Source organism: Macaca mulatta, chromosome 1, assembly GCF_049350105.2.
Source record: "Macaca mulatta isolate MMU2019108-1 chromosome 1, T2T-MMU8v2.0, whole genome shotgun sequence".
In the NCBI taxonomy this organism is placed as follows: domain Eukaryota; kingdom Metazoa; phylum Chordata; class Mammalia; order Primates; family Cercopithecidae; genus Macaca; species Macaca mulatta.
In genome coordinates this window covers 20,848,903-20,993,081 of record NC_133406.1, presented here as the reverse complement: position 1 = coordinate 20,993,081, position 144,179 = coordinate 20,848,903, and the positions used below count along the sequence as shown (strand labels likewise).

At 38.2% G+C, this 144,179-nt stretch overlaps 1 protein-coding gene, 1 long non-coding RNA gene and 1 pseudogene across 2 annotated transcripts; 1 reads left to right on the top strand and 2 right to left on the bottom strand.

Annotated features, from left to right (window-relative positions):
• Positions 1-29,562: 29,562 nt before the first annotated feature.
• Positions 29,563-31,921, bottom strand: LOC100428919 (CCA tRNA nucleotidyltransferase 1, mitochondrial-like; annotated as a pseudogene).
• Positions 31,922-56,091: 24,170 nt separating this feature from the next.
• Positions 56,092-108,224, bottom strand: LOC106994960 (uncharacterized). The gene is made up of 4 exons (XR_001441665.3): positions 107,683-108,224; positions 106,567-106,657; positions 62,447-62,589; positions 56,092-58,310 (listed from the first exon to the last, which is right to left on the bottom strand). It is a non-coding gene; the product is annotated as an uncharacterized LOC106994960 (long non-coding RNA).
• RGS5 (regulator of G protein signaling 5) lies at positions 66,270-121,387 on the top strand. Its single transcript, NM_001260517.1, is given in 5 exon segments — positions 66,270-66,464; positions 101,147-101,257; positions 107,551-107,612; positions 114,971-115,137; positions 120,144-121,387. Coding segments are annotated over 5 exon segments (546 nt in total). The 5' UTR covers positions 66,270-66,420; the 3' UTR covers positions 120,306-121,387.
• The last annotated feature ends 22,792 nt before the right edge of the window (positions 121,388-144,179 follow it).

The window sequence follows — 144,179 nt, the reverse complement described above, 5'->3', positions numbered from 1 at the left end:
CATATGAACTGTCTCTGAGTGGTCCTATATGTTAGATTTAGAAGAAAAAGTCTTCAAAGAAACTATTCAAAGAACTAATGAAAATGATGTTTAAATAATTAAAGGATAGCAATGACCCCAATGATCGAATGAAGAGAAAATTTCAGCAGAGATAAAAATCATATAAAAGAACCAACTGGAAATTCTTAAGTTAAAATATTACTAGAATATTTCATAAAAATAAAAAGTCAAAGAATCAGGAAGATATAATAATTTTAAGTGTATTTCACCTAAAAACAGTGTCCCAGAATATGTGAAGCCAAAAAACTAAGAATTGAAAGTATAGACAGCAATAATAGCTGGAGATTTCAATACGCACTCTTAATAATTGAGAGAATGCCTAGACCGTAAATTGGCTCGCGTAAAGAAAATTTGAGCAATGCTATCAACCAACTTAATATAACTGACATTTACAGAACGCTCCACCCAAATAGTTCAGAAACATATTCTTTTCAAGTTTATTTGGAAAATTCTGCAGATAGATGACATACTGGGCCACTAAATACATCTCAATGCATTTTTTTGAAGAAAATTAATCATATAAAGTATGTTATCTGACCACAACAAAATTGAATTGGAGATCCATAATAGAAACAAATCTGGGAAAATGTCAAATATATGGAAATCAAGTGACATACTTATGAAAAAAATAACCCTCATGATTCAAAAAAGAAATCACAATGAAATATTTTAAAATATTGTGAATGAATGGAAACAAAACCACAGCACATCAAAATTTATAAGATGCAGTTCAAGCCATATTGAGAGGGAAATTTATAGCTTTCAAAAACTGTATCAGAAAGTAATGATTTGAATGTGCCCCCTAAATTCCATGTGTTGAAAACTTGATTCCAAAATTCATATGTTGATAGTATTTGGAGTTGGAGCCCTTGAGAGATAATTAGGATTAGATAAATTCATCAGGGTGGGTCCCCCATGATGGGACTAATGTCTTTTTTTTTTTTTTTTTTTTGAGACAGAGTCTTGCTCTGTCACCCAAGCTGATGTGCAGTGGTGCAATCACTGCTCACTGCAGTGTCGACTTCCCAGGCTCAGGTGACCCTCCTACCTCAGCCTCCCAAGTAGCTGGGACTTCAGGTATGCATCACCACACCTGGCTATTTGTTTGTTTGTTTTGTATTTTTGTAGAGATGAAGTTTCACCATGTTGTCCAGGCTGGTGGCCTCCCAAAGTGCTGGGATTACAGATGTTAGCCACTGCGCTTAGCCTGGGACTGCCGTCTTTAGAAGGAGAGGAAGAGCGACCTGAGCTGACAGGCTCTTGCCCTTCTGCCTATCCACAAGACGGCCCTTACTAGATGCTGGCATCATGCTGTTGGGCTTCCCAGATTCCAGAACCATGAGCTAAATGCACTTTAAAAAATAAAAATTACCCAGTCTTTGGTATTCTGTTACAGAAACAGAAAATTGATTAAGACAGTATCATGTCAAAAGCTTAAACTCTTACCCTAAAAATTAGAAAGGTGGAATCAAATGCAAAGGAAATAATAAAGATCTGAGAAAAGAAAAATCAATAGTTTTTAAAAATAAAGAAAAACAGTAAAACCAAAAATGTATTCTTCAAAAGACCCACAAAATTGACAAATTCCTAGCTAGAATGAAGAAGATAATAAGAGAGAAGCACAATTTACCAAAGTCAGGAGTGAAAGATCAGCATCACTACTGATCCTAAAAAAATCACCTGTACAGTAAGGAAAAAAATTCAAAAGAAGGGAATTTAGAATAGCAAGCACGAAGTAAAAACTGCCTTTCTCACAGATGATATAATCTTATATGTACAAAATTCTAATGAACACACGCACACACACACACACACAACTGTAACAAATTAAGAAGTATAATAAGGTTACAGGATACAAAAGCAACATAAAAATTGGCATATTCCCTATGTCAGCAAAAAAATCTGAAAATGAATTTTTAAAAGCTTATTTACAATTGCATCAGAAAGGATACAATACTTAGGAATAAATTGAAGAAAATAAGTACATTATTTATACACTGAAAAAGATTGCTGAGAGAAATTAAGGGCGATATATATATATGAAGAAACATTCTGTCTTCAAGGATTGACTATCTCAGTACTGTTAAAATGCCAATTTTCAATAAATTGACCTACAGATTCAACACAATCCCTTACAGAATCCCAGCAGTCTTTTTGTTGTTGTTGTTTTAGAAAATTTCTGGCTGATCCTAAAATTTATATGGAAATGCAAAAGACCTACAAAAAGTCAGATCTTTTTTTTTTTTTTTCTGGTGTTGTGGGGGTGGGGTTAACATTTGGTGTGTCCAAACAACAGAATATTACTCAGGAATGAAAAGTAAAAGAGTGACACATGCTACAACATGGATGTCATTTGGGGCTGATTTAATAAGACACCATAGACTGGGTGACTTAAACAACAGAAATTTATTTCTCATAGTTCTATAGGCTGCAAAGTTCAAGATCAGGATGCCAGCAAATTCTCTATCTGGTGAGGGCCTTCTTACTGGTTTGCAGATGGCCATCAACTAGTATCCTTACATGGCAGAGACAGCAAGCTCTAGTCTCTTTCTCTTTTTCATTATTAAGAACACTAATTCCATCATGCGGGCTCTACCTTCATGACATCATCTAAATCTAAGTAGCTGCCAAAGGCCCCACCTTCTAGTACCATTCCATTGGGGGTTAGTTTGCAGGAAACACAAACATGCAGTCCAAAACAATTAGTTAACTTTAAAAATATTATGTCAAGGGTGCCAGATACAAAAGACAATGTATTCTATGGTTCCATTTTTATAAAATGGCCAGAAAAAGCAAATTTATAGAGGCAGGAAGAAGTGCTTGACTGGAGACAGAGGGTATGGTGCACTGCAAATGGGCTTTAGGAAAATCTGGAGGCAATAACAAATGTTCTAAACTGGATAGTAGTGATAACGCAAAACTATAACTCTACTAAAAATCATTGCATTGTATACTTAGAGTAGATAAAATATTTATACCTCAAAAAAGCTGTATGTATTTTAAAAAGCTTTAAAAAACCCCAAGGAATGGGAAAGACCAAGGCCTCTGGTCAGGTCTGGCTCTGCATATTTAGATAAAGACTGAGCTGTACAGTGATTATTTTTCTTTCTCATTGTCTGACTTGATTAACTCTACTTTCAGAAGGAAAAGTTCATGGGAAATTTAGATGCCTAACTCCCTAGAGAATTTTGAATTTTCTGTTATGTTGGAGGAGAAACATCCAAATAACAGATGCATGAATTTCATTAATAATGAAAACTGTAGAATTGGAAAAAAAACTTTTGTAGGACAGATTGTCAGTAATTTTATTTAATTTCCCAATAATCTGTCTTCTCAACAGGTAAGTTCATTTTGCTTCCACAAATTGAATTAACTACTGATTTATAAGGTCCGTGTGTACTCTTCCCCCCCCGCCCCCCCTGCCTTTTTAAAGAGAGGGTCTCTCTCTTGCCCAGGCTGCAGTGCAGTGGTGCAACTGTGGCTCCTTGCAGCCTTGACCTTCTGGGGTTCAAGCAATACTCCCACCTCAGCCTCCCAAGTAACTGGGATTATAGATGTGCACCACCAGGCCTGGCTTTTTTTTTTTTCCCCAATAGAGATGAGTTCTGCCTATGTTGCTTAGGTTAGTCTCTAACTCTTGGGCTCAAGCAAGCCTCCTGCTTCAGTCTCCCAAAGTGCTGGGATTACAGGTGTGAGCCACCATGCCCAGCCCCTTGCGAACTCTTCAGGCAAAGAAAAAGAGCTGTGTCAAGAATTCAAACATCTCTGAGCGATTAGATGAAGTGACCCCAAGTACATACATGCTGACTCTACATTCATGAAGTTATAAATAGTTATATACTACTTACGTAAGGAGGTCAAGGCTGCAGTGAACTGTGATCATGCCACTGCACTCTAGCCTGAGTGACAGTGAGACTCAGTCTTAGGAAAAAAAATGAGTTAACAGGAGCTGTGAATTCTTTAGAGTTTAATAATAGAGATCTTCTATTTAATTGCTGTGTTTAAGTTTATGTCTGCCTTTTCAGTTAGATTTGACAGGTTCTGGCCGGGCGCGGTGGCTCAAGCCTGTAATCCCAGCACTTTGGGAGGCCGAGACGGGCGGATCACAAGGTCAGGAGATCGAGACCATCCTGGCTAACATGGTGAAACCCCGTCTCTACTAAAAATACAAAAAACTAGCTGGGCGAGGTGGCGGGCGCCTGTAGTCCCAGCTACTCCGGAGGCTGAGGCAGGAGAATGGCGTGAACCCGGGAGGCGGAGCTTGCAGTGAGCTGAGACCCGGCCACTGCACTCCAGCCTGGGCGACAGAGCGAGACTCCGTCTCAAAAAAAAAAAAAAAAAAAAAAAGATTTGACAGGTTCTGTATAATGTCAGAATAAATGGTTTATTCATTGAGTTTATTGAGGGAAAGAGATCATTCTAGAAAAGACAGTCAATTCAATTTTATATGCATGCAGATTGGTGGTTATTCTTTTGTCTTCCAAATAGTAGTTTAAAAACAAAACCGGCCGGGCGCAGTGGCTCACGCCTGTAATCCCAGCACTTTGGGAGGCCGAGGCGGGCGGATCACAAGGTCAGGAGATCGAGACCACGGTGAAACCCCGTCTCTACTAAAAATACAAAAAATTAGCCGGGCGTGGTTGTGGGCGCCTGTAGTCCCAGCTACTCGGGAGGCTGAGGCAGGAGAATGGCGTGAACCCGGGAGGCGGAGCTTGCAGTGAGCCGAGATTGCGCCACTGCACTCCAGCCTGGGCTGGGCGACAGAGCGAGACTCCGTCTCAAAAAAAAAAAAAAAAAAAAAAAAACCAAATGAGGCAAATAACAGATCAGAAGTCAGAAAACTGAAGCTTGTTTTGTTAGTAATAACTGTGATTTTTAAATTCTAGGCATTTAAAATCTTTAATTCCCTTTTTCTCTTCATATATTAAATGGATTTAGTAACGTAATAGTTGCATGGTCCTACTTTGATGATAAGACAAGAAAACTAATATGTAGCCAATCTCAAATAACATGTCTCCTGGTCCTATAACCAACCCTAGAGTGCATAAAAATGAACATAGAACTTTCTTTGATTGTCCCAACCAGAATTTTTTTTTCCCCACTGAATCCTGTTGTATCTTTTCACTTAAACCCCTCTGGCCCTGCTATGTTGGAGAGATGCATATGTGTTATCTAAACTGAAAGCTCCCATAGAAAATAACTGGGCCCAGTGACCTTCTGTTTGCAGCTATGCTTAGCACCATGCCTACACAGATACCCATTAGCTAAGAAATAAACACAGATGGGCAAACTGAGGTGCCCTTCTCTAGCACCAGCCCAATTTTATATTAACCCCTTTTCATATATGTGTACACTCATAAATATTTCCTAGATTTCTTTAGATGGCCCCACAAACAATTGTAATATACTATATTTGCATAGAACTTTAAAAATTATTTTCCAAGAGCAATTTATCTTTGTAAGCAAATTTGGTTCTCTCCAGAGATGCAATCCCTGGTCTTTATTCCTTTCAGGACTGCAGGAGAAGATACTACATGGGAGTAGTCGATAGTACAGGGGTCTAGCAATCTGTAGTCTCTGGTCATAGCCATTTAACTTTTACAACTAACGTATTTGACCTCATTCAAAATGTACCGAAGATTTGTTTTAATCAGGTGTGGTAAAAGAGCAGACATAGAAATGATTGTCATGAGAAAGAAGTATACTAACAAATTCCTAAAAATAAGAGATAAACCATGCCATGCAGGGTCACAAGCGACAACACCCAGACCAGTCAGAAGGCAGAAGGAAGAGGGGAGAGCATTACCCAGAGGCTTTATTAGTGTTTTCTTAGGAAGGAATGGGCAAGGAAACACTTTAAGATTGGATAGTTTGAGTAATTTTGGTAAGTTGTGGGCTGTAGTAGTGGTGCCTAGCTGTCAGGTAGGTGACCCTGAGGTGATTTAGGACAGGGGGAATATTGGTTTGGCATGTGAGAGTTTGATAAAACATAGAGTTGGGGATGTGGATTCTGGATTGGTAGGTTTAAATATCCAAGACACACATGCTGGGGAGTTTGCTTTCTCTAGGAATTAGCTAGCCCTGTGTGGGGCAGTCGCTCCAGGATCAATGCCTTAAATGCCAGAGCATCAAGAATACAGAAAACAAGACATAGTCAACACAGATTTTAGTCAAATCACTTCAACTCTCACACCTTTTTTCTAGTCTGTAAAATGAAAATATTGAATGAAGTCACCTCTAATGTATGTCTCTGACTGTAGGGAAAAATCCCATGGCTCTGGGTTCTGTGCTTCATGCTACTTCTTATGCCAGTGAGTAATTGCTACAGTTAAAATACTGCTCTGTCCCGATAAGGAGGGTATTGTTTTTGTCTGGAACAACTGTGTATTTTTAAAAGGAGATGGGCTAATAACCCAACCACCAAAATATTTAGTGTCTCATTTACATGTGTTTTTCCTTATTAGGAGCTGAGCAGATAAAACGTTTTAGTTACCTAGTAAAGCCACAGAAACCTTAGGAGGTGGGGAAAGTGTCAGCCAAATCTCATTCATATTTGCTAAAAGAATGCAAACCAATTGGGTCAGATACGGTATAGTTATTTATATATAAATCACCTGGGAGCAAGCTATTATTTTAATTAGAGAAAATTTATTATTCAACTCCTTGAATAATTTGCCAAATATGGTTACAAGCATGTCTGTGAATGAATGAAATTTATGAAGGGTAGGCATCACTTAGGTAACTTAAGAAGTATTCTTTTCAGACTACCATCCACGACACAGAAAAAAAAGTTCAGAAAATGTCATTTTCACTTCATGATTTCTATTTATGATCTATGCCCCTGAATTTGTATTCCCACTCTCTAACCCTTATAAAACTCGAATGATCTCCCAATGACACTAACCTGGCTGTATATATTGCAACTGTGGAACAGATTCACAATAGGAGTGCCGTTGTGGTATATAGATTGTCAACTGCTCAACTCTAGGGGGCACAATTTATAATCAGACTCAATCCTGGGCCTCCAGATGCTTTCAATTTGGATGACATATAAATGTGAGGGGAAAAGCATGAGAGAGTTGCATAGGATGGATATAGGCAAGAAGATGAGATGCCAGAAAAGGAAATGGTTATTAAGGTAGGCATGATTATGTGGAAGAGTTCTATAGAAACAGTGAGGATACGTGAATTGAAACCTGAAAGATCCTTTCAGTTTGAAATGAGTCACAGTTTCCGAAGGGTAATGGGAACAGAACCCTGAAGAGTAATTGAGAGGTTGAAATGCATTGACAAAAGAATATATAATCTTTTGAACAGTTGAGTAAAAGGAAGGAGAGATATAGGGGTTTAGTTAGAGAAGTATGCAAAGTTCAAAAAGAAGATTTATTGTTATTACTACTACTATTATTTATAGCCTGCTTGAAAGGAGTTTAAAAAGAAAATAGTAAATGCAGGTTAGAAGAGGATGATAAAGGTATAAGTTGCCTTACAAGACTAGGAGATCAGATGTAGGAAATATGGAAATAAACTAGCATTGAAGTGAAAAGAGAAACCTCTTCCTTTGATATAGAATTGAAAATAGTGGGGATGAATATATATTTAAGTAAATGTTAAGATTGTAGGATCAAAGGTAAGATGGTAAGGGGGTTCATATCTACTGGCCTTTTTTTCCCCTGTGAACTTAAGGGATATGATCATCACTGAAGTTGCAGCAGAGATGGAGTAGGGATCCATCTTTACACTTAACAGTTTATGAAGTTTAAAGAAACTATGAACTAACCTTTGTGGGAGACAGAAGAGACACTGGAGCAGTGATGGTGAAAGGTTTGTCAAACATTACAGGGCATACTACTGAGTTGGAGTCCACAAATTTCTAGGGGCAGTAATATACACAGGTATGTAATGTGCTTTTGCAATGTTCAGCATTCCAAGTGCACAAGTGGTGAAGCCATGTGTCTGGGTTTACTATGGAGGTAAATTCACAAGGTGGATTCAGAGGGGTAAGGGTCTATGGATTTTGAAGTGCTGGTGAGTATAAGAGATACACCATGGATCTAGATTGGTTAGGAAAAAAAGAGAAGTCATCAGGAGAGTGATGAACTGGGAGAAGATAGGAGGATTTAAAGAACTATGTCTCAATGAGGTTAAAGAGCAAGTTGACATAGGGAAATATAGTGACTCTAAGGATAAGAGATCATAATCCGATATTGAAGTATTGGAATTTACCATTTCAGAGATGAGGGTACTCCAAGGTCAAGATTCAGCCATGTGTTTAAATTATTAAAGTGGAAGAAGGACTTTGAAGTCAAAAAGTTTAAGATAAGTTTGTTGGATAGTCATGCATGTGCATGATACAATCATGAGTGATCTTGGCAAGAGTTGGGACAGAAATGCAAATTGAGTCATACCAGAATGCTCAAGGATGAAATGTGTGGGGTGTAGGATAGCGGGTAAATAATGAACAAAAGAGCTTTTATTCAACTTAGAGTTTACAGCGTGGTATTCACAGATATTATTTCACTTAATTTTCACAATCTATCAAGTAGACATGACTATTAGTCTAATTTTATAGACAAGGAAACTGAGATAGAAGTTGGGACTTGCCAAACAAACATCACTCAAGTTAGTAAGTGACAGAGCTGGAATTCAAGCCCATACTTTCTGACTGCAGATCTCATGTTCTTTCCAGGATAACACACTATCTTAGCTGAGATGAAATCGTACCCCTTGGGGCACACATTTAACAGAGGGTACTCTTTAGAGTACCCTTAAACCAAACAAAAAATAATACAAATGTGAAATTTAAGACCTCTTACTAGGTAAGGGTTGCTTTCCCGGAAGCAATGGTTGAAGAAAAGAATTTCCCCCAGTTTGTGCCAAAGAAAATGAAAGGCTTACATACGTACATCAGTCAAAACCTGTCCTCAGCTGCTCCAAGGTAAAGAGCAGAACCGACTCTCAGCCATACAGCATAGGTGCTTCTTAATATTCAATTTAACTCAATTACACCTGGGCAAAAATGTCAGGTGAAGGGATCAGGAAATAAGGCATGGAGCATTTAATATCCTACTTAAAAACAACATAAAAAATGGATGGTTCAGGTCTTATTGTTCATATCTTTCATGATTCTCATTTCCTCTCAAAGAAAAAAGTGCTGATAATAATTTAAACAAAATATTCCTGAAGCACCAAATCTTTCTGGGAACAAGAATCAGAGTCCCTGCTTTTAGACAACATTATGGTAAGTTCTTTCTTCTGTTTGATTTAACATAACTATTAAGGCAGGAAAACAAGATTTAATACTCTTTCCCACTTTCCTATAATTTTTGCTACTAGAGTTCATACATTACAAAAACAGTGAAGGAATGAGATTGGTCTTTGGGAGATGTTGGGGCTCCTTTCCTACCCAGTAATAGTAGTTAAAATATGGCAGGTGTTAACAAATGGTAAGTAAGTTATACTTAGCCTAATAATTAATTGAGGGCATTGACCATTAGGAGAGAAAACATTCCAACTGTGGGAGATTCAAATACTCAAAAAAACATTTTTAGAGAGCTTTGAAAGGGAAAAGAACCTAGTTCAAGAATCTGAAGAAGCAACATTCCTTCTTGAATATGGACAGAGGTGAGTATTTGGAAGAATCAGGAAAGGGTCCTCTTTTAGGGAAATGCCTAGTGGGCATATTACCATGAGTTTAGATAGAGTGGGCCCATAGATGGCAAGCCAGGAGAAAATTGAAATTACAGAAGATCTTTTATAAGATCCAAAAATGTTAAGCAAGTTACAGCTGCCCAGATTGCTTGAAAAGGGTTTAAGCTGTAAAGCCCAAGCAATGAAGTCCCTGAGGTTCTTTATTTCATAAGATGTGGGTTTGGGTGTGGGTAGGAAGTGACTTAGCTGAGAGCTGAACTTCAGTCAGATGCTGCCCGACCAGTTTATGAAATTAATTTCACCTCCATGCCCAGTAGAGAATTTACCACTACTCAAATAGATGCAGGAATATCCAGCCCATGGAGATGCCTAGGGTCAGAAAGAACTTTGATGGAATAACAGTAATGCAAAAAGTTTCAAAACTCAGTGTGATCAGCTCTTCTTCCGGGACATAGACTGGTTTCTCAATTCCAGTACTAAGCATGTCAGCCAGTTTGACTACTGCCTCATTGCCTCTAGATTGTTGCCTCCATTATGGAGTAGATTATCTGATATTGTGTGGATTGCTTTGCTCAAGAATATCATTGTCCTAGATGTCAATTTGTGACACAGACCTAGATCATCTCACCTTAAGGAGGGAGGAGAGGTTGAACAACTGAATGAGAAATACTTTTTTTAAAAAATAGGAATGCAAAGATTTACTAAAAGAAGAATATAATAAAATAACGTTTTTTGAAATATTATCCTTCCCCTCCATCATGTGTCGCCATTTTCTTTACAAGTTAATAGTTCTATATAAGCCAACAGTTGTCAGTGTTTGTCATTCTAGGAATGGACAAAAAGCTTGTGAGCCTCTTTATCCTGGTTTGTTTTTCAAAGGCCTTTCAGGAAAGAATGGAGAGGATCCAAAATGTTTGGGAAATGTATAGATTGAGGGGTGAGGCATTTCCCACTGCACACTAGAAAAATATTCCTCCAGGTTTGGGAAGGGAAAGAGTACCAGAAGGGAGTTGTTGAGAACAGAGAGTTCTGTGGACCCAAGAAAGAGAAAGACCCTCTTCCTTTATTAATCTGATATAAGCCCAGGAAGGTGGTTTGAGGTCTGTGGTGGTCTCGAGATCAGAGGATGGACCTAGTTTCCTAAATGAGGATGTTTAGACTATGCAGGGACAACCAAAGGCAATCTTTAGAAGATGGCTGAAAAGTAGCACAAGAATTCTTGTGTCGTTACGTATGAGAAGGAAGGGGCAGAGAAAACTGCCATACCTAGAAGAGCCACGGAGAGAGGACCATGGGCATCACAGTGATGACTGGTGTGGATGGATGCATGAGGTCCAGACAGCATGCCTACCAGTCTTGGCCGATATAAGCTCCCCAACTAATCTTAGATTCAAACTGGGGAAAGGAGAGGAAGCACACAAATTTTGTACCATCCCAGTGGAATGTGAGCTTGAAATCCAGTTTAAGTCAAAGCACAAAAGTTAAATTTCAATCACATCTGAATTTGAGGCCTCAGATTTATGCAAGCTTAACTGCCGCTGTGTTGTAAACTTCATTCATTTGTATCTTGAGTTTCCAATTAGATGCATACCCTGAGACCAAATGCCTTACACATTCTTTCATTCCTTTCAGCACTTCATGGTCACACAGCCATTTAAACAGATACTTGTAGAGAAACTATAAGTTTCCAGGACTACTTAGTTTTTGAAGACACATCTTTGAACAAAACTGAGACTGTTCTTGATCTCATAGAGCTCACAGTCTAGTACAGGAAACAGACAATAATCAAAAGAACAAATACATGACATGTTAGGTAGTGGTTAAGTGCAGTAAAAAATATGAATCAAAGCAAGTGGAATATCTAGATTGTTCATTAATATTGGTTTTTTTTTCATTTTTATTTCAATAGCTTTTGAGGTACTAGTGTTTTTTGTTATATGAATAAATAATATAGTGGTGAATTCTGATATTTTAGTACACCCATTACATTATGGTAATGTCTACATTATACCTAATATGCAATCTTTTATCTCTATGCTACCTCCCACCCTCCCCGTGCTGAGTCTACAAAGTTCTTTATACCACTCTGTATGACTTTGGGTTAGAGTGTGCATTCATTTTGAATCCATGATATTTGCTCAATAAAACTGTGGAACTGAATTGACTGGAAGTCATACTCTTTAAAGCACTGGCGATAATTTCAATAAACTAAGACCATTTTCTAAAGAAAGCCAAAATAGGCAAATGAGAGAAACAAATATTTATATAGGATTAAAAAATGATGCAAACCATCCAAGGATTTCATCAATTAACTGCAAAGCAAGAGAAGTAAAAACAAAAATCACTCAAGAACTAAATTTATTTTTATTAGTTCAAATTCAAATTAATTTCAAACTCAAGGTTCATGCAGTGTTATGGCATCATGAGAAAAAAGCATAGGCTTTGAAGCTGAATTCTGTATCCCTGTATTACATACAACACTGAAGATGGAAATGATTTATATGGATTATCATTGCTTATGATCATAGTGGAGCATGGGATATTTTGAATATCTAGAGGGTGCCCTGAGGGTTCTCTTTTGGAATTTGTGTGTGGCCTTCTTTTTCCAGCACTTAACTTCTGAACCTTGCCTTCCTGGAGGAGGATACAGTCAGTATGTTACCTCAGTACCCAGTGCTCAGAACTCCTGCTCCACCTGCAGTCCTCTCTAGCAAGTCTCTGCCCCTGCTGCCAGCCACTCTGGATTTTCTGATGCCATGTTCTTTCCCCTTTCCAACTCTTGAGACTTGCTTTTCCTAATGTCTTTTCTTCTAATCAGGCTACTTGAAGTTTCTTAATAGATTCCTAGCAAATTATGTAATACTAGTGAGTGATGAAAAACTTCTGTAGCACCCAAAAATCATATGATAATAACCCCTTCTGGCTTTTAGGAGTTACATATCATATGGTCCCTCCCTGTCTCCAGCTGTACTGATGTTCTTTCAACATACCTGTGGTTCCTTCCATTAAAATTGTTTACCATACTGTATTGTGAGTTTGTTTATGGATCTGTCTTTCCTCAGGGACTGTGAGGTCGTTAAAGACTAAGACTGTGTAGCCGGGTGTGGTGGCTCACGCCTGTAATCCCAGCACTTTGGGAGTCAGAGGCAGGCGGATCATGAGGTCAGGAGATGGAGACCATCCTGGCTAACACGGTGAAACCCCATCTCTACTAAAAAAAAAAAAAAAAAAAGATTAAAAAAAAAATTAGCTGGGCATGGTGGCGGGCACCTGTAGTCCCAGCTACTTGGGAGGCTGAGGCAGGAGAATGGCATGAACCTGGAAGGTGGAGCTTGCAGTGAGCCGAGATCACATCACTGCACTCCAGCCTGAGCAATAGAGTGAGACTCCGTCTCAAAAAAAAAAAAAAAAAAAAATAAGACTGTGTCTTATTTTATCTTTTAACTACAAGCTTGATGTAAACTGGGAGGTCAGGTACCTTGTTCAACAAAATGAAGAAATAAACTAGCATCATAGTCATGTTATGTACATGGAACACCTTGGCTCTTTGCCTAGCATTATGTTAGTGATCTTACATGTATTAAAATATTCATTTTGGTGGAGCATGGTGGCTCACGCCTGTAATCCCAGCACTTTGGGAAGCCGACATGGGAGGATCACAAAAGCTTAGGAGTTCAAGACCAGCCTGCACAACATAATGAGACTTTGTCTTTACTAAAAGTTAAAAAAAAAAAAACAAAACTAGCCAAGCATGGTGGCACACCTGTTGTCACAGCTACTAGGGAGGCTGAAGCAAGAGGACTGAGGCTTGCTTGAATTTGGTAGATCAAGGCTACAGTGAGCTATCATTGCACCACTGCACTCCACCCCAGGCAACAGAGAGAGAGACTGGCTCAAAAAAAATTGTACACACACTCATTTTAGCATTTTCCTCTTGAAGATAAGGGTGTGGATGTTTCAGTTAAATCACTTATGGTGAACATCTAATAGACAAACTTACCAGGCCAAGCCACAGGAAGCTTCAGTGGAAAGAGAAACTTTTTAGCAGATTTTTTTTTAGCTTTTAGCTTTCCCAAATCACATGTAAATGTTTCTGCCTCTGTGTACAATACCAGTTTTGGCTCTGGGATCCTGAATGAGTCATTGTACAAAGGCAAAGACACAGAAGGGGAAAGGGCTTTGCCACATTTAAGCATTTCCATTTACTCTAGATTTATATCCATATTCCATCCACCCACAACTAAAGTCTGAAAAGGGCATTGTTTTGACAAGTTGTTTCCTTGAGACGATGTGGAATACTATCTTCATTAAGCTGCAGTTTTCCCAGAAGAATGCCTTGAGAAACTAGTTGGGGTTCTTCTCCAATAACATTCAAAACCATCAACTAATTCTTCTATGAACAGATTCAAACCACAAAGGTTGTAAACGACATTGGAAGAAACCAGACCAGCTACAGGCATTCATATTTTTTTCAATGTAGGATGAAACTTGCTTGCATCCTAGCCATGCTGAGAGGGCCTGAGCTGGTGGGAACGCAGCAGCTGAGGCCCAGCAATCCTGAGCCCTTCATCTCCCGAGGGAGCAGTGTCTTTTAAGGTGCCATAGGGATCAGTTAATTAGGCCAGACTGAGGTTCTTGGGTCATGTCTGAAAGAGGAAACGACAAAATCTTCATGGGAAAATTATGCAGAAATGAAAATAGCTGGAATATACAAGTATTATCTGGCACCCTAGGGAGATTGTAAGTATAGCCTGAAAAAGAAGTAGGCGGCAGAGATAATGGAAAAAAGAAAAAAGAACTGGATTAGAAGTTTAGACCCAGCTGTGTTACAATATTCCAGTGTGTGTTGGTCTCTTTCTCTAGGCCTCAGTTTCCTTCTAGGAAATGTCATTTCTAGTTACATTCTGTGAGATACTTTCTAGTGTTGAAATTCTGTGGTGCTGTTTTCAACTAAAGTCCCCTGGATTAAAAGCAAAATAGATACAAAAGAGAACATAAAACAAGATTAATTTTAAATGTGTGAAAAATTAGTAACATGGAAATAGAAAGAGGGAAAAATTTGCGGGCTGGGAGTCTGGGCTTCTCTATCCACCTCACTTCTCACCCTACATCCAAACTTTGTGTCTCAGAGAGAACAAAACTGGTGATGTTAGATCCTCAAATGGGACCCTTAAAATCCTCTTTGACTATGAAGAACCCAAAGAGGACCCTAGACTTAAAGAATCCTCTTTGACTATGAAGCCTTTTCTGATCCCACCCTCCCCAACCCCAGGTACCCCTCCTGTGGGTTTTTCACTTGCCCAGATAGAAATAAGTATTCTTCCTTTTTGCTTTAAATCACCCTTAGTACATATCTGCAAAAAACCACATCTTATTCTTTAATAACTACTTCTTTAGTTGTCCTAACTAGACTAGCCTGGACTAGAATGTCAACTACTTGATGAAAAGGATGCTATCTGAATCACCTTGGTGTTCTCCAGACCCATGACAGTACTAAGCCCATAATAAAACCTCAAAAAATATACGTGCTGAGTAAATGGGAAAGTGAATGATTATGATGAAAAAGAAATTTGAGCACAGATAAAAGGGAAAGGTGGTTGACAATAGATTACCTTTCAAATCCTTTGCAAATCTGAGATTGTTAAACTTTTATCGATTCACTTAACCAAGTGGTTTTCTAAATATCTGTGATTTTGTGACTATCCTCTTCCCTACCCACCCTCACCACTGTGTTCTCAGACACGCTTACCTCTTTCTTGCACTTACACTTCTGCCTCTCTCTCCAGCACCCAGGATATCAGCATTCTTTGGCTGACTACTACATTCATCCTTCTCTTCCCTCTGTATCTATAAATGATTGCTTGTTCCCTAGTCTTAGGATGACAGGTTAGGAGAAAAGCATCTTTTAAACTGATTTCCAAATTGCCTAGGAGATGTACTTTTCTTTGTGAAGTTCCTTTTAAGCAAGGGTGCTGTTGCAATTAATTATAACCCAGTTTTAATGATATTCTTCTTACTGGATGAATGTGTATCTGCCAATTGATTAATAAATCATCACAAGTCTATTCATCAGCTTCTTCCTCCTTCTTTCTCACTCCTCCTCCCTTCCTACCTCCAAACCCCACTTAACCGTAAGAAAAATGGTCTTGGCCGGGTATGATGGCTCAGGTCTGTAATCCCAGCACTTTGGCAGGCCGAGCTGGGTGGATTGTCTGAGGTCAGGGGTTCAAGACCAGGCTGGCCAACATGGTGAAACCTGGTCTCTACTAAAAATACAAAAAAAAAAAAAAAAAAGAAAGAAATTAGTCGGGCATGGTGGTATGTACCTGTAATCCCAATTACATGGGAAGCTGAGGCAAGAGAATTGCCTGAACCTGGGAGGCGGAGGGTGCAGTGAGCTGAGATCATACCACTTCTCTTCAGCCTGGGCAATGGAGTGAGACTCTGTCTCAAAAAAAAAAAAGAATAAAAATGGTCTTGTCTGTCTTAGTTTATTCCTGATCATGATCACAGATTTTCAGTTTTGATTGAGATTAGAAAGAAATGATCAGAGAACTGATATGTAGATTTCAGAGTACTCTGACACAGGAAACCTGGAGCAGTGGAGGACTGCTTCAACACTTTGATTCTAGAAAAAGCAGAAAACACCTTGTGTTTTTATTAGGAAGGTGTTGCAAAACATTGGTTCATCCTAGTGAAATTTTCAGGATCATTTAAACACACTCAGTGCTCAAATCATACTTATTGTTTGGTGTTCCCAATCAGAATCATGCAACACTTTCATCACAGATGAGATTCCCATCTGCAACTGGATAGAGTACTGATATGAGTTAGAATTATAGGATGTCAAATGTGCTCCAGATTCTTCATTTTTATAGATGATGAAATTCGGGCTCAGGATAGAGTGGCCTATCCAAAGTTACACAAACAATTAATGGTAAATCCAAGGCTAGAATCCAATGTCTAGTGGCCATGTGTTAGCAATATAATGGTGTTTTCCAAACAGCTCCTATGAAGACTAAAATTCCCACCCTTAAATTCATTTCTTATTTGTTTTACATTTGTCCCCAGAAAACCCCAAGCAAAGCATCAATATGCAAGTCGGAAGAATTGTACATTCTTATAGCATTCATTGCCATAAATTTGGTTCTTAGAGTAGTTTCTGATCCTTAGTAGAAAGTAGAATTCTGAGAGAATTGAGAACACTTGGATGTTGGGAGTGAAAGGAACTTCCTAGAACAATATTTTCAGGTATGTGTTTTGCAGAACATTTGTGATCTATAAGATGTGAATTATGGACCAAAAAAAGAGATAATCTTGGTCAAATCAATTGAGAAATGTCGAAATGTAGTTAAATTAATTTTTTAAAGACTTTTGCTTCACAAAAGACCCTGTAAAGAGGATGAAAGAACAAGATCAGATGGAGAAAATCTTTGCAAACCAAATACCTAACAAAAGACTTTTATGTAGAATATATAAAGAACTCTCAAAATTCAACAGTAAAATTTGGAAAATGAGCAAAAGACAGGAAAGACATTTCATCAAGAATATATGAATGCAAAATTATTAATGATGTTCAACATGCCCACTAGAATGGCTATAATCAGAGAGACATGCAATACCAAGTGTTGGGAAGGATGTGGAGAAACTAGATATTTCATACATTGCTGATGGGACTGTAAAATGGTACAGCTACTCAGGAAGATAATTTGGCAGTTACTTAGTAAACTAATATATATTTAAGATACAACCCAGCAATCATGTTCCTGGGTGTTAATCTCAGAAAAATGAAAACATACATCCACAAAAATACATGTATATGAATATTCGTAGAAGCTTCATTTGTAATAGCCAAGAATTGGAAACAACTCAAATGCTTTTCAATGAATGAATGTTTAAATAAATGGCAGTATATACATAGCACAGAAAATGCGTCAATTGATACATGTAGCAACATGGATGGATCTCAAAGGAATTACGCTGAGTGAAAATAAGTCAATCTCGAAAGATTATACATGATCATATGTATGATTCCATTTATATAACATTCTCAAAGCGACAAAATTGTAAAGCTAGAGATAGTGGTTGCTGAAGACCAAGGGCACAGCTCAGTGTAACTATAGGAGTAGCACAATATCTAGGTTGGAGTTATAAATCTGGGAGTCATCAGCATACAGATAGCATTTAAAGCTATGAGACTGGATGAGATCACTTTGGGATAAGTGAAGATAGAAAAGATGAGAAGTCCAAGGACCAAACTGTGGGTTCTGATACATTACGAATCCACAAGAAAAGGAGGGATCAGCATAAGATATTAAAAGACATGGCCAGAGAGTGTTAGAGTGGTGAGATTTGGGGTGATATTTCTCTTTACATTTTCTTTACTGTGGCTTTATTACTTGAAAAATTTTTTAAAAGATCCAAATATATCTCTCTTCTTTGATGTGTTTGTAAACTCCTTGAAGACAGAGCAAATCTATGTCTTTATTTGGGATTGTTTATATACTTCACCTCCACTGAGAAACCAATATTCTTCACAGAGAAAAAGATTGTTAATTTAAGGAATACATTAGCTAAGGCATTCAGTAGGCATGATAGAGGATCGAGTTCATCTCGTATAGGTTTGCATTGTCTTACATAAATGTAACTTGAGGAAAAAAGAAAAATTATAAAATGTGTTACTAGATAACCTTCAGGGTTGAATTTTCCCTCTTCCAGATTCTAAGCTTCATAAGGTCAGGAACAGTATCTATCCAGTTCTTTGCACAACGCTTTCCATTTAGTAAAGTTCCATAAAATTTGAAACATGTTTGTCTGCTAAAATCCCCCAAAACCCAAATGCTACATTTAGGAAAAACTCTTTTGCCAGTAACTGAGCTCTGTGCAGAACTTGCTTATAATTTTTATATGTTCAAATTTTTTCCCTTTTATGGATGGAGTTTTATAGATCATAAATTCAGCTGCTCAGACAACCCTAGAAGTTATTTATTCTTACTCTCTCTACCAATCCTCTTATGTTGAATTACTGACTCAACAGAGCTTAGCTGAAACTGGCACTTTTCTAACACTAATAATATTTTCTATTTTTTGGGAGTTTTTCTGCCAAGAGCTTAAAAAAGTAACGAGGTAGGCAGTAAAAGGCATTTCCTCTCCGAAGGCCAAATCTTGAAAGCTCACATCAAGATTTGCATCAGCCAATGTAAGACTTTCTCCATTCCCACCATACCTGACTTTAGTAGCTTTTCTTTAGCAGAGATTTAGGGAATGTGGGTTCTGCTCGTAGACAAATCATTTAATCTCAAAGCTGTAATGACTCGATTATAATGCTATAATCACCACATCACCTTCGCATCTCATAATTTTGCTGTGGGAACATCTGAGACAATATTCACAAGTGGGTTCAAGACATATTGATGGTTAAAGGCCACTGCCCTAAATACAGATGTTCTTTACATATTTGTCTTTGGCTATCTTTTTTCGTTGCACTCATTTATGATCATTGCAGTGATTGCTTCCAAAAGATTAAATCTGCTACTTGTATCCCCAGTCTTCCTCTCTCTCTAATGCTCAGTTCTGGATAATCAGTAAGTAGCTCTGTACCAACAAAGCCTAGGCTATGTTTTAAGAAAAGCTCAGGGACCAACTGGAGAACCCAATGATCATCTTTGGGGCCTTGTGTCCTGAGTCAGCCCAGATTCATTAGGTGGTATTAAGTTAAATGAATTAGCTGAGTACTTCCAGCCTCAAGCCCATATTAATCTAAGAACTGTGGCAGTGATGTACCTAACAACAGGAATACCACGTACTGAGCCAGGGCAGCTGAGAGAAGGCAGAGAAAGATAAATAGATGAGAATCATAACTAGCAATTATTAGTGCTTTATGATGTTAACTCATCTATCACCAAAAGCTTGCATGGCAATTACCATCTTCCCCATTTTATTTTATTTTATTATTTATTTTGAGATGGAGCCTTGCTCTGTCGCTCAGGTTGGAGTGCAGTGGCGTGATCTCAGCTCACTGCAACCTCTGCCTCCTGGCTTTAAGCGATTCTCCTGCATCAGCCTCCCAAGTAGCTGGGACTACAGGCGACTGCCACAATGCCCGGCTAACTTTTGTATTTTTAGTAGAGACAGGATTTTGCCATGCTGGCCACGCTGGTCTCCAACTCCTGACCTCAGGTGATCCACCCGCCTTGGCCTCCCGAAATGCTGGGATTACAGGGGTGAGCCACCGTGCCTGACGTTCCTCATTTTATTAAAAAGGAAACAGCAGCATGGAAAGAGTGAGTGATTTTCTCAAATAAATATTAAGGGTTTGGCAGAAGGTTGGAGTCACAGTTTAATCATCTTTCATTTTGTGAAAAACATAAATAGAATGATAACAAACACACTAATTAAGAGACTATTGCCATAGCGCAGGTGGGAAGATGATGGAGACTTAAAAGCTTCTATATGGAAGAACTTATTCTTTCTTCCTTACATTTCCATAAAGGAGACACTTCTACTGTACTCCTCATAGAGAAGATAATATTGAAGTGAATACTTCCAGTCTCTCCATCTTCACCTATATTTATTCCAACTCGGGGAGCAGAGATAGCTGATTTGACATTTAAGCACCTCATGCTCTATAGAGTGACTTCACTTAAGGAAAGTTTATTCAGTTGAATGGCAATATGAGCACATTTCTCTTGTACCTTTTTGTGTTTTCTGCCCTGGGTTTAAGAGGGAACAGGGCTTTCTCACCTCTTCCTCCCATTATGAAGCAGGCAGAGGGGCAGTTGTTCTCCCACTTGGTTGAGGTGGGCTATTCTTCAACTTCCTCCTTGACTTTTGGATGAGTAAATTGGGCTCAAATGTTCCCACCCATTGGTGCCGATGTCCACATTTAGGGTGAGGTATAAAGATGGTCACAAGTCAACCCCAGTTACAATCTCAAATCCAGCTTCACCAAGAAGCTGTCTATTTTGTTTTACTGACAGCCAACAATAAAGCTGACTCTTTCTTCCGTCTATCTTTCTAGACCTGTTAGGGTGCTAAGGAGAAGACGAGTTATTAGCACCCAAGAGAAGCACCAGTGGGGATGGAAATACAAGGTTCACATTCACTGAGCTGTGGTTTTTTATTTTTTATTTTTTTATTTTTCCAGGGAAATGGGTATTCTTGATATTTAGAGCAAACTCTGCTTCTCTGTTTAATCAGTGCCCAGAACAAGGAAATGGGTTAGTCTCTCTGAGCCTTAGATTCCTGATCTGTAAAATAAGGATTAAGGATAGCTCATTTTAAACAAGAGTAATGCTATTTTCTACCCCCTTAGGCTCATAAGAGGATATGTACAGAGCCTGGTGAGTTTTATATCATCTCATCTTGAATGACAATCAAAACTCCTTCTGGGCCTCCAGGACACCCTGATGGAGTGTCAGCAGTTATTAAAGTAAAAGAGCAAAGATAAACAACAGGAGTCTTTGATCCCGGGGCCTGGTAATAGTCCATTAAAAAAAACAGAGGATGAGATCCAGTTATGCTCTCTAACCCTATTAAAACCTAGGCAGATCTGACTCTGCATGTTTCCTGGGCCTGCTGACCTTACCCAGATCTAATAAAGAAAGTGGTTTTATCTTTGCTTTTACTAACACTGTCACTCTCTGTACTAAGGGAGGTAATAAGGGTGAGAAGAGAGTGGGATCTGGAAAGTTGAGCACCAGCTGTCCTAACTACGTATTTATGAGATACCCTTTGTGTCTAATGTCTCTTTTCCATGGAAGAAACAGTCAAGGCCCATAGAGATTGATGATATGCTCAAAGTTACTGAGCAAGTTGGAGTAGGAAAAACTAAGAAAATGAGTTAATTGATTGAAAGAACATTCATTGATCATCCACCATGGGCCAACATTGTACTAGGCTGTAAGAGTGGGATTAAAAATATGAATAAACATGAGTCCTTTCTCATCCTTTAGGAGCAATAAAATATTGATGGTTCTATTAGAGAACATTGTAAAAGATGTAACAAGATCACTGAGTGGGGAGTGCCCATTTTTCTAGAAGAAAAGATTCAGAACATCACTATCAAAAAGTTATATGTAATATAAATTATATATCAAAAAGGTTATATATAAAACCTATATATATTCATATATGTCATTCATATATATATATATATATATATATATATATATATATCAACTTTTACCCAATTCAATTGCAATGTAATTTCCATAACTGGAATATGGCATATATAGGTGATTTAAAGTGGCATATATAGGTGATTTAAAAATATTTTTAGTAGAGTTAAATGCAATTTAATTGGATTTGTTTGCCTGATAGTGAATCTTAATAGTTACTGATTGCATATTAAATTGATCTAAATTAGCAGGTTACCCCTGTCACAGATAATATGCTTAGAAACATACAGCTTAAGAATGGCACCATCACTGGGCTGAGAAAAACCTTGAAAGCTCAACAATTCATTTGACTAGAACAAAACTCACATTTTCTTATCAGTTCTTTTCTTATAATTATTCAGATGATTATTTTCTTTCCAGCTTCTATTTTAGATTTAGGGGGGACATGTGCAGATTTGTTACATGGGTAAATTATGTGTTGCTGGGGTTTGGTATACAGATTATTTTCTCACCTAGGTAATGAGCATAGTAGTATTCAATAGGTAGGCTTTCAATCCTCGTAGGCTTTCAATCCTCACCCTTCTCCCACCGTTCACCCTCTAGTAGGCCCTGGTGTCTATTATTCCCTTCTTTGTGTCTATGTGTACTTAATGTTTAGCTCTCACTTATAAGTGAGAACATGCAGTATTTGGCTTTCTGTTCCTGCATTAAATCACTTAGGGTAATGGCCCCCAGCTGCATCCATGTTGCTGCAAAGGACATGATTTCATTCTTTTTATGGCTATGTAGTATTCCATAGTGTATATGTACCACATTTTCTTTATCCGATCTACTGTGGATGAGAATCTAGGTTGATTCCATGCAGATGACTATTTTATGTATATTGGAATGACTTTCTAATTTTTGGAAAGTTTATCATTGCAATAAATTCCAGAGGAATCAGCAGGTAAAACTAGACTCATCATAGATTGCTCGCAGACACAAGTGGGTTTTGTAACAATATATCACTGTAAGAAGAACTGTTCTTCCCAGTGATAAGAGTTGTAGTAAAGTGCTTGGGGTTTTTTTGTTTGTTTGTTTGTTTGTTTGTTTGTTTTCTGAGAGTTTGACTCTGTCGCCCAGGCTGGAGTGCAGCAGCACGCAATCTCGGCTCACTGCAACCTCCACCTCCTGGGTTCAAGCGATTCTCCTGCCTCAGCATCCTGAGTAGCTGGGCCTACAGGTGCGCGCCACCATGCCCAGCTAATTTTTTGTATTTTTTAGTAGAGATGGGGTTTCATCGTGTTAGCCAGGATGGTCTCGATCTCCTTACCTCGTGATCCACCCTCCTTGGCCTCCCAAAGTGCTGGGATTATAGGCGTGAGGCACCACACCTGGCCCTGTGCTTGGGTATCCTTTCTCACAAATGGCTGCTTGTTTTTAACTGATGGCCAACTTGAAGGCATAATCTGAGTGATGTATCTGAAGAAGATTATTATACCTCAACTCCACAGAGCGAAGTGGAGTTATTTTTCAAGCTACTTTATTTTTTAAGCTACTATTTATTGAGCACACACAATGGATCAAGTGCCATTTTAGATGCTTTTTATGTATTATCATAAGTAATCCTCATAAACCTTTGAAATTGGTATTATTATACCCATTTTTACAGATGCATAATCAGAAATTCCAAGAGGTAAAATAATACATCTAAATTTACACAGGTACTAAATGGTAAAACTAGGATTTGCTTTTGCATTCTCAATTGTGATACAGTAATCACTATGCCAGGCATTTCGGATGATGAGGCAATACAAAAGCCTTGATTCCTGATTTTTAAGATCTTACAATATGCTTGGAGAATCAGATATTTATGAAAGCAAAATGATGTCAATGCTAAAGTTTTAGAAGCAAAATCTTACAGCAATATTTAAAAAGAAAAAATATAGATAGGTTTCTTGGAATTTTGTGAAACTTCAAAAGAAAATATTTTCAACAAGTTATCATGGGGAAAAGAGAACTCCAGGCAAGTGTTCTGGTACAAGTATGTGAGCTTTGCTCAGATATCCATGGGTAGGTGGCTGAATAGAGTTCATGGTGCAGTACATGAGGGATATAGGAGAGGATTAAGCTGGAAAAGTGGAAGTAAATGAAAAGAGCAAGACCACAGACTACCTATCCTGCAACACACACAAAAGGAAGAATTTTAAAGCTATGAATATTCTGGTGTATTTCAGGATTTCTTAGTGGGAAAAAATCTTTTTCATTGTTGTTTTGAGGAAATTTACTCAGCAGACTATATTCAATAATGTAACCTAAGATTTTATTTCTCAGACCTTCTCTTTCCAGTACCTCCTATCTATCTAGATAATATGGAAGCCAGGGAGAAGAATGGAAACCCAAGATCTATGAGCCCTTATGGCATATGAAAAGTGGGTGTTATCTGAAAAGTAGAACTCTAGATGAAACCAGGCCTTTCCCAACAATGGAGCCCAGGACAATGCTGTCTTCAATGTCCATGCCATTAGACTTGTTATAGATGAGCTTCTATAATGATGGCTTTCTGGTTAATTAAACCCTCTGAATGATTCTGTGTAACACTGACTTCTGTGATTCATCACAGAACAAGTCTTCATTCTTTCGTGGATTATTACTGTTTTCGGTGACTATATTTGGTTGTTTACTCTTTTTGGCACCAATCACCCAGTGAGTCAACAACCATTGTGAACAAATTACCCTCATTGTCTTTTATGAGTCCCTTAATTTACTTTATTTTTCATTTGTTGCAAATGTCATTGTTTCTGCTAATGTTGTTTTTAAACATCTGTCAAGATAAAAAATTAAAAAAATCACTTGTAATCCTTGTAGCTTGTTTTCTTCATGAGTTGTAGACGCTACTGTATGATAAACCTCAAGCAGTTGGGAAAAATATGTTTGATAAACTACTGTGTTAAATGCTTTGGAGATCATTCCTGAGCAGGAGTAGCATAATGCATTAGTAAGTATATAGTGAAACTTCAGGAGAGATGGAAAGTGTTTACTCATTGAAGTAATTTCTGGGAAAGAAACTTGGAACAGACTTTAGAGGATTCTGTGTTCTGTTTCTGGGTCTTCTTTTGTTAAAATGGCAAAATTATAGCTTTGGAGATGATGGGCTTTATCTTCTTGACTCTAGACCTCAAGCTGTTTCCAGTAAATGCTATTACCAAATTACTCATTGACTTGAAGTACATCTCAAATTGACAACAATAGTGAAAATGGCAATAGTAGTAATGTTAGCTCTCAGCTATTGTGTGCATACAGTAGGTCAGAACTATACTAAATCCTTTTCATAGGTTATTACATTTAGTGTTTAACAAAACTTAAAACTAAACATTTTAACTCCATTTTATATTAGAGTTTAATTATCTTAAGCAAAGTTACACAGTGAAGGAGCCAGTCTTTTGTTTGATTCTAAGGCCTGTGTCCTTAACCAATACAATATTCTATCTCTCAGATTCAGAGTCTTTTTCAAACCAACACGTGTATATGTGTGTGTGTTGTGTGAATGTGTGTAAATGTCTCCTCCTTCTTTTTTTTAAATATTACTTTAAGTTCTGGGATACATATGCTGAATGTGCAGGCTTGTTACAAAGGTATACATGTGCCATGGTGGTTTGCTGCACCTATCAACCTGTCATCTAGGTTTTAAGCCCTGCATGCATTAGGTATTTGTCCTAATACTCTCCCTCCCCTTTACTCCCAACCCCGAACAGGTCCCAGTGTGTGATGTTCCCCTCCCTGTGTCCATGTGTTCTCACTGTTCATCTCCTGCTTATGAGTGAGAACATGCAGTGTTTGGTTTTCTGTTTCTGTGTTAGTTTGCTAAGGATGATGGTTTCCAGCTTCATCCATGTCCCTGCGAAGGACATGAACTCATTCATTTTCATGGCTGCATAGTATTCCATGGTGTATATGCACCACATTTTCTTTATCCAGTCTATCATTGATGGGCAGTAAATGCATCCTTCTATGTATAAAGACACCTATACAAATGTATCTTTGCACTTCTGAGTATAGAATGTTTGCAAACATGTAGTAGAACTATTACCACTCACAGTGAGCTGCAGCTATAGAGACTCCTTTTATTCTCTCTTCCCTACAGTCCAACCAATACAGCTTTGCAGAAGTAACTTTATTTTAAATAGATCTGATGATGTCACTACTGCCCTCAGAAAACTTTAGAAGTTCCCTATAGAAAATGTAATAAAGCCTAAACTCCTCAGCCCTCTGTAAACATCTCCCCTGCTGAACTTTCTAATCCTATATTTCATTACATCTTCCCTCCAATTCTAAGCTCTTCTTATAGTAGGCTACCATCATTCCCACCAGTATACACACAGTTTCCTGACTGTGTATCTTTTTTTCATGCTGTCCCTTCTGCCTGACATTCAATACTTGTCCTCAGTCTTAAACATCTTTTAAGACCCAGATGAAAACACTTAAGAACAGAATCTGCCTTGTTTTCTCATTAAATATTACATTTGATTATGGTGTGTTTTAAAGTTTGCCTTAGAGCATAATACTCACTTGTGTATGCATCTATCTTATCTCACAACTCTCTTCCACCTGTGCTCCTTTCAAGCACGAGAACACCTGGTTTTTTTGTTTTTAGAATTTCTTGCATAATGCTTAACACATGCTCAGAAAATGTTGGTTAACTTGAAGCAAATATTCACTAATGTTATTTATTTTTATAACTACTTCATTCCACCAGTGCAAAGAATGTACCTATGCTATGAAATGGCCAAAATGTAAATATTTTTCTGACATATTTAAAAATATGCCATGTTTGATCCATTATCTCTCTATCCTCAAGGAGCCACTAACTCAGATGTTTAGGTCAAAACTTTTATATATCTCATCTATAAGACATGAATCAAAAATTTTTAAAAAGTTATTATTTTAAGAAAGCTCTTTCTATACAAGGAAGAGGTTTAATTCAATGCCTCACTTCCTTTATTCCAGTGCTAGCTGTGAAACGTGAAGAAGTAGCCTGAGGTGCTTGAGATTAATACTCTATGGACAATTAATCTAGTTCAATCTTGAGCATAGAATACTTAATACAAGTACTATACTTATGTAGCCATTCATTTTCCTAACAAAGACTGATTATATCCCCAGGAAGTCAACCACAGCTCTCCATCACTTACAGTCACTGGCCAAAACTTCATTACCAGTGAAAATAGTGTGTCTTTTTCTATTTTAAATATTTATATATTATTTTTATGCATGAATATCTGTGTATGTCACTGTTCTCTATCTTAAACTAAACATTTAAGAATGGAATGGCCATGCCAAAGTCTGGTCAGCCTGATCATTTCAGTCATTTTAATTTAAAGAATGAATTGGATCAGCAACTTAATGATCTGAGTTAAGCTGGTTTGGAAATCAGATAATGTGAGAATAAACGACCGTGGGTTGCATAAGTGTGATCCATACCTACCTGGAAGGAAACCGCAAACCAGAATAACCATAGTCTGAAACATGGGGTGGAAAAATAGTTTCATCACAAGAAAATATTTTACTCCCAGTTTCTTCAGGCAGTGGAGGCCCTTCTAGAGAGAGACAAAATGCAACTATACCTAACAAGAGTTTAGAGCAGTGGAAGGGAATCTCCCAGCTATGTTCAGACCAGAAGATAATATTTCAAGTAAGCCACAGAGGTCTTCATTCATTCATTTAACAAGGCCTGCTCTGTGCCAGGCACCATTTTAAGAACTGAGGATACAGTTAAGAACAACAACAAAAATCTGCCATTATTAAACTTACATTCTAATCTGAGAAGAAAATAATCAAATGAACACATAATACAATATCAGTTATTATAGAAGAAAAGTAAAGTAGGGTCAAGACATCTAGCATTTGGGGATAAGTCAGATAACAGATAGAATTTCAGAGGGAGTGGTCGGGGTCTCTTACCTGAAGACAAGTGAGCAGAAACCCAAAGGAGGCAAGGAAGCAAGCCATGAAGAGATCTTAGGAAGAGTGTTTCAGGCAGAGAGAACAACAAGTACAAAGACTGGGTGAGAGTGGTTGGTGGGTTTGAGGAACAACCAATAAAGTCATAGTGCCTGGGGCACTGTGAGCTACGGGTAGAGTGACTGAACATAAGATCAGAGAGGTAGCCAAGAAGAAGATCATGTTAGACCCAAGCACAGATACTTTTATAATTGAGGTAAAATTTACATACAGTGAAATGCATAGATTTTAGGATTAGATAACTTTTTTAAAATTTAGGAATAGGATCTCACTTTGTTGCCCAGGCCAGAGTGCAATGGCTTTTCCTAGGAATAATTGTAGAGAACTATTGCCTCGATCTCTTGGGCTCAGTAGATCCTCCTGCCTCAGCCTGCTGAGTAGCTGGGGCTATAGGTATGTGCCATTACACCTGGCTGAGATACATTTTGACAAGTATATTCATTCATGTAACCATCACCTCAAACAAGGCACAGAATATTTCTATTTTGGCCTGGTGCAGTGGCTCACCACCTGTAACCTCAGCACTTTCAAAGGCAGAGGCTAGAGGATCACTTGAGTCCAAAAGTTCAAGATCAGCCTGGGCAGCATAGCAAGACTCTGTCTTGACAAAACATTTAAAAATTAGCCAGATGCAGTGGAATGCATCTGTGGTCCCAGCTGCTTGAGAGACTGAGGTGGGAGGATCACTTGAGCCCTAGAGTTTGAGGCTACAGTGAGCTGTGATCACAACACTGCAGCCTGGGTGAGAGAGTGAAACCCTCTCTCTAATTTTTTTTTTCCAATTATCCCTAAGAGTTCCTTCATCTCCACTTCCAGTCAATCTCCACCCTGTCTCCTGATGCATATGGTCTAGTTTTTCTTTTTCCCACCACGAATTAGTTCCACCCATTCTAGAACTTCATATGAATGAAACCATAGAGTATACATTCTTTTGATAAGGCTCTGTTTGTTCAATATGTTTTTAGATTTATTTATGTTTTTGCGTACACTATTAGTCAATTCTTTTTTTAACTGCTGATTAGTTAATATTCCAATATATGACCATTCCACAATTATTTATCTATTTTTCTGTTGATATTCATTTGAATGTATTCTAATTTCTGACTATTAGGAATAAAGATATTATTTTAATAACTCACTGTGTTGACATATCTTTGTATTTCTCTTGGGTAAATACTTAGAGTGGAATTGCTGGGGCATAGGGCAAGTGTATTTTTTCCTTTTAATGAAAAAAAAAACCTGCTGAACAGTTTTCTAAAATAGTTGTACCTTTTTTCAAGTTCTTTTGAGGCACTCATTTATTTATTTTGGAATTCAGATAAGAACAAACACATCATAGACAGTCATTGTACAAAGTAATTCAGTTATCTCAATTGCAATTAATAAACATTTTTTCTTCAAGACAGTTAACACTTTTTCAGATCAATCTGAGTGCCACCTTATGCAAAAACTAAATTTAAAAAAAAGTCTAAATAGATTAAGAGAATAGAAGCCAATTATGCTTTTCTCAGTTGGAAGTATTTCAACAAAACTGTTTCAGTAATATAAATCAAATCAAGAGGAGGTGAACTTCAGTTTAATTCCTGAAATACAATTCATAAAATAAGACCTTTATGTTTAAGAGGTCCTTTAAACTGGCTTTTATTGTACTGTCATTTCCAAAATCTCATTAAGAGGGAGAAGGAAAAAAAAACCTTATTTAAGATGTTCTGACTTTTAGTAGCCACTAGTTTTATGTCTTCTTTATGCCATTTAGAAGGCAATCTTTTTCCATTTGGTAACCACTTTTCTTTTTCTTTTTTTTTTTTTTTTTTAGAGACGGATTCTTGCTCTGTCACTCAGGCTGGAGTGCAGTGGCGCAATCTCAGCTCACTGCAACCTCTGCCTCCCAGGTTCTAGCAATTCTCCTGCCTCAGCCTCCCAAGTAGCTGGGATTATAGGCACAGGCCGCCACCCCCGGCTAATTTTTTTTTTTGGGATATTAATAGGGATAGGGGTTCACCGTGTTGCCCAGGCTGGTCTTGAACTCCTGAGCTTAGGCGATCCACCCACCTCGGGCTCCCAAAGTGCTAGGGTTATAGGCATGAGCCACCGTGCCCGGCCGGTAACCGTTTTTTTCCCACTGTTCTCCCAGCTGTGGTAACAGAACCCCAATTTCTTTCCCTGAAGAGATCCCCACTTTCCTGACGTCGTGACACTTGCAGGAAATGGGATTCACCACTGCTGCATTTCCTTTCAGAGACAGTGCTCTCCTTGGTACCTCAGTAGCTCACATACACGAGTAGTTGCATCACAAGTAGTTGCATCACGTTCCCTAGAACCTATAATGAAGTCTTAATCGAGTTTTAATGGTTCTGAACTATCCGTTGCTTTAACTAAATTTTTCATATTTTTAACGATAAAAAATCCAAGGCTTTTCTCTTTTGGTGCAGTCTTCGACCTCAAATCCACTTTTGCAACATCATCCTATCATTTCAATAATGAGGCAAAAAGAGTCATTGACTTTGGTGAAAAACTTTCAACATTTTTACTGACCTTATTAAACTCTTCTAAACTTTAATTAGCAGGTAAACCTACATAAGGAGCCACATCAAGATCACAGATAAGGGGAATCAAATGATTTACATGGTTACCAACAAATTTTTTTTCAGTTCCACCCAAATCGTCATTCCTGATATTCCAGCCAAGCGTTTTGCATTTTCTGCAATTGTTTACAAAGTCTCAGGACCGTGGTCACCAGGTTGCTCTACAATTGTCCCATAAAAGTGTAGGAAGGTCTAGCTAAGTTGGGAAGAATATTAAGAGGAAAGTTCAACCTGTGCTAAGTGGAAGCTCATGAGTTTCTTATTTTAATTTAGCAATCAACACTGTGAGAGTTTCTGCAACTCCTGGAGCATTTTGGAAATTTGAACTTGAATATTGCTGCAATTTTCATGTTTAGTTAAAAGAAAACATTTGGATTTTGTTCTAACTTATCCTGTTCAGATTGTGGCAATTAATATGATTTTGACACTGAATTCTCTAAGGTGTTTGAACCTTTCCAAATAATGTTATTTGCAGTTCCTGTTATTATTTTCAAGGATATACGTAAATAATTATAAGATTTAATTAGTAAGAGTATTTGTCAGCCAGTCATGATCCGTACAAGTATTTTTAAAAAGCCAGTACTCTTATAAAACCTGAAATATCTTAAAAGTATAAGATAATCCTCTTTTATTTCTGTTTGGCACGTCCAGCAAATCTAACTTTCTTATTTTTTAAATCATGACCATTAAAGTCATCAAATAAGGTATCATTAAAATCTTAAAACAGAATTTACAGGGACAGCCTTGTGTTCAGCATCTTTCTGCCGGTCAGTTGTGACTTCGACTTCAGCATATCATCCATCAGTGGCAACATCAATCTCTAGTGTAGTAATCTTAACATTTTCTTTGTGAAGCCTGGCAGTAATTGTTCTGCGCTCTTCTCCTTTGTTGTTTATCATCCAAATCCTGGCTGCCTGAAACATCGTCTTCATCTGAGTAGGAGTGGCAGTGTTGGCAAAGTCTACATTTCCAGGCTTTAGTCCATTGAATAAACCCCTCACTGTTCCTGCCCTCCTGCTTTTTTCTTTTTTCTTTTTTCTTCTTCTTTGAGATAGGGTCTCTGTCACCCAGACTGGAGTACAGGGTTGCTATCTCAGCTCACTGCAACCTCCACCTCCTGGGCTCAAGTGATTCTCTTGCCTCAGCCTCCTGAGTAGCTGGGACTACAGGTGCGTGCCACCGTGCCTGGTTAATTTTTGTAGAGACAGGGTCTTGCCATGTTGCCCAGACTGGTCTTGAACTCCTCAGCTCAAGCAATTTGTGCATCATGTCAGCCTCCCGAAGTGCCAGGATTACAGGGTGAGCCACCACACCTGCCCCCTCTGCTATTCTTAATTCATGATTCTCTTTCACAAGTAAATTGTCAAACTCTTCAATCCTTCTGAGAAAAGTGACTGGAATTATGGAGACTGCCACTTCATTGTAAATAGACATTGCTTCGGAAGGCAGACTACTACAACTACAGCTCAACGCTGGCCTGTGCCAAGGATACACGGGTCTCAGCATCGGGAGAGAACGTCAGCAGCCTTACAGGGACCCCGCCGATGCCGCACCCATGTTTCATTCCCTTCAATAATGTTCCAGAGTTCTGGTTCTTCCACATCCTACCCAACATTTAGTGTCATCAGTCATTTTAAATTTTAATCTTTTTTTGTAAGTGCATAGAACCATCTCATTGTGGTTTCAATGTGCCTTTTTTTTTTTTTTTTTTTTTTGACACGGTCTCAATCTGCCGCCCAGGCTGAAGTGCAGTGGCGCGATCTCAGGTCACTGCCACCTCCGCCTCCTGGTTTCAAGTGATTCTCCTGCCTCAGCCTCCCAAGTAGCTGGGATTACAGGCATGTGACACCACGCCCAGCTAGTTTTTGTATTTTTAGTAGAGACGGAGTTTCACCATGTTGTCCAGGATGGTCTCGATCTCTTGACCTCGTGAGCCACCCTCTGAGCATCCCAATGTGCTAAGATTATAGGCATGAGCCACTGCCCCTGGCCCATTGGCCATTTTTATATCATTCTTTGTAGAGAGTCTGTTCAAGGGTTTTGCCTATTATATTACTGGTTTGTAGGAGGTATTTATATATTCTTTATAGATCCATATAGGTTATACAATTTTCTAACTGTGAAGGAAAGCCATCAGAAGGTTCAGAACAAGGCAAAGCCAGTAGTTTAGTTATGCAGAATTTGCTCTGTGCAATTTTAGGGGCTGCCATTCACATTTATAGTCATCATAGGTATGTATATTTGTTACAGTTTTCCTTGATATAACAGTATATTTTGAGGAAGAAACAATTTTTTTTCTACTTTGCTCAGAAACACCACTTGAGGTAATGGTGGACCACTGCTGTAGATCTTGATAAGGATTATTTTGTCGTTTGTATGGATAATTAACTGTGAGGAGGCAAGGAGAAGGGGTCATGCAAGCAGAAGGTTGAAAGTGTCAATGAGGTGTTTTGGGAAATTTTGTTGTACTTTTTGCTTTTGACTGAATAAGGTATGAGAAGAAAGAGGCAATTTAAAGTAGTAGCTATTCAATTTATAAACAAAATTTAGAAGAAATATGAGGGGCCCCAATTATGCTGGATTGGAAGATGAAACTTTTTCACATCTCGTATCTCTCTAACTGATGTAATGTTCTCAAAGTAAGAAATAGCCTCAGAATCTAGATCAAATCAAGGGCAAGACTATAAACCTTTTGTTAAAATCCTTGAAAAGATTTATGGCTATGCTTGCTAGACTCTCTTAGCTTGGCAAAAAAGCTCCTGAGAATTTTAAAGGCATTATCCTGACACGATGTCTAAAGTGGAGAGAAACCTCTCCAAAAAATGAATTGTTGGAATGGATTTTGTCTTGTAAGATGAACTATAACCTGATAGATAATAGAACCCCCACAAAGTTTTAAGAGAGATGCATTACATTAAACTAAAAACATCAGAGATACTACAAAATCAAAGAGACTTCTCGGCTTCTAACTTTCCACAGGCTGAAAGTTTGCTGAGAGAGCTACTCAGCTGCCAACACAGCCATTGCTTATGAAAAAAGATGTTCCAGAGGGTAGAACCAAGACCTGGAGCAAGAAAGACCCAGATAGGGAAAAACAAGAGATGAGAAGAACCATGGGTTAGGGAACTATTAATACTTTCAGGGATTAGAACTGGGCCCTAATCGAGAAATAGTCCCTACTGTGGAAGGTGAAATGAGCAACATGTCCATGGCTGGAGGTAAGAATGGCTACAGACCAGTTCTTCCATGAGTTTCTTGTCCTTCACCTTTTGAATGGGAGTGTTTGTAGCCAATATCCTACTACTTTTTCAACATTACATATTGTAGGTATTGGAGGAGATGATGTCATTTTTGTTCAGAGGTATCTAGATTAAGAGGAGTGGTATCAAAGATGTGCTTGAGAAACTACATCCAAAGTGCCTCATCAGTATCTGGACCAGATTTATATGATGAGATCAAGAATTTTAAGCCTGATGCTCTGATTGAATGAGAATGTAGAGGGAATATGAATTACTCTGGCCTGAATTGGCTGTGGTAGATTGTTTTCAAAGATGGTTGCAACAACTCCGCATATTCTGCATGCCCCTCCTCCTGTTTGGAGGCAGAATTTGTACCCCTGTCCTGAATCTGGGATGTCTCTGTGACTCGTTTCGATCAACAAAATGTGGCAGAAGTGATGGTGTACAGTTTCTGAAGCCTGGCACGGTGATATCTTGTATCTTCTACCTCCAATCTTTTTGAACAGTTTCCTGAGGTTTCCTAGGATGAAAGAAAACACAGAGAGAAAGCCTGAGCCATTAGCCAGAGCCAACTGACAGACTTGGGAGTGGGGGCATCTTGGGGCTCACAGCTCAGCCAAGCCTCCGGGTGAAGGCAGCCCAGACAAAACCAGCCAATTCATAGAAGTGTGAAAAGATCATAGATTGTTATTGTTTTAGGCCACTAAGTTTTTGTGTGTTTTATTACACAATAATAGATAACGAAAGCAGAGATTGACTTCGTTATAAAAAATCTTTCATCAAAGAAAACTGGTTCGATGGCTTTACAAACAAATTCTATTATCTTTATGGAGGAATAAAACCATTCCATGAATACTCCCCAAGACAAAAGAGGAAGGAACACTTAAAGTCTAGTTTTATGAGATCAGCAAAACTGTGATGTAAATAATAAACAAGTACATTTCTTATAAGAAAAAAAAGCATTAGTTCACTATTCCTCATAATTATAGGTACTAATATCCCTAAGAAAATATTGAAAAATTGAATCAGGCAATATATAAAATGGAAAATATTTCAGTACCAAGTGAATTGTATTCTAAGAATGGAAGATTTTTCCAGGGGAAAAAATATAATCATCTCAATAGATGTGTAAAAATTTGAAAATCCAGTGCCCACTGATGATTAAGAAGTACTAAGAAAAATAAAAATAGAAAGAAATTTTCTCTGGTAAAGAACATCTATAAAAATTCTACAGCTAATAGAATGCATTCTCTCTAAAATCAAAAACAAGGAAAGGATATGTGATCTTATCTCTTCTATTCAGCATTGTGTTTGAAGTCCTAGCCAGCAGTAGGTCAAGAATCAGAAACAAAGGTTCAGGGACTGGAAATGAATAAGTTCTGATTGTCAGGCCTCTGAGCCCAAGCTAAGCCATCATATCCCCTGTGACCTGCACGTATACATCCAGATGACCTGAAGCAACTGAAGATCCACAAAAGAAGTGAAAATAGCCAGTTCCTGCCTTAACTGATGACATTCCACCATTGTGATCTGTTCCTGCCCCACCCTAACTGATCAATTGACTTTGTGAATATATACTGTCCCTGCCCTTGCAATAATGTACGTTGTGATATTCCCCTGTCCTTGTGAATGTACTTTGTACAATACACCCTCCCCAACCTTGAGAAGGTACTTTGTAATATCCTTCCCTGCCTTTAAGAAGGTACTTTGTAATATTCTCCCCGCCCTTGAGAATGTACTTTGTAAGATCCACCCCCTGCCCGCAAAAACTGCTCCTAACTCCACCGCCTATCCCAAATATATAAGAACTAATGATAATCCCACCACCCTTTGCTGACTCTCTTTTTGGACTCAGCCCACCTGCACCCAGGTGATTAAAAAGTTTTATTGCTCACACAAAGCCTGTTTGTTGGTCTCTTAACATGGATGCATGTGACACTGATTATTGATTTAAATATTTATTTTAAAATAATGTGTCTGTTTAGATTGAAATTTCCAAAGAATCCTACTCCCACTGGAAATTTTTAAAGCAAAGGAATAGCCTGCTCAGTGAATGGGAAAGCTATTTGGGGAAAGTTTAATGAGGAACAGGATGCTTACATCATTTTAAAACATCTCCTATTACAGATCACATTAATTACAAAGAGAAAAATGGGAAAACCCCATAGATCTCATTTTAATCAGGTGGTCAAAGTAATGTCATCAATGACTAGACACACAATGACACAAAGTTAATGTCATTAATCATGTACCTCCTGATATGATGCACAGAGAAGAAAAAATATCACTGAAGTAGTGCTCCTGTTCAAGATTCATAATTAGATCTAACCATGGAGAAATATTTTTTAAAAATCCAAATTAAAGGAAATCCTAAAAATTGACCTTTGGTCTCCAAAAATGTCAGCATCATAAAGGTTGAGGAATTAGAGTCATGACAATAATGAAATTGATTTTGGATTGGATCTTGAATAAGAGGAAAAAAATGATACAGAAGACATAAAATTTGAACATAGGCTGAATGGTAAATAATATTATTCTCTTGATGTTAAATTTTCTAAATTTGATCAATATACAATGGTTTTAAAAGAGATACTCTGTTTTTTAAAATTTTGGTCTATACTATCCTTCATACTGGAAAAATCATTCTTATTTTCTCTGTCTATGCATTTTCTGCTTATCTTCAAATTCCTTGTAGAATTATCTCTTCTCTGAAACCTGTTCTGATGACCCTAGCCCACATGCACATCTCCCGCTGCAGAATTCTTACAATATTTAATGTATGTAACACACTATTATATTGATTGATAAGTTAATGAAATAGAAGGCACATCATATTAACAGATTGAAGAGACAGGGTTCTGTACCTGGGCGTGTCTTCTGTTTAATAACATTCATTTCTACCTGTTACTTGACTCCCTTTCCTCCTTGAGACATTTCCTCCTTGAGAGATTTCCTAATCTCTGAAGAAGCAATCTACACTAATATATATGCGAACTTCAAACCACAGCCAATATTTCACCCAGACTTACTGTGTATATAACTACATCTCCTACAAAAAGTTTATACTTATCTTTAAGAGTGCGGTGAACGGAATGCCAGAAATGTATCAGATATACATTATTTGCTTCAGAAGGCACAGGAAACTCATTGACTATGAACGATGAATGAAGAGACACTAAGGTTGTGTGTCTCTGCTCATCACAAATAAGCAATTCAGAAAATTGCTTCTACTTTAAATGGACAATTGACCAATCTTCATCCCATAGCCTTCTAGCAAAAAAACTCTCAAAGAATTAGAGTGCTATATCAAGTATAAGCAATCACTTAGTTCAGTGCCCATCCTTCCCCAGCCCCGCCATCTTTACATTTCACAAGAAAACAAAACAAAGCAATGGAGTACTAATAAAAGTAAATTAATCACCCAAGGGTATACAATTAGAGGGAAAAAATGTCTCTATAGTCCAGGTCTCATAACTTCTGGGTTTTTTTGGTTTATTTTCTTTGCATATCAGCCTCTCCGATTTTACTCTTAAATACAGAAACTACATTATTTGGGTTCTAGCAACTACTGTAGTAGTGGGAGTACTTTACTTCTGCACATATAGTGATAACAAGGAAAGGTGAAAGGCCTGCTATTTCCCAATTGTTTTGAATGAAGTAACAATTTTAACCCTGAAGATAAGAACATGTCCTATTTAGCCTTTTTTTTTTTTTTTTTTTAATTTTTACCACTTGTTTCTTCCCAGGGCACCAGATAAAGGAGGACTAATAAGCATAAATGGTCCTGGGGACTCTAGGACAAGGGCTTGGACAAAAGGCAACAGCACCAAATAAGTTCAGTTTATTCTCCATCACACAAAACATTCCTTCTGGCTTACTCTAGCCTTGTGCATACCACTGGACTAAAAATAGACCCAATGTTTATTCCTGGAACATTGTTTAGTTTACTATTGTTAAATTCTCCAGGCAAAGTGTTTTTCCTAGGAGATTACTTCTGGGGATCACAAAAGCTAAGGTTCTCCTGGGTTACTCCCCCAAAACATACTGCTCTCCGAGTCCCTCCTAACATAAACACAAACTCTTGTCTTTTTCCAATACACAAATTTAACCAGCCAACTGTCATTTCCATGCCTCTGTTTTCTTGCCTGTAAAATGGGAATAATAACTGCTCTGGTTATTTCATGGGTTTTGTGCAGCTCTAAGTACATAAATGTGTGCAAATGCACAGGATTATTATAGTTGTCAGAGTCTGCTGAGGTAATTTTTTTCATTTTTTAATTGTAATTTAATATTAAAAAGATAAAAATGTGGGAAAAGTTTCTCTAAATGTTATCTTTGTACTTTTAGCCTGTCCCTCTGGTCTCCCACAGCTTCTGACATTTATGCAGTTTCTCTCACTCCACCTCCACTCTGCTGTATTGGCCAGAGAATGGAGACTGACTTGACTTTGCCAGACAAACAAATGTCAATCACTTGTGCAAAGTGCATTGAAAGTCTACTGTTGCCATCTTATAATCAATAATGGGAAAAGTGACTACAAATGGAATTGAATTTTTTGTAATGTGTCTTTATGGATTTTTTTAAAAGGACATCTGATTAACATATCCTGTTGTGCCTCTTATGTGGCTTATAGAAACTTGTTACAAATAATCAGCTAACTGTCTTAAGAGGACCCTATTCTAATTAGTCAATGTATTATGCACTTCTTTTTATATAAATCCAATATGCTATGAGCTCCCGAAGGTTAATGATCAAGTATTGTAAATCTTTTAGCCTTTACAGAGTTAATTAATGGTAAAAGTAATTTAGTGGCAGAATAGTATCACTGAATGAATTGTCATCAGATACTGAACTTTAGATTGCTTTTAAAAGTAGTACGAGAAAGGCATGAGTTGACACAGCCTTCATTGATAGTCAGGTATGGCCAAGGTGTGGGTAGAGTCAATGAAGATGAAACTGAGTTAAACAAATCAGCCTATGTGTACTACATCCACCAAAAGCTTAGTATCTTACAACTAAGGTAACCACCCAGAGACAAAGTAAGAATAGCTCCTCTTGATGTTGTTAGCATTATCACTATAACATTTTTTCTCTTTTTGGCCTGGCTAATAGGGGAGAAAATAGGATTTAAACAAATATTGACTGTATACTTACTATGTTCCCTGCTCTCCTTCAAAGTTCACAAAAATCTTATGAGGTAGAAAGGGAAATTATGGTTATGTTAATATGAAATGCAAAGATCTCTTTTCCATGTCTTCAACCCAGGTCTTTTGACTCCCAGATCAAAATTTTGAATTTTTTCTCTAATTATAAACATCTCCTCTCTCAATGCTTTTGATTAAGAAATGTCATGAATTCACAATCAATGGTGAAAGCCATGAGTTTGATGGAGTATTATGACCTTAGTTTACAGAGGAATAAATCAAGTAAAAAGAGATGAAGAGAGGCTTGTTTCTAATCAGCCAACAATTAGATATAAAGTCCAGGTTTATTTTATTTATATCATTCATTCATGTAGCTATTAATTTGGTGAATATTTGTTAATGACCTACTATGAATCAAGTATCTGGAAGATGCTGGGAATCTAGAAATGAATAAAAGGAATGGAAAGCTCTGCCCTTAAGGAACCCAAATGTTAGTGGGAGGAATTAGACAATAAAGTAGGAAGGACATAAGGAGAATATCGTGTATGTGTTGAAATTTTAATTAGAACCATAGGAAAAGTCTCATTGAAAAGACAATATTTGAGTAAAAGTCTGAAGGAGGTGAGAGAGACAGCCATGTAGCTGTCTGAGGAGAGCATTCCAGGGAGATGGAACTGCAAGGGCAAATGCCCTGAATTACAGCAAAGAAACTAGTGTGGTGAGGACAGAGTGAGAGGAAGGGGAGTAGAAGACAGAGTCAGAGAGGTAGCAGTCATTGGACCTAGGGATGGAGGGAACATATGTCAGTCTTGAGACCTTGAATGTTATTACTCCAACTTTGCCTGATGGTATGGTTTGGCTGTGTGTCCCCACCCACATCTCATCTTGAATTGTAATAATCCCCACTTGTCAAGGGCAGGACCAGGTGGAGGTAATTGGATCACAGGGGAGGTTTCTCCCATGCTGTTCTCATGATAATGAGTAAGTCTGAAGAGATCTGGTGGTTCTATAAAAATCTGGCATTCTCTCTCCTGCCGCCCTGTGAAGAGATGCCTTCCACCATGATTGTAAGTTTCATGAGGCCTCCCCAGCGATATGGAACTGTGTGTCAATTAAACCTCTTTCCTTTATATATTACCCAGTCTTGGGCACTTTTTTATAGTGGCGTGAGAATGGACTAATACGGTAAATTGGTATACATAGAATGGGGCGCTGCTGTAAAAATACTAACAAATTTGGAAGCGACTTTGGAACTGGGTAACAGGCAGAGGTTGGAACAATTTCGAGGGCTCAGAAGAAGACAGAAAGATGTGGGAAAATTGAAAGTTCCTAGAAACTTGTTGAATGATTTTGACCAAAATACTGATGGTAATATGGACAATAAGGTCCAGGCTGAGGTGGTCTCAGATAGAGATGAGGAACTTCTTGGGAATGGGGGCAAAGGTGGTTCTTGCTATGCTTTAGCAAAGAGACTGATGGCATTTCGCCCTTGCCCTAGAGATCTGTGGAACTTTGAACTTGAAACAGATGATTTAGGGTAGCTGGTGGAAGAAATTTCAAAGTGGCAAAGCATTGAAGAGGAAGCAGAGGAGGAAAGTTTGGAAAATTTGCAGCCGGACGATGCAATGGAAAAGAAAAACCCATTATCTGAGAAGAAATTAAAGCCTGCTGCGGAAATTTACATAAGTAAACAGGAGCCAAATGTTAATCATCAAGACAATGGGGAAAATGTCTCCAGGGCATGCCAGAGATTTTCACGGCAGCCCCTCCCATCACAGGCCCAGAGCCCTAGGAGGGAAAAATCGTGTCCTGGGCTGGGTCCAGGGCCCCCTTGCTGTGTGCAGCCTTGGGACTTGGTGCCCTGCATACCAGCCACTCTAACCACACCACAGCTAAAAGGGGTCAGAGTACAGCTCAGTCCATTGCTTCAGAGGGTGAAAGCTCCAAGCCCTGGCAGCTTCCATGTAATGTTGGGCCTGTGGATGCACAGAAGTCAAGAACTGAGGTTTGGGAACCTCCACCTAAATTTCAAAGCATGGGTGGAAATGCCTGGATGTACAGACAGAAGTCTGCTGCAGAGACAGAGCCATCATGGAGAACCTCTGCTATGGCAGTGAGGATGGGAAATGCAGGGTTGCAGACCCCGCAGAGAGTCCCCACGGGGGCACTGCCTATTAGAGCTGTGAGAAGAGAGCCACCATCCTCCAGACCCCAGACCCCAGACCCCTGAATGGTAGATCCACCAATAGCTTGCACTGTGCACCTAGAAAAGCCACAGGCACCTAGTGCCCCCTGTGAAAGCAACCTGGAATAGGGCTGTGCCCTGCATGGCCACAGGGGTGGAGCTGCCCAAGGTTGTGGGAGCTCACCTCTTGCATCATGGTGACCTGGATGTGAGACATGCAGTCAAAGGAGATCATTTTGGAATTTTAAGTTTTAATGACTGCCCTATTGGATTTCGGACTTACATGGGGGCTGTAGCCTCTTTGTTTCAGCCTATTTCTCCCATTTGGAGTGGGAACATTTACCCAGTGCCTTTACCCCCATTGTATCTTGGAATAAACTAACTTGCTTTTGATTTTACAGGCTCATAAGTGGAAAGGACTTGCCTTGTCTCAGATGAGACTTTGAACTTGGACTTTTGAGTAAATGCTAGAATGAGTTAAGATTTTGGGGGACTGTTGGAAGGGCATGATTGTGTTTTGAAATGTGAAGACATGAGATTTGGGAGGGGCGGGGGTGGAATGATATGGTTTGGCTATGTGTCCCCATCCAGGTTTCACCTTGAATTGTAATAATCCCCATGTTTTAAGAATGGTACCAGCTAGATGTAATTGAATCATGGGGGTGGTTTCCCCCATGCTGTTCTCACGATAATGAATAAGTCTCACAAGATCTGATGGTTGTATAAGCATTTGGTATTCCCTGCCTTGCACTCATTCTCTCCTGCCACCCTGTGAAGAGGTGCCTTGTGCCACGACTATAAGTTTCCTGATGCCTCCCCAACCATGCGGAACTGTGAGTCAATTAAACCTCTTTTCTTTATAAATTACTCACTCTTGTGTATTTCTTCACAGAAGCATGAGAACAGCAAATACACCTTATATTCTGCAAGATGGAAAGCCATCAGGAAGTTTTGAGCAAAGATGTGACCATACAGTGACTTAGCTCTTCCCATAACATGATCACTCAGATGGGTGTGTTAAGAATAGACTAAAAAAGACAAGTGTGTAGGAATGGTAAACATTTAAGAGGCTAAATCATTAACTCAAAGGAAAGATGGTGATATCTTGGGCCATGCTATCAAGCATTGGAGGTTGTGAGAGTAGTTTTTTCTAATTGTCACTTAGGGCTATCACTCCTCTTACTTTGTTATATCACTTTTAAAAATGCCCAACATTTAGAATGATAATCCTTAAAAACTCAAGTGGACGAGAAATGCAAAACAACTTTTGGTCTTTAAGGGTACTTATGGAGTAAAGAAGTTATGCATAGATAAAAATAAAATGCTAATTACTTGAAACACTTTTTTCCCACTGGATAAAATAGCAATCATCTCCAAAGACTCACACATCACATAAAACTTAGCCCTATTTGTAATCATGCTTCTATTGTTGATTAGAAAAGATAATTCTCTAGTTAGTTCTTCTTTGTACCCTTAGTTGGCATTTGCTTTATGAACAAATTCGAGTTCTGGAACATTCTTTGGTTAATATATTGAGCATCCTTATTAGGGTGGTGGTGCATCTCAAAAACCACAACAGATTTATGGAACAGGTTTGTTTTTCAGAAGTCTTAGTCCCAATCCCAACATGCTCCTTTTTGGAGACTAGAGACTCTAGCATCAGTTGAGCTGTGCTTCCTCCTCAAATGTGTGGGCTACAGGTCCAAGGGGCCACTCATTCAAACTTTTAAGTTTAACTCCAACCAGATACCTTATTCCCCCAACTCTAGAGGTGGTAGCTGCTTCCTGCAGTTTCTACCCTAGTGATACTTTTGTGTTTACTTTTTTGCTTTTAAATGTACCCAGTGAACAATTTTTATACCTAATTGACAGTTTTTCATATTGAATCTTTTCTGTTAAAATTACTTGTGATTTTGACCTCTGGCCAGGCACGGTGGCTCATGCCTGTAATACCAGCACTTTGGGAGGCCAAGACGGGCGGATCACCTGAGGTCGAGAGTTCAAGACCAGCCTGACCAACATGGAGAAACCCCATCTCTACCAAAAATACAAAATTAGCTGGGCATAGTGGCGCACGCCTGTAATCCCAGCTACTCGGGAGGCTGAGACAGGAGAATCGTTTGAAACCGGGAGGCGGAGGTTGCAGTGAGCCAAGATTGTGCCATTGCACTCCATCCTGGTCAACCAGAGCAAAACTCCATATCAAAAAAAAAAAATTACTTGTGATTTTGACCTTCTGACTGAATTGAATCAGAAATTGGAATCAATATTGTCTCAGGGCATAGTCCTTTGAAGATGGAATTTTGGCATTGGTTTGGTAATTCCTTGGACTTGAATTCAGTGCTGAGATTCTGACCTTGGGAAATGAGATGCTGGTAATTTATGAAATTCAGTGTCACCATAGTAAAATTATTATTTGTGATTGATTGGACTGGTGTGTCTAGTGCAACAAGTGCCTCAGGGTATCAAGTGTCTCATACACTTAACTCTATGGCAGTTACTTAGTAGTAAGTTCTGCAAGGACTATGATATGTGTGCGTGGGGGGTGGGTAGGGGGTGTGGGTGGGTGTATTCAAGCAGTTCAAGAGAATGACAAACTCAGATGTTTAAACACTAAGCTTGAATCATGGTGAGAGAGCCCTAAAAAAGTCTCTAATTTTGTAGCCAGAAGGTCAATATTTTCAAAAACCAAACACAAGATTTAATTTTATAGGTTGCAGAAGTGTCATAGCCTCCCCAAGTTTCTCATGTGAAACTTTGAGCCCCCATGGATCCATTGGAAAGTAATGGATCCATGAGGATGGGTAAATCTGGATGGACTCAGCTATCTCAGCATATTGAACCCTGACTCACTGTGACTCTTCCTTGATAGTGGGAACAGTCTTCCCTTTTGTATCTGAGGAAGCTAGTCTTCTCTTGCTTGAAGAAATTTTAATAACCTTAATTAGATGCTCATTATCCTCAAAACCCACCCCAATGGAAACTATGAAACATAGAGGAAAAAAACATAGGGGAAACACTTCATTATTTTGATCGAGGCAAGGATATTTTGAACAAGACCCCAAAAGCATAGGCAACAAAAGTAAGAATAGACAAATGGGATTTCATCAAACTAAAAAGCTTCTGCACAGCAAAGAAAGCAATCAACAGAGTGAAGAGACAACCTATAGAATGGGAGAAAATATTTACAAACTATGTATCTTATAAGGGCTTAGTATCCAGAATATATAAGAAACTCAAAAAACTCAATAACAAAAAAATAAATCTGATGGGCAAAATATCTGAATATATATTTCTCAAAAGAAGACACATAAGGCTAAAGAATATATGAAAAAGGGTCCCACATCACTAATCATCAAGGAAATGTAAATCAAAAGCAGAATGAAATATCACCTCACTTCAGTTAGAATGACTGTTGTCAAAAATAAAAAATAAATGCTGGTGAGGATATGGAGAAAGGAGAACTCTTATATACTGTTGGTGGAAATGTAAATTAGTACAGCCATTACAAACAACAGTATGGAGGTTCCTTTTTATAGAACTACCATATGACTCAGCAATTCCACTATTGAGTATATATCCAAAGGAAATGAAATCAGCATGTCGAAGAGATATCTGCACTCCCATCTTTATTACAGCACTATTTGTAACAGCCAAGATATGGAACCAATGTAAGTGTCCATCAACAGATGAATGGATACAAAAAATGTGGTATATATGCACAATGGAATACTATTCAGCAATTAAAAGGATGAACTCCTGTCATTTGCAACAACATGGATGAACATAGAGGACATTATGTTAAGTGAAATAAGCCAAACACAGAAAAACAAATACCACATGGTCTCATACATGTGGAATCTAATAAGTTGATCTCATAGATGTAGAGAGGAAACCAGTGGTTACTGGAGGCTGGGGAGGGGAGGGAGGAGGAGGGCATGGAAAGAGGTTGGTTAACAGTTAGATAGGAGGGATAAGTTCTGGTGTTCTATTGCACAGTAGGGTGACTGTATTTCACAATAATGTATTGCATATTTCAAAACAGTTAAAAGAAAGGATTTTGAATGTTTTCACCACAAGGAAATGTCAAGTGTTTGAGGTGACGGACATGCTAATTACCATGATTTGATCATTACACAACGTATACATGTACCAAAACATTACACTATACCATATAAATATGTGAGATTATTATGTATTCATTAAAAACAAAATAAAATTCAAAAAGTCTTACCACCATGACCTTATGTTGCTCCCAGACCCATAAATAGACTTCAATCTCAGCAAATTTGGATGGCGGCAAGTGTGAAGTCTGACCTGGGAGGAAATAGCTTATACGCCAGGATAATTGCAAGGTTTTGCTAATTTATGTAATTCAAATTGGCAGAATGTGTAGATCAAGGAGTATGGAATATAACCTTGGGTTGTGTCTAATTTATTGATGAGTTCTCCTGCCAGATACTCTACAGTACAGCTGGAAGTAGTGATAAAAGTGTATTTGGTGGATTGTTTAAAACTTGGGCTATGTCTTATGAGGGTGAGATATTAGATCTTTCCCAGCTTAAAGAGAAAGGAAGCCAAAGGTTTGGAGATATAGGAATGCTGAAAAAGATTTATCATTTGTGCCTTACACACCCACCAACCCCTATACTTCATCCCTTAATGGGGTTCAGGTAGCAATTTCTTCTTCCCCATGGCATTAATACATTAGTGGGAGGTGCAGCAGCATCCTTAACAGCTTGAACTATATCTGTACCCTATCACCCTGTGATTGCAGTGGGAGATGCCACCATTAAGATGGACTCTCTGATTTCATTGAGATTGTTAAGAGTCCTGGGATAGAAGTGGTCAACTGGCAATGCTTTATCACATATGACAAAGTGGGTACTTTTATTGTAATAGGCAACAGGGACACAGTGGTGGTCAGAATTCTTTTGACTCAGAAGACTTTGTAGTGGCCAGTTAATCTTGAAGAAATCAATAGAGGCTGGGCGCAGTGACTCACATCTGTATTCCCAGCACTTTGAGAGGCTGAGGCAGGAGGATCACCTGAGGTCAGGAGTTTGAGACCAGCCTGGCCAACATGGTAAAACCCCATCTCTATTAAAAATACAAAAATTAGTATATTGGTGTGTATAGTGCACATCTGTAATCACAGCTACTTGGGAGGCTGAGGCACCTGGGAGGCGGAGGTTGCAGTGAGTCAAGATCATGCCACTGCACTCTAGCCTGGGTGACAGAGTGAGGCCGTCTCAAAAAATAAATAAATAAATAAAAATATAAATAGAGAAGCAGCTCACTAAAATTTTGCTTTACATAATAGGAAAAATTCCAGTTCTGTTGGTCGGAAACCTGACTTTGGTCATCTCAACAAAGACAGGGGTCTTTAACCTAGTCTCCACACCTAAGCCAGTTCACAGTCCAAGTCCTTTGAGTGCTGAGAGGTCAGATCTCCTTGAGAATCTTCTCTGTTGCTCTGTCACAAGTATACACCGTAAAGATTCTTCTAAGCTTTCTGTAAAGGGACCTGTGACTATTTAATAAGATAGCTATACATGGAGAAAAGGAGAACCCAGATCTTTTAGGAATTACTAAATACTGCCTGTTGAGGATCCAATCACCACTTTGGTTCACCAGTCATGGTAGTGGCTTATGGAGGTCGGGTGATACAATGGTCCCCAATCTTTTTGGCACTAGGGACCGGTTTCATGGAAGACAATTTTTCCATGTAAGTGGGGTGGGGGGTTAGTGGTTTTGGGATGAAACTGTTCCTCCTCATATCATGAGGCATTAGATTATCATAAAGAGCGTGCAACCTAGATTCCTCGCATGCACAGTTCACAATAGGGTTCATGATCCTATGAGAATCTAACACTGCTGTTGATCTGACAGGAGGTGGAGCTTTGGTGATAATGCTCACTCATCAGCCACTCATCTTCTGCTCTGTGGCCCGGTTCCTAACAGGTCACAAACTGGTACTGATCAGGCGGCCTGGGGGTTGGGGACCCCTGAGGTAATATATTGAATTTTGGCCAAGTAAGTCCATCATTATTTCTCTGGTTCCTGAATAAAAAACTGAAAAAAAAGATGTATTGGCAACTGGCAGATACCCCACATTGGATATCTGACCATTTGAGTAAAGATCATTATTATAGGAAGGGCCAAGTGAAAACCTATGGAATCTCTATTTTCTACTATGTTAGTAAATCATAAAAATACTGGGTTTCTGAGAGAACTGTAGAGGTTAACCTCATCATAAAAATCTTAAAAGATGTAGAGATGTTGACAGCTCTGTTATTCTAATTTAAGTCACATGATTGGCATTTGCAAAAGGATCTTAGAGAATGGCTGTAGATTATAAACTTGATCAGGAAGCAACTCCAATTGCAGCTGCTCTTCTAGATATAGTAACTTTACTAAAATAAATCAGCACAACTCCCTGATAAGTGGCATGCAGCTAGTGAGCTGGCAAATATTTTTTCTCTACACTAATTTGCAACAAACATCAGAAGCAAATTCTTTTTATCTGGTATGACTAAGAGTAAAACTTCACAATCTTGCCTCAAGGCTATATCAGTTTGACTGCCTTCGGCCATAATACACTCTACGGAGATTTTATTTATTTATTTATTTGTTTATTTATTTATTTATTTATTTATGAGACATAGTCTTGATCTGTTGCCCAGGCTAGTGTGATCTTGGCTCACTGCAGCCTCTGCCTCCTGGGTTCAAGCCATTCTTCTACCTTGGCCTCCCAAGTAGCTAGGACTACAGGGACACACCACCACTCCCAGTTAATTTTTGTATTGTAGTAGAGTGGAGTTTCACCACGTTGGCCAAGCAGGTCTCGAACTCCTAACATCAAGTGATCCTCTCGCCTTGGCCTCTCAAAGTGTTGGGATTATAGGTGTGAGCCACCGTACCCAGTCTCTACAGAGATCTTAATAGTCTTCTTGTTCCCTACAGCATTACACTGAGGAAAGAAGTTGGTTGATAGCCATAAAAGGTGTCATTTTGCATACATATGTACAAATGGTGGGAAGGGCTGACACAGAGCATCTCCTGATGTAATTCACTAAAAAGAACCTATTAGTTTCCTACTAGTGCTGTAACAAATTACCACAAACTTAGTGCCTGAAAAAGCACAGATTTATTCTCAGAAGTCTAAAGTGAATGTCACAACAGGGCCGTGTTCCTTTCAGAGACATCGGGAAGAGTGATTACTGGACTGTTTCAGCTTCTAAAGGCTCCTTGCTTTCCATGACCACTTCCTTGCACCACTCCAAACTTTTACTTCCATCATCAGATCTCCTTCTACTAATCTGATCCTCCTGCCTTCCTCTTGTAAAGACCTTGTGATGACATTGGACCCACTGAGATAATCCAGGTTAATTTCCCTGTCTCAAGATTCTTATTCTTAACTTAATCACCTTTGCAAAATCCCTTTTACCATATAAGGTGACATGTTTACAGGTTCTTAGAGCTAGGACATGGACATCTTTGAGGGAGGAGGGCATCATTCAGACTACCACAAGAGCACAGCATCAATTTTGTGGCTTGTTATAGAATTGGTGGTGTTGAAATATCGGATGGACTAAGTTTGAAAGTCATCATAAAGAATTAAAGAGCTGGACTTTTTGAGACTGTCAAACACGTAAAAGAGAGGAAAAGAGGAGCTATTGCAGATTGAAGGAGATTCATAAAATATGATGACTAAATGCAACACACACGTGATTCTGAAATAGAAAGTTTGGATACTTAGTGAAATTTGAATGGAGTCTGTGGATTGAATGAGTGTTATATCAATATTGAGAGAAAAACATATGATTATTTTAATGGATGCAGAAAAAGACATTTAAAAAGGAAAAGAACTCCTACAACTCAGTAAGAAAAAGGTACACAACCCAGTAGAAAAATAGAATAACAGAACAATTTACAAAAGAATATTTAAATGGTTAATATGCACATATAAAGGTGCTCAATTCACTTGTTTCAGAGAAATGCAAATTAAAACCCTGATATAATACCACTTAACAAGCAAAAGAATAGCTAAAAGTATAAACAGTATCTAGTGTTGATTAGAATGTAGAACAAGTGAAAGTTTTATAGATTGCTGATGGGAGTGTAAATTGGTACAGACATTCTGAAAAACTGGTGGTATCTACTAGAAACTAAATATATACTCCATGTCCCAGCAATATCAATCCTAGGTATATATAGCCAACAGAAAGGAGTCCATATGTTCACCAGAAGACACATTCATAGAAGCAGAATTCATAATAGCCAAAAATTAGAAAAACCCAATGCTTATCAACAATGTAATGAAGAATAAATTGTGGTATAGTCACAAAATTACAGTAATGATTTTCAAGCTTTTTGGTCTCAGGACATGTTTTTAAAAAATTTTTGCAGAACCCAAGGAACTTTTGTTTATATATTTTATATTTTGTTGCATCTATGGCATTTATCATATTGGAAATTAAAACTGAGAAAATTTTGAAAACAGGAATGCATGAACACCATCTACATATCATGTAGCCTCTGGACAACTCCACTGTACACTCATGAGAGAATGAGAATGAAGAGACATATTATATAGTACCATTTTATAAAAATGGTTTAGATCTTGTGAACACACTGGAAAAGGTTGCAGGAATCTCAGGAGTCCCCAGATCACATTTTTTTAAATCTCTGCTTATACAACAATGAAAATGAAAAAACTACAAGATGCAAAAGTATGGATTAGTTTCCCAAGCTTCATGAAGAGGCCTGATACAAAAGAGTACATACTATACAATACCATTTATATGAAAATAACCAAGACCAGCAAAACTAAACTGTGTTTTTTACCGTCAACATACTATAGGAATAGGACAAAGAGGGAGAACAGGCAGGGCTTCTGGGGTGCTCTTAGTGCTGTTTCTTAATCTGGGTGCTGGTTGTACGAGTGTGTTAAATTTGTGAAAATCCATAGAGCTCTACACTTGTAATACATTTCTGTATGCATATTACACCTCAATAAAGAGTAAGACAAATAAATAAAATATAATAAAAATGTAGTGAGCTGCTGATCTATTTACTTTACTGAGAGCCATAAATTCTTTCCAGATAAGAGTCATTGAGTTTGAGAATTCCAGTCTCCCAGCAACAAGCTTTGACTCCAGCCCATCCCTCTGGTCCTCACGCAATTATAGACAATAGTTTGGATGTAGAAGCACTACCATAATCTGCTTCTTGATCCCCAGCTGTTTCCCAATTACATCTTCACAATAGATACATTTGGTCCTTTTGTCAGGTAGAGAACACTTCTTAGGAAATGCTGGAGAATATCCTGAGGCAATCTGTTTGTCTTTTACCATAATCCCATTCCTAAATCTCCTATTTTCCCATAGTTTCTCTCACTAATTTTACCTTGGGTAAAGATTCCTAAACTTTTTTATGCCACAAACACCTGGGGAATGTAGGTGAAGCCTATAGACTCTTTCTCAGAATAATATTTTTACATAAATTTTTTTTACTATTTTCTATATTTTTTATTTTTATTTTTACATATTTTATTTTGCATAAAATAAAATGCATAATGCACAGAAAAAAATAAATTGAAATATAGTTGTGAAACTATTAAAAACACATGATATAATATAGGTGTCTATAATTCATGTAAATTAATATTTAAGATATGCAAAATTAATATGTAGCCGTGGATCTACTAAAATTTAAAAAATAGTTTTAAATGTAAATGATATTTTAAGATATTTGTGACAGCCATAATGTGACATGAAAACATCTGTGAATTCTGTTGGTGACAAATTACAAATATCCATCTGTGGGTTTGTTGGTTCCACATTTATAATTATAGGAAATGCTAAATTTCAGTTAGAGGTTAATGAAAAGAAAGATATCACTTTTCTCTCATTCAAGTTCACATATGCTTTCAGTTTTATCAACAGGCTCTCAAAGCACCCAACACACGTGGAGTCCTGATGAAGAACTCATGGGTCACGCTTAGCTTTTCAAACCTGCATAGCTCCAAATTGTCAGATGCTTAGTTCACTTGGCTGCAGGTGGACTAAGTATGGCAAAACCATATTTCCCACATTTTTTTTTTGTAGACAGGTCACTTTTAGCCCAAGCTTGTCTCTATTCCAGGCATGATAAATCGTCAACACAAATCAACATTATAAATAGAGGGTTCCTCATGGCCCCATATCTTACCTCTTGCATCCAATCACTTCTGCAATTTACAATCTGTTACTCACAGTACCCTAATCTGTGTACCAATTTTCTCTTTGTTAGTTTATGTTCCAAATAACATAAGTCCCAATTCAAACAGTGTTAACCAATAAGAAGATTTAATAAACCACATATCAGAAGTTTCATGCAATGGTAGAATTCAGGTTCAGGATACTTTAATCAGTAGCTCAACAATGTCATCAAGGTTGCAGGTTCTCTGCTCTTCTCTCAGCATTATTTCCCAAAATAAAGTCTAAGGAACACTAGCCCAGGAAAGAAGTGTCTGACAAAACAAAGTAACAAAACCTCAGTGAAAAATATCCTCAGGAAACATTTCACAGGGTATTCTCATCTTACAGATGCACAGTGTTCATTGGCATATCAATGTATGTACAAATATTAGTCTTAAATAATGGTTTTGTTTAATGTTATAATTTATAGGAAAGAATGTGCATAGTCATTTTGTGGAAGGATGCCAATAGTGCTCTGTTTTAGGGCCCAAATTCCTTCTCTTTGATGGGAGGAAAAGTGCCCGTGCTGATGTCTTTCAGGGACCATTCTTCAATAGTGTTCCTTCATGCAAAAAACTCAGAGTAAAGGCATGATTGTTTTGGTTCTGTTCCATAGGGGAGGTGAACTGAACAGTTGAGTCTTTTTATTTTTTCAACTGTTATTTTAGATTCAGGGATACATGTGCAGGTTTGTGATATAGGTAAACTTGTGTCATTGAGGTATGTTGTACAAATAATTTCACCAACCAGGTACTAAGCCTAGTATTCAATAGTTATTTTTTTTAATCCTCTCCTTCTACCCTCGTCCCTCAAGTAGGCCCCTGTGTCTGTTGTTCCTCTCTTTGTGTTCATGCATTCTCATCATTTATCCTCCACTTACATGTGAGAACATGTGGTATTTGGTTTTCTGTTTCTGCATTAGTTAGCTAAGGACCACACTTTGAGTGGACATTAAAAACCCAGTGGAGTTTATGAAGCCAACTGTAACGTGAATACTTGGGGGTTGTGAAGTTTAGTTGGCAAGGTCACTGTGAATCAAAATTTATTTCAAATTGAATTTCATCTAGAATGACTTTAAAGTAACTTTATCTACCCTTTCTCAGGGCCAATCACAAGCTGAGAACCCTGGAGCCCATAGCATGCTCACAATGGTCCTACAAAGTTATCTGCAAAATACTTGACACTTATTTGAGTCTTACATGATAATATCTTCAGTGAATTCAGTATTAGAGTAACTGTTCTTATATTCAGCACAGTTTTTGTGATTGCAAATGACGACCTATAAAAAATCTCCTAAAAGTAGTTTGCTGACAGGTTATAACTCTCCACCGTGCTATCTATAGCTGAAGTCAATCTGCCTAGTTATTACACACCATAGAGTTGATCTGTAAGGAGACAAAGTAAAAAATGTTTATTTATGGATCTTATTGATTTGTTTCCTTCACAAGACAGTAAGGGAAATCTGTGAGGGCTGGAGCCCATCTGCTTTGTGAGTCTTTGCACTGTCACTTTTCACGTGGTTCAAATTTCCCAGGCCAAGAGGTTTCACTAGGCCCACTAGGCTGCAAGAGAGTTGAAGCTCAAATGGTGCCTCATGTTCCCCTCTCCTGACTTTGCAAGTCTTCAGGATAGCAAATCCTCCCTGCCTCCCGTGCATTTGGCAACCTTCGACAAGGGGATGTGATGGGTAAGGAGCGCTCTTCATGGGTTTCTTCCTGACTCCCACATTAGCACAGGTAAAGCTCTAAGAAGTCCTGGTGAAAAAAAAATGTTTAATTTTCTTTTAAACACTGTTTATAAGCTTATTTGGCAAGAAACCCACTAACATCCTACAGAATCAGTGCTCCACTGAACATGCCTTTGGGAGGCCTTCATTACATGACTTCTGCCTGGCTCTGGCAACCTTTTTCTCTAAAAAGGTTTAGGTGTCTGCATGTAGGAGTGTGTATAAAATTTGTATTTTATTTTAATTAATTATTATTACTTAAATGAATAGACATGGGGTCTCACTATGTTTACCAGGCTGTTCTCTAACTTCTGGCCTCTAGTGATCCTCCCACCTCGACCTTCCACGGTGCTGGGATTACAGGTGTGAGCCACTGTGCCTGGCCTAAAAACTTTTAAATGTAGTTTGGATATAACCCAAATGCCTAATAATTCCCTTAGGAAAGTGGGGGAAAGAAGACTGGGGAAGAGATTTCAATTTATTTATAGGATTAATTTGTTTTCTAATGTTTGCTTTCATTCTGGCATAGAAATGTTAACAGCTCCCTCTCGCAGCTGCTGTCATGGGTAAAGGTACTATTCTTTGTGTTCCTCCTATTCTCTAACTACACTTTTGTAATTTGCTCCTTTATAAGTAAACCCTCTTCCAATTATCCTAATTCGAGTGTGCCATCTGTTTTCCCACTGACACACTAGTGTTGCATGTTTACTATGAGACAGAAAGATTCTAGGTACTTTAGATGAGTTAAATCATTTAATCCCAAAATGTAGCTACATCTATTAACTATATTTTATAGATGAAGTGACTGACATCAGAGAGTTTGGATGACTTGCCTAAGGTCACATAGCTAGTTAGCAACATGGGTTTGGAGTAAACCCAAGCAGCATGGCTCCAGAATACTTGCTTTCAACCATTATACTATGCAGTCTTTCAAATAAATGATTTTGACCATATGAGATGAAATACATACAGCATTTACAATGAATGACATAGATCAATATGAACCAACATGGGTAGATCTCAAGAATCTAAGGTTAAGGCAAAAAGAAAGCTTCAGAATCATTCCATTTTATGTATATTTTAAAATAAATATGCAAAACTAACTTTAGATTGTTTGTGGATATATGTGTGTGTGTTTGTAGTAAATTATAAAAGGTTATTTGAAAGCAAACTAAATGCATCATAATGGTTTTCTTGATAATGGAAGAAAGTGTGTCTAGGGTAGAGAACAAAGGAGATTTCAACTTCACCTGTAATGATTTCTTTGTTTAAAACCACAAAGTAATGAAGAATCTGGGAAAAAAAAACAGACAAAATTTGGCAATTTTTGATTCTAGGTCATGAGTACATGAATGTTTGCTATATTACCAACTGCACTAAAGCAAACACTTTTTAAAGCTCAATTCCAAAAAGCAAATAGCAACAATAACACAAAAATTAAAGAAAAAGAAATATGAATAGTAAATAGAAGGCGAAAGCATGGAGATTAGATATGGAAAAATTCTTAAAAGACCTTTGGCCATAATGGGGAGGAGAGAGATATAGGGAGCTGTGGTTGGTGGTAGGGGTGAGATTAAGGGTAGGTTCTTGAAGAGAGACTGGAGCATGGTTATGTGATCATGGAGAATGAGCCAAAAGGAAGGGAAAAACTGATGATGAAGATAGAGGGAGATTATATAGAAAGGAGCAAAGCCCTGTATCTGGGAGCAAGGGTACATGTATGCAGTAATAGAAATGTGAAGGTGTTTGTTTCTGAAGGATTCACCCTGAAGTGAAGTATGGATGCGGTGCAAGGCCTTGAGGAGAAGGTATGAGATAGTCATTTCAGCAAGTGGGAAACTGAACTTAGTAGAGCAAACTAGTAGAATTTCTGGGGAGGGCCAAGTACCCATTTGAAGTTACTGATCACAGATTTAACATGAAATCTGTCTCTCCTGTGTGAGAACCTATATGATTCTCTTCAAGAACTTTTAGTTGCTTGGTGAAATTAGAATTAGGTTTTGCTATAAGAATACATTGGAGAAATCGGGAGTCAAGAGAGTGTTTGCAAGAGTAATCATACTTTAGTCCCATGGAGCCCAACCATGGGACTAAAGTAGGAAAATAAATAGAAGAGCGATTTGAAGACTGATGAGAAAGTAGAGTTCAATCAATTGATTATCTGATGAGGTCAAAAGATTATTTTAATGGGATTGCTTGATCAGTTAATCTCAAACAATAGGAGATGGTGTCAGAAAACGGAAGGTTTGGATTTGAGATCTTGCAGGTGGAGAAGTTTCTGGTAATGATGAAATTCTGAGTGAATCATTGGTGGAGTGACTGACGCAAAGCTAATTATAAATGAGTGTTTTTAAATCCCTGGTGGAAATGTCAACTGAAGGGAGATTCAGGGGGGCTTTCCCCTGAATACAGATGACACAATGAATGGAAGATTGTGATCTTGCAGTTGAAGTTCTTGGAGCATAGGAGGAAAAGCCAGGAGGGAGAAGACAGTTTTGTTTTATTTAGCTTCAAACATGGATTAAATAAAGAAAGAGTTTTGTTTTCATTGCATAACCAGAAGCCTGGATGTAAGCTCTCCAGGCTGATAACAGTAGCCACATTATGGCAATAGCCTCCTTTTATCCTTCCTTTAAACCATCTTTAGCTTGTGGTTTTTGCCTCCACACCTGCTGCCTCATGGTTATCAAGATCCATCATCAAGTTAGCATTACACTCAGCAAGAACAGAGAGGAGGGGTACAAAATGAGAGAGCCAGCTGACTCTTCCCCCATTTCAAGTGAGTTCTTGCGAATTCTGTCCAGTATTTTCTGTTTTCACCACATTAACTAAAACCATGTGACATAGCTAATCTTAGCTTCAATTTAAATTTTAATTTTTCCTTTAAACCTGGGCATATTTTTGCTCCATTCAAAATCAGTTTTCTTTCTTTTGGAGAAAAGCAAGGAATGCGTAGCAACTAATAGTATCTGCCATGTGTTATATCCAGGACGTGAGTTTTAATGGATAAATTAATTTTGTGAAACCAAGGAGGCTTGTTAATCTGAAAATAACCATGTATAGCAAAAGGGAAGACTAAATTACTTTTTGATCCTGAGATCCACAGGATACAAGTAAAGAAAACTATATTTATTTTTTCTTATTTGAGGTACAGTTCAATTTCATTGAAGTCCAGGAAGTGGTAGAAATGAAAAGAGAAGAAGAAAAAGATAGGGAGAGTAAGCTAATTCATAAAGACACAGATATAGGAGGACCAGTGATATGGATATAAGAGAAAAAGGAATTGGAACAAAATACTGTGAGATTAATAGTTGAGGAATGGTGAGGCTTCTGCCGGTGTCTGAGGTAAACAGAGACATAATATAGGGTGGTGTTGATCCCTAACAGTATATTGGAGGAGGTTGTATATCATTTTGTGGCTGTGGTCTAGATACTTAGGTTAGTGGTGTAGTGGCTCCCAGGACAGCTGTCCCCTTGACTTACATGCAGAACCATGAGGGAGCTATGAGGAAGCCTGCTCCTCAGGCTTCACTGGAGCTAAGATGCTGTGTGTCAGTGGCAGGCATGCCCAGCACAGTTATGGAGGTTGGGTTCTGCACAAAAGCACACGGCCAGAAGAGTTTGGTTATCTGATGAGCCAGTGCCTCTGCCTTGGTGCTTTGAGAATCAAACCATGTACTTAGGTGTTTTGTCCACCTGGAAGAGCCTTTCTTTTCTACTTCTCATTAAGAAAATATTTCTAGGCTATGCTATGATATTTGTGGGTATTCCTATTTATTTAACTAACTTACATTTTTTTTCAGTAACAGAGATTTACTTATACAGGCTCTCCAGCCTACATGTTTTGGGGGACCCAAAGATAAATAAAACATGTTCCCTATTTATCCTCAAGAAGCTTAGTGTATACCAAGGAAATAAGACACAATAGCTGTAATCACCCAGACTCAAAGAGTCAGCATGTTAGAAATGGAAGGGAACTTAGAGGCCATCTATTCAAATCCCTCATTCAGACACGGGGACCAAAACTAAATAAAAACATCTGTGAAGAAGGAGATTAGGAATTGCAAGACTAATCCTCAATCCAAAAGATGTTTCTTATTTTGTGGAAAAGGAATTAAGTCTAAGACATTTTGGCTCAGAGAGATCCAAAAGGACTTTGTTTTTAAAACGTCCTTCAGTGCTACACTGGATAATATTTGTAGTGAGAACATGGACTTACAGAATGTTCTTCCAACAGAAATTATTTGTCGGGGGAGGATGCTGTTCTCCAGGGAAAGGGACAGCTTTTTTAATGGCCACTACTGACCTTGAGGATAAATACAACATTAGAGTAATTATACCAGAAAAGCAGCTCTCATAAAACTATGTTGACTGTTCTTTTTAGAGACAGAGTAGGACTCCTTGTTTATAAATATTATCCAGAGGCAAAAAGCATGGAGCCTGAACCCAACTCCATCCTACTTCTCATATATCGTATGTGGTGAAAGATTCCTGGAATTTCCATTAGAATTATCTTACTCTATAGTTGAGTGGGGTTTAGATACAGTGAGGCCACCCCCCAGAGAAAATTCTATCAAAACATTTAATAATGTAACAAAATATGAGTTTTCCAGTCACAATTCTTTCATGAACCAAGCAAAGACAGCCAGTGAGAATCCTTCTAAAGCTTCTATACCTTCACCACCTCCTCAACTAAGGAGTTACCAAAAAAACCCCAGCCCCCTCACCTTTTGTTCCCGTAATAAGTTTTCTTAGAATAATCATTTTATTAATTTTCTTTTCACTTTGTCTCAGAATGGACCTACACATTTCCAAACCTCAGCCTTCCCACTCCATTCACTCTGCTCACATCTCATTCTCCTATTAAAAATAATTAACCTTATGGCTCCTTTAGTTAACATCATTTCTCTCCTTCCAATCACCCTTAACCTCCTGAAAAAAGAAATCTTTGCTCATTGCTTTAACTACCTCAACTCCCATTCACTAGCAAATTTCTTACAAATGGAGTTCTGCACCCACAACTTCTCCGACATCATAATCTTCAAGATACTTTTTCAGTCAACTAGCTTAGATAAACCTGAATCAAACCGTACCCATCTCACCCCTGTTTACTCCTGGCTTAATTTAGGATTCCTAAATGCTCCTAGCTTGGGTCTTCCATATGCATAATCCAGATTTAAGCTATTCATTCCCCTACTCCATTCTCCAGATTCCAACCAAGACACCAACATACGACCAGGTTTAAAAAGCCAGTGTACACAGTAGAGTCAGGCATAGCCAATGTAGAGACCTGACCTTCATGTAGTCTATCTTGGGAGAAAACTCTTACAGGAGGTAGTTCCACAAAAGATAAAACCCTAGACAGAAATTAACAGCCATGAGTAAATTCAGTGTCATGGAAAAAATTTTAAATAGCACGATGGTAATTTCAATAGCAAATCTTCATTGAGTGCTCATTGTGTGTAAGGCACTGTTATAAACGCTTTTAGGCATTGTCTCCTTTAATTTCACTTTATAGAAAATACTGAGGTGCTCAAATGTTAAGTAATTTGCCCAGTGTCACAGTTAGAAAGTGATAGAACTATAGTTTGAATTGGACACTTTTTCTCTTTCTTCAGTCCGCACTCTTAACCACTATATTATACTGCCTCCTAAAAAGTCACTGGAATCCTTTAAAAGTGTTTTTTAAAAATTCAAGGCAACTAAGCCAGGCCATTATATTCATAAAACTAGAACAAGAACAGTTATTCAAAAGAGCCAAATAGAAATCTTAGAAATAAAATGTATAGTCATTAAAATGTTTAATTCAGAAATAATTGATAATTCTTTACTAAGAATGAAGACATACAGCCTGGTGTGGTGGGTGGCTCATGCCTGTAAGCCCAGCACTTTGACAGGACGAGGCACGTGGATTGCCTGAGCCCAGGAGCTCGAGACCAGCATGGGCAACATGGTGAAACCCTATCGGTACCCCAAAAAATACAACAACAACAAAATAAAGAAAATTAGTTGGGCATGGCGATGCATACCTGTAGTCCCAGCAACTTGGGAAGTTGAGGTGGGAGGATGACTTGAGCCTGACAGGTAAAGGTTGTAGTGAACTGAGATTGCACCACTGCACTACAGCCTGGCTGATAGAGCCAGACCATGTCTCTAAATAAATAAATAAAATAAAGACATACCAAAACAAAAGAAAGAAAAGAAAAAGAAAATTACAGTTGTAATTTTAAAATAAATATCATACTTAACAAGGAAACACTAGAAAATGTTCACTAATATCAGGAATAAGGCAAAAACATGCCCTTCTCAATACTGTACTATAGATATTAGATAACATAATCAAATAAAATCAATTAGAGTCATACAATTCGGTAAAGAAAAAGAAAACCATCCCTTTTTGCAGAAGGCATGACAGCAGGCCTCAAATACCATAGAGAATTGACAATAAAACTACCTTGAACAATAATATAATTCAGTGAGGTATCATAATATACAATTAATAGGCTAGGCACAGTGGCTCACACCTGTAATCCCAGCACTTTGGGAGGCTGAGGCAGGCAGATCATGAGGTCAGGAGTTTGAGACCAGCCTGGCCAATATGGTGAAACTCCGTCTCTACTAAAAACACAAAAGTTAGCCAAGCATGGTGCCATGTGCCTGTAGTCCCAGCCACTTGGGAGGCTGAAGCAGAAGAATTGCTTGAACCTGGGAGGCGAAGGTTGCAGTGAGCCAAGATCATGCCACTGCACTTCAGTCTGGGCAACAGAGTGAGACTCTGTCTCAAAATATATATATATTGTTAGATAGATATATCTATATATATACACACACACACGATTAATACACACAATTAATAAGAAATTAATTAGATGACATAATGGTAGAGAAAATTCCAATTATAATAGAAGCAAAGAAGATTAAATACTTAGGGATAAACTTAGCAAGAAACATATAAAACCGACAAAAGGAAAATTATAAAACACTCTTGGCAGATACACAAGTAGACTCAAACAAATGGTAAGATATTCCTGTCTTTGGATAGGCTCATTCAATGTTATAAAGATGTCAGCTCTCCCTAAATTCATTTATAAATTTAACACAGTCCTAATAAAAATTTCAACAAGCGTTTTTTAGGGAGTAAAATGACTTGATACTAAGGTTCAACTTGAAAAGAATGAACATACATGAATGCCTAGACAGTAAACACACTACCAATCTTGCATAATTAAAACAGTATTCTACTGGTATATGAAAGGACAAATATACTGGTGGAAAAGAATAGTCCAGGAATAGACTTAAGTACACATGGAAATTTAGCGTAAGATAAAGATATTCTGTAATTTCAATTTGTATTTCTTCTTTTCACTCAGTTATTTAATAGAAAGTTTTTGAATTTCCAGGAGGAAGGGGCTTTTAAGTTTTGTTAATCACAGCTAATTTTATTTCATTGCAATCACAGAACATTGTTTGTAATATTTCTACTTAATTGGACTTACTAATTTTCTTTTTGAATTATTATACTCTAATTTTCTGTTAATATTTCACAGGTATTTGAGAAGAAGTTAGATTCTCTATTAGCAGGGTGTGGAGTTTGATATATATCCATAAGAACTACGTGTGTGTGTGTGTGTGTGTGTGTGTGTGTGTGTGTGTGTTTGACCATAATACTTATTTTTTGTTCTCTTTCTTGTACTAAGAATAAGGCAGGCCAGTCTCTGATTATTAGTGTGTTTCTATGTACCAGAAAGGTAGTCGCTGTGTTATTTTGTGCAAAAATATTTATATTTAATATTTCCATTTTAAGTTGTGGCTTTTAAGCCTTAAAAAGTATTTGCCTTTGTTATGTTCAGTACATTTTGGCTTGGATTTATCTTCTGTCAGGTTTACTTCTCTTGCTTTCTTGTTGTTTATGTCAGTTATACCCTTGTCCATTTCTTTATGTTTAGTCTTTCTAAATAACTTTGTTTTAGGTATGTCCTTTGTATGCAGAACAGAGTTAGGTCTTACTTCTTACTTTTTTTCTTTAAATGGAGATGGAGTCTTGCTCTGTTACCCAAGGTTGGAGTGTACACTATCATGGCTCACTGCAGCCTTGAACTCCTGGGCTCAAGTAATCCTCCTGCCTCAGCCTACTGAGTAGCTGGCACTACAGGCATCCACCACCATGCCTGGCTACCTTTCTTAAAAATTACTTTTGTAGAGATGGGGTCTCATTTTGTTACCCAGGCTGGGTTTTATTTGTAAGCCTAACTAAAACTTTTCTTTTAATGGAAAATTTATGAACATTTACATTTACTGATAAATGTTTCCTCTAAAATTCTATCACACAATATTGTATAATTGTGTGTCTTTTATGATATTTTCTATATTTCATTCTCTATGAACTATTTATTCTTTGTCTTTTAATCTTTCTTTTTTTATTTTTTGATATTTAGGAGGATTTATATTTCTGTTCTAACGGTTACCTTTGTATATATACTTTTCTTAGTGCCTTTCATCTCCTGTTTTCTTATTTAGCCTGTCATCTGGTTTATCCAATTTTATTGGTATTCTTTAACAGCTTCTACAACAATCAATGATCTATTTCTACTTTTCTTTTCTCCTTTCTTCCATATTTAGTTTCATTATTTTTATACAGAATTCTTGCACACCAATATTAAAAAGTCAGATAATTAAATTGTTTAAAGCATGGGAATATACAACTAATGGAAGAAAAATTAAAATGGCCAATATGTATGTGAATGGAAGCTCAAATTCCCTAGTAATTAGAAATGTACAAATGAAAAATACTTGGTATTTTTTGCTTGTCACTGGAAGAAATTAAAGCCTGGCAAATGTTGTATATTGGGGAAAATGAGGCTCTCATACATTTCTGTTAGGAGTCTAAATTGGTCTGATTGCGTGATAATTTTGCATGTTACACCTCTCAGCAGTTTCATTTTATGAACTACATTATAGATAAATGCACCAGGAGACATATATAGGAATATTAATTTAAGTAGTTTTGCCAGAAGCAATTAGAAATGACCTATTTAACAATGGGTCTATAAAGAAATGCAATTATATTTAGATTCTTTGATTCTAATGATTCTTAGATTCATATGACAGAATTCTTTCCAGCAATTAAAAAGCATAAACTAGAGGTATAGACTTTATACTTCCCATGTTAATACTGATGGTTTTTAATCTTAAACAATTTCATCCATTTATATGATCAGGTGTTTTCTCTTTGAAATAGCAAAAATTATACCACTTACCTCGTGCTTTTGTTGTGATTGTGGAAATATACGAAGTGTTTTAAAAGGTGATTAATACATAGAAATTATTCAATAATGTAATTGTCATTATAATCTAAAAACAAAAACAAAAATTCATAATTTTAAATAATAAAAGATGCAGATTATATTTATATAAATCAAAATACATACCAATAATTACTATATACTTTTTATGAATCCATATTGTCTTAGTTTGTGCGGCTATAACAAAATACCTGAGACTGGGTGCTTTATAAATAAAGAAATTTATTTATTGCCGTTTTGCAAGCTGGGAAGTTCAAGATCAAGATGCCAGCAGGTTCAGTGTCTGATGAGAGCTGCTCTCTGCTTCTCCAAGATGGTGCCTTGTTGCTGTCTCCTAACATGGCAGAAAATCAGAAGAAAATGAACCCCCTCCCTCAAGCCCTTTTATAAAGGCTCTAATCTCATCCATGAGAGCTCTGACCTCATGGCTTAATCACCTCCTAAAGGCCCCACCTCTGAATATTATCACATTGATGATTATTAAGTTTCAACACATGAGTTTTGGGGGAAGCATTCAGATCATAGTACATATGTATATGAGGACATTAAAAAATGATCTGGAAGACCATACACGAAAATCTTAACAGGTCCTGAGTGTGATGAAAGGGGGAAAATAATGGACATGAGAGTCCTCTTTTTTTCATTAAAAAAATAAAAAGGCAAAATAAACTATATACTTTTAATGAACCCATATTGTCTTAGTCTGTGCTGTTATAACAAAATACCTGAGACTGGATACTTTATAAACAGTGGACATTTATTTCTCACAGTTCTGGAAGCTGGGAAGTTCAAGATCAAGGTGCCAGCAGGTTCAGTAGGACTATATTTAATATAAAGTCCAGGGACTTTAGTTTTATCCATTGCCTCTTTATTTCTTTAAATAAAAAAAGGCATGGAAGCAATATCACAACCTATTGACAGTATATATTTCTGAGTGGTAGAATTATAAATTGAGCTTGCATGCGGTTTAAAACATTTATCAGAAAGAAAGAGAAATCAAGCAACATGAAGGTGAAGACCTTGCCTCTGTTTACTCCATGTGCTCCCAGCTGGCTTTAGGGCGAGACTCTTACTGAGAGTAGGGAGATTAGTGAGGAGACGCTTGTTCACGATGGATGACGTAGTCCCAGAGGTCCCCAAATTGGAAGTGATAAAATGCATCTCAATAAATATATTGCTAATAATAGTTAAAATAAAGACACTTACACACGATTTAAGGAAATGAATTAGAGCTGAATCAGAGCAGTTGTATGGGCAGGAGATTCTTTCATCTGATGAAAATGTTCAGTGTCTCTCACTGCTTCCACTTGTACAGCTAACTCCTGCCTTCTGTAGAACTGTAATATCGAGCGCTTTGGAGCCCCAACCCCTGTGGCATCCTCCAGGGCAGATGGATATCTCTTTGAAGCACCCCCTGAATTCCTTTCCCTGTTTCATTAGGTACCAGTCCTAATCACCTCTTTTCACATTCCATGAAGAAGTGGTTGAAATCACTCAGAATACGATGGCTTGTTTCTCTTTTTCTTCGCTATTACAGATTTATACCTTTTTCATGTATTTACTGTCATTTCTGAAGGATTCTCAGGAGGGAAAGGATATTTCAAAATAGTTCAATTTATTTTTTCAAAGACTTCAAATTTATTTTACATAGAATACTCTTTTTTTTTTTTACTGTGGTTAAAAAAACAATACAAACTATTCTCTTCACAGATTTTTAAGTGTACAGTACATTTTTGCTAACTATGGGCACACTGTTGTACAGCAGATTCCTAGAAATTTTTCATTTTGCATAACTGAAACTTTATACCTATTGAAACTTGATCGAATAGCAACTCCTCCATTTGCCCCATTTCTAACCTCTAGCAATCACTATTTTACTTTCTGCTTCTAGAGCACACGCTTTTACATACTCTCTGGCTATCCCATCCTTACAAAGTTTTAAAAACAAGTAAGTGTTGGATTTAATATTATTTCTATAGAATTTTACATTTTGGGTTCTACTCCATGTTTTAGTAAATCGAGATAACTTTTATGCTTGAATAGTCCATCACGTGATCTCCTTTGCGACAATCAGAAACACGCTTTGATTTTTAGCCCTCGCCAAGACATCACCCTCCATTGCTCTACATTAAACTTGGGGTTTTTCTTTTCCATATTGTTATCTCCGCAAGGTCCCTTGGTATCAAATAGTGATTTAGACTCTTGTCCCAAGGAGTCTCTTCTACTGGTTTTATATTCCCATTATTAGATTTAATGGTCAACAACAGTGTCCCTATCTCTCAAAAATGTTAAATAATTGATTTGCCGGTGTTTACTCAGTCGGTAGATGGCAGAACTTGGACAGTTTGTTTAACTCATTCAGTATTTACAGATGTCTATGTGCCTGACATTGTGCTTAGTGTTTGGAAGGCGGAGGCAGGAGCATTGCTCGAAACAAAAAGCTCAAGACCAGCTTGGACAACAAAGCTAGACCCTGTCTATACAAAAAATTTTAAAACTAACTAGGTATGGTAGCATGAGCCTTTAGTCCCAGCTACTTAGGAGGCTAAGGTGGGAGGATCGCTTGTGCCCAAGAGTTTGATGATGCAGTGAGCTATGATCATGCCACTGCACTCCAGTCTCTGGTCTGGGTAACAGAGCTAGACTGTGTCTCAAAAACATATGTGTGTGTGTGTGTGTGTGTGTGGTTTAGCGTTACAACTTTCAAACTTTTTTGATTATGATCCATAGTAAGAAATATAGTTTACCTGATGACCCTGTGCACAAATACGTCTTGATAAAGTCAAAATTTCAGAAAACAATACTAACCTTCTACATCCAATGCACTTGGATATTTGTCTATTCGATTTGTTTCATTAAAAGCATCAGGTCATAATACACTGCATTGACTTTACAAGCCAGTAACAGCCGTTGATCAACCATTGCAAAAAGGGTAAAGAGGGAGTCATTTAAAACAACTAATTTCAGATAACAGAGAAAATTATGAGAATAATCTTTAATTGCAAATTCAGAGCTGTTCTTATGGATTATGCAGTGCCACTTGTTTTTAGCTTGGACTCATGCCTACCTCAGATATTTACATTTACAGATTAACTTATGAGCACCTTGGGCCCCGACAGGATGAGACACAATTCAGGTAAATATTGGTAAATATTCAAGTAAATATTCCTTGAGTGATAGGAGGTTGGAAAAGTTTGAAGGGGAAGGGAAGACAAGCCTAGGCAAGGATGGCTAGGGTGGGGAGGTCCAAAGAATTACAAAGCATTAGTCATCCAAGCAAAGAATAATCAGAAGACCACTGACAGAATTAACAGAGTTCAGGGATAATATCATTATACTCAATCCCTATTAAGATTTTGGTGTTTGGTCTCTCAGGTCACTTTTTTAGTAACTTCACAGACATATGGATTCATAAAGAATGTATAGTAATTATTCATATTTGTTTTGATTTATATAAACAGTGATCTTGTCTCTCAGCTCCAGAAAACCTTGCCTGGTGCTCCCTGAAGGCTCACAACATCCCAGCCTGGCCTCCATCACTCATTTATAATGTGTTTTGGGGTCTTGAGGGCAGGGAGCTTTCTCTTTCTTCTCTGAATTCCTAGGATCCAGCTGAGTGCCTGGCACATGGTAAGTACTCACGTACACATTCCTTGAATTCCCTAGATTTCAATTTCCTTCACTGTGAAACAAGTTGGGCTAAACGATCTCCAGGAGCCCTTACAGTCCTCAGAATCTATGACTTTGACCGATCTGAAGTGGTCCAAGGCACTTTGCTTCACAGGAAGCTCACATCTTCCCTGTGATTGGCCTGAGATTAGGAGTTCAAACGACCAATGACCTGTGCACAGTTTAGGGCCTAACCCCGCCCTGGCCGGTCAGCAAGAGTGTGTTGTGATACGAGCAGATGAAAGCCTTATGCCACAGCAGTGCCTGCAGCAGAGAAAGGATTCCCTCCTCCACCTCAGGCCCCACTGCTGCTGCTCTCCAGCCTGCAGTTTCCTCTAAGGCTCTGGATTGGCTGGAAGAGCAACAGAGGGCTGGGAAAGAGCTTCTATATATACCTCAGAAGGAAAGGCGTCCCAGACAGTTTTGAAGTTTTCAAAGACTGGCTCTGCTGTTAAGAAGTTGTACTTAAAGCGGAGGAGCTAAGCCACCTGCCAAAATGTGCAAAGGACTTGCAGCTTTGCCCCACTCATGCCTGGAAAGGTGAGAACCAAGTTATTTTGGTTTAAGAGATGCACATTTGGAGAATCTTTACTCAAGGGAGGCTGTCCAGAGGTAATAGAGGTATTGTAGTTTGTGGCTAAGCTGAGGTGAAACAGGTGCTTGACTGTAGACTGGGTATTATCTCTTCTCTGTAAACAATATAGAGACTTTGGAAGATCCAAGCTAGGAGATTAATACAATGTAGAGTATTTCATACATCATTTAATATCCAGAACATCATTTCCTTCAAGGAGACGCCTATTCTATAAGTGCTTATTTACAGTAAAAACTGTATGGTTAAGGATATAGATTCCAACATCAAACTGTCTAGATTAGAATCCTGGCTCTACTACTTACTATTTGTGTGGCTTGGGGCAATTTATTTAACCTTGATATAGCTCAGTTTCCTTATCTGTAAAATGGAGATACTAAGCGTTCTCTACCTCACAGGCTGGTTATGAGGATTGAATGAATTAATTGTATATGAAGCACTCAGAACCATGTCTGGCACCTAGTAGGACTGTATAAATGTTAGTTTTTATTAATGTACAGGGACTGGGAGAGGGAGGCAAGTTTGCAGTGAGGAAGAGGGAATTTCCCATTGTTCTTTGTTCTCTGACCTCATTAGATAGAAGTAGCTAGATGGCTAGACAGAGAAAAAGCCCTTGGGACACAGGGGTTATTTATTAGCTAGCATTCTTTTTCAGATAAATGCATCAAAATCTTTGAGGCACCCTGGTTTCCCCTAGGCTGGACAATATTCTGGAGAATCCTAGATATCTAGGCTAAGCAAATAGAAGAACAAATATCTTACTTGTTAGAAAACTTAACCAAGTAGGGATGCTTCTCTTTTTATTAAGAATGTATTTGGTTAAATTGGGTTTGATCCCTTGTTATTTAAAGTAAATAAAGAAGATCCTTGCACAGATGTTCATCCCTAAAGCCATTAGCAATGTTTGTCTCAGAAGATTTTATTGTTTACTGGGCCATCTATGACTTCTGTCTCGTACAAGTTCAGGTCTTCTTTTTGATGACTTCCACTCTAGAAATAACCTAAAAATAATTTTTAAGGACATAACATTGTAGCATATAATTTTTTCTCCCAACAATACTATCTAGTAACTGAATATGAAACCTCCAGGGAGACTTACTCTTTGAATTAATGACTTTAAAACTTTATTTAAATTATGATTGATAGTAAGAAATATAGTTTACCTAATGACCTTGTGCATACTTACATATTGATAATTAAATAAAAGCATAGAATGTTATTATTGTTTTTAAATTTACATAAAAGAAACTTGTAGCTGTTAAGTTGTAGTAGTTAGGTTGTAACTAGGGGATCAATATTGTCCATTGTACCAATCCCGGGGAAGAGGATAGGTTTTAAGGGTGGATACTATTTATTGCTATTAGCCTGTTCTTTCCTCTTACTTACTATATAGAAAGCCTAAGAAATAGGGAGCATTTTCTGTGCCTTCTGTGCCTACTTATTGTTTGAAATTGTGTACTCTTATGTAGTGAATAAATCTTACCTTATTAATTGGCAAACAATTGACTTTAGAATGATTGTAACATCAGTTTGCCAAGCATTTTGTGATTCTATGACACATTGCTTGGCATTTGGTGAGAAATCAATAACATTTCTGTTGAAATTTGCCATGTTCATTATTTTGCTTTATGTGTTCTCATAAATATACATAATATTCACTGAGATATATGGATGGTACATTTCTTTCAATGATTCCTATTACTATGTTATATCTGATTCACTAGCAATATTAATATTGGATCACTTTATCTTTTAATGCACAGTAAATTCTTATGCACCAGGATATAACTAATGTTCATGTAGAATATTAAAGAGTGGTGAGTGGTAAAGGAGTGAGCTTTTTTCCTCATAGATTCACTGAGTCTTTTATTTATTGGAATGTGGTAGAATACTGCAATTATTGTGCGCTGTTACATGTTGTTTCATAATCTGTTCTGAATGTAGACAGGGTCATTGTAATTTCTAATTACAATGCTGCCTGAGAAGAATGTTTTGGAGAAATGGAATTGTGGAGCTGTGAAGCTGTTAGCATGTACCCATGGAAAGGGTTTAACACTGTCTCTTCTAAGGGGAAGATGATACTTGAATAAATGCTTCCAAATCTGCCTTCCATGGCTCTATTCTCTGACTCCCACCTTCCTCCCCCACACAGGCTCCTGCCTTTGCATTTCTTCTCTCCAAGCCACAAAAGGAACATGGATATGCTTCAATGCTTAGGCAAAAATATTTTAAAATTCATAAAAAATAAATCAGGGCAAAAAACACGCATTATGAAAAATCTGTTTTAAATGAAAAGCTCTGCTGAAGAGTTCAGTTCTAACTTCTATATGGCATTAGAAACGAAATTCAGTTTACAAAAATCTGAATAGCATATCATTATTTATCATAGTGGAAACAGTACTAGTTAAGGAGTAAGGTGCAGACTCAGTTTTGTCGTTATCTGAATTTGTGTCCCTGAGCAAGTTTTTCACTTTCCCAGGACTCAATTTGCTAATTTAATAGGTAAAAGTTGGATTCATTGTTCTCTAATATGTTTTCCAGTTCTAACATAATGTAAACGAAGTGAGGTACGCTTAGTCTCAATGACTACTAAGAGATGTGATTAAAGGAAAATTTTCCTATGTTTCTATAAAAGTTTGAGACCAGGTGGGGTATGGTGGCTCATGCCTATAATCCTCACACTTTGGGAGGCTAAGGCAGGAGGATCCCTTGAGGACAGAAGTTTGAGGCTGCAGTGAGTCATACTGCACCACTGTACCCCAACCTGGGTAACAGAGCAAGAGCCTATCTCTAAAAATCAATTAATTAATTAATGTAAAATAAAAATAAAGTTTGGGAGGAATGAAGAATCAAATAATGAAAAATAATCAAGGACCCAGCCCTGTGCTGAAACCACTGGGCCATGGCAGAAGCAACCTGCTCAGTGATTCTAATGCTGATTTGTAAGAAAGCAATTATGAGAATAATTTGCTTCCTGTAAAGGGAATTGTTTTTGACAGCAACTCTTTATCAGCAAAGAATACAAAATAAACTTTTTTTTAAACAACAAAAAAAGACGTTTTTTTCCATAAGATTAAAAGGTGGAATATATATAATGGGTGAGGATATCCAAAATCTGCCACATAAGGTAAGAACATTTCAACAATTAACAAAGACTCACTTTTTCATGACATGTAAGGAGAAATCTAATCCTAAAAAATATTCCTTTCTGCATGTTTAGGGAAACTTTCAGCCAAAGTCAACTTTGATATATTTGAATAAACTATTCTTTATTTATTTAGATTTTAAGACTATTGCTTATTGAAATTTTAAGTAGGCCTCACATACTTTTATATGTTTGAAGAGGCAAATAATCCAAACATTTGGGCAATGAATAACCATAAGCACACATTTTCTGCCCTCGGCATATTGAAACCTGTACTACATGGGTGAGAATCTTATACTGTCAATGAAAAAGAAAAGAGTTGCATCAATTGAAGATCTTATTTTTGCCCATGATTTTCAAGTTTGAATTTTAGGCTTCTTTTGAAATTTTATTTTATTTTCAGAGTCTGTTGAATTTCTCTAAACAAGTTTACATTTTAAAGTAAATAGTCCTCTTTGGGAAAAGATGAATGTATTATGAAACAAAAAGTGTTACTATTGGCCAGGCACATTACTCCTGCCTGTAATCCCAGCACTTTGGGAGGCCAAGGTGGGAGGATCACTTGAGGCCAGGAGTTTAAGGCCGGCCTGGGCAACACAGGGAGACCCTGTCTCTAAAAAAACAAAAAGCAAAAAGACAGACAACCACAACAACAAAAACACCACAAATATTAGCCAGGCACAGTGGATAGCACCTGTAGTGCCAGCTATTCAGGAGCTGAGGTGAGAGAATTGCTTGAGCCGAGGAGTCTGAGGCTATAGTGAGCTGTGATTGCCACCATTGCACTCCAGCCTGGGTGATGGAGTGAGACCCCGTCTCTGAAAAAAGAGGGTTATTTAAAAAACTGAAAATACTAATAATTGAACTGGTTGCTGTATGTTATGATTACAGCTTTGAATGTTAGGCTTAAAACTGTGTGCTTATAGTTATTCATTGCCCAAAAGTTTTTTGTCTCTTTAAATATATAAAAGTATGTGAGGCCTACTTAAAATTTTAATGAACAATAGGTCTCAAAAATCTAAATATCATCATCATATAAAGGAACCAGTGCAGTTATTCATATTTTAAAGAGCTACAAGCCCTTTGCTACTCTGGGTGACTGGCACAGATCTGCTTTCTGTTTCAGACTAAAAAGGTTGCTAAGGGTATAATGTGCTTAATCCACAGTTCACACAGGGGCTTTTGGCCATCTCAAGGGTGTGTCAATGCTAGGAATTTCAGAAGCAATAGGAAGTAAATGGGAAAGGTAGTTTTCAAACATTTATTATTTTTAAATTTATTTTAAATTTTTCGTTTTAAAAAATTTTGGTTTTAAAATGTATTTTTATTTTACAAAACAATCATTTTTCCCCATGTTCTCTGATTTATGTGGGTCAAGTGTGGACAATTTAGAATAGAAAGGCAGCTAATAAGCAGGACTACTAATGAACTAATCTTCTGAGGCTATTCAACCTTTAAAAGCACTAGAGTGAGTCAAGGTTTCTGGGTTTTCAGGATTAATAAATACAGCCTTTTCCAAAGGCATGAGCACATCCTTGGGCTAATTGTAGAGAAAAGGCAAGCACCAAGTGAATTAAAGACTGGCAATTAATTTGAACAACTGATAGCTCAATTGGAGTGAATTGAGGACCATCAAAGAAGCCTGAGAGAGGTCCTAGCAGAGCCTTTGGTTGGGTTTAGGATCATGCTTGCTGAGAATAAGTATGAATTTCAAGCTTACTGTAGCTGATATTCTAGAGACGTCTTGAAAACATTGCAGTGAAACTTTAGAATGTTAAGAAAGTGAATGAACTATTTCATAAAATGTGGAGGGAGATCACTAAGAAACCCATTTATTTTGATTCCTACTGATGAAACAATATCAATGATTTCTCTAGATTGCCTTTCAAACCTGTATACTTGCCTTAGGCATATGGATGAAAGACCCATGCCCTGCTCCCATGGAAATTGAAGCCCAGTTAGGGAAATAAATAAGAAAAAAATTAATGCTCAGTGTTGCAATCCACTATGAAGGAATATATCCATAAAGTGCTAAGAAGCACAGAAGTTGGGGTAGTAGGCGGGGCCCCTAGAGCTTTTGGTGGGCAGGGAAGAATTTATAAGGTTCAAGGATGATGCTTGAACAAAGTCTAAGAGGACAGAGGAGTTAACCAGGTCTAGACAGGAAGAGGAGAGAGAAGGAAGGCCATGTAGGACAAGGGGACAGGCCTGTATGTGCAGAGACCCAGAGATGGGAGGGTGTAGCCAAACTGGCTGATGTTATGACGTCTATGTACAACCTATATTATCTCTCAGAGGCCAGCAAGGAGGGAAACCACTGAGTTTCTAACCACAGTTAACCTCCTGGGCAGCACGCCCTGCATATGGTTCTCTGGGAACTTCCCCAGTGCTCATCTGTTCCCAACTCTGAGGATGGAAGAGATTTATTCAGGGGTAAGATGGTCATCCCCTTTGCCTGAATGATTCAATTACTAAAAAGATAGACTTTATTTGGCATGGTGGGCACCAAATAAACATTTTGTTGAAGGAATGCGTGAATGAATTTACAGCAAATAGAGACAGGAGCACTTCCAGGACAGCTTGGTGTTTTCTCTGCTTTCCTGGGGTATTGGGGAGACCAAGAACAGTATCAGTAGTGACATTTTAGGCCATAATGGGAAAAAGAGTGTGTGTTGCTAGATACAGACAGGTGTCTGCTATGGGAGAAGGGGAGTGGGGATTAGGAGAAAAAGAAAAGTGAAGGAGACTGTCTGCATGTCTATAAGGAGGAAAGCCTTGTTAAAGAGGTGAGTCTTCTTTTAGCTGTAATGATGGTATCCCTTAGGTGAGCTCTAGGAAATTGTACTGCCTGGGCTGTTCCTCATGCAGTTACTATGGAAGCTTCTTTAGTGAATTACATTCTGTATTCCAGCTAGTTGCCCCTTTCTATTCTTTCTTTCATTTAGTCTGGGTTATGCTGAATCACCACATATCAATTCATAACACTTTTAGATCCCAGAATCTTACATTTTGAAACATCCCTGAAAGGTTATCTAATTTGTTTCTCCTTCTCTAGCAAGGACTACACAATATTATGGGATAGATGATATCTAGGGAGAGAGTTTATTTATGTCTCCGGAGCCAGTGTTAATGGTTTTTGTCTGTACTGCTGACCGGAGAGCAAAGGGACTAAATTTTAATTAATTCAGTCAGGATCAATAATTAGTAACAGGAACCAGAATATGGCTGGAGGCCAGAAGATAACAGTTTCCTATCTCTTTCCTCCTTTAAAGTTCTAATCAGTTCTCAGATAACATTGTATCTGCACTACTTTGAAGGCTGAGTCACCCAGAGGATAAAGACCGTGAAAGCATGATTGTTTCTAAACATTGGAGAAAGTTACTCTTACGATTACAGGATTCAGGAACAGGAAAGAACATGTGCAGAGTAAGGAAGGATGTGAGCTCACAGTTTCACCCCGGCCTCAAGACCAGCCCTTGAACTGTAATGTGTGGGGTAGAAAGAACAGTGGTCATAACTTCACTTCTATTTCTTCCTTACTGTGTGAACTTTGGGAAGTCACCAAACCTCTCTGAATTTCATTTTCTTATTTGTGAATGAGGATATTTATCTTGTGCTAAAAGAAATAAATGAAATATTATATGTAAGGTGACTAGTTTTTAGTAGAAGGACCCCTGTTAAATAATTATTTTCCTTTTATCTTTCTTTTCCCCTTTGTAGGCAGTGAAGAAAACATAATTAAGTCAGTCAATTATGTGCCAAAGCCTTTGATAAAACTTACTTCTTTTTATCCTTCCTCATCATAACCTCATCTTTTTAAAAATAATAAAGATAAATTTATAAAATAGTACAGTATTTTAAAAATACTTTACCCGTATTTTTTCAACATATATAGTCTTAAAATTATTATTGTTACTTTTGTTTCAGTAGTTTTTGGGGTACAGTTGGTGTTTGGTTACATGAATAAGTTCTTTAGTGGTGATTTCTGAGATTGCAGTGCACCCTTCACCCAAGCACTGCATACTGTAGCCTATAGGCAGTTTTTTATCCCTCATCCCCTTTCACCCTTACCCCTTGATTCCCCACAGTCCATTATATCACTCTTATTCCTTTGCATCCTAATAGCTTAGCTCCCACTTATAAGTGAGAATATACAATATCTGGTTTTCCATTCCTGAGTTACTTCACTTAGAATGATAGCCTCCAGCTCCACCCAAATTGCCGCAAAAGACATTATTCCATTCTAATATACAACATGGTGTATGTATAGCACATTTTCTTTATCCACTTGCTGGTTGATGGGCATGTAGGTTAGTTCTATATCTTTGCAACTGCAAATTGTGTTGCTGTAAACATGCATGTGCATATGTCTTCATATAATGACTTCTTTTACTTTGGGCGGACACTGGATTGGGATTGCTGGATCAAATGGTAGTTCTACTTTTAGTTCTTTTTTTTTTTTTTTTTTTTTTTGAGACGGAGTCTCACTCTGCCGCCTGGGCTGGAGTGCAGTGGCCGGATCTTCGCTCACTGCAAGCTCCGCCTCCCGGGTTCACGCCATTCTCCTGCCTCAGCCTCCCGAGTAGCTGGGACTACAGGCGCCCGCCGCCTCGCCCGGCTAGTTTTTTGTATTTTTTAGTAGAGACGGGGTTTCACCATGTTAGCCAGGATGGTCTTGATCTCCTGACCTCGTGATCCGCCCGTCTCGGCCTCCCAAAGTGCTGGGATTACAGGCTTGAGGCACCGCGCCCAGCCTTCTACTTTTAGTTCTTTAAGGACTCCCCATACTGTTTTCCATAGAGGTTGTACTAATTTATATTCCCACCAGCGGTGTAAAAGTGTTCCCTTTTTACCACATCCGTGCCAACATCTACTGTTTTTTGACTTTTTTTTTTTTTTTTTTTTTTTTTAATGGAGTCTCACTCTGTCGCCCAGGCTGGAGTGCAGTGGCCGGATCTCGGCTCACTGCAAACTTCACCTCCCGGGTTCACGCCATTCTCCTGCCTCAGCCTCCCCAGTAGCTGGGACTACAGGCGCCCGCCACCACGCCCAGCTAATTTTTTTGTATTTTTAGTAGAGACGAGGTTTCACCGTGTTAGCCAGGATAGTCTGGATATCCTGACCTCGTGATCCGCCCACCTTGGCCTCCCAAAGTGCTGGGATCACAGGCGTGAGCCACCGCGCCCAGCCTGTTTTTTGTCTTTTTAATTATCAACATATATTTCTTCTTACAAAACATATCAACTCTTTACAAAACAATAAAGACTCATTAAAAACCATGATCATAGTTAAAAATTAACAATAATTCTATAATTCACTGAATATCCAGTAAGAATCAAAATATTTTCAATGCTCTTTTCTCAATTGGATTTTTTGTATTATGACCCCAAAATGTTCACACATTGAGACTTCTTAATCTTATATCTCTCTTGGTCAATAGCCTTCCTGTTTATTCTTTTTTTTTTTTAATTTATTTATTTATTTATTTTTATTATTATTATACTTTAAGTTCTAGGGTACATGTGCATAACGTGCAGGTTTGTTACATATGTATACTTGTGCCATGTTGCTGTGCTGCACCCATCAACTCATCAGCACCCAACAACTCGTCATTTACATCAGGTATAACTCCCAATGCAATCCCTCCCCCCTCCCCCCTCCCCATGATAGGCCCTGGTGTGTGATGTCCCCCTTCCCGAGTCCAAGTGATCTCATTGTTCTTTCTTTGCAATTTATTCGTAAAACACAGTCTTTTTAGACACAAGCCTAAGAGGCTATATAACATGTGGGAAAGGTACTAGATGGGGAATACAGGCATCTGAGCTGTAACACTGGCTTCTACTACCCGGTGGAGGATAAGTCATGTGCCAGTTCCCCTCTCCAAGTATCACTATTACATTTGTAATAAGACGTGATCAATTATATGGTCCTTTATACTCCTTCTAGCTCCAACACCTACTTATTCTGAATTGGGACACCATGAATTTTGAGAAAATAATCCATTTTTATTCTAAATTCGTATCTCATCTAAGTCATATAGGAAGGCCTGGGAAACAAACTTCCAAATGTAGCTTAAAAGAAGCAATCGGCCGGGCACAGTCGCTCATGCCTGTAATCTCAGCACTTTGGGAGGCCGAGGCAGGCGGATCACCTGAGGTCAGGAGTTCGAGAGCCGCCTGGCCAATATAGTGAAACCCCGTCTCTACTAAAATATACAAAAATTATCCGGGCGTGTTGGCAGGCGACTTAATACCCCCTACTTGTGAGGCAGAGGCAGGAGAATAATTTGAACCCGGGAGGCAGAGATTGCAATGAGCTGAGATTGAGCCATTGCACTCAAACTTGGGGGTAAGAGTGAGACTTCTCTCAAAACAAAACAAAAAAAAAGCAATCAATTAAATATGTGCAATTTTCTTCCCATAATTTTTAAAAATCTCAATGGACTCAATTAAGAACCCCATATTTCTTTAAAAGACTTGTGATAAGTTCAGAATATACTCCCAATTTGTGAAAAGTATATATTAATATGCAGTGGAAAGTGATTCTGTTTTATTTTGGTGAATTCTATGAAGAAAAAGTTTCTTGTACAATTTGAGGATGAATTAGAATCTGAATCTAACAGTGTATGATGCTTGCACTTCATTTACAGTAACTTCATTTTTTCTTCTTCAAGTGTGTAAGGTCATTGAGGGCAAGATAAAAAAGTAAACACAGACGCATCTGACTTCGGGGGTGTGACACCACTGACTACATTTATACAACACTACATTTTCTCCAGTGGGAAAGGGTGGCCCACTCCTGCCCTTCTGAATGCTGCTTAGAGGTAAACTTGTCATTTGCCTTAACAGTGGAAAAGTTTTCATCTTAGAGGATGGGATGAGAAGGGTATGTCAGGGTTTCTAATTAACCAATTTTCATCTGCCATCTGGGTAGATCATGGAGTACTGACAATTCTTGGAAGTGCTATGAAGACTGCTGACTGCATAAATCCATGTCAGGCGTGTATATGCTCAGCAACTGCAAATTCCAACCAGGTTAGGCACATATAGTTTGCCTCCAGACTAGGCATTAGAAATTGGGTCTTTCCTGGAAAATCTGTAGGTGTGGTCAACCTAATTATAGGATGCATGCATTATCAACACAGCTAATCCATGTGTGTTTTTAGGCTTATTTACCCTGACTGTAGAGCTCCTGAAAAGTCCAGAGTATTTATTTGCAAGGCGTTCCATTCAATTGCCATGCCTAGGTAAAATAACAACCTGATTTTTTTTTCTCCTTCAAAAAGAAAATATTTCAATGTTTAAAGGAATTGGCCAAGCAGCTTTTGAATACTTTGGACAGTAGATACTTGATGATCATGTTGGTTTCATGAATAGTAAGTGAGGCTAAGACCTTTATTCTATATTCTCCATGTTTTCCTTCCTGTTTCCCCAGGCACTGCTCAAAACAGCACCTAGCCCATCTGAACAGATCATTTAGAGACTTAAAACTCTACATTATAGAAAGACATTGGAACTATCATATTAGAGTCAGAAGAAGAAAAGCAACACAAAATAAAGTACTTGTAAAAATGGGAAGGGCTCTCCTTCGCAAGTGTTTGTTATTATTAGCAAAGTGTGTGGAGCTGTTTTGGTCAAGCTTCCACTTCTTGATATTTTCTTGTGCCGAACATCTGTTTCTTGATGAGGCACTTGTCTATGGGATTCAGGAAGTTTAGAAAGAATCAAGATGTTCCATTAAAAAATAGCTTCCTGTATTTTGGCAAGTTATTTTAAGTGATAGTTTATGAGAGATATCCAGTGAATGGGAGTGTGAGACCACATAACCTGTGTACTTGGGACAAGGTCAACAATGCAGGTCACACTGAAGACTTTCCCAGAGGATGTGGTGGTCTGATGCTTTCTGGATGACAAGCTTCCAGAGTCTTAAATCTTGCTTCTGAATCACCGAAGTGCAAAACAAGATGTCATTTGAACACACACATGCATGTGCATGCACACACACTTACACACATGTACCCTCAATATTGTTTATGACTTGGATAAAAGATGCATTTTTTGTTGAAATCAGAGATTTGTGCACACAAACTGAAAGTGTAGCTGGGCCTGGTAGGAAGAAACATTTTTTCTTTCACAAAGATGAATGTAGATTGATGGGAAGTTTTTCCACCTTAGGCAAATAGGTATTTTCTATCTTCATAGTTTGGATTTTACAGTAAGTGGGAAAAACAAACTTTTTTTCTCTCCTCACACAACACTTCACTTCTGACACCCAATGTGTGGATTTTCCCCACCAAGAAATTCTCCAGCTTTTTGTAGGCACCGGGTGTTCTACAATTCAATTCAACTCTGACGCTATCTACTTGGAGTTAACGTCATATCCCACAGGTTAAGGGCTCAGCCCCACAAGACTGCCCCCTACTTCAGATGCCAGTTGCAAGTTCAGCTATAAATTGGGGTTTCCTGTAATCCCTTCTTTAGCTTCAATAATTTATATAATGTCTCATAAGACACAGGAAAACATTTTTACTTTTACTGATTTATCATAAGGGCTATTGCAAAAGATACAATTGCAAAGGATACAGTTGAACAACCAGATGAGGAGGTACACAGAGCAAGGTATATGGGAAGGGGCACAGAGCCTCTGTGACTTTTTCGGGTACAGCACCCTCCCAGCCCCTTGATGCATTCTTGTTCACCAACCCAGAAGCTCTCTGAACCCTGCATTTTAGAGATTTTTATGGGGGCTTCATTACTTAGTATAATTGATCATTAACTCAATCTCCAGCCCCTCTTTTCTCCCCAGAGGAAGCTTTGTTGAAAGCTCCAAGCTTCTAATCATGGTTTGTTTTTTCTAGTGACCAACCCTTATCCAGGAGGCCACCAAGAGTTGCCTCATTAGAGCAAAACACAGTCCTCTTACCCAGGAATTTCCAAGGGATTTAGGAGCTCTGTGTAAAGAACCAAGGTCAAAAACCAAGTATTAGAACAAAAGACGTTCCTAGCACCCTTATCAGTCAGGAAATTAGAAGAGTTTTAGCAACTTTGTGCCAGGAGTTTATGGCCAGAGACCGGGGTTAGACTATGGCATAATAAGAAACGCACTCATGAAGGTAGTAAGCCAGCCCTTCACGCCTTCACTGCTCCCATTTTAGACAACCAATGTTTCAGTTACTTGTTTCACTTCTCCATTAAACTGTTACTCTGAGGAGGATATCTATCTGCTCATTGTTGGACATTACAGGCTATACAGTGTGTTCCTTGGTCTGAATAAATGATGGCTGGCTACCCAAATTGCTGCACTATCTTCTTTTTTTTTTTTTTTTTTAATAGCATTTTGAGCATTTGCATCTGACACTTCATAAGTGAAACGCTCTCTAGGGTCAGTGGCTATTCCTGTCAAGACCCATTTGTAGCCCTCCAAGGCTACTGGCATCAGTCTCACTTGCCAGCTATGTCCATGCCCTTACCACCAGGGAATCTGCCACAGCCATCGGCAGTCTCTGTCTCTTTTGCTGACAAACTGGACAGTTCTTACTGGCATTTTGTTTTTCAGAGTGTGCAAGAAGAGTATGTCCAGATTTAGTCCATCTCTGCCTTGCTGTAGTACTCCCATAGCCACTCATTTCATGGACCCAGGTGGCCACCACAGGAGAGCACACAGGGATATATATATGTATTGATCCAATCACCTTTCAAACCTGAAAGGGACTTCTGATGGCCATCAGCATGTTCTACTTTAATGAACCCCTTGAATTCCCATAGTAGTTTCCATAGAGCTGTGCCCCATGTGGGCATCCCTTTAATGGGCTAGGCTTCCACTGACCATATGGCCAGGCAATTGGCCACTGCCCATGAGTCAGTAAAAACTGAAACACAGAGGCTTTAATCATTGTTAAATTATTCCATCATTGCTAGGAAAACAACATGCAATTCAGCCCACTGGGCTCACCTATTTTTATCTTCTTTGATAGGAGTGACAGTTTTCCAACAGGATGCTGTCCATACACCTTGGAACTACTGTCCACAAACCAAATAACTCTGTTAGTGAGTCGAGCACTGTTTATAGGGTATTGTCTAAATGATGATAGAGTTTGGCAGCTCCTCACACAGTTCCACAGTCAGTCCTAGGGTAAAAGGGGCTCCCTGCTGGTATCTTCTCCTTGCATTCTCCAGGTAGTATGATCCTGTGTAAGATCCTGTTCATTTTACTATGGAACTTTTCCAGGCATTTCCATCCCCGTTAGAGTGTTTCTCTGATATCACCAAGACACCATGGGTATTTCAGGTTTCAAGATTATTTTATGCCCTTCAGTTATAGAGGCAGTTTCAATTAATGTCCAATAGCAAGCTAATAATTGACCCTCAAATGGAAATTCTGTAGTCCAAAGTCCTCGTAGTTGTCATGGGGAGGCACTCAAAGGCTTTTGCTATAAGCCTTAGTCTATGCTCTGTATAGGGCTTTCAAACAAAGTCTCTGTGCATTCAGCCTCTACTCTATATTGCTTGGGCTTGAGCAATCTTATTGGTTCTAATTTAGCATGTTCAATTAGCATTGTTTGGAAAGCAGATTTACATGTCTTCTGTGTTACAATACTAGGTCGGGGAAATACTCTCCAGTCAGATACAATGTTGATCCCCATAATATAACCACTTCACACAGAGCCTGCTTAAACATTCCAACTTTCCTAATTCTATCACATTCAAATATTCTCATAATTCTATCAAATTTCAATTATATCAAATCTCAAATTTTTCTGTTCTCTCAATTTCATTGTAGCCTAAGTGAGGACATTACCAGTGGGTTTTGGTACCACGGTGCATAAGACTCCTGTTTCTAGGAGCTCTGGAAACTTTCTTCTCCACTCTCTGACCATTTACCCACTCATAGCAAAAGGCTTTGGGTTCCCACAAGGGGGTCGAGCCTGGAGACCCTGACCCCTTTGTCAATCTTTATCTCAATTGAGTGGTCTCACTTTTGCTCCAAGCAATTGGAGGTCATATTTCTCCTTGTAATCTTAGTCTTCTGGCTTTTTAAACTTCTCCTAACTGGGGTAGATGGAAGGACTTGGTTAGGGCTCTTTAATCACCAGAGATTGCTTTGACTCCCACAAACTTTGACAGTGTTGTATTAAGACCCTTGTTTTAACCCCATCAACGTTTGCTGTATTCATTGCACTTCTTAATAACCATCTAAAGATTTTATCATGCTTGCATGAGTCCCATTTTACATCTCTTTATTTTTCTGTTTGTTTTGCTCCATTTAATCACCTAATGTCTTAATATTTTAAACATTTTTACCTTGTTGGGAAGAGTTGGGATGAGTTCCTTGACTCTTCCTTCTGCCCTTTGCCGTCCTCTTGTTAACTAATCATATCATTTTTATTAGTATATGTACAACCCGTGAGGGGAAGCCAAGATAGCAAATTCAATAAATCTTCCTAGATTGTCGTTTACTTTTGCCACAGTAAGATTATATGGAGTGCCCATGCAAATGGTACTTTCTTACCCACAGCATTTACCATGTCCTGGGAACCCAGGCATATTCAGTGAGTGAATAACCTGATTATCACCAGACAGTCCCACATGGCTCTCACTCTAAGCAGAGCAGCTGCTTCATCTGGGCTGTTCTAGATGTCATTTATGTGGGGAAAGGAACAGTTCATTTTCTTGGGACAGACAGACCTTACAACCTTACAGTAGCTTTTTTCTTTTTTGTTTGACACGGAGTCTTGCTCTGTTGCCAGGCTGGTATGCAGTTGTGTGATCTCGGCTCACTGCAACCTCTGCCTCCCGGGTTTAAGTGATTCTCCTGCCTCAGCCTCCCAACTAACTGAGACTATGGGCATGTGTCACCATGCCCAGCTAATTTTTGAATTTTTAATAGAGACAGGGTTTCACCTCATTGGCCAGGATGGTCTAGATCTCTTGACCTCATGATCTGCCCAGCTCAGCCTCCCAAAGTGCTGGGATTACAGGCGTGAGCCACCACGCCCAGCCACAGTAGCTTTTCTCTAGTTCACCAGGTTGCCTCTTCCCTCAGGAATAACCTCCTGTGTCTCTGGATCCTGTTTTACCTTTTGTGATTATCTCATCATGAGCTGTGGGTCCAGAATCGACCCCAAATCCATTTTAGTAAAGGTTCTTCAGGAAGCTGATGATACCAATCTATAAAATGAAGGAACTCCTTCACACTATATTCCCTGGTTTCAGTAGTTCCTGGGTTGTGCCCTCTCCCTGTTGACTATCTTTTGGGTTACCAGAGGGCTCACAGGTAGTTCTGTTGTTCTGCATAATTTTTCCTTTTGTGGGTGCCTTTCAGGATAGTGGCTAAAGCACAGACAAACTCATACCTAAACTTGGTCCAACACTGAGATCTAACCCAGCACTTTGAATTTAGTTATTAAAGATAACAATGACCAGGGGATTGTATGCTTAGCATACCTCTTCTTAGTTTGTATTTCCTTACATATCCAATGAACCAGCTCCTCAGGAGTCAGATCTACCACCATTTCTAAACTCCATTGATAACTCTGGCTTTTAGCAACTGAGTGCAGTGCAGCTGCAGTTTCATACTATGTCAGAAAAACTCTCCTCAAGCTGTGTTTTCCGTCTGCTCTCACACCACCACAACAATCATCAAGACGACTCCTGCGACTTCTGGCAAAACTCCCACACATCAAGCACTGGACACCAGCTGAGTGTCCTCCAGTTCAATTCCAGCACTATCTACGCAGAGATAGTGTCAAATCCCAGGTTGAGGGCTCAGTCCCACAAGACCGCTCCCCCTACCAGTGGTAAGTTTGCACCTCTGGAACTTCTGACAAACTGACTTCAAGTTAAGGTTCTCAGGACCCCTCTTTGGGTTCGACTAATTTGCTGGAGTGGCGCACAGAAGTCAGGGAAACACTTAACGTTTACTGGTTTATTATAAAGGATATTGGAAGGGATACAGAGGAAGAGGCACTAGGGTGAGGCATGGGGGAGGGGGCGCGGAGTTCCCATGCCCTCCCTGGTGTGCCACCCTCTGGGAACCTCCAGGTGTCCAGCTATCCGGAAGCTCCCTGAACCCACTTCTCTTAGGCTTTTATAAGAAGTGTTTCTTATGCCAGGGTATGAGGCGGGACCTCTCAGGGGAGTGTCTTAAGACCCACAGTCACAAAGGTGGGAGAAGACTAGAGTCCTGCCTGTGGTAGGTGAAAGGAAGGCTGGAAAGAGATTCTGTTTCCTAAGGCCTAACACACCCATTATCACGAAAGACTGTAACAAGGGCTATGGGAATTATGAACCGGGAACCTTGGACAAAAAACCAGTATAGGTGACTAGGGGGCCATAGCCGTTCTCATTTAGCTGGCAAGATTGAGAAAAATGCAAATAAGGTTTTCTCAAATGCTAATCTAAGAGTTAAAATAACTTTTATTTTATTTTTAAAAATTTCCCTCTAATCTGTTATCTTCTGGATCCACTAAGTATAGCTCAGTTTTTATCTCCCTTCCTGGTCCAGATGGGGCCCTGATGTTTGTAATTATGCTGAAATGTGAGTGCAGATGGCTGGAGTGCAGCTGAGGGAAAGGGATACGTAACTGCCATTAGCTACTTATGGAAAAGATTTTATTAAATGGATTCTGGCTCAAGAGCATGAAAAAGAAAAGAATACCAAAGACAGTTGACAATTATGACAGACTAGGAATGAGTGCCTAGCACAATTTTGATCACACAGAGGCATGTAATAAAAGTCTATTGAATGGAATTGATAGATTCTGCTCCTTATATGGGATGTGAATTTTTTCCCCTTTCTCTAATATGACCAGTTTAGAATCACAGACTGAGAATTGATTCAGGGTAACAAACCAATTCCTTCCTTTTTTTTTTTTTTTTTTCTTCTGAGACGGAGTCTCCATCTGTCGCCCAGGCTGGAGTCCAGTGGCGCAATCTCGTCTCACTGCAAGCTCCACCTCCTGGGTTCATGCCATTCTCCTGCCTCAACCTCCCGAGTAGCTGGGACTACAGGTGCCCACCACCATGCCCGCCTAATTTTTTTTGGCATTTTTAGCAGAAACGGGGTTTTACCCTGTTAGCCAGGATAGTCTCGATCTTCTGACCTCGTGATCCGCCCACCTCGGCCTCCCAAAGTGCTGGGATTACAGGCGGGAGCCACCACGCCCAGCCCAATTTCTTCTTGTCTAGATGAGAAAACAAGTCCAAACTGTTTTGGGGACTTGTCCAAGGTCACATAGTTTGTGAGTTTGAGCTTATGCAAGGCCTCTAGAGTTACATTTAATCTTCATTTTATTTTATCAGATAAACTTTTATTTAGGAATTTTGGTCATATATTCATAATTTTGTCTGTCTTTGCTTTTAAGATATTTATTCTTCCGTTAGCACATCTTTCACAAAGTTTTGGTTACTACACTGCAATCTTTAAAAAGAAATGGGGCTGGGCACGGTGGCTCACGCCTGTAATCCCAGCACTTTGGGAGGCCGAGGTGGGCAGATCATGAGGCAAGGAGTCCGAGACCAGCCTGACCAACATGGTGAAACCCCGCCTCTACTGAAAATACAAAAATCAGCCAGGTGTGGTGGTAGGCACCTGTAATCCCAGCTACTCAGGAGGCTGAGGCAGGATAACTGCTTGAACGTGGAGGTAGAGGTTGCACGCTACTGCACTCCAGCCTGGGTGACAGAGCGAGACTTTGTCTCAGAAAAAAAAAAAAAAGACTTTTTTTTTCTCTATTTCTATTTGCCAGATGCATATAACTGCCAGTTAGAATACCTGAGCAACACGAGAGAGGTGATATTGCATGATAATAATTAAAAGCCCATATGCTGACATGAGACCTCAGGTTGAATTATACCTCTATCCTTTACTTGGTGAATTTGAGCAAATCATCTAAGTTCTCTATGAGGTCACAGTAATACCTCCCTCACAGGATTATTGTGAGCACTAAATAAGTTTATGCATTGCATGTGTTGAGTGAACCATGCAGTTAACTGAGAAATGTGTGGTTTCTCTTAATGTTTGCTTTTCCTTAGTTATCTTCAGGTTGCGACAGCCTTGCAGCCCAACCTCAGAATGGATCTAGAACAGGGGACTGGAAAGCATCAGGAGTTATCTTCAGTTCCCTACAGAGGTGTAAGAATGGGACTCCCATGAAAGGGCCCCTTGCAAGGAACATAAGAAAGTAAATGAGACAACTGGATGACAGGAGGAAGGAGAGAAGGGAGGATCACAGATAACCAAGTTGAGCCTGGGGGGTTGAGAGGATAACTGGACGCTTGACGGAATATGATTATGTGAAAGGGAAGGTATTTGTAGCCGGTGATGGGTTCATTCTTCTGAACTCTCACCTTGTCTTGTAGGAATTTTTAGATGATTTCAAGTCAAAAGCCCTGATCTTCCTGGACAATTTTATAGTTGTTAGTTATTAATTTGATTTCAAAAACAGCTATGACTCCAATATGCAAGACTCCAGGGAATAATTCATAGGTAACATGGCCATAAAAATGAAGCCCACCCACACCCCTCTGCGTGTGTGTGTGCGCGCGTGCATGTGTGTGTGTGTGTGCGTGCGTGTGTGTGTGTGTGTGTGTGTATAAAGACTATAGGACACTGTCTTGTCTGGTTTGAGCTTTTGGGTTTAGTAGAGAAGGAGCAATATTGGAACAAATAGCTGGTTCAGGAGAGGAAGATTAGATAAGGCTGGGAAACAGATAATTCAAAAGAAGTTAAAAGAATTAGGATTATCTATTAACTGAAAACAGAATGGTAGAATGAGGATCAGAGAACAGTCTGACTGGTTTTAAGTCTATTTTCTATAGTTAACTAAGTTTAAAAAACAAAAGCTAAATGAGGTGTAGTAGTTTCATATTTGCTGCTATAACAGTTGTCACAAGCTTAGTCACTTAAAGCAACATGAATTCATTCTCATACAGTTCTGAAAGTCAGAAATCGAGAATGGATCCCTAGGGCTGCATTCTTCCTGGAGGTTCTGGGGAAAATTGATTTATTTGCCTTTTCTAACATCTAGAAGCCACTTGCATTCCTTGACTCATGTTACAGCCAGCAGTATAGCATTTTTAAATCTTTCTTTCTGCTTTCATTGTCACATTGCCTTCAGACTTGACCCTGCTGCCTTCTTCTTACAAGGATTCTTGTAATTACTTTGGGACAACTTAGATAATCCAGGATAAATTCCCACTTCAAGATCCTTAACTTTATCACTTCTGAGAAGTCCCTTCTGCCACCACGGAGGGCGATGTGGGGATGTAACTTTGACCATCTGACTTGTTCCCCTTTCTCCTTTTATTTCTCTTTCTATGCCTTGCTAACCCTTCTTCTGTGACCTAGATACTTTTTCATTTAACAGACATTGTTCTTCCCCTATTTTTTTGGAGGGATGGGGTGGTCAGTAAAGGTTCCTAGCACTCTCTGTGGCTTCTCCAAGTTCTCAGGGCTCTTTTTTTCCCCCTTGGTGATATGTTTTATAACTGATGATCTCCTGTCACCTGTGACTTGCATTTGAAGTACATAAAATTACATTTCTATCTGTTTAAAATGATTCATGTCTACAGTCTAGAAAAGTGTACTCAGCCCAAAGACACCCTGTTGTCTTGTGGCAACAGGGTGACCTTTTGCTTGGTTCCTAGACTTTGTTGCTCCATTAAGCCCAGATCTCTAACTTAGTGACTCCTGTTCCAGTAACTACACAATTTAGGGGAGTTTCTATTCTTTAGTCCTCAATGTGCAAGAACAACGGGGCAGACTGCATGGCTCATCGGGATGAAAAGGAAGGAATATTCTAAGAATGCTGAGGAGAAGTTTCCGGGAATGTGGTTTGCATGGAACCCGAAAACTTATTTGAAAGTTTCAGAAAACTTATTAGGGAAATGTGAACTTCCATATTAAACATTGGAAGGAATCACTGGAGACATGGGAGAAAGACAGGAAGAGGGTGCCTGCTTTGGGATGCAAACCAATACCATTTCCTTCTCTGACATGCAAGGTCCCAGCAAGATCTCCCTCAGAGAGAAACTATCCCTTCATTCTATAAACTCTTAAAGAACTTTTCAATTATTCTTGTATTTTATATCACTTTTACTCAATTTTCCTCAGAGTCAACTTGTCTGTGTATTTGATATTATCTAATTTAATTCTTAGCATAGTCTTCCAAGGTAGGTATTATCAACATTATTATTTTACCAGCAAATAAGTTAAATGTCTGGCCCAAGGACAGAAAATACACTCCATAACCCTGAGCTTAACTTCAGGTGTGTTAATTCAAAAACCAAGGGCTCTACCATATCACAGCTGCATCTCAATAAAAGCATCTATACATGTCTCCTTTGTAAAATGAAAGCAATTTGAGGTCAGGAATAATTGCTTATTAATTTTGTAAAACAACCCCATAGCATCTAGTACAGTGCCTGACAAATTTGGTGGTTGCTTTGTTAAAATCTGACAAGTAAATGAATACAGAAATGAATTGAATGCATGAATCAGTAAACAGATTGTTCCTGAAAATAGAAATCTTGGGAATAATAAGTGGCTGTTAAATTTTGGGGGGAGAAAGAAGAAATGGTTTGAGATCTAATTCTATGTTTCAGAAACAGTCCTCTTATTCCTCATTGTTATGTTATTATTTTCCTCAGCAAACTCTTTTAAAAAGCTGGCAAAGATAAATGTTGACTAAGTATTGTTGTTTGCAGTAATGAATTTGTATCTTTTATGTAAATGTATTGTGAGAGGACACATTAAAGTTCTGGGAACTGTAGTTTTATTAAGTGATGTAATACATGTTAATGTTTATTAAGATCTCAATTAACTTTACCTTTCTCTTCTTTCCCTCCCTCCTTCTCCAATACCTTTTGCTACCACTTTCATTTACATTTTCATGATATATAAAATGAGTTTAAAATAGAGCCATGTACAATAAGAAACTTTCAGTCTATAAAGCCCCTCTGTATAATTCAAAGCAGAAGGACATGGAGACACTCCAAGGCTTTGGATGACTGCAGTGTTCAGAGGAGCTCTCGTGGGAATCCCTTCTGACCCCCCCACCTTTGGAAACCAAAATAAACCATAAATGCCTGTCTTCCTTGACTTGAGGACAATTTTCCCACTATTCATTATCTGGCTTCCAAAATGAATTGCCAGAAGTCCGGCCATCCTGCCAACAACATTTGGAATAAGATGGGGGAATTTAAGGTCAAAGGGAAATAAACTGTTTCTGTCCTATTGGTCTTGTCCCTCCACTGTCTCCTTCCTTACCCCCAGTAGCCTACTCTGAGGGATGAGCATGTCAGAGACAGCCCAGAAAAGCATGGGAAATATCTCAATTTCCACGGGAATCCTTGAGTAGGGAATGGCCAGTGCTTGGGAAAAACAATACTCTTTTTAAAACTAAAGTAAAATTACAGCACCAGGGGGGTGATATTACAATGTAATTGAGCTGAACTAGGCAGCAGTGGAGGTCTCCACACTGGCTTTCTTTGTCACTCCACAGGAGTTCCCAATGAAGAGGCCAGCAGTGTATCTTCTCTTTGCTATCAGAATTGGTTGCATTATGAGGTGGAGATCTTCTGAAAGGAGTTTACCTTGAATATTAGTCAAATAGACCTTTGTTGAGCCTATCCTATCCCATCCTGTCCTAGGCTAGCCTATCCATTCATCAATTCAATTAACATATATTAATCAACACATATATGCGAGATACGATGATAGGGATAGGAGAAATATGATAGTGACAATAATGAAAATAGGTAACATTTATTGAGTATTGATAATACTATACACCAAGTTCCATGTTAAACCTCTTAATGCATACTTTAACATCACAACATATCTATGAGTTAGAAATTCTATTATCACCATTTTTACATAGAAAAATGAAGGGTTGGAATTTTAGTAATTTGCCCAGTGTCACTCTGTTGGTAAGTAAGAGCTGGAATATAAACCCAAGCAGTGTGGACCTGTGGTCTTATCATCTATGTCATCCTGAGAATTAAAGCAACTTTACAATACTTAGTTATTTTTAAGATGCTTTGGGGAGACCAAGGAAGTAAGACATGGCGCCCATCCTCATGGAGCTTGCTATCTCACTGGAAGTACATACATATGGGACTCTTAGGTATACATTACAAAAAGCTAGAGTCATTGCTTGAAAACGTGCTATCCATAACTTTAGAAGAAGAAATGCGTTCTGTTCTTTGCTCTGTAACTTATTGGCCATGAGAACTTGGAAACGTCTTTTAATTTCTGTAAATCTCAGTTTTTCCACTTTTAAAATGGGGAGGTGCAAATTAAAAGCTCTCTGAGGTCCCTTAAATTTGCCTCTGTTTTGTGATTTTATAATAGAAAAGTGATAAAACAGTCTGGGATGGAGTAGTTACAGAGGTTTCAAGAAAAGAGTGAGACTTGTTCTGGTCCTGGAGTATTAAACTGGCATAGAGGTGGAGGGAGAAAAAGATGGTGTGCTTGGGAGATACTGAGGAGGCCAACAGGAGTAGGTGTACACGTGGTTGTGGAGAATAATGGGAAATAAGGTTAGCAATGGAGGATATTAGAAGGAAGAAAGTGATGTTTGAAGTAGATATGGTAGATCAGCGGTTCTCAAAGTGTGGTCCTGAACCAGAGATGTGAATCCTCCAGCCCCACCTCAGACCTCCTGAATGAAGAAAAGCCAGAGGCAAAGGTTGCATACCATATGATCTTATGTATATGAGAAAAAACAAAACTGTAAGGACGGAGAGCAGATCAGTGGTTGCTAGGGATAAGGACAGGGTAAGGGCTTTGTTATAAAGGGGCAGCATGAGGGAATTTCTGGGGGTAACAGAACTGTTCGGTATCCTAACTGTAGCAATAATCCATGTGTTAAAACTCATATATTTATACACCCAAAAAAGATGGGAAAAAAGAAACTTTGGGGTGAAGCCCAGTGTCTGTGTTTTAACCAGACCTCCAAGTGATTTGGGTGCACACTGAAGTTGAGAACTACTGTGGTTAATACAGAGAACCATTAGAGGTGAGGAGGAAATTGTCTCTGCAAGGCTGGTCTGATAGGGAGTGCTGAAGGCACTGCAGTAGGAAGAAGGAAATGGGCAGGTGGGATGTTACAGTAATTCAGACCTGGAGAAAGGTGGTAAATGTAGGTATGAAGAAGCAAGGACACATTTAACAGGATTTCCTTGGCTGGGTGCAGTGGTTCACGCCTGTAATCCCAGCACTTTAGGAGGCGGAGGTGGGTGGATCATCTGAGTTCAGGCATTTGAGACCAGACTGGGAAACATGGTGAAATGCCATCTCTACAAAAAATATTCATACAAAAGTTGGAAGAATTGGTTGAGCCCAGGAGGTGGAGGCTGCAGTGAGCCAAGATCATGCCACCGCACTCCAGCCTGGGCGACAGAGTGAGACCGTCTCAAAAAATAAAAATAAAAGGATTTTCTGGGAAGACAGAAAAACACTTGTGAGAGATTAGCTATTGACAATAAAGAAGACAGTCTAAATAATGTAGATTGGAGAGTTTATAAATTGTGAGAGTAAGGAGAATATTATAGTTACATAAAATGGGATATTGGGAAGAAGGGTTGAGTAAAAAGGAATACATGGTGCCATTCACAAGGCATTGAACACCTCAGGTCCTTGATTGTTCTCATTTATATAGTAAATATATTAAATGTGATACTCTTGAAATCTTAATTTTTTATAGCTGGAGGAGCTATTAGAGGTTTTCTCACTAAACTGATTTCCTTCCTCCCTTTCTCTTTCTTTTCCTTTTCTTTTTTGACAGAAAACAAGAGAGCTCAAATAACATATTCAAGATCACCCAGAAAAGTACTGACTGAGTTGATAATAGGGTTTAGTCAAGGGCAAATCTTTTGCTGTTGTACTGTTGTGGTTTTTTTCCTCTATTTCCAATTGTTATGCTCTATGTTACGTTCTATATTGACAGCTGTCATTTTTTTTCTGATAATAAGCTGGATATTTTCGTTTGTTGGCACAGGACTTTCTGTAAGTAATAATAATAATAAACCTTGCCCCTTATGGAGTGCCGTAGTACATGTGCTAGGCACTAATATTAGTGTTTCATATATAGTAACTCACTTAATCACAAGAACTTTATGATATAGATACCATTATTATCTTCATTTTACAGATGAGAAAACTAAGGCAAGGTAAGGTTTTAAAACTTGCCAAAAGTCACACATGTAGTAAGATGAATCTGGGCAGTTTGGCTCCAATATCCATGCCCTTTACCACTATGTTATTCTGTCTCTTGCTTTAAGAAAACAGAGTTTAGTTTTGGTATTAAATGGATTTTCTAAGAGTTCAATATTTCACTTGACTTTCTCTCTAGGAACAGTCTTTTTAACATGTATAGTATTTGCTTTACAAACGTCCAGTTATATAATCTGAGGCAGGATTTTTGCTATGGTTGGGAGTTGGACACTTTCTCTGCCAAGTGTGGGAAAGATTTAACACAATTCAACATGTCACTTGTGACTGTAGTAATGGAATGGGGATCTGGAAAGTATCTTATGATATTGCTTGGACAGATCCAGGTGGTCATATGACTTAGTTATCCAAAACAACTCGTTGCTAGTCTTTTCTTGATGACTTTTCTTCTGTAGTGGAAACTTCACCACATTTATTGTTCACAATTTCCATGGTTTCATCATCATTTTATGGTAAATTCTCCTGAACACTTCCTGTTTAAGTTTAAGCAATCTTCGTGTGTGTGTATGTACGTGTGTTGGGGTAGGGGCCTTTCACACTTATAGCTGGCTGGGTTTTGAAAATTTGTAAATGCATCATTATTCATCAGTTTCTTGTTTGAAGCTTCATAATCTCTTGAAGCTAGAGCTCCTTGTGTGGGTTTAGGTATCATCTTGGCTAAGGGTAGGAATCTTGGTGCTTAGGATCAAGTCTCATTAGGGGTACCACATAGTTGTCCCCTTCTGTGTGCCTACCACCTCCATGGACTCCTGAAAAGGTGTATGTGGCTAGAGAAGATGAGGATTTGATTAGTTACTGAACCCTAAATCCCTGTCCTCTGACATTTTATCAGGGATTCTCTCTCTTTTCCCTATTTTTCTACTTCTTTTACTTATTTATTTACTTATTTTTAAATTTTTAGGTTTTTTAAAAATTTTTTTGAGACAAGAGTCTCCCTTTTGTTTTCTAGGCCCAAGTGCAGTGGCACCATCTCAATTCACTGCAACCTCCGCCTCCTGAGTTCAAGCTATTCCTGTGCCTCAGCTTCCCCAGTAGCTGGGACTACAGGCATGTACCATCACGCCTGGCTTTTTTTTTTTTTTTTTTGTATTTTTAAAAGAAATGTGGGGTTTCACCATGTTGTCCAGGCTGGTCTTGAATTCCTGACCTCAGGTGATTCACCTGCCTCGGCCTCCTAAAGTGCTGGGATTATAGGCATGAGCCACCACGCTCAGGCTTTCTGTTTCTTTCTTTACCACTCATCAAATACAGTAGTCTTTCAGTCTTTCTCTCTGGAAACAAGCTGGCGTATCTCAGTGATTTGGGGGTTCTGGAAAACAAATACGAAAATGGGATACTCTTGTCAATTATCATTTGCCTTTGACGTCACAACACAACTCCCTCAGGGGCAAGAAAGCATGAAATGCCTGGCTACAGTCTTTAAAGAGGAAAAATTACATGTGGAGAAACACATGAATTAACACCTGATACATTAATATGTATTTAAGCTATTATTATTATCTTTAGGAGTTGCTACAGATCGCTTGTTTTCTGCCTGTTTGCCATTGAGAGGGGTGACTGCGTGATCATGGGTGGAGTCCTTGCACCTGGATTCAGGAACTGTATGATTAAATGAAAGTCTGGTGACCTCATGTGGTCCTCCACACTTGGATATATCAGGGATCTGGGGAGATAAAGTCTGTTTCTCCCCCAGGTGACTGAGCAAGAGGATGCCCAACGAGTAGGGCCAGGTTTATGAAAGCAAGACCACCCTACGTATAATGAAATCCAACTGTGCCATACTTTTTGGACAAATACTTATTAATAAGCTCATGTAAAATGTTTGTGCGACTTATTCTATAATCTCAATAAAGTCCTAGTTATTTCTGCCCTGACTACACCTTGTATGAAAGGTTTGCTCAGATACAATAATATTCTAAGCTGGGATTCTTTAGTTGGTATCAGGCAACAAGAAATCTTAGCATCAATGTCTGGATAGAGGACTATGTGGGAATCAAGCCACAGGTGCCATCTCTAAGGGTTAAGAGCAAATTACATTTTTAAAACCTTTCTATGGAATAGGTGAGGGTTTCCACAATAGTGTCACCAGTCCCAATGACTTGAATATTATTATTGTGACTGGAGAGAGCCCATTATCTAATGAAGAAGCCTACGTGTAAACACTCACTTCTAGCACGCGTTCTGCTAGTTGGCAGAGCATCTGATGTCGATCTCGATAGGGATAGCTGAGGCAGCTACAGCAGCCGCCTTTGGAGCATGGTCTTTCTAAAGAGCTTGCTGACCACCATTGAGATGTGAATGCTTGATTAGGGCAAGTAGCTGAATTAACTATGACATACATAATGTCATACTGTAGTGATTACAACCAGCTAAAATGTCTTATTTCATTGTTTTTCATTTCTTGTTTTGTATCTGTCTTGCCCAATTTAAACATAAAGTCAATGAGAGGACCTTATCTTTTTTTATTTCATTGAAAATATCAGAACATAGTGTACAGCATGTGGTAGGCGTTCAGTAAACATACTTTAAATTTGTTGAATAAATAAATGAACAAAAGGAGAGGCTGCACCGGGTTTTCTTTTTCTTTTCTTTTCTTTTTTTTTTTGAGATGGAGTTTCGCTCTTCTTGCCCAGACTGGGGTGCAATGGCATGATCTCGGCTCACTGCAACCTCCGTCTCCTGGGTTCAAGGGATTCTCCTGCCTCGGACTCCTGAGTAGCTGGGATTGCAGGCATGCACCACCACACATGGCTAATTTTGTATTTTTAGTAGAGACAGAGTTTCACCATATTGGTCAGGCTGGTCTCGAACTCCCGACCTCAGGTGATCCACCTGCCTTGCCCTCCCAAAGTTTTGGGATTACAGGCGTGAGCCACCGCACCCGGCCTGCACAGGCTTTTCCGTGTCCACCATGGTCCTAAGAAATTAAGTCAGCTTATTTAAACAAGAACCCTGGGAGACTTCCTAGTCTGTTACTGCAGGTTACTTGTGATGGTCCCTTACTGACAATGAGTTAACCTGGGGCAGTTGAGGTAACAGCTTGAACACAAAAATGAAAAGAGTTGTTATTAAGACAATCTGCTGAAGGGAAACGTTCGAACATATCAAGAGTTGAAAGGGTATAATAGATAAACGTTTTTTCTGTGAATATATTTGACACAAATGACATTGTCAGTTTCATCTTTTCAGCCATCTTATAGTTTGAAGGGGCTTATTATGTAATTACTAGTATGAGCGAAAGCCTAAAACACTGCTAGGGAATGACTCACTTGTGTTTAGAAACAGAGCTGTCATTTCTGAAGTCATATCATAACAAATTAATACTACTACTACTATACATTCGTTAGCATTTTTCTTCACCTTTTTATCATTTGGAGCACCTGAGGAGTATTTCATATTAACTAACCATAGAGTCATTTTCCATCATGTATTATATATTAATTAAATAAATCAAGTAAGAAAATAAATATGTTTTAACATGATATCACACTGCATTACTAAACTCTTTCATATGCTGTTAAAGCACAAACAATGAGTGAATTTTCTGTAGTTCAAATTGAAGTAGGTTAATTCAGAAAAAGGGTAGATGGTAGATGCCAAAACGATAGATTCTTTCCACCGCAATCACCCGGCACTGCCTTTCCCTGCAGTTAAGAGTCCATCTTGATTTTAGGGGCCATGCTGAGGTTCCTGGGAAGTTGAAGATTTCAGTCCCAGAACTGAGCTGACTTTCCACTATCATACTCTTATACTTCCCCTAAGGGTTTTCAAGATCATCCATTACCCTGTCTCGGAGCCACCTACGAGGAGCAAACTCCACTGATCTAAAGTTTTAAATGAGCAGCCAGGGAGAAGGCTTTTCCAGCTTTCAACAAAATGCATCCCTCTTGACGGGCCCGCGCAGGGACCCTCTGGGCCCCTTTCCCTCTGTCAGTTTCTGCTGGGTTCTGCCTCTGAGATTAGTTCTCAGCTGCAGGGAACTCAGAGGAGCTCCTCTCCTCTGGTCTCCAATCCGGCAAATGCCTTACTCTCGGCTGTAGACATCGACGACTAGTGAGTGTTTTAGAAGCTTGTGTTTATCTTTCCTGGGTATCTGTTCCAGACATGTTCTTTTTAGTCCGTGGAAAGAAGCTTCGTTGTGTTTCTTCAGAAGGAAGCAGCCTGCAACCGATCTGCTCTCTGCTTAGTTCTTTGCTAAAGCTCACGCCTTCCCACGGCCAGCAGGGGGCATCTGAGACGCGGATTTAAATTGCACTGAATTTAAACGGGATTATCCCGTTAGGACACCTCTTTTGGAAATGTGTTGTAAAAATCTTGCCTTATGCTTCTCAACTTTCCTCCATCTCTTCTTCCTTCTCTTTCCTGACATTTGTCTGGCGTCTACAGCGAAACCTGTTTGTGATTGCTAAAAGTCTTTCAACCACAGGAATAACCTATGCCCCAGGGCTACTTCTGTTTCTTTTATATCCTGAAAAATTATGGTCTCATAATTGATTCTTTTCAGATTGCTAGTGATTGCAATTATCCTCCCTGCCTCTTCTCATTAGCATATGTCCTATATAATATGAGGAACTAAATGCCCCACTTGACCATTCTCAATCTCTTTCAAGGACAGAAATTGAATTCACTTACTTTATAGTGCTTATAGTCACTTAATGGTGTTACCTCTGTCCAGTTAGCAAATTAGAGACATCTTAGTCCTCAGTGACTCATTCTAAGCTGCACTCCAATATTTCACCTACTCCACCCCAAAATGCAGCTTTACTATAACCTAGCAATTCAGTTCATTCATTCATTTGCTCAATCATCAATTTACATGGCAAATCTTTATTGAATGCTATTAAATGCCAGGCTCTGTGCTAAGTGCTGAAGCTGTAATTGTGAACTAAACAGATGTTCACTCTGCTCTTGGGGACCTGACACTTTTATGGGAACGATAGACAATATTCGCATATACATATACATATGGAGATATAAATGCAAATCAAAAAATGCCATGAATGAAAAATTCAGAGGGCTCTGAGAATATATTAGGAGCAGTTTTTAGGTATATAGTGTCTCCCATTGCACATTGGGAAGTTAGGGCTCCTTGAGGTTAGAGTCTATGTTCTTTTATTTATTCATTTAGAGACAGAGTCTCACTCTGTTGTCCAGGCTGGAGTGCAGTGGCACGATCTTGGCTTACTGCAACCTCCGCCTCCTGGGTTCAAGCAATTCTCTGCCTCAGCTTCCCAAGTAGCTGGGATTACAGGCACCTGCCACCACGCTTGGCTACTTTTTTTGTATTTTCGGTAGAGATGGGGTTTCACTGTCTTGGCCAGGCTGGTCTTGAATGCCTGACCTCATGATCCAACCTCCTCAGCCTCCCAAAGTGCTGGGATTACAGGCATGAGTGACTGTGCCCGGCCTGTGTTCTTTTGTTTTTATACTCCACCTACCTTCATCAATGACTGGAAAAATATCTGCTATACAGTTTACATGTATGTGTTTTATATTCAATTGTTCCAAGTGGCTCTGAAGTGAGAAACAACTCGGTAACCCTTGAAACACCTAGTATAAGACTTTATATATAATTGGTTCTTCACACATTCTGGTGGAATATATTTCTCAAAATTTAACTATGTTTCTGTTTTTAGTGATTGCTTGTGCCTGTTTTCCACACTTATGCATCTTAAGGTGATAACCCACTAAATTCACGCACTAGCAGGAAGGACTGAGGTGGTCCGTGGCCTTTTGAATTATGACTTCCCAGCCAGGCAGCATACCCACACAGGGAGCAGATTTAAAATTGCACAGCCCCACAATTATTCAAATAATTTTCAGTTTGAAATCACTAGTGTGAGTCATCTAGACAAAGAATTATCTTCCTCTGAGCCTTTAATTAAACTTTTACTCAAGCATTTTCAATTGATTTTATTTCAAAACAAGTTTTTCTTTGTAAAACAACGGAATAACAGGAGGAGGAGAGATGAGAGGAGATAAAAATAGCTTCTTGTTAACTAGCATTAACGTAATGTGGCCAGGAAAAAATGTCTAGGGTGCAGTCAAAGAGAGCCTGAGACCGAGCATGAAATTGTAAACAAGTTAGAAAATTATCTTCTCTGGATAGTGTTGTTTTTGATGTTAAGTTAATGTCAGATACATTCAAGTTTATCTATAAAGGGAAAATAGTTTGGTAGGCTGGCGCTATTGTTTTGTTTGAATTTTTCATTTGGTTTGTTTCATTTTCATATGTTTGTGAGGCTATGGTAGGGAGGAAAGGGAAAGGGGAATGAAATAATATTCCAGGAATTCTTGAGAAGAGAAACAAATCTAACATTATTTAGTCTTGTGAAAAGAGTGCAATGTTTAAAGTGGTTTGAACTTCAGCATTTGTTAACTCCTCGGCCTTTAAACTTTACTGTTGTATGAGCAGAAATGCAATAATACTATTCATTCCCTGAATAACGAACTCTTAATTAAATTTAATGGACTTCACAACTTAAATACTCTTAACTTTGTAATGCTCTATACTTGAGCCTATACCAAGCCAGAAATTGAAGCCGTAGAAAGAAGTGTTTTCCAAAGCACTGAATATCTTTTCTCCCTTACATCTCCAGGGCAAATATGAGGAAAAGAGTAACCTGATGTTCTGGTATGTTTGTCTGCTCTGAGGAAATGGAATATGATTTTCTCTAGGCAATGTTGTAAATGATAGTTGATTTCTAGATCATTCCACAGAAATACTCTATTTAAGCAGTGATATAGATAAAATAGTAGTAGGGCTCTGATTCATCCTGGTTTTAAAAGGATTTTGTGGCATGTCTTGAGCATGTAACTACCATTTATAAATGGTGTTTTCACAGAAGGTGCATCCTGAAATAGTAAAAGAAAATGTGAGATACATTGAGTTCATATGATAGGATGCCACTTCTTTACATACAGAGTCTTTGAAAGGCACCTTTCTATAGTTTTATCTCTTGTTTGTTTTCATACCAACTTTACTGCAAGCTAGGTCCTATATAGAGGTCCCTCCAACATCCATCCCTCTATCTAGAAGGGAGACAGAGTAAGTTCATTTAATTGGCTTTCTGCTCTCTCACGTTTCACCCTTTTGCAGTACAGACTACTTTTACATCCCTTCAAATAACACGCACCCACCCTTCTGTCTGGAAAGGTCATTCTTTTCTAGCCCAACTGACTGACTGCTACTCATTCTCTAGTTCCACCTTTGCCTCCTCTGAGAAGTTCCCCTGATTTGCCCTTGTGGACACTGGTGCTCCTCCACCAGAGCTCTGCTGCTTTCTGGACAGTCTGTCCTTAAGTACCTGTTTGTGATTGTTTCCACATGTAAGACCTCTCCAGGTTAAAAGCACCTTAAAAGCAAGGAGCAAACCTAATGATGTTTGTATATTTACTGCATACTGCCAGACACAGTAAACATGACCAATGAGTAAATCAGTAAGGAATCAATGAATTAAGTAACTAATAACTCTTTTACATACTTTCAATTTCTTTGTTCTAATTATCCCTTAATCTCCAATTATTATTCTTGCATCAGGAAATCAAACACAAATATGTTTCTGCCTTTTACAAAAGCAAAAAGTTCAAATGGAGCAAGAGATAGAAAAAAAATGTAAATAAAGTTGAGAGGGGGGATAAAGTTAAAACCAAAAGGACCAACCGAACAGAAACCTAAACATGAGAGACTTTCATTACATCATTGTCATCTAAATATTGGTGAGTGGACTACTGGGTCAAGGCTGAAACTGCAAAGAGTTGCAGCATGCATTCCACAGATGTACAGGAAGGGAGGGACCTATGGAGCCAGGAGGACGTGATTATGGCTGAAGTTTTTCACGGACTGGGTGGAATATTGTGTCCTAGTGCACCTTGTATCTCTGACTGTAATACTGCACGTTAGCCAGCAGAGGGCAGCCAAAAATATTGCATGCATTTCTCCTCCCCACTTAATGTTTTCTTCATTTTTCAGATAAATATAAAATTGGCAATTCTTGTCCCCAGAGGTAGAATATAGAAGGTTGTGGGTGTAGTAACTCCTTAGTAACTTGCAGGGAATTTTTTGTATGTTTCAATGTAATGTTCGAAGCTAGGGAACATGGGTGGTGGGTTGGAAAAATGATTGTGTAGTTAGAACTAACTTTGAAGAAGCCGTATTCTATGCCAAATGCTGTGCTAAGTGACTCATATGCATTCATATATTTAATCATCTCAACAAGTCTTAGGATATACTATTTTATCAGTCCCGATTTCTAGGCAAAAGAACTAAACATTAGATAATTTAAGTAATTTGCAACGCCTGGAATTAAAGCGACACTTAATCTAATTCACAGTGTTATATAAGCTCCCTCTGCAGAACAGTCCCAATTTTTACCCTGATGTCATGCTGAGCTTGATCTGAGGTACTGTGGGACCTGAGTTGGCTTTAGTCAGTGAGAGGGTCTTAGGGAAAGAATGAAAGCAGAATGAAATGAAAAGGAAATGACGCTGTAGAGATGACTACTCCTAAAACATAGTTTTCAAAACCATATTTACTAGCCTAAAGGAAAATATGTTATGATAATTAGGTACTTGTGGGGTTTTTATAAGTTACTAAAGTAGGTCTCCTTACATTTTTCTTCCTAATATCCATAACTGCGAATCTTAGGCATTTACTTAAATTGCCTCATCACTGCCTCCTCTTTTGCCTCCTTTGCCTCCTCTGAGAAGTTCCCCCTGATTTGCCCTTGTGGACACTTGTGCTCCTCTGCCAGAGCCCTGCTGCTTTCTGGACAGTCTGTCTTTAAGCACCTGTTTGTGACTGTTTCCACATCTAAGACCTCTCCAGGCTAAAAGTACCTTGAAAGCAAGGAGCAAACCTAATGGTGTTTGTATATTTACTGCATACTGCCCGACACAGTAAACATGACCAATGAGTAAATCAGTAAGTGAACAATCTCTGTGAACAAATGAGGAAAGTATGTATACAATAGTAAAATCCTATTTGGCCACCATGTGAACTTCACCACATCTTTTTAAGACTTTGGTTATGATTAGCATTGACTGAGAGGTAAATGTTAGCAGATTTGTAAGGAACAAAATCAAGATGTTTTAGTTCACTTTGGCAAATATTTTTAAATGTCTACTATGTTGCCAAGCATTGTGCTAGGCACAGGGGTTAAAAGGTATTTAAAACTAAATTCCTACCATCAAAAAGTTCTCATATCCAAGTTGAGAAATAGAAATGTAAGTCAATGACCATAATGCAATATGATGAACCATCTCTTAAAAGCATGGGTAAGCAAGTGCTAAGGTGACCGGGAAAGGGTAGCTTTTTGGGTCTCCCAATATTCAACAGCTTGTCCTATGGATTAATATTTAAGATTTGCCTGGTGCTTTTCCAGTTTAGAATTATGATAAAGTGATGGATAGATTAGGTTAGTTTTAAAGCTGAGCATGAAAATAGTTGCATCCTGTGATGGAGGAGTACCCAGAATTCTGACCATATCTACTCACTAAAATACTGAAGATACAAAGAAGTAGTAAATTCTGCTGTAGTTTGTCGTTTGGCAATTAGAACTCATTTATCAAGGTTCACTGCACATAAGATAGACAGCCATAGGGAACAATGGATAAGGAGTTGGAAACAAAAATTTTATGGAGAAATAAATAATCAAGTAGAATTATTTAATCTTATAGCTGGAAATGGCTCAAAAAACATCTAAAATGATGAATAACTTCATTATTTTACAGATGAGGGAACTGAAGTCTGGCAGTAAAAAGTGATGATTTTTTCCAAATGTCATATATCTAATAATAGTGAGGACCAGAGCCCTCAGAAGACTAGCAGGCAATGCATGAGGAGTTCTACCTGGGAACTCTAGCATCAGACAGCTTGGGCTCACATCTGTCTCCACCAAATACTGGCTGGTTATCTTAAGTTATTTAAACTCCTTTCATTCGGTGACCTCATCTGCAAAATGGAAATAATACTATAGTATCTGCAGATATAAAATGAGAGAACACATATAAAGCAATAATGAGGATTAAAATGTAGTGCAAATTAATGAAGGACATACTAAGAGCTTGGTAAATGCTATTTATTAGAACTTACATATTCTAATTTCTGCATTAGTATTCTTTCTGCCACAAGAAAAACACAAGTGAAATGGGATTTTGTTCATTTTTGTTTCTCTGACACAGGAAGAAATCTTTTTTTAAAATCTGTATGCACATGTGGTGTCCTCATTTCCCCTGTGTCTCTTCTTTCAGGGCCAAGGAGATTAAGATCAAGTTGGGAATTCTCCTCCAGAAGCCAGACTCAGTTGGTGACATTGTCATTCCCTACAATGAGAAGCCGGAGAAACCAGCCAAGACCCATAAGTGAGTCATGAATGTGGATTCCACTCATTTCCTCCAGAGGATGGCTATTTTTCAAGTGTTTAGCACCATTCCTCATCTGTAGAATTACCCCCCTTCAATTACTCATTAAGGATCATAAGAGCCCTCAGAGCATTGGTTTGCAAATAAGCTCTTTTTTTTCTTAACTATCTCATGTCTGGAGCATCTTATTGAATACAGGCAGAATACTTAAAAAATAAAAGATAAGACTCTGCCTTATTTTTGAGAGACAGACATACTTATAAAACAGACAGACCATACTTATAAAATGATACCAGCCACTACTGCAGTGTGGTAAAAATACCTGCTCATTTACTGCCTTGGTAACCACTCCTGATCCAGTTAATTATGAGCCCTGGATGCTTACCTGCTGATGAACCATCTAAAGCTGCTTCCTCAGCAGGAGGATGTGAGAACATTTCCCTCAGGAAGATATAAGGACAAGGCAGACAATTTCAGCCTTATCATTTCTTCTCCAAGATGGTGCCCCTCAAGGTCTAACAGAGGAACAAAGTCTGTTACTTACGTGAAGAATGAACACTTGACTAGCTATTTCTATTTAATGTACACCAGGTATTTTTCCCAATTCATAAATTCATATTCTTGATTGGATTTCTGCAGTCCTCCCTCATCCCCATTCTCCTCTCCCTACATATTCCTCCTGTCAATTCAGGCATCCTAGGGAGCTATTACTTCTAAAGAGTCATGATGTTATGGCAGTGAATCCAGGTCTTACGGTGTGCGTTGGCCCTGTTTTCACTCAGGAACATGACTCCCAGCATTCCCATTGTTCGTTATCATCCCTGCTAGCTGCAGAGGCTGTCGCTACCTAGACAGATACACTCCATCTTCCCATTAAAACAGAGATACCCAGGAAAATCAAGAAAGGAAAATGGGAAGAAGAAAAGGCCAAGGCATTCAAATTCCTTCACTCTGCTATCTTAGAGCTTTGAGGATATCACAGAAGTGTGGTAAAAATATATTAGTCTCTTTAACCTCCATTTCTCTTTTTAAATGGAATATTTGTGTAAATTGGCCAGCCTATCCTTTGTCCAAATGACCTCAACTTAATGTAGCTGGATTGATTGGGAGATAAAGAGATGAGTTATTCTTTTTCTTTTTTTAATCTTTTTCCATTTTTTTTTTTATTACTTCAAAGTGATTCTAAACAGGAAATGAGGCATAATTGAGTTTTCTGCATTTGAAAAGGAGAAGGTAATTCAGTGTGGAGCAGCAGGCACCGAGCGGTAGTGGAGAATAAGAACCACATTTCATAGCAGCACCAGATCAAAACATCTATTTTGAAGTAAACAACGTGACAATTTATTGATCTGTTGGAATTAACTTTAAAAAAATAGAGTACTACGTTTCCTGCTTTAAATCTCTACTTTAACATTCACGTAGACCCTTAAACTGTTGGGGTTAAAAGGGATTCAGAGAGAAGCTGTTTTGGAAGAAACCCTGGGGCTGACCATTTATTGGGTTATTTACTTCTCTTGTCTTCCATCCTCTTTCTTCCTCCAGAAGCCTAAATTGTTTTGGAAAATTCCTTCATCTCCCTAGAGAATAATTCTGTGTCCATTGCATTTTCAACAGTGACCAGTAAAAAAGTTTCCCACTCTTTTCTGAATCCATAAACCCCATCCCACCTCCTCATGTTTGGCAACTTTCTATGCCATTTATCTGACAGGAAATACTGTGTTCCGCATCAGCTCCATCTCTCTGTCTCTTCTCTCACTTTAAAATTTCTCTGTATTTTTAACTCACGTTCTTCTTTCAGAGGGGAAAATAATTCTTCTCTTGATTGGAGGTATTTTTAACCCCTCTCATATTCTTTGGGTTACTGACATCAGTATAATCTGTTTTTTAAAAAGCATTTTCTATTTTTTAACATGTAGTTTTGAGTTCTCGTTTTTTAAAAAAAAATGGACCATTGAGAAAAACAGAAATAAGTGCTTATATTCCTAGCCCCTAGAGACAGCTCTGTTCCCCTTTTTGCAGTTTTAGTTGCCCTTTTGCTCTGTGGACCCTATTTCCCTAGGAGCAAACAGGTACCCACGTCCCATGCTGAAAAACTCTCTCCCCGCCTTTCTCTCTTTCTGCTTCTCTACCTTTCTCTTACTTTCATTGGCTAACTGTAGAAAGAGAAGTCTGTACTCATGGCTTTCAGTCTTTTCTGTATCTCCTTATTATCCAGCTTTGACCTTACTACCTCACCCGAACTAAGGCCCCATCTGTGACTTGTCTGCAGCATTTGATGGCTCACCAGTTGACCTACTCTTTTTTTTTTTTTTGAGACGGAGTTCACTGTTTCACCCAGGCTGGAGTGCAATGGCGCGATCTTGGCTCACTGCAACCTCTGCCTCCTGGGTTCAAGCGATTCTCCTGCCTCAGCCTTCCGAGTAGCTGGGATTACAGACATGCGCCACCACACCCGGCTAATTTTGTACTTTTTACCAGAGACGGGTTTCTCCATGTTGGTCAGGCTGGTCTCGAACTCCCAACCTCAGGTGATCCACCCGCCTCAGCCTCACAAAGTGCTGGGATTACAGGCGTGAGCCACCGCGCCCGGCCCAGTTGACCTACTCTTAAAACTCTCTTCTTTGACTTCTAGTCCTGCATTCCCCTCCTGCCTTCTCTTTCTCTAAGTGCTCCCACTGTTGCTCACCCTCTGGATGTGAGCATTCTTTAAGGCTCTGCTGTAGGTCCTCCCAAGAAACAATAGAGAACATTAATCAACCACATAGGTTTAGTTTGTGATAACTGTTATCATGGCTTACAATATCATCAATTGTAAAATGTTAGGAGCTGATATAGATATTCAGGTAGTTTATTTTATATTATAAATGTCCCCCTTTCCCCTGCCTATGTCAGCAATTTTTAACCCCTTTTTCTGGTTTATTGTTGTAGTGATCATTTTATACTAAAGAATGACCTCCACACATAAACAGTACCTAGCCTGTGCTAGTGGCAAACAGTTACAGAAAGTTGTCCTGCATACGCTCACCTGGTTAGAGTGAGCCTGGTTGTGAAGACTAAGGATCTATGCACAATTTTAGGTCTGCATATGGATGTCAAAAAGTGACATGTTTTACTTGTTCTTAAGTCTGTATGCCCAACCATGGTGGCCAGGTCACCACTGGGTATCAGGTAAGGGCTCAATAAATGCTCATAAACTTGAGCCTGGTCATGAGCAGCCTGCACTGTCAGGCAGGAAGGGAGAGGGGACATCTAATTCACAGTAAATAACTTGAATTTTCTTTTCCTTGTTAAGAGCATCAATGTGTAAGAACATTTTTAAGACATTTAAGTATGTGCCAGGCACTGCACCGATTAAAAATCAAAACAAAACAAAAACCAAAAACAAACAAAAAACCCACCACAGGCACTTGAGGTTATAGCTAGTAAGTGCCAGCATTGCCAATAGCAGTAATAATGGTTCATGGGACTGGTCATTAAAATCTGAGTTTGGGGTTATTTGTGGCTTTCATAAACCAGGCTAACTCAGGACAAAACCGTCATTCATTTACTTATTAGTCTGACACACATTTATTGCAAGGTGGATTGATACACCATGGGATAGGGTGGAATGGGAAAAGTTCTCTGTGCATGACAACCTATACCCTTTCGCAGTGAGTGCATCATTGCCATGTGAGAGATTCAGTGAGTAAAAGCAGTAAGAGTAGAGCAAAAAGAGAGACAGTGCTTCCAGCAGAGATGGCCACTTCCTGGGCCAGGTGGCATTTACACTAGGCATTATAAAACATGTGGTTAATCATCTCTATAAATGTTTATTTTGAGTTTCATTTGAAATAGCTTCCTCTCTCTCCCCCACACTCCCACACACAGAAACTCCATACCCATCCTCTGTGGTCAGCTATGACCTTGCAAACCAGGACATTTATTGGCCATTTAGATCTGCATCTATCTTGTTTCCAATGAAGTCAGACCTAATGAGGACTCGCAAATTCTGAGAATAAGGACAGGATGAACCTCTGTTAACTCCTAGGCTGGTAATCAAAACACTGGGCTTCATGCTGTGGGGGATGTGTCCTACTTGACTGTGCCCTTAAATCAATTTGAACCAATTTCACCCCTAAGCAGGCTCTGCACATTTCCTTTTCAGGAATTTAATCTTGGCTGTGATGTGCTGCTGTTATTGACCATTAGCCTGGTTCCAACAAGACCATTTGGGACAAATCAGATTGGATAACATGCTTAAGTTTGGTGCACCTGCTCATGTCATTTCTTCTTCCTTTGCTCCTCTATACTAACCAGAGGAAAAGTGGGGCAGGAAAGTGATTTTATTTAATGAGAATATTTATAAAATCAGGAGATCCTGTGAGTAAACCAGCCTTCCTCTTGCTCTGAGCTACTTTCTTTCGTCTAATAATTTAATATCCTGCCGCTTCTGTGAACAATGAATAGGGACTTGGTGGGTGTCTATTATGTGCAAAACATTGAACCTACTATAGTGAAGAATATAAGATGTGTAAGACCTTGTGCTAAACATGTAGGTATGAAATAATATGCACATAAAACAGTTCTCCACCTGCAGTAATATAAAAGAGCCAAGATGAGTTATTGACCTCTAGTAGACAGGTCCTTTTCTGGTTAGAAATAAAATGAACCAGAATGCTATAGAGACATACTTATAATCACCCCGTTCCTGCCATTTTTTTCTTCGTGTGATCCTTTATACTAGCCAGAGGAAATGGGAAGAGGGATGGGTAGCTCATGTGTCAGAAATAAATTTCTGAGGCATTAGTATGTTTTCCATCTATGATGCCTGTGTTTCTAGCCAGGAAAACAGAAACCACCCAAGATTATTTCACCAGGTTTGTTACCCTCAATTTGGCAAGTTTAACTTGCAAAGAGTGAACACATAAAATTTTATGAAAAATCATATAATCAGGACTCAAAACCTATGCATGTTCTGCAGTGAGGAATAGAGAAGTAAAGGGATTATTCATAATACTTTAGCCCAAACCTACTGCCGTCTTGGATTCCTTACATAAATAAAGTGAGGCTGATTCTGCATCTGGGACAGCAAAATGAAAAGTAGAACAAGCAACTGTCATATCAACCAAAGCTACTAATCTGAATAACTAACCCGCCCTGAAATATCATTGTATAAAAACTAGAAGTAGGAATTTTTTTTGATTGCCTGGCCAATTGATAAACAAATTAAGAGCTAAGGAAATTCCAGTTTAGGAAAAACACCTGAATTGGCCTTACTATTCTAGTAAATGCTTTGTCAGTCTGTTTTGCTTTGACAATGAAGAATTCACATCATAATGCAAGAGTTCGAGCCGGGTGAGCCGAAGAGTGTGCAGTCAGCCATTTTTCCCAGACAATACCAGCTCCACTTGACACATCCTGCTGTGAGAGAAAAATTGGTGGTTGAGATGAAATAGCTGCAGGGTTTCTGCATACATAAATGTTAAAATAGAAACAGCCTAAGGAGAAATTATATGTTGGCTATAACCTTCTCCTTTTGAGTCAGCATCTCGAACATTTGTGTGTAACATTCCAATTCAGGATATATTAACCACTTTTTTTTAATTAGACAGAGTAAATCTTTTTTAAAAAGTCTGATCCTGTTCTAAGTGGGTAGGAAAAATGCACCTACGTTTTTTAACATATAAATTTGCTATGATCACAATCCCAACATAAGGAAAGTATTATACACTCATATCTTCCACTAGCCTTAATTAGACGGCTTTGGGATGTGGATATGGAACCCCAATGCCCCCTGCTGATTCAGTTAGTTGGTTAACATGCAGTATTGGTGAGGCAGAAAACAGGAGTTCAATCTCTGTAATGGGACAACTAGATTTCATGAAGTTATATTTGGAAAAAAGACCACAATTGTAACAACTTTCATGGGATATATAAGAATATCAATTCAAGAAAACCAGAAGGAGAAAATAGGAATGAATCAAAATAGAAAGAAAACAAAAAAAAAGAGAGAATATTTTAAAAAAGAATATCAAGACACAACTTAATGTCAAACAAACTCTACTTTTAAAAAGGGAAAGACCTAACCAAAATGTTCAAAGAAGATGAAGATATGCAATAAAGATGTATGAAAGCAAACCCAGCTCATCAAACCCAATTGTTAGAGAGAAAATAACTCAAACTTCCTTATCCTGAGGATAGACCAGCAGTCATGTCATTTCCATCTGAGAGAAACAGGAAGTAGTTATTGCTGGTACATGTGCTTCAATGCCTACTTATGCCATACCCCTTTTCTCTCCTTATAATTGATGTAGACCCTCGCTGGACGAGGCCCTGCAGTGGCGTGATTCCCTGGACAAACTCCTGCAGAACAACTGTAAGTTTCCTTTTTTTTTTTTAAATAAAGGTCAAGTTTGGGACAGAAACAAAAAACACTTTTGTGTTACCTGTGTTATTCTTCCCCAATTTTGACACTTCTTCAATTTTTGAAGGTGGTATCAATAAGGGAAGGGGGCTGCGGGTATGTGATTATCCAGTTCACAAGAAAAGGAGGGTCTGTGGCACTATGGGGGAATGTGAACATAAGGTGTTCTGAAGACTCATGATTGCAATTGTGTTCCCATCTGTCCTGCTTACTTGCGTGAGCCGGAACACATGGCTTGACCTCCTCAACATTCTCATCAGTAAAATAGAGAAACTACGTTTTCTGACTTAGCTTCATAATAAATTAATAAAGATCATATATAACAGTGTAAAGATCGCTAACAAGTCATGAGTTCAAGTCATCCTAGTTCAAACTATTATACAGTCAACTGCTCTTGTGACCTGACATGGGTTGTTATCTCCCCCAGCCTCAGTTTCCTCTTCTGGCACCATGCTTCTTACATCTTCATTCAAGAAATGACAAAGGTGATGATCAGTGCAGACTCTTTTCCAAGCTAATACCAGTGCATCAATAAGAACTAGGTGCCTTTCCCCAATCCAAAATCCTTACTGATTCCCATGACTTACAGTACCAAGTTCAAATTTCTGATGTTCAAGATCACCACGACTATATGGCTGGTTTGTAGGCAAATTGAACAGTTCTCTGTTCCATACAGGATTTCTCCATATAGTCCCCTTGACTGGAATATCTTTTACTCATATCTCTCTCTCTTCAAATTCTCCCTCTCCTATAATAGATAATTCAAATAAGAAATGCCTAGTGTTCCTTGACCATCCAGAACAATTTATCCACCCTCTGAACTTCCAAAGTCATTTGTCTGCACATCTTTTATGCCACTTAATACTTGTTGCCTTGTGTTCTGTTCATAGCTGGCTCCCTTCTATGATAGGTTATAAACTCACCAACGGGCAAGAGTTAGTCTTTTTCATGTAGATAGTTTCACAACAGGAAGTATATAGTATAGGGAAAACAAATATTTGTTGAATAATTCACTCTAAAAGTATGAGTCAATTTAAAATACCCCACCTATATTTCTCCATCTTTATAACAAGAATGGAATATAGAACTTTGTTACATGCTTTGCAAAAATAAGGAATTACAAAATATTTTTCACAAGACCATTATGATTAGTGGGCACAGAATAGATGACAAAGAATATATGTTGAATTGTATATGAACATTCCTTATGTCTTGCTTTTGGTGTCATAAGCTTTTCTGCTTACCTGCAATACAATTAATCTTTTATTTCTGGAGACAGAACACCACAGTCTCTAATTTGGAACTTTCTCTAGCTTATTCATTTCTGATTCTCTCTCTTTTTTTCTTATGCTAAACAAAGTACCCTGCCCTGACACATGTAAGAGGTTTGGTGAATATTTATGTAGTGAATAAGTGAATGAACTAATTCATTTTGCTTCTTGGACCTAAAAATCCCACAAGGTCAACTAGTAGAATAATATTTATGTTTATTAATGGACTTATTATCTTGTCCCAGTGGTTTCTTGGCCAATAGCAGATTGACAGTTGACCTATTGATAAATTATGAATACTAGTACTCTGAGCACAGGTATTTATTGCTATTGTCAATAAACCTGAGAGTTAGCAGACAAATCAGTTCTTATGGGAAGTTCTTATTTGAATCCACAAAAACTAGTAGTCTATAATCAGAAATTACCCAACATTAGCTGTGGCTGATGCAAAACAGGTAATGAAGAAAGATACATTTGGGACATATATGTATTTAAAACTGCACAATTGGGGCCAAGTGCAGTGGCTCATACCTGTAATCCTAGCACTTTGGAAGACTGCAGCAGGAGGATTGCTTGAAGCCAGGAGTTTGAGACCAGTTTGGGCAACATAAAAAGACCCCATCTCAAAAAGAAAAGAAAGGAAAAGAAAAGAAGAGAAGAAAAGAAAAGAAATGAAAAGAAAAGAAAATTAGCCAGGTGTGAGACAGGAAGATGGCTTGAGCCCAGGATCATACCACTGCACTCCAGCCTGGGCCACAGAGAGAGACCCTGTTGCTATAAAAACAAATAAAGACAAACCACTTCACAATCTGTTTTTGCATGTTTGATTTGATAAATTTAAACCATTTAACCTTGAGGAGTAATAGCATCTTTGTCAATTTATAAGGGAAATTTGGCATTGTGAGGTTAATGTACGATATTGACTTTCACAGTTGGTATGTTAAATAGTTCACCAAGAATTCCTTATTTTCACATCTTTCTTAATTTTTACTGAGTGAAAATGAAGTTAATTGGTACCAAGCTTCTAAAAATTATAAGACAGTTAAGTTGCTACTCAATCTCTTCTAACAAGATTCTTCTCACCTTCCTTCATTTTTAAAGTAAATTTTAGTCATCCAGTATGTGTGAGTATGTTCTGAAAGTACATCAACTTCCTACATGTTTTGCCTTCAATTCTTTAGGTGGCACCATCTGTTTTCATTTTGTAGGCACGTGGGGTATATAAACAGTGTGTTGTTCTTCAAACACAAAAATAGATTGCACATGGGAGTTTAAATAAGACAGTGACATTTAATAGTTCCCCACATAACCATTTTTAAGAGCAGAGAAGAATGAAACAAGCCAAAAGCAGCAAAGTTTTTATGTGAATCTCCCTTCCCGAGGAGTTCCAGAAGGTCAGAGCTCTCCCTGAGACACCCTTGCGATTTATTTGTCCATGGGGATTGAAGGAGCCTGGATCCAGACACATCTTTTTGTTTCTATCTTTGCACTACCCTTTTGCTTCTTTCTCTTTGGTTTTCTTCCTTCTCATTTCTGCCTCATTTTTGTCATTATCTTCCTCATGGGCAACCATAATTTCCTTGAAAATAATTATTATAATAATAAAAGCAATAGCCAACACTTATTATTCATCATGTGCCAAGCACTGTTCTAAGCACTTTGCATATGTTAGTTAATTTAATGATTGCAATAATTTTAGGATTTGAGTGCCATCACAATCCCTAGTTTTCAGAAAATGAAATTGAGATTAAGGGGGATTAGGCAACTTGCCCATGAAATAAAATGCTATAATAACAGCAAAATCCATAAATTACTTTTTTTAAAGTTAGTGTTGTTTGACTCTGTCACTTGGAAGGAAATGCTTCCCTGAATGTGTCTTATTTCTGTGGGAACCTCTATTAAATGTTAGGTGTGCAGATTTAGACTGGGAGGTGGGATGCAAAAGAGGAGCAAACAGGTGAAACTCAAACCTTGAACTCGAAGAATGAACAGCCTCATGGAAAAGATATAGAAGCAAACAATCCCAACAAAAGAACAGAAAGTGACTGCTTCTCTCATAATGATAAAAATCCTCAAGAGCAAGTCAATGGTAGTAGGTAAAGACTACCTCACAGATGAGGCAACATTGGAGTTGGGCTTTTAATTAATTAAAATATTAATTTTAAATTTGTAATGAATAACGATAATGAACGCCAACATGTATTGAGCTACATAATGATAATTATGTCGGGTACCATGTAAGAACTTTATATGAATCATTTATTTCTTAGCACAACCCCATCAGATAGGTTGCATTAGTATCTCTATTTCACAGATGATGCAACAGAGTCTCAGAGAGATTTGATGACTTGCTCAAGTTATTGCAATAATATAATTTTGAACCAATAAGTTAGAAATGGTGCTTATCAACTATCAATGACTTCATTTTTATTCCCCCTGGTTGAAGAGATTTGCATTAATCTAGTTTTTAATTTTTTTTTCCTTTATAGCAAACTGACTTGGATTTGTCTAATGCTCCTTTAATTTTCAAAGGGATTTTATAGGTATTTTCATCTTGTTCTTAGGTAGGGCTGGCTGCTAGTTTACATGGATGTCAAAAGTGACACCATTCATTAGGGCAAACTCTGGAATTGTAATGTAGATTACAACCCAGAGCTTTTCCCTAAGACCAGATAATCATGTGGGTTTCATTGGCTTTCTAGATAGTGGATGCCTGGAGAGGTGGGTTGAGAGGTTCCGTGCAAGCCTAGCAGGGAAGAATGTGGTGATCTGTCGGGGAGGTGTGCTGAGGCTTTACTGGAGTGGGTAGAGGAATGGTGGTAGGGCAAAGAAGAAATGGGTGTTCTTTGCAGAATAGAGACATTTGGCCTGGATTGTGTTTGACTTTGACCCAATAGGATGTCCGCAGGGGTGATAGGAACTAAACACAGAGAATGGCTGAGGAAGGAACTGACAGACAACCAGAGGCTAAAGAGGAGAAGGTGTCTCAGAGGTGGCTTTAGAGGGACCCTCTAGAGAGTGCCCAAAAGCCAGGGGCACAGATTTAGAGAAGGAATAGCTTTACACATCTTACAGACCAATGCAATGTAAAGCTATTTTATGAGTCATACATGAACAAAAAGGTTAAAGGAATATTGTGGAATTTAATGAAAGTTATGAAATTAGTATCCAGGAAATGGACTTGCTGCACAGGAAAGTTATTTTGCAAGCTTATTCCCTGGAAAGACAGTAAATGTGAACATTTCTGCGGAATCCCGACATACATCCCCGGGTCACAAATAAGAATGTTTGGGAGGACTGAGATTTTGTCTCTACGCTTTCCAAAGATGCAGAATGGGTGATTCAGAGAGAAGTTGTGGGGATATGGGGCTAATGAGAATAAATTTGTCACAGAGTTAGTCTGTGGAATTATTTTTGCCTCCACCGTCTTAGACCTTATTGTGTGGGAGCTCGTAAGACTTCATTTCCTGGAAGCTAAAACGTGCCTGAGAATGTTTTCATTTTAACAGAGACTATCTGACACCTTTTGTTTAAGAAACAATGGACATTTTACCATGACAGAGAGAGAAACAAGTCTTATATTTTTCTTTTAGCACTTACATTAACTCTCGTGTCACTAAGTTAAGACAAATAGTGCTGGAAATATAGTAGGAAATATTAGAAGAGAGAGAAAATACACCTGATTTTATCCAGTTAACAGGTTATCAAATGGTTTTAAAGTAATTCTTAAGGCCAAGTTTCTAGAAAAAAATTGTGGTTTTTTCTTTTTTTTTCTTTTCCTTTCTTTTCACAAGTGTTGAAAATTGTTTTTTATACCTACCATTGCTCCTAGATATATTTGTATTGTTAATCTATTGAAAATGTATTTAAGGTAAGTACAGGAAGAAGGGATCAAATTGCAAAGTATCTTGTTTGGATCCTGAAATTGATGGTGACCCTAATACAAGTTAATGATCATCATAGCCATTTCTTTTCTTTAAAATTGGGTATGGTTTCAGGGTACTGTGAAGGGTATGAGAACAGTAAAATTATACAGGAGGTAAATTGAAAATGGAAAACTATATATAGTGTCTTTGTTTTTATCATTGCATACATTTTATGCTTGTGTGAAATCAATGTATTGGCAATGACTAATAAATACAAATTTAGAGCCTATAAAAAGAATAGGGAAAAAGAATAAATGGAAATTAGGCCAAAGGAAATGAATTCAGAATGTAAATATGATCCCTAAGCACAACTAATGTATTGCAGAAGTGTCTCCAGGTGGGGGCAAATTAGAGAAAACTAGACTTTAAAGTACTGGTGACAATAATCCTGCCTTCTGCCCGGGGGGGCAAAGCGACATTTGAAACGTGTTACTGAGGGTAGGTCTGTGATTTTGACACAGCCTCTGGAAAATTAGAGTATTTTCTCTCATTTGAAATCTTTACTTTTCTTAGATATTAAATGAACATGAATTCTCTCCCTATACATTGTTTAGAATTTTGGTGTGTGTGTGTATATATATATATACACATATATATATATAAATATATATATATATTTTTTTATATGTGTGTGTGTGTAATATATGCTGAATAATACATATATATATTCAGCATTAAGGAGAAGGAAATATTGGATCAGGCCCAAGAATCCTTACATATACATAGTTTTATAATTTTATAATTTTAGTCTTATAGTTTTAGTTTACAACTAAAAAACTATATCTATATATAATAGGCTATATCTATATGGACTATATCTATATATTATATATAGATATAGTTTTAAAATTATAAACTAAATTTTATCCTACATGAGCAATTGTACACCGGAAACAGAATCATAATAGCTATAATCATATTAAGTTCAACATGTTAAAAAAACCTGATGTATAATTGATGGACATGGTAAGTACACTACATGGGGTAACTTCATCTGGCCCTTTCCCACTCATCCTTTGGGTCTCAAATTGAATGTTACTTCCTTGCTTTCCCTTAGCCTAAAATAAAGTCAGGACTCTCCTTTGACTCTGTTGCTACCTTTCATACAGTTTTCCTTTCATTGTGTAAATGTTTCTTCTGTTTCTTCATTTTCTTTCTACTTTTTCCAGAATCTATAATCTCCATTAGGACAGGAACCATGTCTATTTTACTTATCATTGTGACTTATCATAGTGCTTGGAACATAATAGTTAAACAAAAATCATCTGTACAAAGAGAAAATAAAGAATTGTAAGTAGTTCATAGTGATACTTAACATTAACATTACTTATATAGACCAGCCAAGTTTTAAATGTATTATTTTCTCCTTGGTAGTTTGTTAAGTATCCAGAATGGCATTAGTGTTAATAGTGTTCCTTGATACGTAAATAGGTAAACATTTGTCACTTAAATAGACATTGCATTTGACTGTTTGGAAAGACAATGTGGTAAATCTCTCTATCTAGTTCTAGAGTTCCATATGGCTCTGCATGATGAGCAGGGCTTGAGCTCTGTATTCTCTGCTGTCTGTCTTCCATCTCTGTCTCATTCCTTCTGCATTCGAATGAAGGAGTAAAGGAAGCTAGACATGAATGAGCTAAAACTTTGTTCATAGAATAGTATTGGTAAGCCCTTTCCCTTTCTCTCGTGGATATAACATTTGTGTTGGCCTTGTATTTTTCTCCCAGTCCAAGTGCAGTAGAAAGCAGGCAGTCATTACTGGACAGTTTCTTTTCCAAGAAGCTGAATTATGCACCTCTTGAGAAGTAGCTTAGAATAATGGAAAAATGCACGAACTCTTGAGTCAGACTTCCCTGGGTTTGAATTCTGGCTCTGCCACTTAGCAGCTGGTTATTTATGGGAAAGTCATTTGATCTTTCTGACCTCATTTAGGGAATGGGATATTGATAGCACCTGCCTCTTAGGTTTTTAAGGAAAATTAAATGAGTTAACATTTGTAAGATTCTTACGTAAATGACAGAACAACGTTAAGTAAGACTAGGCTATATAGAAGGGTATGCCATTTGTTAAGTAAATTAATACATTTCTCCAACTGACTTTTTTTTCTTTCTAGATGGACTTGCCAGTTTCAAAAGTTTCCTGAAGTCTGAATTCAGTGAGGAAAACCTTGAGTTCTGGATTGCCTGTGAGGATTACAAGAAGATCAAGTCCCCTGCCAAGATGGCTGAGAAGGCAAAGCAAATATATGAAGAATTCATTCAAACGGAGGCTCCTAAAGAGGTTGGTCTGTGGGTAGGTGGGTCAGTTAAGGGCAGCTCATTAGCTCTCAGGAAGGATTTACATCTGAGACACAGACCTCCCGTTGGGAGCCAAAGGCTAGTCCTATTTGTGAGTCAGCCACCTTATTAAGCACCCACTGAGTACAAAGACAGAGCAATATGGTCAAGTATATATGAACATGAATCCTGTTCAGACCGCTTTCCAGTTTTATGGGTCTCACCTCACTAGCATGTAACCTCCAGTGGGGATCATACCAATGTGAAATCTTGCATGAGTTGTTGAGTCTCATTTCTTCCTTTGTGAAAATAAGAATAATGGAGACTACTTTATGGAGATGTTGTCAGGATTAAATTAAATAGTGGGTATAAAAATTTATACAGGTTGAACGTCTCTGATCTGAAAATTCAAAATCCAAAATGCCTCAAAGTTTGAAACTTTTTCAGCACCATGATGTCACAAGTGGAAAATTCCACTGACCTCATGTGATAGGTCTCAGTCAAAATACAGCCAGAACTTTTTTCATGAACAAAATTATTAAAAATATCACATAAAATTATCTTCACGTTATATTTATAGGTATATATGACACATAAATGAACTTTGTGTTTAGACTTGGGTCTCATATTAAGATATCTTATCTCATTATGTATATGCAAATATTTCAAAATCTCAAAAAAATTCAAGATCTGAAACATTTCTGGTCCCAAGCATTCCGTGATATTCATCCAGTGTATTATTCCTTTCTCACACTGCTGTGAAGAAATACCTAAGACTTGGTAAGTTATAAAGGAAAGAGGTTTAATTGACTCACAGTTCTGCATGGCTGGGGAGGTCTCAGGAAGCTTACAATCAAGATAGAAGGCACCACTTAACAGGGTGGCAGGAGAGAGGATAAGAGTGGAGTGAAGGGGAAAGCCCCTTATAAAACCATCAGCTCTCGTGAGAACTCACTCACTATCACGAGAACAGTGTAAGGGAAACTACCCCCATGATTCAATTATTGCAACCTGGTCCTGCCCTTGACATGTGGGAATTATTACGATTTAAGGTGAGATTTGGGTGGGGACACAGCCAAACTATATCAACCAGTATCTCAGTGTCTGAACTCATTAATGCCTAATGAGTATTTCTACAACTTTTCTTTGTTCCTTTTTCTTTTCCCATTCCTATTCTTTCCTTTAAACACCTCTCTTTTTTGCCCTCTCTACTCTTCTTTATCCTTTATTTTCCCACTTGGACTTTGTCATTTACACTGTAGTTGGGACAATGGTACATTTACTCATGAAAATCAAAATATAACAAGAAAGCGGTGCTAGAGATGTTGAAAGCCAATATACGACTGACAGACTACTAAAGCCCAGATTTTTGTTGATTTCAAAGAAACTTTGGGGAAGTTGATCTGCTTTATTCTTTGTTATTTATAAAACCACATTGAAAGCCTATTGTGGAATTCAGGATGGCCACAGCAAGCCCTGTTCATCAGAGTTTGGTCAGGTTGCTCTAATTTCACTTGTTTCTTTTAATCCAGTCAGGAAATTGAATGTTTCATCAAGGTTTGGAGTCAAGCACAGAGGTGATCTGGGCAAGCCTTGTGAGTAGGCAGCAATCTACTTAAGATGTTTGAGAGAAAAAAACTCCCAAATATCCCTTTTCTACCGCAGACGCTCTAGATTCCTGGAGTTCCACCATTAGATGTGTATTTCTTTAGTTATGAGTTACCCTAAATGTGTTTGAGTGGATGGACAAATTATGTACCTTGGTACTAGTAGATGTGCCTCCTCCGTGACACAGGGTTGGAGGTTAGGAGTATGCGAATGTAGAGTACTGTGGGTCAAAGCCACAAAAATGAAAAGGTCCTAGAAAGAAGCTAGATTTAGCTTTGATGTGGATATTGATCTTGAAATTCTCTCCAGATCACCCCTTCTTCTCCTCAACCTCCACCCTAAGCACAACGCTCTACCCTACTTCTGTTATCATTTGTGCTGGGCCATCCTTTCTTCTGTCAGCATGTTATTTCTCTGTATATACTGACAAGAAGATTAATTTAATATTAAATTGGACATGCATTTCCCCATTTCAAAGGATTCTCCAACTTACCTTCCTATCACTTGACTTCCTCTTCACAGAATTCTAGGATTTGCCGAAATACCTACAAATGGTAGAAACCCCACTCAGATAACTGTTAGTTACTCTGAGCTCTGGGAAGACATTATTGGTTATTATGAAAATATGATACATTAATCTAAAATATAATTTTAAAATAAATAATACCATGGCTCGCTGAGTTACAAATAAATTGTGGTGACTAGTGGCAAGACTATAATTAAAATAGCCTCGCCCTTCATTCTAAATGATCTATGCTTATGCAAGGTTACAATAGGATACATTAGACCCCAAATACAGGCATCCCAGGATTATGTAGAATAATGATCCTGAGCTGGGCATTAGAGAGAATGTGACTCCTACTCCTAGCACATGAAAAGCATTCAAGAAATATTTTTGAGAGGAAAGCATGAAAATATCCAACTTCAGACATTCTTAGATGTGGGACTTTGGGCAAGTCTCTAGCTATAGCTCTCTAATCCTCAGTTCTTCTAACTGTAAACATCTTGTATATATGTACGTGCACCTGAAGTATGTTAAATCATAGCCTTTATTACTTAAAAAATTCTCCGAATTTTGTATTTTGACGTAAATATTTACTATTTAATTTTGGTGAAATTGACCTATATAAGACCTAGATTAATTACCCAGGCAAATAGTAATCTGAGTTTTGTTTCTCTGAATACTCACCTCAACTCTTTAATACAAGACACTGACTGAGAGATACAATGGTAAGAATTGGAACTAAATTTAAACAAGAGAAATGGCCATGTGGAGGTCAATAAGTAGATAATTTATACATTGCAAATTATCATTTGACTATATTTCAAATTAATGAAATAATATTTTTTCTGGATAACTAAACAGATAAATATGTATCAGAATGACTCATTAAACAAGGCTTAAGCACATAAAAATAATAAGAGAAATAGCTGCTATTTGCCGGTGGATACTATGTCCTAGAGGTTTTAAAATGCATCACTCCTTTAAAAAATAAGATTAGGAGCTACTTTTATAATTTTTAGAACCTCAATCATTTGGAATAAGCCTGTTTACTCAGCTCAATGCAGATATATATTTAATATAAGAGAAGGAAGAAGCATTGCTTTCAGTGTGGTGGGAAGAAAATAGACTGAGAACAGAGAAATCTATGTTACAGTCTCACCTCTAATTCGCACTAGCTGTTTGTGGGCATGTAATCTGAGCTCTTTGAGGTCTTCACATTTAAAGGCAGACATTGGACTTCATCGGCTCTGACGCTGATCCCAATTCTGACAGTCTGGTCTTCCACCAGGCCTACATAAAGTACACTGACCCCTTTCACCTCTGGAAAATCTTACTGTAGCTCAACGCCCTTCATCCTGGACTTTGAAGCACAGTTCATTCCTGCTGTCTGTTCTGACCTGGCTCCTCAGGGAATCATGCATTTTGTCTCCAACTCTAACTAATAGCTGCTTCATAATTCTCTGAGCCCAAAGAACTCTATTCAGTACCAAGAACCTCTAACAGCCCAGGAGAGACCCAAAACCTTTATCAACATTTCAATTCACAACCATAGGCTGATTTGGATTCTGTTTCTGTCTCTTTTACACTCAAAATCCTTAAGAATCATTAAATCTTACAACTTGGAGTATAAAGATTCCTTTAAACTCATAGTTAGCCAAGTTCAAACAGGCTGTACCTTGCACAACTCCAGGGGAACCATTCACATAGACCCTAGTATGGTTGCAATGTACAGGCCCTGCACTCAGGACATGTAAGCCACAGCGCATCCCAGTGCTGGAGTCTACTAGAGCCACATCACTGGGTTTCTGAATCTTCTCTCTACCATTGATGAACCTTGAGTAAATCATGTAACATTTCTGTGCATCTGTTTCCTCAACTGTAAAACGTAGATGACAGCATCTATTATACCTCATAGAGTTATAAGATTAAATGAGTTCATCCTTGCAAAGTGCCTGGCACAGACCGAGCACTCAATAAATGTTAATTGCTCTTAGCTGTTTTCATTATTATTCTGTCAGAATGACTGTTTCCTGGTTTGTTTTTGGAAAGAACAAGTTTTCTTGTTCTTCTGGAGCCATGAAAAAGGTCCTGGATCCCCAGTGAGAATTTACTTCTCTCTGTTCAATTCCTCCACTAGATGTGAAACCCAATATTGTGTTACAATTTTAAAATTAGGCACCAGGGCCGGATGCGGTGGCTCACACCTGTAATCCCAGCACTCTGGGAGGCCGAGGCAGGCAGATCACCTGAGGTCAGAAGTTCGAGACCAGCCTGGCCAACATGGCAAACCCCGTCTCTACCAAAAATACAAAAATTAACCCAGTGTGGTGGCACATGCCTGTAATCCCAGCTACTCGGGAGGCTCTGGCAGGAAAATCAGTTGAACCCGGAAGGCAGGGGTTGCAGTTAGCCAAGATGGCACCACTGCACTCCAGCCTGAGTGACAGAGCTAGACTCTATCTGAAAAAAAAAGAAAAGAAAAGAAAAAAAAAAGGTACCAGGATACCTGGATTCAAATTCTGATTCTCTAGATTCAAATACACATATCAGTTCTGTGATCTTGGGGAAGCCTCTTAACCTTCTGCATACACGTATTTTTTTCTATAAAAGAGAAGAATCATTCTCAGGATTGTTGTCAAGGATTAAATAAGTAATGTGTGTGTTAGCTTCTATGGGAGGTCTGACACCTGGTGGGTGTCTAATACCGGTTGGATGCATCTGTTGGAACATCAGCTGTCTTAACCCATTGCCTATGAAGTGAGAAGTGACATGTCTCACTTTTTAATGACTTTCCTCCCCTCTTATGTTTTATTGACAAGAAATTCTACCTCCTTCTTCATGCCTCGTCAAATTCTATAACCTAGGCTTATGTAGTGACCCTGTTTCCTGGCCCACAGGTGAATATTGACCACTTCACTAAGGACATCACAATGAAGAATCTGGTGGAACCTTCCCTGAGCAGCTTTGACATGGCCCAGAAAAGAATCCATGCCCTGATGGAAAAGGATTCTCTGCCTCGCTTTGTGCGCTCTGAGTTTTATCAGGAGTTAATCAAGTAGTAATCTAGCCAGGCTATGAAATCATCCTGTGAGTTATTTCCTCCATAATAACCCTGCATTTCCCATTAATCTACATATCTTCCCACAGCAGCTTTGCTCAATGATACCCACATGGAAAAATCCCAGGGGACGTTGCTTACTCTTTTTGCCCACATAGATTTAGATACTTATCTACCGTCCAAAGGCCTTGTTTCCCTACTCAATTCTTCCTGCCCTGTTATTAATTAAGATATCTTCAGTTTGTAGTCAGACCCAGTCAGAATCACAGACAAATCCTGCCTAAGGCAAAGAAATATAAGACAAGAATATGATATCAGTGAATGTGGGTTTAGGTAATAGATTTCCACCTAAATTGGTCTAAAACAGAATATAAGTGTGGACAGACCTATTTCAAAGGAGCTTAATTGATCTCACTTGTTTCAGTTCTGATCCAGGGAGATCACCCCTCTAATTATTTCTGAACTTGGTTAATAAAAGATTATAAGATTTTTATGAAGCAGCCACTGTATGGTATTTTAAGCAAATACGTTATTTAAAATATTGATCCTTCCCTGGCACCACCTTCATGTTAGCTGGGTATTATTAATAAGAGATACAACCATGAATATACTGTGTTTATACAAAATCAATCTGAGCACAATTCATATAGATTTCTCTTTTATACCTTCCTCACTGGCCCCCTCCGCCTGCCCATAGTTACCAAATTCTGTTTTAAATCAATGACCTAAGGTGAACAATGAAGTATTTTATAAATGTATTTATGCTCCTAGACTATAGGTCAAATGTTTCCATTTTCAAATTATTTAAAATTCTTATGTGTTTAAAATTCATGAATTTCTAAATCCAATCATATAAAATGAAACTGTTGCTCCATTGGAGCAGTCTCCCACCTAAATATCAAGACGGCTATACACTAACAAGAGAAAATATGGTCAAGTCTAAAATGGCTAATTGTCCTATCATGCTATTATCATAGACTAATGACATTTATCTTCAAAACACAAAATTGTCTTTAGAAAAATAAATGTGACTACAGGTAGAGGCCTTCTAAGTGAGACACTTTTAAGGTACACTGCATTTTGCAAAAAAAAAAAAAAAAAAAAAAAAAGTAACCTTTTAGCAACCCCAGTATTCCCTCACTGTTTTGCTTCCTGCATTAGTAAATTTTACTTACAGTCAAAAGTGCAGATTTATACTCCTGACATGCCTCATTCACAGCTAAATGATAGGCCATAGGAGTTTTGGTAGGTTTAAACTTTTAATTCTGTATTTCATGATTGTAAGTCTTGCTAGAATTTTTTCTAATATTTAGTAGATTTGCTTAAATAATGATTCACAGAATTTAGTAACAGAATCAAACTAAACCATGTATGATGGTAGTCGAGATGAGGATATTAACTCAAAAGAAAGAGGGTGATTTTTAAAGGATTAATAAAATTCTGAAATGTTAAGTAGAAGACTACATTGTCTAGTCTTGTATTTCCTCCTTCTGTTGCTCTTTTTCATTCACACACTCTTAGTTTCCCATATTTGTAGCTCATTTATTTGGTTATTTCCTAAGAATGTTGAAAGTGAAGCAACTATGAGACTGTATTCTTCAGGTAAACACTGACGGTGCTTGTTGGATTTTCCCTATTTTTGTGACTTCAAGGATAATTTGCCCTGCTGAATACTTGCCATTTCACATTCTGAAAATGGGTAGAGTGGCTGGGTGTTCTGCCAACAATTGCTAGTGGTATGAATTCATTCATATTTGCCAGTATTGCTCACTTTAGAGAAACTCCTTCATCAGGCAGTCCAGAGCTAGGCCAGATCAACACTGCAGTCATGACGTTCTCATTGCATGCAATTCTGTAGGACTGATGAGAAACTCAGACAAAAATTTCCAGAGTGCACTTCCAGTACCAGCTTCAACATCTGTCTACATTGCCCCCAAGTTAATAAAGTGCCAACCCTTTACTCTCTCATACAGCTAGAAATCCAAAATCTTGGTACATTATTTTTTCATTAATGTGAAAACATTTGAAGAAACAATTATTTAAAATTCAAGTATTTTATTCACATTATTTGAAATATCCAAATGTTTGAAAATTCCCAGATAATTAACTAGCTATTACAGATCTCACCTAGAGGGCTGATGTTATGAAGACTCCAATGGACTGTACTCACAAATTGACTGGACACCCTATGAAAGTGGGTAGACTTTTCAGTGGAAAATAAGAAGGGCTTTTACCTTTTAATAAGCTGAATGTGGGAGGTAGAGGGCAGGAAAGGGCACCATGAGAGCAGTTCTGTGGAGATATAGAAAGAATGGAAGAAGGAATGCCTTATAGTGATATTGTGACATTATATCTATATATCTACATATATCTATCTATCTGTATCTACATCTATATAATCTTACATTTAAAATTGTATTCATACACATATTAGAAACTCTTCTAATATATGAAGTAATAAAATTAAAAAGCATACAAACATTCCAGCCCCAAATGAGAAATCCAACATATTAAAATTGTTCTAGAAAATTTCTTTGAACACTTTTGAAAGTTTTTGGAAACTTAGAAAAGAGAAAAAAAAAATCCCGTTACTAGTAATTTCCATGGTAATAGAGATAAAATACATTTTTTAAATTCTCGGAAATTAGAAAAAGTGGGGTGATCTTTCCAGGAAAAACATGTGTAACATCTACTTATCACTCCATCTCCCTCCTCCTCTTCCTCTCCACGTTCCCTTGAGTAAATAAATGTCTGGGAAAGCATGAAGCTTGATGCAAGAACACTGTTGTGCTGGAGTTTTCCTCCCCTGTGAAAATGTAACTACAGTTGGGAGTGCATTGAGGATGTAGAAAGGTGGTGGAACCAAATTGTGGTCAATGGAAATAGGAGAATATGGTTCTCACTGTTGAGAAAAAAACTAAGATTAGCCCAGGTGATTGCCTGTAACTTCAGTTTTTCTGCCTGGGTTTGATATAGTTTAGAGTTGGGGTTAGATTAAGATCTAAATTACATCAGGACAAAGAGACAGACTATTAACTCTACAGTTAATTAGGAGGTATGTTCCATGTTTATTTGTTAAAGCAGTGTGAATAGCCTTCAAGCATGTGAATAACCTCCCATCTTCCCCGCCACACACACACACACACACACACACACACACGCACACACGTACACAATTTTTTTTTGTTTCTTCCAGGTATACACCTTTTAAAATGCAGAACTAACTGAGGCATTTCAGTGACTTTGCTTTCAAATCAATAAAGTCAAATGTATGGAGACATTTTGTGCCCTACTCTCCATACCCCATGTACTCCAATTCCCTACTGTATGAATTATGCTTTAAGTAGAATTCAGTGCCAAGGAGAACTTGGTGAAAGAAATTATTTTTATTTTTATCCTTTGCAAAGCCAAGGATTTTATTTGGTTGATGTGTGCTCTGTACACAAGCCATTTGAATAGGATGGAGCTGTTAATTATTTTCTAAAGAGTAACAGACATGCAAACATTTCAATAAAAACTGGGCCATTAACAAATAAATAGATAAACTAATAAGCATTCCCTTCTAGGTTTACCAAACTGCCTATCCAATAACAAATTTGAGAATCATTGAAAAAGCCAGTTATATTTCAGAGAAATGATTTCATTATTGAAACTGTTCCCCCTAGCAGGTCATTTCTCCTTTTTCCTGGGAATTTAGCAACTTTAGGAGGGAATGGTCATGAAAAGAAAAGGAAAGGGAGAAGGGAAGTGGTTAAAAAGTAAGTGCCCAGACCTACGAAATTAATCCCTTTGCTAGGAAATATTTAAGAGCAGCTCATCTTGGTTGAAACTGGCTTTTGTCATCTTCCATATTTGCAGGAAAGTACTTCCTGACTTGCAATGCAGCTAGATGTAAAATTTGATTTTAACATCCTAGAAAGCCTTGACCAGAAAAGTGAATAAATATTGAGGGTCTCCTGTCCATATCTGGCTGCATGTGCCAGAAAGCAGAGAATGGAAAATGCAGTTTCCAACATCCAAGCATCCAAATGCAAGGACTAGGCAACTCTATGTAGGTTTTGGACATAAAGTTTGGTGCATCTTGGTTTATCCTGGCTCAATTGCTATTAAACCTCTCTGGTTTATAGTCTCTTCATTCTATCAGACAAGGATGTATTGAACACTTGCTTTGCACAAGGCTCTTTAGTTAACAATTTAGCAGCTACTGTTATGTTAAACACACTTTTCACCAAATAGATTCTAAGGCAAACAAGAGCAATTAATATTTAAAGAAAGGCTTTCCCAGCATCACTTACCCATCCCGAATCTAAAAAGATCAACTCTTCCAATTGAGAAAACACTCTTGGCTTTGAATGGAAACTTATAGCAGAGAGTAATAGGCAACAACAACAACGACAACAACAAACATTTGGAATATTATTCTCAACTCACGGTTTAATAATAGATCTTATTATTTTTCTAGTAGAGAAACTACAAATCAGCCTCTTCAACATTTACATACAGTTTAATAAGCCTCTTGCAAGTTACTTGTTCTCTCACCTGAGGTATTTTTTCCTCCCCACCTTACCCCTGTTTCTCCATTCCTCTTCTCCCTTTGCAAGAGGAAATATTTAACATATTTGGGTCTAACTTCAATTATGTAATAATTAATACATTAAAAGCATTTAACTTCCTTTCTAGAAAAACGTACAGGCTAAGGCATAGACAAAACAAAGAGAAATGCTGAGAAATTTGCCACTGGAGACAAGTAAGCTGAATAAATATTTGCCAAAAGTTCTTTCTGTGTCATATAGTGTCAGGATTTGAAGGAGCTATCTTCTTAATGTTGCACCTAGCAACTCATCTTCAGAAGACACAGCCAGGAGAATGAAGTAGAAGTGAAAGGTTTATAAATCCATTTGTAAGCATTTATCCCATACATTTTAAATTCAAGAACAATTGTGTTTATCTTTAGAATTTTGTATTCAATACTTTATGTACTATGTGACTCATGCTTCTGGATAAATAAAGCACCAAATATGTATCTGTAACCACAATCACACATATTATATTAAATATATATCTATATAACAGCCTCATGTGAGTCCTTCTTGACTCCCAAGTATTTTCTATATGAAACATTATTCCTTAAGATAGACTTGTGCTTTCACCATGCTTCTTACACCAGGTGAGCTCTTGATGAATTAGGAAGATGCTTACTAATAAAGGATAACTGTAATACAGCCTGACATGCAAAACTCAGGGAAATACAAAGTGCCCCATTTTCATAAACTCTGTTGACTACTTTCCCTTGGATTTAGGTGACAATAATTTATTGACTCAGCTGCCATCACTGTTAGAAACTGGCTGAACATATTATATCACTTGGATCCTGCAATATTCAGTGAGTATAGTAGTTCCTTTCTCTTCCTCCCCTGGTGAAAGATCTGAAAGATTTGAAATCCAGATGCCACTGTAAGCAGCTTAATTCTATGACCATAGATTTGGTGCTCAGGTAGTTAAGATAATGTGGGACTGAGACTGGGTAAAAGGGGATCATACAACTAGTGGGATTGGGACTGGGTAAAAGGGGAAAGTTTATATTCAGAAAGAAGCATTAGAAGAAGATTTACAAGGAGAAACCATGGAAAGAGAGAGAGACAGACAGACAAAGAGAGATTAAAGAGAGTGTCTGTCTTGGTCTCTGGTAAGTTTCTTAATTTTTATTCCCAGGTCCCATGAGGCCTAGCTGTATTTAATATAGATATAATGCCCCAGAATCATTTCAATACCACCTACTCTCTCTTTATTTTAATTATCTTGAATGAGTTTCCAAGAGTTTTCACCAAGAACTATTATTAGAGCAAAGATCATCAACACCTCTTTGTTTCCCCTACAGAGAAGTGACATTCTCGAGGTCGCTCTGCAAATCAGTAGCAGAACAGAACAGAGATTAGAGATCAGTTTGACTGTCTCTCAGATGCCCGTTTGGTCTGATAAACAAAAGTAACCCCTTATAATCCCTCACGACATTAGGGTTATTAGCTCTAACTTGAGCAAAAGAGGCTAAATTAACCACTCTCCAAGCAGGAAACCATTCTACCATCTGTCAAAGTCAGGTAGGCCAAGCTCTCCAAGTTATCAGATTTCTAAAGCATATTGTACCAGTTTTACATTTTCTAAATCAGTAGTACCTTGAAAATTATTTTGCCCATAAACCACTTACCAAGTTCATTACCTTTTCAGATGGCTTCCCAATGCCTCCACTGCATTCTGCTGTTGAATTAGTCTCATCTGGCAAGTTCCTAAAACACTTTCCATGCCTTTCCACTTTTTGGTCAAATCTTGCCCTCTTTTAACAGTTTAACTTGTTAAAGCAATAAAAGATATCCATGAAAATTTTATTTAAAAGCAAACCTTTTTGTTCGATCTTTGGCAGCCAGTCTTCATGGCCAGGTTAGCCTGGTCTCTGTTAATGAGGTCACATTTTCAAGTCACTTTCACCATAGAAAAATGCTGTTGATGACAGGGGTACAGGGGTGGGTATGCCCATAGGCAGTTTTGAAGGTCAGTTATGCTTTGAAAAAGTGATGCCTTGTGACTGCCCCTAGATGGAACTGTCTGTGACAAGTGAGAAATAGATGCCTGCCTCAGATTTTGCTGCTAAATGCCCTAAGCCTCTTTGCTTCCAAGCAGAATTCTTGGAAAACAGAAGAGACACTTAAACAAAAATTGGAGCCTAGACGCTTTCATGAAGAAGTATGAATGAAGATTAATGTTCCCTTATTTCTTTTAACTGAACATTTATTTTGACTATTTTAATTTCACTAAACAAAAGCCTTAACTTCTATACTATTCGAGTTTCTCAAGCAATTCAACTAACAATGAGCAAGGAAGGTGATAAAGAAAAAGTCTAGGCTGGGTGCAGTGGATCACGCCTGTAATCCCAGCACTTTGGGAGGCCGAGGCGGGCAGATCATGAGGTCAGGAGATTGAGACCATCCTGGCCAACATAGTGAAATCCCATCTCTACTAACAATACAGAAATTAGCTGGGAGTGGTGGTGCGTGCCTGTAATCCCAGCTACTTGGGAGGCTGAGGCAGGAGAATTGCTTGAACCAGGGAGTCGGAGGTTGCAGTGAGCTGACTTCGCACCACTGCACTCCAGCCTGGGCAACAGAGCGAGCGAGACTCCATCTCCAAAAAAAAAAAAAAAGGAAAGAAAAGAAAAGAAAAAGTCCAGTCCAGATACAGAAAATGTCAGAGTTGGAATAGACATTACAAATGCTCTCATTTGCCCAGGATGAAAGTTCACTCCTCCTCTCTGTGCAGATTCTTTTCAGCTTAGATGCCAGCAGCTTGGCAGGCACAGACACTTAGAGTCCAGGGAACAAAGGAGGAACCTACTCGCCTGAACAGTCATATTAGCCAAATTACTAATAGTGATCAGTCAGGAAATGGTCATCACACATGAAAAACCACTCTGCCCTCCTACAATGGCACCGTACCCAGTCCAATCTCCATTTTATATATGAGGAAATTGAGGCCCATAGAAGTGAAACGTTTGTCCAGAGTTACACATCTGTATAATGCCATAATATTTACAATATGATCTGATTCCTTCTGTGGGTGGTTTTTTTTCTCTGGAATAAAATTCATTTTATGTCACATTTACATATCTATAACCATAATAATGGACATTCTTAAAGTTGATATCAAAGAACTATAAGACACTAGAGAAATGATAGGATAGAGTTGACCCCAAAACACTCTGCTTCTCAAAATAGACTCCTCTCCTATATCTCTGTAATAATTTTCCCAACTAACTATCCTTTTGGGTTAGCAAACTACTCCTTTAAGTGTAAAATGTTCTATTAGGAAGTTGACAGCCATTCATTCTTTAATGTAAATAATTCCAACAGGATGACACATATTGCTTGCTTCTTAAAATCTTTCTGAAGACAGCCCAGAAACAAAGCGTGTTCTGATTGAGAAGACTGGTTTGATTGAGGAAGAGAGAGGTCTGTCTATCGTAGTGTTACTTTATGAAAATTGGTAATTCATATACATTATATACATCCCCATTCTCTGACACCACCAGGTAATAAATAAAGATTTATGCACACATAAGTCTTTTATCCTAAATATTACTCTAGCAACGATCATGTATTTGCTTTATTCTTTACTGAGATTCGACGAACTGGCAGAGTTCTCATACTAAATTTCCCAACTACCCATTGCAAACTGTCATCTGCAATTTATTCCATTTTGTTAAGCATTGTCCATCACTTAAGAATTCTCCCTTAAATGAAAATCCTTATAAAAAGGTAACATAAATTTTATATATCTAATTTTATATATAATCTTATATATATAATTTTATATATAATATATAATTATATATATATAATCTAATTTTATATATAATCTTTAACTGCTTTTTGTGACAAGGGAGGAAATAAGTTAGAGCATTTATCTGATTATATTATTCTTCTGTTTCAAACCTTTCAACAGTTTTCCATGCTTTACAGCCTCCTGTAGTCTTCAGACACCGAGGACAGAGAAAGACTTGTCTAGTCTATAAATCCCTGTGGGTACTCTTCACTATCCATTGATTGAATAACACCTCACGTATCTATATGTTATTATTATTAAGACAGAGTCTCACTGTGTCACCCAGGGTGTAGTGCAGTGGTGCAGTCTTGGCTCACAGCAACCTCTGCCTCCCAGGTTCAAGTGATTCTCCTGCCTCAGTCTCCCAAGTAGCTGGAACTATGGGCATGCACCACCACATCTGACTAATTTTTGTATTTTTAGTAGAGATGGGTTTCATCATGTTGGCTAAGCTGGTCTTGAACTCCTGATCTCAGGTGATCCTCTCACCTTGGCCTCCCAAAGTGCTGGGATTACAGGCGTGAGCCACCATGCCCAGCCCATATATCATTTTAAACTCACTCAGGTTCAATTGTTGATAGTAAAATACAAATTCACTTTAGAAACTTCTGAATTTCTGTCAGCTTGCATTTTGAATATTTTAAGTGAACAGATAATGATATTATAGCCAATCATATATGGATGCCCTCAAAAACCACTCTTAGTCTTAAAATGTTGTTATAATTCTAAAATTTTGATTACCATTGCTGTGGAGAATGGTGTCTTGAATCCTCAGCCTGAGAGATAAAGTTCTCTAAACCAGCCAGTTGTCAGCAACTTCTTGCAGCTCTCCAAATGCACCAAGCTTTCTCACGCTGTAGGCTATACACAGGCCAGTACTATTCACTATATTCCCTCTATTTCACCTAGCCAACATCTACATATTTTTTAAGACTTAGCACACAGATGTCATTTTCCCCAGGAAGACTTCCTTCACACCCATCAGACCCCAACTAGCCAAAATGGGTGATATTCCTCTAGTTTGGCATACTTTCACTAAAGATATGTCTCTATGAATTAGATAAGATAAATGTTTGAGATGGTTAGAGAATTCTCTTTGAAGTGTGTATTGAAAGAGTCAATGTCTAGTATTTTAACTTCTGAAAAAAAAATCTGGACATGTAAACTTTCAGTAACCCATCTCCTCCTAAGTTCCTAGGAAGATAAGCCAAGAAAAGAAATTAAAATTACTATGTCTTTTAACTGCCCTCAGGAAACAACATCCCTCCCACATCCCAATGTTATCCAATGTGATGAATACCAAGTCAGAGAGGAGGGAAGGCTGGTACCAAGACACACAGGAAGCTGTTGGGACCATTGATAACCCCAAACCACTCCAGGCAGATAGTTACCTACTCTGTCTCCTTCAAAGTAGCTGTGTATCAAATTTCCTTGACTCTGTGGCTTTGCTCCTTTTCTGGATAAGTAGATTAGATACCTATTGGATTCTTTATCCCTGCACATCCCCAGCCAATTTGCTAACCATTAAAAAAATAGAGAAAATAAATGAGCTATTTATTATTACTTTATAGCAGGTAGCTATTGTGACTTTCCATTTTAATATCATTCTGTTTCACTTAAGGGGGTGAGCAGTTATAGGGGGATCATCTTACTCCTTTGAAACTGCACTTTATTTCTCTAAAAAGGTTTAATGATATTTAGGAATTGTGTCTCTCATTTTGCCACATTTTCCCAGTCCAGTCTTTCTAGAATGACTAAATATAGGTAGAGGAAACAAAATAACATGTATTTTTAGCTTGTGTGAAGGGCCTTGTGTTTTATTAATTAGCAGCCTGTAGGCTTGTGAAGTGTTTGCTTGTGAAGATAAAGGCAATTGAAATCCAAATGAATGAATTTACTCAGAACCTACTTCCTCAAGATAGGCAACAGACTTAAAAGAGATTCCAAAGATATAGATGGCATATTTTAGTAAAAACTAAATCAGTGACTCTTTGAACTGTAGGTACAGACATCAGAAAATGGTGTATATGCTATGCAACTTCAAATTATACTACAAGGCTACAGTAACCAAAACAGCATGGTACTGGTACAAAAACAGACACACAGACCAATGGAACAGAATAGAGAACTCAGAAATAAGACCACAGATTTACAATCATCTGATCTTCAAACCTGACAAGAACAAGCATTGGGGAAAGGATTCCCTATTTAATAAATGGTGCTGGGAGAACTGGCTAGCCATACGCAGAAAATTGAAAGTGGACCCCTTCCTTATGCCTTATACAAAAATTAACTCAAGATGAATTAAACACTTAAATGTAAAACCCCAAACTATAAAAACCTTAGAAGAAAATCTAGGCAATATAATTCAAGACATAGGCATGGACAAAGATTGCAATAACAAAATCACCAAAAGCAATTGTAACAAAAGCAAAAATTGACAAATGGGGTCTAATTAAACTAAAGAGTTTCTGCACAGCAAAACAAACTCTCATCAGAGCAAACAGGCAACCTACAGAGTGGGAGAAGAATTTTGCAATCTATCCATCTGACAAAGTTCTAATATCCAGATTCTATAAGGAACTTAAACATATTGACAAGAAGAAAAACAATCAACCCCATTAAAAAGTAGGCAAATGACATGAACAGATACTTCTCAAAAGAAGACATTTGTGCAGCCAACAAACACATGAAAAAAAGCTCAACATCACTGATCATTAGATAAATACAAATCAAAACCACAATGAAATACCATCTCATGCTAGTCAGAATGATGATTATTAAAAAGTCAAGAAACAACAGATGCTGGTGACGTTATGGAGAAATAGGAATGCTTTTATGCTGTTGGTGGGAATGTAAATTAGTTCAACCATTGCGGAAGATGGTGTGGTGATTCCTTAAAGATCTAGAACCAGAAATACCTTTTGACCTAGCAATCCCATTACTAGGTATGCACCCAAAGGAATATAAATCATTCTATTACAAAGATGCTTGCACATATATGTTCATTGCAGTGCTATTCACAATAGCAAAGACATAGAATCAACCCAAATGCCCACTAATAATAGACTGGATAAAGAAAATGAGGTACATATACACCGTGGAATATGCAGCCTTAAAAAGGAATGAGATCATATCCTTTGCGGGGACATGGATAGAGCTGGAAGCCATTATCCTCAGCAAACCAAGACAGGAACAGAAAACCAAACTCTGGGTGTTCTCACTTATAAATGGGAGCTGAACAATGAGAACACATGGACACAGGGAGGGGAACAACACACTGGGGGCCTGTCAGGGGTTGGGGTTGGGGGAAGGGAGTTCATTAGGAAAAATAACGAATGCATGCTGGGCTTGATACCTAGGTGATGGGTTAATAGGTTCAGCAAACCATCATGGGACACGTTTACCTATGTAACAAACCTGCACAACCTGCACATGTACCCCAGATCTTAAAATAAAACTAAAAAAAATTTTTTTTAAATGGCGTATAGGTAATATGAGGCTTTAAGGATGAAAGAATGGCTTTTCTAATTACCACCATCATCTCCCTCTAGTTGGATTAGTATTTTGTGGCTCAGAGTCACAAAATTTTAGTTGCAGGGTAGATTCTTTCTCTATGTGATCTTGGGCAGCACAAGTAACTTAACTCCCGAACCTCTTTTTTTTCTTGCAAAAATGAAACTACCTAGACTTCTATAACACAGTGAGGTGATGAGGAATAAATGAGATACAACAGATAAAAAGGTTTTATAACCTATAGAATAAGGCTATTTTCTCAGATCCTCGTCCAGGCCAATTTGCTTCCTTTTTTATCTTCCTGGTGTAAATCATTAGGACATGATCAGAGAAAGTAAGCAGCAGGTATCACCAGGAGAGATAGCAGTAATATGTCCTTATTTCCATGCCACCACCCCCTTCCCTCCGCCATTTCCTACGTGTGAGCTAGAAAAAGACATAGAACCATGCCTTATTCCTGGTGTTCTTGTGCTCTGAAAGCCTAGAACATAACTTAGCCAGTTGACACATAATTATGGACAGTTAGCTGGTCTACCGGACATCTACTGCAGATGCTTTGGCCTCCTCAGTGCCACAGTCTACTCGATGACCTAATAATAACTACTATTTGTGTAACTTTTCCCTATGGTATTTCACTTGATCGTCATCACAACACTGTGATGTGGTTAAAGTAGGTAGGATTCAAGTGTTCATCTCACATGTAAGAAGTCTGGAGCTCAGAAAATTTAAGGGACTTGGCAAAGTCACATGGATAGTACTGGCAGAGCTGAGCCTAGAGCATGGGTCTCCACCTCCAGCTCTGGAGTTCCTTCCTTATACCAGGTTCTGTAGCATGCTGCTAACAAACTCAGCATTATAGCATCTTTTCAGGGCTGGGAATAGAGACACAAAAAATCTTGGATGACATCTGTGTGCTCTGTATTGGAGATCTGTGGTATAAATGTGTGTGTATGTATACTATACATACAGTATCTCATTGTGGTTTTGATTTGCATTTCTCTAATATGCATATCTTAGATCATATATATTTTATATATGATATATATATACACACACACACATATACATATATATAATCTTTTAGAGTTATTCTCGCTGGGCACAGTTTCTCATTCCTGTAATCCCAGCATTCTGGGAGGCTGAGGTGGGAGGGATGCTTGAGGCCAGGAGTTTGAAACCAGCCTGGGAAACATAGCAAGACCCTATCTCTATAAAAAATAAAAATTAACTGGGTGTGGTGGTGTGTGCCTGTAGTCCTAGCTGTTCAAGAGGCTGAGGCAGGAGGACTACTTGAGCCCAGATGTTCAAGGCTGCAGTAAGCTATTATTGTACCACCGCATTCCAGTGTGGGTGACAGAGCAAAACCCCAGCTCTAAAAACAATAATAATAGTAATAACAATAATAAATCCTTCTCATTAGAGATTAACACTAACAGGTTCAAAGTTTATCTAAGTGGTCAAGAAAAAAGAGAAAGATATAGTAGCACATAAGTGAAGGACTGTCCTTTAGTCTGCCATTCAGGCTTGCATACAAAGCCTTTGCCTAGCTTTCTTTGTTTAAAAAAGGTGTTTGATCTCAGATTACAGCCAGCTGGACCATCTGTCACTCTTGTTTCCCCAAAGTCTGGAACTTTTTACTAACATTTGAGGTTATGCTTTAATGTCCACTTATGGAAGCCTAATATTGGCTCATTTTGTTCATGGTTGTCTCGCTTTAGTATTTAATGACTTCATACATCTGGATGTTTCCTTTACATTTCCAAATCATTTCTACATTTTTTATTACATTGGCTTCCAAAGTCCAGTTTCTCTTCCTTCAGAGTCTTTGTAGCTACTCTGTCTCTGATGATCCACAATTCTATGTTTTTGATATGTTTATATCATTTATTCTTGGGCTTAATCTTTCCCATCTTTTTCTGAACTTCCTCTTTTTACTACTTGAGTCCTTTCTACTACTTATTTTTAATTTCTATGGTAGAAATTCCTTCTTACTTCAAATTTAATTTGCTTATATTCTTGTTGGATACTATGCCAGATATCTTGCACATGTGATTTTATAAGACTAGAATTTTTACTCCATTTTTCTTATGAGAAACTGTATTAGTCCATTTTTGCATTACTGTAAATTAATACCTGAGACTGAGTAATTTATAAAGAAAAGAGCTTTAATTGGCTCATGGTTCTGCAGGCTGTACAAGCATGGCACCAACATCTGCTCAGTTTCTGGTGAGAGCCTCAGGAAGCTTCCAACCATGGCTGAAGTTGAAGTATGAGCAGGCACATAACATGGCAAGATCAGGAGCAAGAAGAGGAGAAGGGAGGAAGTGCTACGCTCTTTAAACAACCAGCTATCGTGTGAACTAATGGAATAAGAACTCATTCATTACCATGAGGAGGGCAGCACACCATTCATGAAGTATTCCCTGACCCAAACACCACTCACCACACCTCACCTTCCACACTACGGATTACATTTCATCATGAGGTTTGGAGAAGACAGACATCCAAACCATATCATCCTGCCCTTGGCCCTCCAAATCTCACATCTGCCTCCCATTGCAAAATATAGTAATATCTTCCCAACAGTCCCCTAAAGTCTTAATTCAGGCCAACATCAAGTCCAAAGTCTCATCTGAAACTCAAGGCAAGCTCAAGCTCCTTCCACATATGAACCTGCAAAATAAAATCCAAGTTATTTACTTCCAAGATACAATGGTGGTACAGGCATTGAATATACATTCTCTTCCAAAAGAGAGAAATTCACCAAAAGAAGGTGTAGTAGGCCCCATACAAGTCTGGAACTCTGCAGGGTAGTCATTAAATCTTTAAGCTCCAAAATCATTTCCTTTGACTCTATGTCCACATCCAGGGAACATTGGTGCAAGAAGTGGGCACCCAAACACTTGGGTAGCTCTGCCCCTTTAGTTTTGCAGGGTGCAGGCCCCATAGCTGCTCTCTCAGGTTGTAATTGAATGTCTAAGGCTTTTGTAGATTCCAGATGCAAGATGCTGATGGCTCTATCATTCTGAAGCGTTGTTGCCCACTTCCCACAGCTCAAATAGGGAGTGTTCTTGTGGGAACTCTATTTAGGGACTACCCCACAGGTCCTCTTAGTGCTGTCCTAGTAGAGTCTCTCCATGGGGACTCTGCTTCTGTGGCAGGGTTTCTGATACAGACTCTGAAATTTAGATGGAAGCTGCTAAGCCTCCTTCACTCTTGGCATTCTGCAAACCAGCAGATATAACACCATGCGAAAGATGCCAAGGCTTATGGTGGCTTTCAATCTGTAAAGCTGCAGCCCAAGCTGTATCAGTGCCCCTTTGACCCACAGTGGGAGCTGGAGCAGCCAGGATGAGGGAACAGCATCCTGTAGCTGAGCAGTGAAGTGGCCCCCTATGCCTGGCTGGCAAAACCATTCTTTTCTCCAAGGCTTCTAGGCCTGTGATGGGAGGGCATTTCCTGTAGACTTCTAAATTGGCTTCAAGGCCTTTTTTCCATTGTCTTGGATATTAGAAACGGCTCTCTTTTAGTCATGCTAATCTTTCTAGCAAGTGGGTGCTTTGAAACCAACTTTTATTTTCCTCCTGAAAATGCTTTTTCTTTCTCTTCCATGTGATCAGGCTTCAAATTTTCCAAAGTTTTATGGTCGGCTTCACTTTAAATATAAATCTTAACTTTAAGTTACTTCCTCACTCCCATATATGATTGTAGGCTGTTAGAAGCAGCCAGGTCACTTCTTGAATGATTTACTACTTATAAATTTCTTTTGCCAGATATCCTAGGTCATCACTCTTAAGTTTGAACTTCCACAAATCCCTAAGATGTGGACAGAATTCAGTTAAGTTCTTTGCTAGGGCATAACAAGGGAGACCTTTGCTCTGGTTACCAATAACTTCTTCATTGCTATCTGAGACCTCCTCAGCCTGTCCGTACTTCACTGTCCATACTTCTATCAGCATTTTGGTCACAATCATTGAAAAAGTCTCTAAGAAATCCCAAACTTTCCTTGGTTTTTCCGTCTTCTTCTGAGCCCTCCAAACTCTTCCAATTTCTGCCTGTTACCCAGTTCCACAGCTGCTTCCACATTTTTAGGTATCTTTATAGCAATGCCCCACTTCTCAGTATCAATTTTCTGTATTAGTCTGCTTTTTGCACTACTGTAAATACCTGAGATTGGGTAATTTATAAGGGAAAGAGGTTTAATTGGCTCACAGTTCTGCAGGCTACACAGCATGGCACCAACATCTGCTCAGTTTCTGATGAGAGCCTCAGGAAGCTTTCAATCATGGCAGAAGATGAAGCAGGAGCAGACACATAACATGGCAAAATCAGGAGAAAGAGAGAGAGAAGGGAGGAGATGCCAGGCTCTTTAAACAACCTGCTCTCACATGAACTAATAGAATGAGAACTCACTCATTACCCTAAGGAGGGCAACATGCCATTCATGAGATGTCTTTCCCCTGACCCAAACACCTCCCACCAGGTCTTATCCCCAATATCAATGATTAAATTTCAACATGAGAGTTGGAGGAGACAAACATCAAGACCTATATCAGGAACTAAACCTCAGAGAGAGTCAGTGATAATTCCATGTTCATGCAGCTAGAAAACAGCCAAACTGGATACATGGGAGCTATCAACACTGAGTTTATTGTTTTCCATTCTTTCCTCTCTTAATTTTATTACTCCTTTTTTTGATCTTCAAACAAGGTTATTTTACACTGAAGAAGCCCTATATTTTCTCCTTTACTTATTTCAGAAACATGTAATTTTTATGAGCAGAGTACCTGTTCTTTTTTCCCTTCCTATCCACTTTTTGTTGATCTTCCTCATTTATTCACATTCCACTGAATCCTATCCAGCTCCAATTTCACTCTTATCAACCGCAGACTATATCCTATAGGAATCGAAGGGATTCACACATTCTTAGGCACAAGCAAGTAACAGGCTATGCTAATAGCAACTGGAGGTTACAGAGATTTTCCAAGACAGTTGCCATTTTAAATATCTTACTCTGTTTTTTTCCAGAAATACACATGTCAGACTATGTGTTCTAATTTTGAGTTTTGAAAATATATTTCTTCCAGCCCAGCTGTAACTCAACCCAGAGAGACCAAGTTCATATGACCCTAATAATGTTAACAAGTCAGCAGCTGTAGAAACATGCATTCCTAAGCTTCAAGAGACAAGCAGCTGAATTTTCTAGATCCTGAGGCATCAATGTAATAAGTCACATTATGCCTAAAATGTTTTATTTTAGAAAGTTGCAGTCTAGTAGGATAAACAAAAAGATTTTGATCTGATCATTGTGGATATTACTGCTTAGGAAACCTTTGCTAACACTCAGCAAAGCCAGTAACTTCCTGCTTTTCAGCACCTTAAGACTTTGTTCTGAACTCAAGTATAGAATTCATCACAGTTGTTTAATATACATGCCTTTATTGAATGCCAACCATGTGCCAAGTCCTATGCAAGTTAGGAATACAAATATGAAGTAAATCCAATCCCTGATTTCCAAGGAGCTTGGAATTTATTTGGAAAGATATATGTATAAACAGTTCCAACATAATGTGGTAAGTGACATGCTAGAGCTCATGATTGTGGAATCCTCAAGGAGGGGGCCCCAAATGGCACTCCCTGTATAGTGCAGCACAGTAGACGAATTTGATTGTATATCCATACCACATTGTCACTACCATTTACCTCCTACTTGAATGAGTTAAACAGGTGCTGCACTGCACACAATCACTCTTACTCTCCTCATTCTTCATGCAATGCATTCTCCTTACCTGCATGAACTTTCTCCATCCTCTCCCAGATGAGCCATTCTTTAAAGGCTCAACTGAAGGGTCACTGATTAATGGAGATATTCTGACAATACCCTTCCAAATTAAGATTGATTCCTTTTATCTAGTGCATTATCTGTAAAATAATAACATATATTTTTCCATTTCAACGGTTGCCTTTTAATTTTGTTGACTGAGTCCTTTGCTGTGCAGGAACTTTTTAGTTTGATGTGGTCTCATTTGTTTATTTTTGCTTTTGTTGCCTGTGCTTTTGGTGTCACGTCCAATAAGTCATTGTCAAGACCAAAGTCCTGGAGCTTTTTTCTTAGTTTTCTTTTAGGAGTTTTACAATTTAAGTTCTTATATTTAAATCTTTAATTCATTGCAAGTAAAGTTTTGTTTATGGTATAAGGTAAAGGCCAATTTTATTCTATTACCTATGGATATCAAGTTTTTCTGACATCATTTATTGAAAATACTACCCTTTCTTTGTTATCTATCCTTGGTGCCTCCTTGCAGGTCACTGTGCAGGTTCTTGGAAAGTAGGATTGTGGCTAAAAGGAACTCGAACCAAGTCGCAGGGCTGCCTCAGAGTCCACAGCTGGAACAAAGGTCTACAGGTCGGCCTCTGGGGGTACAAATGGGTGTGCCTTCTGTCAAGTTCCTGGGAAGGCAAAAATGCCCCAAAACTGCAACTGAGAGGGGCCAGAGCCTGGTCACAGGCTGCTTCAGGATCTGTCACTAAGACTGAGGTTGGCAGGCCTGCTATACATAGTATAGGTGGGCATGACTTCCCTTGAGTACCTAGTCAGATGCTACTGGTGACAGGAGCAAAACCAAACAGAACTATAGCCGAGTCCACAGAGGGACAGGGGTATTTCTGGGTCTGTACCTGGGATCACAATCTGTTACTTGGGAGTAGATCTGCTTTCTCAGAATTACTGTCCTTGGTCTTGGGGTCCACAAGGGTTTTGCAACTTTCTAACCTGATCTCAATGTTCCAACAGTGGCACTTTGTTCATGGCCTGCTAAATTATTGCTGTGGGGGGAATTTGAGCAGGGAGCCTCCTATTCTTCCATCTTGCTGATAGACCTTTTTTTTTATTTTCTGAAAACATTTTTACATAATTAGTATTATTTCTTCCCTAAATGTTTGATAGAACATAATATTGAAGTCACCTGGGCCTGAAGATTTCTTGACAGATATGGGCTATTTGAGTTTTCTATTTCATCTTATGCCAGTTTTATTAAGTTTCGATTTTTAAGGGCTTTTCCTCCTTCATCTAAGCTATTGATTTTGCTGACATAGGTATTATATGCTATATAAGATATTTCCTCTTTTATTTCTGATTAATAATTTGTGTTTTCTTTCTCTTTTTCTTGATTTGTCTAGTGAGATGTTTATTGCTTAAGAAAACATCTTAAGAACCAGCTTTTGGTTTCATTGATTTCTCTACTGTTCAATAAAGTTTACATTTTATATTTTTTCCTGCTTTCACTTTTATAGTTGCCCACATATTTATCATTTTCAGCATTCTTTATTCCTTTATTTAGGTATGAGTTGCCTAAATAACTGCCATTAGCATTTCTTGTAGTGTATATTTGCTAGTAATACGTCTGCCACTTTGGTCTTAAAACGTCTCATTTTGTCTTCTTTTTTGGTGTATATTTTCTTTGGAAAGAGAATTATACATTAGAAAATGCTTTTTTTGTTTTGTTTTGCTTCTTGTTTGTTGTTGTTTTGGATTGTCTTGTAATTTGAATTACTTCTTATAAGAAGCCAGTAGTCAATCTTAGCTTTGTGCATCAATTGTCTTTTCTTTCTTTTTGTCATTAATTTATAGCTATTTTCCTGTCGTATTTGCCTGGCATTATGAGTGCCCCATTTTTGAGAGTCTGATTGATGTTGTCTTCTTTTAGACAGTGTTGAGATTTTACTGGTAAGCAGATAATTTGTTGGCAGATTGGCATTTTTGTGTGTGTGGAGGCTTGCTTTAGGCTTTGTTAGGATCAGGCAAATAATACCCCTTACTTCTGAGCTGTACTCAGCATTGTGGCCCTTCTGCAGTTTCAGCTATATATCCCACATGTTATACCAGGATTGTTTAAGTGTTCAAAACTCTAATAACCCTAGAACTGTGTGAACTCCACAATATCTGTTTGGCTCACAGCCCCGCCAGTGGTTTTCCTCTCAGTCTTGTGTAGTATCCCCTTGTGCATGCTCAGTTTTAAATTTGACTGGAGACTCAATGAGACTAATTTTCAGATTTCTGGAACTCTTTTTTTGGCAATTCTTACTCTTGAGTACTACAATCTGTAATTTACAGCCTCTGTAGAAGTTTCGAACTCAGTTTTTTTCTTCTACTTGGAAAAACCATTGCATTCTATTTTGATTTCAGTTTCCTCAACTGTAGTTTAGAAAATGTTCTTCAGGGCCGGGCGCGGTGGCTCACGCCTGTAATTCCAGCACTTTGGGAGGCCGAGGCGGGCGGATCACGAGGTCAGGAGATCGAGACCTCGGTGAAACCCCGTCTCTACTAAAAATACAAAAAATTAGCCGGGCACGGTGGCCGGCGCTTGTAGTCCCAGCTACTCGTGATGCTGAGGCAGGAGAATGGTGTGAACCCGGGAAGCGGAGCTTGCAGTGAGCCGAGATGGCGCCACTGCCCTCCAGCCTGGGCGACAGAGGGAGAGTCCGCCTCAAAAAAAAAAAAGAAAAAGAAAAAGAAAAAGAAAAAAAAAGAAAATGTTCTTCAGCAGAAAGCTGGGGTGAAAGAAGAGCTCAGTTTGTACGTTTCCATTCTCTCCATGATCATAGAACCACTGTCTGTGTCCAATGTCTGCAACTAGTTGCTTTATATATTTTCTCCAGTTTTATACTTGCTTAAGACAGGGAGGTAAATCTGATACCTGCTATTCCAGAATGGTGTAAATAGGAAGCCTCCGTTATTATTATTTAAAAACTTCTGGTTGAAGTTTTCTTAAACTTGCATACAATAAAGTTCATTTTTTGAGTTGCATTATTCCGTAACCTTTGACAAATGCATAGACTTGTGTGTCTATCATCACAGTACTATACAGAACAGTTCTATCACCCGAACATTTGTCTTATGGGGCTTCTTTGCAATAAACTCTGTCCACCCTCTTCCAACATCTGACAACCATTGATCTGTTTTCCATCTGTATAATTTTGCCTTTTCCTGAATATCAAGCACATAGAATCATCCAATATGTAGTCTTTTGGATCTTGCTCCTTTCCCTCTGCAAAATGAATTTACAATTTATCCATGTTACATGAATCTATAGTTCATTTATTTGTATAGTTTATAGTATCTCACTGTATGCATTGCTACACAGATTCTTTATCTATTTACCTATTAAAAATCATCTTAGTTGGTTCCAATTTTGACTATTATGAAAAAAAATTGCTATAATACTCATATATAGATTTTTGTATGATTATAAGTTCTCAATTCACTTGGGTAAATACACAGTTAATGGATTCTTGGGTCATATGTAAGTGTATGTTTAACTTTTTAAGAAACAAACTGTTTTCCAAAATTACTGTGCCATTTTGTATTTCTCACCAGCAGTAAATATGAGTTCCTGTTCTCCACATCCTTAAGAGCATTTGATATTGTAATTTTGGTTTCTTGCTTTTTAATGTAAGCCATTCTGATAAGTATGTAATAGTACCTCGTTGTTGTCTTTATTTGCAGTTTCCACATCTTTACATATGCTTATTTGCCATAAATATGTATTGAATAAACTCGACTTAGTTATCCTATATAAACCATATGCCACTAAAATGAAGTGTATTTTTTTCCAAGTGGACATGGATTATTTAGCACAAATGACCATAAACTGGCAGATGCATCAAGCCTCAAAACTTTTCAAGATATTAAAATCATGCAGTTATCAGAATTAAGTAATGATAACTAAAAAATTCTCAGATTTTAGGAAACTGAGCAATATACCTCTAAATAATCCATGAGTCAAATAAAACTAGAGAAAATTGGAGAATATTTTAGCTGAATAATTACAAAACTATGACATAAAATTTGTGAGATGCAGCCAAGTCTACGTTTAAAGAATAATTTACAGCTTAAGATGCTTATACTAGAGCGAAATAGTATCTAAATATAACAATGGTATAAGCAGATATCTGAAAAAGAAAGCAATAGAAAAAAAATATAAACTTAAAGATAGTAGTTGGAGTAAGTAAGGTGAAAATTAGAATAAAAAATAACTAGGTAGAATTTAAAAGTAAAATCAAATGAATCAAGAATGTTAAAAGTTTGTTATTCATAAAGGCTAATGAAACTGAACAAGAAAAACAGAGAGAAAACCGAAATTGGAAAGGGATAATTAGGAATGAACAAGATCATAAAAAAGAACATAAGAGAATAAAATGACAATTCACTGGGAGAAAATATTTTCAAATTATATATCTGATAGAGGAGTGCATCCAGAATACATAAAGAACACTGAAAAACAGCAGTAAGAGAACAAATGACCAAATACAAATGGGAAAAATATTTAAACTTTGTTTTCACATATCTAGTTATAACATATTTATAATTCTGTAAATGCTGAAAGCTTTAATTGTTAAACATTCATACATGTACAAAACACATGGATACTCTTTTTAAACATAACTAACCAAAATATACCTACTGTGATTCTGTGATTTTTTTATCCTACTTTTCCTTTTAAAAACATGTTTAGAAAGTCGATGCACTCATTCTTTCACATGACATCTATTTGAAGGTTACTTTTTCATTTTCTCCCTAGTTCTCATTCCTCCAGGCTCAACTGGTCTCCATACAATATACAATTTTATTTTTAGATCATTTTCCATCCAGCTTTAAACTTTTTTTTTTTTTTTTTTTTTTTTCCAGCACGTTTTTGTGCTCTGGTCATCCACAGAAAATAGGAATAAGTGGTATCCATGGCCTAATTCTCCAGATGGGAATTATAGGGCTAAGTGTAGAAGTATTGATAGTTCCCCAATTTTGAATCCTATTTCTTTTAATTTTGCCTAGTTTGTCCTAAGAAAAACATTAGGCTGGGGTGGGGGGCAGTCAAATGTCACTTTGCTTCTACAAATTGTACCCCAGTTCTCCTGCACTATCAATTTTTACCTTCTGTCTGGATCATTTCCACCAGCATTCAAACATGATGCCATATCTCCCTTTTTTCAAAACAGCAACTCGAAAAAGTAAAACAATTATCCTCCTTTAGGTATGATCTACTATATTGAAAGGGTTTTCAGTCTCCACAAACTTATTTTTATTCTCTCTTGAAACTGTTCTGGTCAAGCTTTCATCTTAATAATTCCACTAAAATCATTCTTGTCAGCATCACCCCCTAACTCCCACATTGCCAAATCTAACAGTGAACCCATAGATACTGCCTTATTCAAAGTCAGCAGCATCTGACAGTCAATCACTTTGTTAACTTGATTTAGGCTGTATTACCTTCTTTGTTTTCTACTGTCCACTTCTTAGTGTCCTTACTTTGATCTTTCTGACTTTCAAATGAAGAAGCACTCGAGGGCTCAGTTTTTGGACTTCTTCCTCCTCTTCCTTACTGAATTACATACAGTCATACAGCTTTAAATATAATCCATACATAGATAACACCAAAATATGTTATCTCCAACCTTCACTTATGTAATAGAATAAGGATCTCAAGCTTTAAAATACTTTAAAAATGTAAGTATCTATGGACCTGAACATTTTACCTTGTATCATGCATTTGTTGAACAAATAACTACATTTACATTGCTTTAAGTTGAAAAATTTTGTCTTCTTTCTATCCACCAGCCTTTCAGTCTTTCAGAGATAGATTATTCATGTATAAGCAAATACATACATCTTCCCCTCCTCATTATACAAATGATAGCTTGCTAGTTTGTACATTTTTGTCCATAACTATATATCATCTTGGACATTACAGCATGTAAACATAGATCCTTCTCATCTATCTCTTTTTTACTGCATATTTTATTATATAGCTGTATCTTAATTTGCTTAATCAATTGTTTACTGATTAGCACTTAGATTGTCTCCATCTTTTGCTATTACAAACAATACCACAATGAATAACTTTATACACATGCTATTTCTCACCTATGCAGGTGTATCTCTAGGATAGATTCCAAAAGTGGAATTTCTAAGTCAAAGGAGAGAAGCAAC